Here is a 144,179-nt window from a genome sequence, read left to right as displayed (position 1 = left end):
TAATGAAGCTCATTTATAATAGAGTTGAATCTAGTGTGCATATCATGAATAGATTCTCCCTCTTTCATGTTGAACATTTCATACTCTGTGGTGAGCATGTCTACCTTGGAGTTCTTCACCTGTGTTGTTCCTTCATAGGCAGTTTGAAGGGCTTCCCAGATCTCCTTGGCAGTTTTGCATGATGAGATTCGGTTGTACTCATCTGCTCATATTACACAGACAAGGATCTTCTTTGCTTTAAAGTTCTTCTCAACAGCTATCCTGTCTACCTCAGAGTATTCTTTTCTATTTTTTTGGGTGGTTTTTACACCACCTTCATCTCGATTCATGGGAATATGAGGGCCATAAAAAATGATGTGCCATAACTCTGAGTCTTCAGCCATGATAAAATTGTGCATCCTAGTCTTCCGCCACCCATAGTACTTTCGTAAGCTAGGGACTAACTCGCATAATCTCGCACTTTTATAATAATGCATATGTAATATAGGAACTAACCCCGGTAGTCCTTCCACACTTGCAATACTCTGATTGCATGCACCCCCACTTGACTAACTCTAGCCAAGGAAACTAAGGTTGACTACCTCTAGCCAAACCCAACTAATACACCTAAGCTAACTTTAGCCGAGACTACCACTTAATAGATTGAAAGGTAAACTGCCTAACAACTACTAAGAATTTGAAATACCTATAACAACTTCCTTTTTTAGAAGAGTAGGTTTACATTTTAAAGCACATGAAACAAAGCTTAAAACAAACTAAGAGAATATAGCATCTTCAGTGTTGGAAATAGGCCCTTCAGTTTGGGATTAACTTTGTTGAACACTTGGAGAATCTTGTGACGGCTGCACCTTTTGGGTGATTTTTAGGCTTTTCAAGTGATGCACAATATATTGCAACATGTTTTTTATATGGTGGGAAGTATGTGGGATGGATAGAGACCACACATTCAATATTTGACCTAAAGCATGGGCTAGCTCAAATGCTGTACTTGTGCCGTGAGTAGCTCGACTTTACAATTATCTTTGCTTATCGTGCAAGGTGCACAGAGAGTAGATCACGGGCCAGGTCTCTATTTGGTTCTGAATTGGTTTGACAATCATCAAAACACGATATAATTTTTGAGAAAGTTGGAGTATTTTGAGGAAAGACGCTCCTTAATGATATTGGATCAGTATTTTGATTGCGCAAACAAGTTTGTAGCGTTGTTTTACTCTAGTAACATGTTTGGTTTATGTTCGTGAGGTTCCGAATGAGTTTCGGGTGTTGGATTGGAGGTTTTTGGACTTACAAATTTTCTAGTTCTGGTACTTCGCTCTACGCCAATCTGGCCGCACCTGCGCAAGGTTTGCCGCAGGTGTAAGAAAATCAGAGCGGGATATGTGGGCACACCTGCGGATATTTCACCGGACCTGCGACTTTGCAAATTTGATGGATTGACTGCATCTATGAGGGTGGCTTATTTAATGAGTTTCCTCACCTGCGCTAGTTTTTCTGCGGATGCAGCATCGTACCTGCACAAATCGCTGAGCACAAACCCAATAAATTCTCCAACTTCAATTTTAGACTTCTCTTTCACATATTTCAAGTTCTAAAGGTCGGTTTGGAGAGATTTCAAGGGGGATTCACTTGTTTCAACTTGGAGTAATAATCTAATTCTTGTTTTGTTCATATCTCTTAGATCTTACCCTTAATTAGTAGTTTAAAACATGATTTGAGGTGGGAAAATTAAGGATTTAGCCTTAAGCTGAAATTAGAAATTCTTGAGAAATTGAAGGTCAATCCATGACTAGTTTTGCATGATTTTATGGTTTTAGACTAACTAGGCCATTGGTAAACTAATTCTAAACTGAAATTTCATTTTTGCCCTTGGGGTTCTGGTTTGGCTATTTTGGGTTCATTTTTTGGTTTCGATTAGAAGTATAGCAATATGGGTGTCTATGGACTCGTATGTTAATGTAGAATTCGTATTTGACAGACTTCGATCTTTCGCAAGCACTTCATAAAGGAAAGGCTCTGTCTTGAAGGTTCGTTGCTCTTGCTCAGCTTTCGAGGTAGGTTATAGTTTACTCCTTTAGACAATGATTGGAGCGCGTATTTAGCCTATAAATTTTGAAGGGGTATTGGGCTCGATGGGGGTCCCACCTTAGTGAATACAATGAGCACTTGGATGGGTATCAATGCATAATATTTTGGTTAGTTAGAGGAAAAGAAGTGTATTATGACAGGTGTTGCATATTGAGCATTCGGGAATTGGTTGTCGTGATAAATCCACTTAGGTTGGTATAGTTGTTGATGATGTGGGCTATGATAGCCATGTTTGATTTATACTTGCTTTGATTGATTTACTTTACCTCATCGCTCCTCATCTCGTATGAATTAGGGAAAGAGAATTATTTTGGACATATGACCTAATGCATGATATTTCTTGGTGTTGAATGTCCACTCTTTAAGCTCATAATATTTATGGCATAAATTATTACTCATATTGCACTCATTTTATTGTACTCTTTAAATGATTTATGGAAAACAAATGGAGAATACGAGATGGTATAAAGGACCAGGATAAAGGTAAGGTTATTGTTCTCATACTTCGGCGATAGAGTCAGGCGGTATAGTGAGTTTCTCACAGTTTGGTCGTAAAATCGGGCAGTACAGTGACAGGTATATGGACCTCACGAGTCCCCCATGGGTCATGACTATATGGCATGGCCTATTGCATGTGTGTATCAGATAGTTCTTTGGCCAATGCATTGGATTTTATTCTCATTACTCATCTATTTCATAATTCCTCCTATGTGATACATGCTTAACTGTTTTATCGGATTTTCTTGTTGAATCATATAAGGCATGCTTAAATGGTCAAGGTATTTTAGTTTTGTTGGCCCACTTGGCATTTTAATTCAGTCTTTATATGTTTTATACGTAATTCCATCATTGTCAGCCTATGATATCTATGGAGTGCTAGTGTTTTGTACTCACCTACAATTGCTACACTTTTTTCTATTGCAGACACAAACCCTTATTCCAGTTCGAGACCTCGCGGTTGATTCTAGGGCACAACATTCGAGATATTCAGGGTGAGCTACATGGTTGACTCATGGCCCTTGGATTCCTCTTACTTATTTACTTTCAGTTTGACTTTTCAGATAGTTTATTTCGTCCTACGAGACTTGTAACAGATTTTATAGTGCCCTTGTACAATTTACATCAGGTATTGGGATGTATTAGACTCATTTATTTTCCGCAATTGTTTCTTTATATATGTCAGACTGTGCGATAATGTTCAAATGTATATACTGTTCTTGTTTTTTCTTTCGAATGACTTTGAGTGTTGAGGATGGTTCGCTTACCGGTGGGATAGTGTAGGTGCTATCATAACCCGAGAATTTGGGTCGTGAAAAATTAGTATCAGAGCCTTAGGTTTACTTGTCTAATGAGTATAAGAGCAATGTCTAGTAGAGTCTTGCATATTGGTAAGTAGCCCATCCTCGAGATACTATAGGACATTTAGGGAACTTCCATTCTTTCATTCCTTTCGTGATGACTTGTTCAAACTAATTACTCACTTCATATTCTATTCTCTCACATATGGTGAGAACACACGGATGTGACTAGAAATGAGGCACCGACACCTTCTTCTAAAGTTGTAGCACGTGGAGGGATCGGGGTAGAGGTCGTGGTACGAGTAGACCCTATGAAGAAGCACCAGCCAGAGGTCTGGCACCAGTGGTGGGTCAGACCTATGCTAGACCAATGTCTCCCGAGCTGGAGATTGAGCATAAGGAGGAGCCTACTGAGGAGAAGGAGCTTGGACCAGCCCAGGCACCACTTGAGATCATTGCTACACCAGTGCTACAGTATGCAATGATACTCATTCTCAGTCTCCTTGAGGGACTGCCCAGGCCGGCGCATTTGAGGCTACACCGGATGGGGTCATGTACCAGAGTTGGACGTCAGACTCTTGATAAATCTCGTACTCTGTGGGCACAGCCTACTACTGCTGTGGCTCCCCGCATTGATGAGATTCCGCATTTTTCTCCTCGACTAGTCCTTGGGCCAGTCATGACCCGTGATGAGCAGAAGATGTTTGAGAAGTTCACCAAGTTGTGTCCTCCCTGGTTTTATAGTACTTCCGAGGAGGCTGTGTATGAGTTCATCATCAGTTTTCATGAGAGGCTTTACAAGCTAGGTATAGTGGAGTCCCACGGGGTGGACTATGTTTCTTTTTAGATGATTGGGGACGCCAAGCAGTAGTGGATGTCCTTCATTGATTGTCGACCAGTTGGATCGCCTCCTTTGACATGGACTCAGTTCTATGAGGTATATTTGGAGATGTACATTCCTCATAGTTTGAGAGACAGGATGAGGGATGAGTTCTCCGAATTGGATAACAGAGGGTTATCTGTGGTGGAGTATGAGTCTAGGTTTCGTAATTTGTCATGTTATGCTGTGTTTTTACTCCCCACTAAGACAGAGAGAGAGAGAGAGGCGGTTTATGAAGGGGTTGATCCTTCCACTTCGATTGGCGACCTTGCAGGTAGTTATTTTTGGGGCTTCATTTAAGGCAGTGGAGGATAACGGCAAGAATGTTAATTTAGTGAGGTGGCAGGCTCAGGGTAAGGATGATGACAAGAGGACTCACAGATTTGGTAGTTTCAGTAGTTTTCCAGGAGCGGGGGACACTATGGCAAAGGTCATCATTACCATTCCAGTCGCTCCATTCATTCTGCACTTCAGATTTCAGCAGGTGGTTCTTCTGTGTATAGTGAGTTCAGTTATGGGCAGACATCTCGAGGTTCATATCCACAACACTCAGACCATGGAGGTCATTCAGCTTCTTCTTTATCTATTTAGCACCTTATATCTCGCAGGGCATGTTTCGAGTGTGTTAATCTAGCACATTTCAAAAGGGAGTGCCACAGACTTAGACAGGGTGGGCCCCAACAAGATTCTTGAGTTCAGGCACCTAGACCTCCCTCACTGCCAGCTAGAAGAGGCGAGTACTCTGATAGAGAGGGTTCACAACCTAGCTGAGGTGGTCATCAACCTGGTAAAGGCAGTTCTCAGTCAACTACAAGTGGATTTCAGTCAGGCCGTGGTGGTCGTGGAGGTACATTTTTCGAGGGCGGACGAGGTTATTTCTATGCTTTCCCCGGTAGGCTAGAGGCTGAGACTTCTGATGTGATTATCACATGTACTATTTCAGTCTGTCTTAGTAAGTTGTGACAATATTTGATCCAGGCTCTACCTACTATTATGTGTCTACTTATTTTGCCTCGGGTATGAATATGCTATATGAGTCGCTTGATTTTTCTATTACTGTTTCTACTCCTGTTGGGGACTCCGTAATTGTGGATCGGGTATATTGATCATCTGTTGTAACTTTGATGGGATATGACACTTGGGCTGATTTGAAGATTCTGGACATGGTAGATTTTGACATTATTTCAGGCATGGATTGGTTGTCTTCTTATCACGCTATCTTGGAATCTCATGACAAGACCATTATGTTAGCCATGCTGGGAGTTCCTACGTTGGAGTGGAAGGGTGCTATTAGTCATCTACCGAAGATGGTTATATTTTTCCTTAGAGCCCGACTAGTGGTTGAAAGGGGTGTTTAACTTAGCTTATGTTTGGGACACTGTTCAGACACTCATCCACTTGAGTCAGGGCCAGTGGTGAGGGATTTTCCCGATGTTTCTTCGACAGAGTTATCGGGTGTCCCACCAGATCGTGATATTAATTTTTGCATTGATTTTGAGCCGGTACTAAGCCCATCTCTATTCTGCCTTACTGGATGGAACCGATAGAGATAAAGGAATTGAAAGAGCAATTGCAAGATATGCTGAGTAAGGGATTCATTAGACCTAATATTTCACCTTGGGGGTTCTCCAGTGCTATTTGTGAAGAAGAAGGATGGAACTATGTGTATGTGTATCGAATACCAGCAGTTGAACAAGGTTACAATCAAGAACAAGTATCATATCCCTCGTATTGATGACTTATCTGATCAGCTTCAGGGTACTTTAGTCTTCTCTAGATCGATTTGAGGTCTGATTACTACTAATTGAAGATTAGGACGGAAGATATCCCTAAGACAACTTTCAGCACCCGTTGTGGTCATTATAAGTTTTTGGTTATGTCTTTTGGGCTGACCAATGCTCACTAGTCTTTATAGACTTAATGAACAGTGTTTTTAGATTGTACTTGGAGTCCTTTATGATCATTTTCATTGATGACATTCTTATTTACTCTCGAAGCTTCGAGGAGTACGAGCAATATTGGAGGACTGTACTTGAGATTTTGAAGGAGAAGCAACTCTACACTAAGTTTTCAAAGTGTGAGTTCTGGCTTAGTTCTGTGGCATTTTGGGACACGTAGTGTCCATAGATGTATCATGGTGGTCCCTAAGAAGGTCGAGGCGGTTTGTGATTGGGTTAGAGCTACTTCAGTCACTGAGATTCAGAGTTTCATTGGCCTCGCCAATTATTACCAACGTTTTGTGGAGGGTTTCTCATCTATTGCATCTCCTTTGACCCAATTGACCTAAAAGAATGTAGCTTTCCAATGATCGGATGAGTGTGAGATGAGCTTTCAAAATCCCAACACTTTGTTGACTAGGACGCCAATTTTGTCCTTACCAGTGGAGGGAGAGGGTTTCACCATATATTGTGATGCTTTACAAATTAGACTTAGGTGTGTTTTGATGCAGAATGGGAAGGTCATAGACTATGGTTTAAAGCAGCTGAAGGTGCACGACAAGAATTATCCCACTCATGACTTGGAGTTAGCGGTGGTGGCCTTTGCTTTGAAAATTTAAAGGCATTGCCTCTATGAGGTCATTGTAAGGTGTTTACTAATCATCATAGTCTTCAACACATTTTCAATAAGAAGGATCTCATTTGAGGCAACGGAGATGGTCAAAGTTGCTCAAGGACTATGATATGACTATTCGTTATCATCTGGGCAAGGCTAATGTAGTGATTGATGCCTTGAGCAGGAAGTCAATGAGTATGGGTAACCTAACTTAGTTACAGGTTGAAGATCGTCCTTTGGCTATGGATGTCTAGTGTTTGGCGAATAGCATGGTGAGACTTGATATTTCGGAACCTAACAAGGTTCTAGCTTGTGTGGATCTTCCTTATTGGAGCAGATTCGGGCTCGACAGTTTGATGATGCAAAGTAGCATAAGATTCTATAAAAAAATGTTACAAGGAAAGGTCGAGGAGGAAATTCTAGATGATGAGGGTTTTTATGAGGATCAAGGGTCGCGTATGTGTTCCCCAAGTGGGAGATTTGACTAGATTGATTATGGAAGAGGCTCATAGTTTGAGGTACTCTATTCATCCGGGAGCTACAAAGATGTATCGGGATTTGATACAACATTACTAGGTGGTATAGTAGGAATAAGGATATTGTAGGGTTTGTGTCTCAGTGTTTGGATTGACAACAAGTGAAATACGAGCACCAAAAGCCTGATGGATTACACAGAGGATGCCCATTCCCATGTGGATGTGGGAACAAATTGTTATGGACTTTATGGTTGGATTACCACAGACTCTGGAAAAGTTTGATGCCATTTGGGTCATTGTGGACTGTTTGACTAAGTCTGCTCACTTCATACCGGTTCACACTACTTACAATTCAGAGAAGATGGCTAAAATCTCTATCATGGAGATAGTTCATTTGCATGGTGTACCCATTTTTATCATTTCGGATCGAGGGACACAATGTACATCTCATTTTTAGCGGTCTATGCAAAAGGAATTCGGTACCCAGGTTGAGCTCAGTACAACATTTCACCCTTAGACCGATGATCAGTCTGAGCGGACTATTTAGGTCCTTGAGGATATGTTACGGGCATGTGTGATTGACTTTGGTGGTCATTGAGACCAGTTCGTACAATTGGCAGAGTTTGCTTACAACAATAGTTACCATTCGAGTATTGAGATGGCCCCGTTTGAGGCATTGTATGGTAGGAGGTGTCGTTCGCCAGTTGGTTGGTTTGATGCTTTTGAAGTTAGGCCTTGGGGTACAGAGTTGCTATGAGATTTCTTGGACAAGGTCAAGCTAATTGAGGAGAGGCTTCTCACGGCTCAGTGCAAAAGAGTTATGGGGATCGAAGGGTTAGAGATTTTTTGTGGTTAGCGCGCGGGTTCTATTGAAGGTTTCACCCATGAAGGGGGTGATGACGTTCGAGAAGAAGGGCAAGTTGAGTTCAAGGTACATTGGTCTGTTTAAGATTGTTCCGTGTATTGGTGAGGTAGCCTATGAGTTGGCTTTGCCACCTGGTCTATCATGTGTACATCCCGTATTTCATGTGTTGATGCTTAAAAAGTACTATTCGGATAGTGCTCAAGTGATTCAATGGGATTCTATGTTGCTAGACTGGAATTTGACTTTTGAGGAAGAGCCAATAACTATTCAAGACAAACAACTTCGGAAGTTGAGATCCACAGAGATAGCTTCGATGAAGGTTCAATATAAGCATCGACCAGTTGAGGAGGCTACTTAGGAGACTGAGTCGGACATGCGGAGTAGATATCCCCAGCTTTTTCAATTCAGGTACTTCCTTTCTCTTACGTTCGAGGATGAATGTGTGTTTAAGTGGTAGATGTTGTAACGACCCGTTAGGTCGTATTGATGATTTTACCTATTTTTCCCAAATGAACCTTTCCTAAGCTTTAGTTTGACGTAGTTAACTTACAGGAATGGCTGGCGCAATTATCGAGGCAATCAGATTAGTATCTAAAAGGAAAACCTAAGTATTGAGTTCTCAAGTCTTGGTTTTGGGAAAGTTTAGCCAATAGTTGACTTTTGGGTAAACGGGTCTGGAATTCTGAAAGTTCTGTTAGGTTCGGAACGTGATTTCTGATTTAATTGGGTGGTTGGTACATGTTACGAGGGGTTCGGATGGGCATTTGGTTGCTAAGTTATGATTTTTGAGAAGGTTAGAGTATTTTGTGGAAAACATGCCTTAATGATGTTGGATAAGTGTTTTGAGTGCATGAGCAAGTTTGTAGCGTCGTTTATAATCTAGTATCATATTTGGTTTATGTTCGTAGGGTTCCGAATGAGTTTTGAGTGTTGGGTCGGAGATTTAGGGACCTAAGCACTTACTGGTTCTGGTGCTTCGCACCTGTGCTAATGTGGTCGCAGGTGTGAGAAAACAGAGGTGGGGTAGGTAGGTGCACTTGCATACATTTCATCACACCTGCGACTTCGCAGATGCGATGAATTGACCGACATGCGAGGGTGGCTGGTTTAATGAGTTTTCGCACTTGTGCTAGTTTTTCTGCAGGTGAGACTCCGCACGTAAATCATTGAGCAGAAACCCAATGAATTCCCCAACTTCGATTTTAGACTTCACTCTCACCTATTTCAAGTTCTAAAGCTCGATTTAGGGAGATTTCAAGGGGATTCACTTGTTTCAAGACCCTGCCCTTAATTTGTAGTTTAAATCAGGATTTGAGATGGAAAAATTGGGGGTTTTAGCCCTAGGTTGAAATTGGGATTCTTGAGAAATTGGAGGTTAATCCATGACTAGTTTTGCATGATGTTATGTTTTTAGACTAATTAGGCCACGGGTAAACTATTTCTAAGCTAAAACTCTAGTTTTGTCCTTGGGATTCGGGTTTGGCTATTTTCGGTTCCTATTAAAAGTATAGCAATATGGGTGTCTATGGACTCATTTGTTAATGTAGAATCCGTATTTCACAGACTTCAGTCTTTTGGAAGCACTTCCGGCTTGAGGGTTTGTGGCTCCCGCTCAACGTTTGAGGTAGGTTACGGTCTACTCTTTTAGACTTTGGAGTGCGTATTTTAACCTATAAATTCTGAAGGGGAATCGGGCGTGATGGGGGTTCCACCTTAGTGACTGTGATGAGCACTTGGGTGGGTACCAGTGTATAATGTTTCGGGTAGTTAGAGGATAGCAATTGTATTATGACGGGGATTACATGTTGAGCATTCGGTCATTGGTTGTGGTGATAAATCAACTTAGGTTGGTACGGTTGTTGATTATGTGGGCTATGATAGCCATGTTTGATTTATACTTGCTTTGATTGTTTTATTTTACCTCATTGGTCCTCATCTCGTATGAACTATGGAAAGAGAATTATTTCGGACATATGACTTGATGCATGAAATTGATTGTGTTGAATATCCACTCTTTAACCTCATAATATTGATGGCATAAATTATTACGCATGTTTCACTCATTTTATTCTTATTATGTACTCTTTGAATGATTTATGGAAAACAAAATGGAGAATACGAGATGGTATAAAGGACCAAGATAAACTTAAGGTTATTGTTCTCACAGTTTGGCATTAAAGTCGGGTAGTATAGTGAGTTTCCCACAGTTTGGCGGTAAAGTCGAGCGGTACAGTGAGGGGTCATAGTCTGAAGAAAAATGGCCTTGAGCAGTACAAGACAAGTATATGGACCTCGCTAGTCCCTCATGCGTCATGACTATATGGCATGGCCGATAGCATGTGTGTACCGAGCTAGTTCTTTGGCCAATGCATTGCATTTGATTCTCATTACTCATTTATTTCGTCATTCCCCCTATGTGATACATGCTTTTCTGTTTTATCTGATTTTCTAGTTAAATCATATAGGGCACGCTTAAATGGTCACAATCAAGGTATTTTAGTTTTATTGACCCACTTGGCATTTTAATTTAGTATTTATATGTTTTATTTTTAATTCCATCGTTGTCGGCCTATGATACCTACAGAGTACTAGTGATTTGTACTCACCTACACTTGCTGCACTTTTTACTGGTACAAATATAGAACCCTGTTCCAATTTGAGACTTCATGGCTCCCTGTTCCAGTTCGAGACCTCATGGTTGACTCCAGGGCACAAGATTCGAGATATTCAGGGTGAGCTACATGGTTGACGCGTGGCTTCTGAATTCCTCTTCCTTATTTACTTTCAGTTTGACTCTTCAGATAGTTTATTTTGTCCTACAGGACTTGTATCAAATTTTCTAGTGCTCTTGTACGATTTAGACTAGGTTTTGGGATGTATTCATTTACTTTCCGCACTACTTTCTTTATGTATGTCAGACTGTGTGATGATGTTCAAGTGTATTTACTTTTCTTGGTTTATCTTTCTAATAACTTTGAGTTTTGGGGATGGTTCGCCTACCAGTGGGACAGTGTAGGTGCCATCATGACCCGCAAATTTGAGTCGTGACAGATAAAGAAACATTAGGTGTAATGTGAAGTTGATGACTTGTTTAATAATCAAAAGAAAATGCAAATGAAAGAAGAGGCAAAGGGAGTGAGGAAAATTGTATGTGGAAGATTGCAGTAATAGTACAGGAAGAGCATCAAAAAGGTTCTTAGAGTTTGACTAAATTAAGAAATGTATTTACTCTGTGCGTCTTTTGGTCTTTTTTTTTTATTTCACTCATTTTTTGTGGGCAAAATGGGTTGGATCTTTTTTCCAATTATGCCCTTGGCAGAACAACTAATGTGTGATGTTTTTATGCCAATAGCATCGAAGTAGATTACTTCTGAGATTATTAGAAAATTTTGAATTTCTTTTGTAATTTAATTGTATGTTTGATCTCTTTTGATGATAAACTTTAATTTCAGTTCTCGTAATTTTTTAAAGTTTTTTACATAGGATAGATGTTATATTTAGATTATTTTTATAACTACTTTACCATCAAACACAAAGGAAAACATGCATTTATATTCAAGAATTTTCACACTAAATGACAATCACTAAGAAAAGCAACTATTAAGAATCAACATCATAGTAAAGAAATTCCACCACTATAACAGATTCATGCGTCTTTTGATTTCAATTACCTTCAATGTCGCGATTAAAATTTAAGCATGGAAAGGTAAGCAATTAATATTTTATCATGAATTCTTCGAACAGTGAGCTATTTCCGAACAAAGGTCAACCAATTTTCATCTTAAACCAAATCAAACATGAATATCTCATTCTTTTAAAAAGCGAATTTCCTCAATAGTTGTTGGTTTATGCCAAATTTTAAAACAAAGCAAATAAATTCAATATGTTTATAGAATGAACTATCTTTTGGAAAATAACCAAACAACCGCAGAATATCCACGTTATTCACAATACAGAGCAAGCGAAATGCTACAATGTTTGATAAGAAATCAAATATAATCATCATTCTAAGAATAAAATGCCCACAGTAACAAGCAATCAAACAAAGAATGACATTATATTATAAAAATAGAACTGAGTAATAAAGAATGGACCTTTTGTGCCAAAACTCCTTTATAACTTCGAGCATTAAACAATTTTTTATCCAACGCGTACATAAAATATTATTTTGGAAATCAACGAACCAAGACTGGAGCTTTACAAGCAATCTTGACTGGACATGAATTCGGACCGAAGCTCAGTTGTACACTACTCGACGACAACCTCCAACGACACTTTGATGCTGCTATTTTTTGTTTTTTTATGGTGTCTAGGAACTGGTTTTGGAGTTAGAGTTTAGGGCGGAAAAGAGTGATGTTAATGGAGTTTTGTGGTGTTCGTTTTTTGATCGGAAAAGGGAAAGAGCCGTGCTCATTTTCTCTGTGTGCGCTGGCAGTATTTGTCATGACCCAAATCGCGGATCATGATGGCACCTACTCTATCCCTCCAGGTAGGCGAACCGCTTTCCCAATATGTAGAAACAAGCTCAATAAGTGAAAAATTAAATGCGAATAAGTTATCAAGTCTTAAATACTCATAACTAGAAATATCCCAATAACTCTAAAATCAGGTCAAAGGGTACAAGAGCGCTAAATACAATTTGGAATACAAGTCTGAAAGTGACGTAGATAAAATTCCATATTGGGAAGTTTTACCCTTCTGGGCACTTTTCGGGGCACTTTTATTTACTTCAGGTCAATAAAATTCCAGTTTTGCCCTTGTGGGCACTTTTCGGGGTGCGTTTTTGGCTTTCGATTATAAGCATAGCAATATGGGTGTTCTTAGATTCGTATTCTAATGTAGATCGCATATTTAATACACTTCAATCGTTGAGAGGCTCTACGCAAAGGGAAGACATTGATTTGATCATTCATGGCACCCGCTCGGTATTGAGGTAGGTTATGGCTTACTTTAGTTAGACTCTGATTAGAGAATCATATTTAGTTGTAGAAAGTGACGGGGATAGCATGATAGGCTTTTGGGCATGAAGTGTAGGTGAATTCCAATTAGATTGTTTCTGTCAGCTGTTATATGGGCTTGTCGCTATATGTGTTATTTTATGTGATTATCACCTACTTGTGTCTCTGTCATATACTAGCTCACTCATCACATGAAAGGGAAGTACAATATTGATAATTGAACCATAAACAGTAACATGACTTGTACTTGTTGATTGTAAATTGGTGATATTGTTGAGACTGATATCACGCATGTCATGCTTTACATATTACTCTTATGTTGTCCCGGGGGTGAGATGAGTGACAGAGAGACTCTGAGGTCTTTGCCGGAGATTGAGAGTGATAGAGAGACTCCAAGGTCTTGGTTGGAGATTAAGAGTGACAGAGAGACTCTGAGGTCTTTGTCGGAGATTAAGAGTGATTGATAGTCTCTGAGGTTTCTGCCGGAGAGCATGAGTGGTACATGGACTTCGCGGGTCACCCATGGGTCTTGGCTTTGAGGCACTGCCCTTAGCATGTGTGTACGAGAGTGGAGTGAGAGAAGTGACTATTGCATTGCATTAAATTCATCCACTCATATATTTGACTGATCATTTGGTGAACTATATCTATCTTGGTTGATTTCACGATTCCTTTACACTTTACTTGTATATTGTACGTGACAATACCTATTTGCTCTATTTGTGTCACGACCCAATCGGAGGGTCATGGCCGGTACTCGGAGTTAACCTATCAAGCACCTCAAAACGTACATCTTATAGTTATATCTGAGTGGGCCATAAGACTAACCCATAGATATCATAAGCTGTATGGGACACAAGCCTAAAGATAAGATATATCATCAAGATGAAACCAAGTATACAGGCTGGACTACATCTAACTGTACATACTGTCTACAAGCCTCTACCGGAGTACATGACATAACTTAGCCGGGACAGGGCCCCGCCATACTCATGCAAATGCATATGCAACCATGCTGAATCATAGAGCAACTCCGGAGCAAATGAAGTGCCACGACACTGCTAGCTGAGCTGGTATCCTACTGAGAGATCCGTCAACCTAAATCTCAAGACCTGCGGGCATGAAACGCAACGCCCCCAACAAAGGGACGTCAGTACGGACAATGTACTGGGTATTTAAAGCATGAAAGACAACATAATAGAGACATGAGAGTAACATGAAACATGAGAGAGAAAATTAACCTACACATCTGAGCTGTTTCTACGGACCAATGATATGTATAAATACCGTGCATCTGAACGGCCTCTGAGGCTAATGATATGTGTAAATACCATGCATGCATGCATGAGGTCATATATATATATATATATATATATATATAATGCTTGTCTAGAAACTGTGGGCATCCCATCGTATCGTATCGGCCGGCATCATCATCATCATATGACCAGCTAATCGAGTGGTAGTGCGTATATAACGCTGTCACCTTTCCCATACCCCATATATATATATATATGCGCATATAGCGCCTGAGGGATCTCGGGTCTGTATATGCATATATATATATATATATATATATATATATATATATATATATATATATATGCAATGCATAAACATGATAGGAGTACAAGTGACTGTAGAGACCATACTAGATCTAAAGAGAGACTTTATGAAGATATCATTATGGAACATGAAACAAATGGATCATTCCTAATTCTAAGAGTAGAATCATTATAGATTAACGTTACGTGTACGTTCAGTTCACAAGGATCATGCCAAAAAGAAAGAAAGGAATAACCTTACATACCTCAAGTCATCCAAGCAATCCAATAATCGAGCTAATTACAACTAGCATGTCAATCCTATAACAAGGAATACATATGCAAGCTTAGATGGAGCTAGTATATCACGTATATCAACGATAACTTGATTCTAAAGTAAATCGGGCAACATTTGCCCTTACTCTCCAATCACCCCAACATATACAACAATCCCACAATAACAACAACAAGCATATAGAAGTCCTTAAATACTCCTTTCACTATCCATATAAAGAATATGCACCAAACGACCCAAAGTATATCAATATACAATAACAATATACACTTTCTTTCTTCCCAATCAAGGAGTATAATCTCTTCAACACATCAACAACATTAGATACTACTCATATTCATCAACTTATTTTCGCTTAAAGTCAATTTTTCCCAAAAAGTCACCAAAATCAATCCCGAACACCTCGGGAAGCCTGTCAACAGTCCCCTTGGGTCAAAAGTGAGCTAATCAAGCTCTAACATCACTAAACCGAGTACCCATATTACCTCACCTCTAGTCTTACAAACCTTAATCTCCAGAACCCGATAGCAAGATGTCTCATTGTAATCCTTCATTTCTCGTATTTCATTTCAAATCACTTTTATCATTATCAAGCAACAAACGCTCCAATCCACTCGATCCTCTAAACTAATCATCCATTTGAAGCTCGACAAACCACACAACAAAATCCATACTTCTCCTCAAATCTAAGTGAAACAACTAGTAACTCCTCAAGTCATTAACTCATTCCATTTGCCCATATTGAAGTCATTTCCATCAGTCGATTACTAACTTCTCAGAAGTCTACAACCCACAAACCAGTCAATTTACCGATCAAACGATGTGCCCATAGAATTCACTTAATAACCGAGTAGTATTTTAACATCAACGAGCCCATATCAAGAATAACGTTTTGCACCAGTCGTAACCTTATCCTGATAACCATATCAGATAACAATTTTTTTGCCTTCCCAATCTCTCGAAAAGTACTCATGTCCAAGATATTCTATGAAGTCTCACTTCGTTACGCGCTTTCCACCAATGTCTTCCTTCATGTCCTTATTGTCAACTTCCTTTCTTTATTACACACGATCATAATACGTTGTCCACATTCTATGTCATCACCGAACTTACACTTGTGCTCACATACCAAAGTCTAATACTCTACCGTTGCTGAATCTTCGACCCACTATTGGTTCACCAATGTCACGCACACTATCATAAAGCCCCGACGAAGCTGAAGTCAACCGATCATATCACTGAGCAACCCACTATTGAAACATGGAGATTATGTAACCCTCTGAACTATCTTTCCCATTTCTCACGAATCCCCACAATAAATAAGTCTAATCGCGACTCCACACAATCGAATCCTTAGGCCATAACTAGTGACCGAACTAGATCACGCGTCCGAATTAGGATAACACATCTCGTACCATACCACGACACGTCATAGATCAACCATTCACGTAACAACTTGAGGACGGATTTTCATCTTCCGAAAATGATTAGGATAAGAAGGTCAAATTACCAATTGGAATCGACTAGATACCAATTGGAATAAAGTGGCACGAGAGAATGAAAGAATTGGAAGTTTCCTAAATGTCCTATAGCTTCTCGCATATAAGTACGGAGCTCATCGTACCGATCCACGAGACTCTACTAGACACGCTCTTGTATTATAGACCGGGTAACCTAGGGCTCTCATACTAACTTATCATGACCCAATTCAACTAATTCGAGCGGGCACCTACCCTTCCCACCTCGGTAGGCGAACCCTCAGCCCAACAATATTAAAAACACAAAGAATTACTAAAATAAGCGGAAGAAATAAAATCACGTAAGTCTGACGATAATAATATAGAAAGTATGCGGAAGTAAGGAAAATACACCCCACAGTCTGGTCTAATCCATACAAGAGCATCTAACTAGAATCTACAAGTCTGGAATATCAATAATACATCAAGTCTGAGTATGTCTCGGAATAGAAAATAAGACATAAATAAAGAAGAGTCTTCAAGGCGGCGGACGTCTCGTGGTCACCTTGTGGACTCTAAGCAAATATCGAAGCGACTATCAGCCACGAGAAACAGAAGTAGATCTAACCTGAAATTTTGCATTCATAAAAGAATGCAACAAGTGCAGGTTAGTACAAAACCACAGTACTGGTAGGTATCATAGGCCGACTAAATTTAGCTAACATAATTCAGGAAATAAAGCAGGATAGGCAGATAAATCAACAAGTATAAGTCAAACACAAGTCAGAACCAAGTACACGTCATCACCTACTATGTAGCATCTAAACCCAAGTGTGCCAAGTCTCAATATATCCAATCTGAAACCAAACAACACAAGTAAATCACCAGATCATCACAATATAAGCCCTAATGCAATGCAATGCAATGCTGTGTACACATGTACTTCAGATGGAAGTTCGACGTCTCGGTAGCACAACCAATGGGGGACCCGCGGAGTCCATGCACCGTCACTCCGCACACAGCTCAGAGGACCCAATTTTCCACAAGTATCGCAATATCAGTGTTCCATATCAATCCCGCAGCACACAGCTCAAAGGTGACTTACCATGTTCCATAATCAGTCCTTCCGCACACAGCTCAGAGGACCCAATTTTCCACAAGTATCGCAATATCAGTGTTCCATATCAATCCCGCAGCACACAGCTCAAAGGTGACTTACCATGTTCCATAATCATTCCCTCCGCACACAGCTCAGAGGTGACTTACCATGTTCCATAATTATCAATGTTCCTTCTCGTTTCCATCAATAGTGCCAGTCACACAACATAATAAAATGATATGAAATGAATATAGAGCGATGCAAGTACAAACAATGAATAATAGCAAGTTCAAGTTGTGCCACACATAACGCACCCATATCATCAACAAGTAATCCACACAGTAATCATAATGAATCTCCAATTTTCATAACAATAAGAGCCAACTATCCCAAAATGGCTATACCAATAACGAGGCCTACAGTAAGTACCAATATCAATATCAAGTAATTTCATCCTTCTGATTTACTCCCAATTCACAAACAATCCACCAATTTATACACAACGTACCAAACAGAGTCCTATGGAGTCTACAAGCACTAGCCTGATCAAACAAGTCATAAGCAATATCAAATCCTAAGGCAACATCTAACCCAACTTCATACCCAAAGGTTTACATGCTTTCTCCGACAATATCAACTAAATATATGCTTCGCTAAATGAAGTCTCACCATAATATGAGCCATAACCTACCTGGAAGGCCGAACAGTAATATTATCAACAATCACACCTTAGCTTTTCCTTTCCTTGAGCCTCGAGATTAAGAAAGTCTAATCATATTCGAAATCTAGATTAGAAATTATGAAGATCGATATTCATATTGCTATCATTCAAATTGGGTCAAAAACCAACCCTAGAATTAATGGGGCCCACAAGGGCGAAACGAGAAATTTGGGGGTAAATTATCCAATTAAACACTAGGTGATCAAAACCGATCAACTAATTGCTAAATTAACTCAAGGATTCATACAATTTCGAAATTCAAGAAAAATCCCCAATTTTGGGTATAAACCCTAACTCTTGAATTCAAGAATTCAACACTAATAATGGAAGGTCCATGATTAACAACCTTAGATACATCATAATCTAGCATAAACCCAATCAATTTCATCATTGAAAGCAACTTAGGGAGTCTAATCAATTTTATGAACTTCTCAAGAAAGACCTATTAAACCTTCTTTCATGAAAAACCTCAATTTCCTACTTTAGAAATTATGGTTAAAGCTTAAACCAAGGGAATGAATCAAAGGAAAATACTTAGTTTATGGTTTAGACCTTACCCCATGGAAGAAACTTGAAGAACATCCTTGAATTCTACCAAACCCAAACTTTCAAGATGAGAGAAACTCCAACAACATTAATAGCCAAAAACGCCCAGCTGTGCTGCCCCGTTTTTAGTATCAAACGATCCCAAAACTCGTTTTGAATGCCTCCAATGAATTCCTTGTGAAATTCCAGTCAAGTTAGGTTTTTGAATCACTCCATTTGATCTTATAATGAATGAGATATGTTGGTTTCAATATTTGGAAAAGTGCAGATTTTTAAATACGAATTCAGTGGCAATTGCATAATTAATTTGAAAAATCTGGCAACCCAATTCTTAGTAAAATGAGCATAATTCCCTCATATGATGTCGAAACTTGATGGTTTCAGTTGCTATGGTTCCGAATTTACGATACAAATATAATGGTTTAGTCGAAACACGAATCAAAGGTCGTTTGCTCAATATGGTACTCTTTATGCTCAAACTGACGTCGAATTCGAAAATAATCACCATACAACCCAAACTTATTCAAAACACATCGGAATCTAACCAAACTCTGTGGACATGTCCAAAATCGTCATACAAACTTATTGGAACTTTCAAAACATCGACACGGGTTCATCTTGACCCGATATTGACCGTGGTCAACTCCAATTCTAACTAAACCAGTTTCTCAACTAATGACCCAAATCACACCCGAACCCTTCGGGAACCAAACCAATGACACCACTAAGTCATAAATCAACCTCCAGACCTAATGGTACTGTCGGAATTAGATTACGGGCACGTTTACCCAAAAGTCAACTTTGAGTCAATCGATTTTTGCTTTAAGGCCAAATTTCTAAAAGTCATTCCAAAACCCAAAACGATGCCTAGGGAACTGTGCCACCGATCCCCGCAGGTCAAAATCGTACTAATAAGGCTCGGGGACGAGTCAACACGGTAAAAACGGTAAAAACACAATAACTACCAAACGGGTCGTTACAATTAATAATCAAATTTTAATCTTAGGAAGTGATAATCTATACTCCTAGATGATTAAACAACAATAAAATCAATAAACCATTCATTATTCAAGGGTTTCATAAATTCTAGGGTTCTAACCTTTCAATTCACTATTAAAGAACCTTAGATGATGTAGGGACTTAAGATGATTATGGAATGAATGAAGATAAAGGTTGAGACTTACCTTGATGAAGAGTGGTGCCCTAGCCTTAGAAAAATCGTCTTAATATTTCTTGGGAACTGTTTTTGTTGTTAAGTGGGGAATGGGTTCGAAATATGGAATATAAAATACAGTTTCTGCCTCCCGTCGACCGCTGCAGCGGTCGATGTTCCGCTACAACGGTCTTGCTATATCGAGAATTGACCCGCTAGCGGACCTCATTAAATCTCAAAACCCCACGGCACGATCGGCCAGCCTCGACGGCGGACTCGCTACAGCGGTAATACCACCGATGCAGCGGTCCAAATCAACCAGGGAGCTCTGGTTTTTTCACCAGTTTTTCACCCAAAATCCCAACACCAATCTGAAGCCCTGCAGACGCAAACGAAACATGCACATATGCATAAAAGCACGCTACAGACATGAGTTTCAAACAATGCGCAACAACAACAAATCAAGTTCCAGTTTTTAGACTTCTAACTCTTTAAGTTCACATTAAGCTCATTTCTATTCTCGGGAAGGTACTAGCAAGGGTAAAATGGTCAAAGCCCTCCAAAAAACCTAGCGGGTCCTTACAATTTCTGTGTGTGTCAACTGCTGATTCTTTTGTTTTTTGTGTGTAGAGTTTAGGGGCTCGCCTGCGGTTGATTATTCTTTAGTGTATGTCTTAGGAAATTAGATCTAGTTCCCCTTTTACTGTGTTTCTACTTTTTGTGACCCTTCCCAAGAAGTCCTTGCAAAATTGGATATTCTTATCCCCAAAATGGATATGGATAGGAATGGACTTTTGACATGTGGTGACACTCTATTAGTTGGATTTTTGATTTTTCGTTTTTCATTAAAAAGATAAATCAAAATACCAAGATAATTATACTAATCAACTAATTTTAAACCAAAAATAAGAAAAATTAAATAACTAGACTAATTAAAAATTCAATATTAATTAACTAAAAAGCTAGATTAATATAAACCAACTTTTTTGTGATTACTTCTTTCGTTGAAACATGGAACTTGTACTCTTAAAATAGTGCGTATACTTTTTCCTTTGTGATCTCCATGAATAAAATCATACTAAACATAAAATAAAAGTCTCAAATTTCGAAACTAATTAATCTTCTTTTATATGAGTTACGTTTAAGGTATCTATTTTTTTCTTATTATATCTTCTTTAATTTTATACTCATTTACGTGAAATATGCGTGCAACACACGTGCATTTTTCTCCATGCACATACGTTACACGTGCATAAAAAAATAGCAAATGCCTCAAACACAACATAGCTTTCTTACTACCATAATAGATTGAGAATCATTAATCCTTTGAAATATCATTATAGTGGACGTTTATCAAATTGGCTAATGGAGAATAACACACTTAATGTTACTTCTAAATAATTTAGTAAACTACCCTCCAACTTCTTGGTTTTTTCTGATATTTATGTCAACAATATTTTTTTTTTGCGGATAGAAAGCTTCTCTGAGAACAACCTTAGAATCTTTGTGCTACTATCAACTATATTAATCACGGTAAACTAGTTGACCTAGGCATCAAGGGCAGTAAGTTCACCTAGACAAATAAGAGATGCAAAAACATTGGGTGTAACGTGAAGTTGATGATTTGTTTGACAAAAAGAAGAAAATGCAAAGGAAAGAAGAGGCAAAAGGAGTGAGGAAAGTTGTATATGGAAGATTACAGTAATAGTACAAGAAAAGCATCAAAAAGGTCCTTAGAGTTTGACTTAATTACGGAATGTATTTACTTTGTGTGTCTTTTGGTCTTTTTTTTATTTTGCTCAATTTTGGCGGGCAAATTGGGTTGGATATTTTTTTCAATTATGCCCTTAGCAAAACAATTAATGTTTGAAGTGCTTTTGGCAATGACATCGAAGTAGATTACGTCTGAGATTCTTAGTACATTTTAAATTTCTTTTGTAATTTAATTGTATGTTTGATCTCTTTTGTTGACAAACTTTGATTTTTGTTCTCGTAATTATTTTACAGTGTCACGCCCCAAATCCGGGACCGTGAGGGCACCTAACTTCCCTCTTCGGTAGGCGAACCCACTCATTTGTATAACACCTCAATCAAACAACATTCCATTTAAAGCATTAGATAATTTAGAAGTATAGCGGAATTCCATTTATATATTCAACAAACACAAATGTTTCTAGGTTTACAATAATACCAATTTATAGACTCAATCCAACTTCCCATGACCTGGTCTAGACTAGTACAAGAGCGACTAATGACTCAGATCGCCACTACATTCTAAGACTCAACCTCCGTCCCGGAATGAAGTGGGAGGAGGCCTTCCAGATGGGCACCGCGCGTTCCGCTTCATATCAATTAAATACCTGAAACAATCTACACCCCAAAAAGAGTGTAGCAAGTGTAATATCAGTACAACCACGCGTACTGAGTAAGTATCATAGGCCGACAATGGTTAGTAACACATATCAGTAAAAGAATTCACAGACAAGCATGATAACAACTCAACCAATTCATACGTCTATCTACCACACAATGTAACAGTGTATCCTTTAATCATTAACTTCACTCCAATAATCACCAGTCAGACTCACAATTCGCATGTCCTTTAGTCATTTGTATTAGTCTAGCGGTTAGCTCATCTTAGGTGTTATATCCCGTGTTTTCACACGTTTGGAAAGACTTGTTATATATTGGATTTTTGTGATATAAGGTCAATTTGATATTTTGTTGAACATAGGAGTTATGCATGAAAGAATAGAATCATGAAAGTGTGGGACAAGGTTAAGGGCAATTTTGGAATTTTGGAAATTAGTTTCGGGAATTACAAAATATGATTCACAAGTTTTTGGGCTCAAAAATTGAATTGAAAGTGAGGCCCAAAAAGGGGTGCATGGCCGGCCACTTTAGGCCTTGGTCCAAGCCCATTTTAGTTGGTCATGTGCTTGGTCATGTGACCAAGCACTTCAACTACATATACCATAGAAGACTTAAGAAATTAGAAGATAAGAACAACAAAAAAATAGAAGAAGAGAAAGAAGAGGTTTCGGGTTTGCCTTAGTAATTTGGCTAGCAAAAATATTGCTCCAAAAATTTATTTCTTGTTGATTTCCTACTAAGTTAAGGTTCCTTTGTAACTTGGTAGAGTTGGTTTGGAGAGGGGAGCATTAGAATCACCAAAGTGATTACATCTCCAAGTGAAGAAGACTTGAAGAAAAGGTAAGAATTTCTACCTTTTTATTGTGTTATGATGTTTTGATTGTGTTGTAGTATGTAGAAATGTGTTGATTATATGGAAAAATGGAAGTTTGCAAAGTGGGTTTGGAAATTTGAGGTATGGCCGTGTATATGCATGCATTATATGCTAATGAAGAATTGAAATTATGTTGTATTCTAGTTGTAAGTATGGTGGAATTCATATTGGGATTGAAAGTTGAATGATTTAGTTGAAGTTGCCAAAATAAGCATATGGCCGTATAGTATGTTGGAATTGAGATAAAAATGAATTAAGTTGTTTAGTGTGTTAAAGTGTTATTGTGATGCTTGATATGTAAATAAAGTTAGAATGATATAAGTTTGTATTGAATTGGAATGTAGAAACTTATGTCGTTTTAGTATGATTTTCCGACATTAAGGAAATGAAGTTGTTTGGTTGTTAATTGTGATGATCATTGATGAATTTGGAAGTTGGAAACATGTTATGAAGTTGTATGCCAAAGATTTGGTGTTTTGCATAAGTTATGACTTTGACGGAAAGTTGTATATTATGTATATCGAGTGTATAACTTGAGGAAAACGATATGAAATGTTTCTAGAACTATATGGTGATGATCTTGATTGTTGATGAATGTGAAATTATTGATATTGGTTGAAAGTTGGGTTGAAATGAAGATTATGTCAACTTGTTAGAAAAGATGACTAGTTGAAGGATATTTATGTTTTTAATGATTCATTGTTGATATTGATGTTGTCGTTTGGGTTGTTGTTGATGATTTCTAGCCGAGTTGAATTCTCGGGGTGCCATATGTATAGGGGAAGTGCTGCCGAAATTTCGGTAGCCAAATATGCACTAAGTTGAAACTTTGGTATTCATAGCTTACAATTGGTAAACTTGACCAATTGCAGTTTTTCGACGAAACGGGAAGTGAGTTTGGAAAGGCGTAAGGAGCGTGAAAGGTATGTAAAGCAACCTCAATTCTTCCCTTGGCATGCCCTTAGTGTGTTAGGGTCGGATCCGGGCCTCGAAAGACTTCTTGGCCCTCGGAATCCGCAAGAGAAAATTTCAGTTTTTCCATCAGTAGAATTGAACTACTTTGGTACACTTTTCTTGAAATAATGCAACTTTGCTCCAAATTACTTGGAAAGTCATAGAATGTTTGTAGAACCTTCTTAGGTGATACCATAAGCTTAGAGGGCATAATTTGAGCCCGTCGCCTTATTTGTCCCGAGGCGGGCCCACTATTCCCGGTTTTGCCCTTAATGTATTAAAGCTTTCTTTTTAAGCAATTTTTGAAAGAAATGTTTTGATTACCCTACTAATCGCCTAACGAATATTGTATTAAATATTCTATTAAATCTTATAAATTATTTTGACACTCGAAATGACTTCGGGAAGGTTATATTTCTGTACTTTATTATGATATCCGAAATGCATATATTATGATTCCGTCCGACTTCATTGGATTTGTTTATCTTTGATATGCCTCTTCGAGTCTTTGAAAATGTTTATGATATTTTTAAATTGCATTAGTCTCTCACTACTCCATTCGTGGATGCCCCAATGTTTCCCACACTGAGCCCGGGCCAGGATATGTTATCAAGCGTGATTCTCTGCATTGTTCGCCGCGTCCCGATGTGAGGGGGCAGGTATACGCGTACATGGGTCTGTGGAGTATGATGTGCCATGTCCGCCTATTCTGATCTGATCTGTTATGGCCTTTTTGATATGACATTTTATGATACGGGGTCACGCCCTTTTTTCTGATTCCTCTGTATTGTGGCACCAGCGTCGGGAGGGTGGCCACGTTCTGTCTGCTGAGTCCCGTGGCAGGGACCGGATATGATATGACATATGTTTCTGTACACATTCTGTCTGTTTTGGAAATATGCATTTGACACTCTGGATTTTGTACTCATTTTCTGAAATCATTATGATTTGACTTCTGTGATTCCGCTTTACATATTCAGTACATATTTCGTACTGACCCCCTTTCTTCGGGGGGCTGCGTTTTCATGCCGCGCAGGTACAGACGACAGGTTCGCTGATCCATCTGTTTAGGATCCCACTTCTGCTATTTTGGGGCGCTCTCTTCTTCAGAGCCCACTTTTTGGTACAGTCTGTCACAGCTATCTGGATATGTACTTTGTTCTGGGTATGACGGGGCCCTGTCTCGTCTTATGATTATGTTATGTTCTGTAGAGGTCTGTGGATATATCTGTGTGGGTTCTGTACATATGTTTGGGATACTTTGTTCTATGATGGCCTTATCGGCCTATGTGTGCCAAGTCTGCTTTTTATGCTAAATTCTGTAGCGTCCACTAATATTATTATTATATTATTTTATTAATATGCTAATTTGGGTATCGGGTACGTATAAGTGCCCAGCTAGGGCACTGGTCGCGGCCCACGGGGTTGGGTCGTGACATTAGCACACCCATTATCCTATGGTACATAGATACCGAACATATAACTAATATTCCAGATGATCTATGGTTACTTCAACAAGTTCAGACAACAAATCCAGACCCAAACACCCGTCGTTGCCTAAGTAGAGCATCTAATCCCCAAAGGTGCCAAGTATGCATAAATCACGCCTGAATACAACATCACAAGTACAACACCCAAAACATCTAAACATCAATCCATAATGCAATACAATGCAATAGTATATGAATGTAATGCAATTCCATGCAAATGAGGTGTACACATGTACTCCGGACGGAAGTATCGACATCTCGGTAGCATAACCCAGTGTGACTCACGAAGTCTAAGCGCCACCCGTTCCGAATCTTTGCCCAACAGACAGACGGGACTCCAGATCTTTGCCCACAAGGGGTTCTCACCGGCACAACCCTGGGGGACCTGCGGAGTCCATGCACTAACAACAATTCCGGAAATATCATCGGAATCGGCCATGCAACAACGATGCCGGAATAGATCATCGGACATCGGTCATCTCGCAATCACTCAAGTAAAAGAATTTATCAATATCAATTTCACACAATCAACGATTCCAGAATTGATCTTCAGACATTGTCATTCTCACAATCACTCAATAAAAGAGTTTATCAATATCAATATCACACAATCAATGATTCCGGAATTGATCTTCGAGCATCGGCCTTCTCACAATCACTCAATAAAAGAGTTTATCAAAATATCAGTTTACTCAATCAACGATACCGGATCATTATCGGGTATCAGTCATGCATCATGAATGTGAGAGAATGCGTGCAATGCGTATATCAACCATCAACAATCAAATTCAATATCACAAGTACCAACAATGGGGTACGTCAACAATGTATCATATCACAATGCCAACAATGGTATGCCAACAATATATCAATATCATAAGTACCAACAGTGGCTACGCCAATAACGTATCCAAGTACAAATACCAACAACGGGTATGTCAATTCTATCCCAATCAAGACGATAACACAGATTCCAATATCTATCAACTACTCATGGCATCAAACTAGCACAATGGAACAATTAAAGAATACATAACGAGGTGGCTAGTCCCAACACACAACAAATCAATCAGTTGATATACCTTATTACCACTTCCCTAAATCAGCCTATTAGCTTAGGACAAGAATCTCACCATATACTCGAAGTCATTCGTCACAACTTAATTAGAACTCAATCATAACCATGGGTACATTTTATTCTCCTATTTAGCAGCTAGATTCACCACAAGTAATCACGTATAACAGGAAGTTTTCATCGTTAGACACGAAATAGATCTTGTCCGCTACTCCCAAGTCACATAAATCCACCGATAATCAAGAAAACCTATATCAACACCTAAGGAATCTACAGGCCACAAGCCCAAACAAACAAGTCACACAATAGTACCATCCTAGAATTCCATCCCTAATCTCTGATTGCCTACATATGCATTCTCCATTTCTTTTAACACAACGATATGGGAAACTAACCGGAGTCTACCGAAGGGAAGCCATAACCTACCTCATGGCCGAGCGGGTGCCACGAACATCCGTTAACTCTTCAATTAAACACCACATTGAGATGTGCACGAAAGAGCTTGGAGACAACCGTGAGGCCAAATACCCATTTTAACCTTCATAAGAAACTTTGGATTTACGAAGGAAGGTTTTAGATCTCAACCCACTTCTAGATTCCATCGAAGACAAGGCTAGGTGATTTTCCAATTTCAAGCTTATTTGATAAATACCATTTCCAAATCCATGGAAGAACTTATTTTTAAGGTGAAGGAATGTAGAGATCTAGGTTATTAATTTGTTCTAGATGAAGAACATGGAAGGTTTGTTTAGAGGTTATTCATCTTTCCAACTCTAGATTACTTGAAACACCCACTTGATGCTTCTCTAGGTAACAAGAATTAAATGGTCAGGAGTAATTTTACTAATGGAAGGTGAATTTGAAGGCATTAGAAGGGTCTATCAAGACTAAAAGTTTGGTTTTTTTGGCTTTCTTGCGAGCTGGGCAGCTGGAAATTAGGGTACTGAAATTTGGGGAAATTCTCGAAATGATTTCTTAAATAGGGAATTTTCACTTCGCGCACCGCTTCGGCGGCAGCGCTGCAGCGTTTACAGGGCCGCTGCAGCGGAACAATGCTACCTCGACCTACCGCTTTGGAAGGGCCACTTCCGCTAGAGCGCCATCGCTGAAGCGATCAGGTGGGCACTGGGCCGGTCTAGCTGGGTCCTTGACCCGGATTTGGTTGCTTGATTCTCTTTCTTGCGATGGGTACCACCAGGTTAGATGTCCGTTGTAAATATTTTAGTGGAAGGAAAGACCCAGGATGACAAGTTTACGGATGTTTCGGAATTAACGACGAAACAGGTCATTTACATCAGATACCAATTAAACAACTGTTCGTTCCCGAACGGCAAGGGTGTACACATAGTCCACAGGGGAAACACATGGGTGAGACTCATTCGCGGATGACAATGAGATGAAATGGACGGGTGGAATTTAACCACTGGTGACGCCGAAGCGTCCTGGCTACCTCTGGTGTAGCTGACGGGGAATCAGAAAATAAAACCCTTCCTCTTCCCAACTTTTTCCCATTCCCATAAAATACTCCCCCTTACCCACGACTCCTCTCCCACTCCCAACCAGATACATCCTCTTAACTCTCTCCCAACCCCATAAATTCCTCTCTAATACCTACACATTCACCCTATACTTTAATTCTAACCCTACACTACCACAATTTGCTCTCAAAGAGGAAGGAAGAAAGGCTATCAAGTCCGTCTACCACCACCACCATCCATACCCGAAGCTGCTACTAATCAAGGCAAGAAATCACCCCTCTATACTAAAAATAGAACAATGAAGCACGGTTCTTGGACTTTATCCGCTGAATGGTGGGTTTGCTAACCCCTAAATTGGGATTTTTGGATTTGGTTGGAGGGTTCATGGGGTGTTATTAGACTAACTTCACAACTAGTGTAGCGCTAAGAACATCTAAACACTGGTTGTTGCGTTGAAAATGCACATATTTTAGCCGAAAAACTTATACATAGTAAAGAATTTTTGGTTTGAAATTGGGTGTTAGCTTGCTCAATTTTTATTTTTTTTTTGGGATTTTTGTTGCTAGAATCATGTTGTAAGGGTTGTACATATTTTGCATGCTTGATATCTATCTGATCCACCTATAAAAATGAGTTCTGAGGCCTTGGGGTAGTTGGGAAAATTGGGTGTGTTGCGGAAGACGAGACCACTTTAACGGCCAAGAACTCACTGGAGCGGTCCCGCTTCAGCGCAAAGGGGGGTATGCTGGAGCGGCTAGAGGAAAACGGTAGGGTGCGCAGAAGTGGTGGAAGTACCGCTTCAGCGTCACCGCTGTAGCGGTCTGGTTGACCGCTTCGGCGGTGACTGCACAGAAACTGAGCTAGAATTTCTTCGCTTCACTGAGTTGTCGAGGTTTAAACTTAGAATGCATGCTTAGATTTTCTCACACTGATTCATGAGTACTCATAACATAACTATTACTCGCAGGTACAATGGCTGACAATCCAGAAGCCGAATAATTGGAGCAACAACAGGAGGAGCAAGTGCCCGTATATTCAATCTTTGCCACCCTACAATGTGAACGCCGCTTCTTGGAGCAGAGGCGTATGCCTCTATTACTGGAGAGGGGTTTTTATATAACCCATGTGGAGGCACGGGCTCCCGAGTTCCTGGAGAGGTTGGAAAGGATCAAGTGGATGCGTTTAATCAAGGATCCCGCGAGTTGCAATGAGAACTGGGTCAGGGAGTTTTACGCTAAGTTGCCTACAGTTGATTAGGATTCTCCTAATCCCAGGATTGTGATACGCGCGGTTTCTGTGTGGGGGCCAAGACGATCAACCAGGTGTACACGGTGGACAACCCTTCGAAGGAGTTCTTGGAGGCTAGGAACATTGCGGACAATGGGGAATGGCTGGCATCCAAACTGGTAGCTGAGAAGGATAGAGCTTCTATTACTTAAGGCAGGTCCAGAGTGGGGATATCTAGTGAGAAGTTTACTGCTAAGGCCAAGAGGTGGCTGAATATCATTTCCCGTCAGGTCCGCCCTTCGAGAAATGTCACCTTTGTGACCTATCCTCGGGCTCTTCTGATTGCTTGTATCCTAGATGATGTTCCTGTGAATGTGGGTTCGCAGGTGATTGCACAATGGAAGAAGTTCATGCGGTTTGGGGCGTCTAGCCTGATGCTTCTGTCACTGATCACTTCCCTTTACAAGAGGGCTGGGGTCCATAAGAGGCCTGATGATAACATGGTGGATTCTGAGGCGGATTTCCACCCGTTGCGGGTTTATGGCCAGGGCACTGCTGTTCAGCACAAGAAGAGAAAGACTGCGGAGGGAACAAATGCTAGTGCTAGTACAAGTAGAGGTGAAGCTGAGACTGGGCCTGGGGCTTGCCCTGTCCAGGGCCCTTTTGAGCATATCGATACTCGCTTCGGCGAGATGATAGTGATGTTCCAAGGCATGCCGAGGCGTTCTGTGGCTGCGAGTTCATCATGTGCTGGTGAGGGTTAGTTTACTAGGGAATAGATGAAGGACTACCTTGATAGCCAGAAGACGATGGGTTAGTCGCTTACCACTTTGCAGACTGTCTACACTTCCTTGGCTGCAGATCATGTCCAGCTTCGCACTGATTTTGAGAAGGAGCAGGCCAAGAACAAATATCGCGAGAAGGTCTATTTGAAATCTTAGAGGGGTATCAAAGGCCTATGGAAGAAGATGTACCCCAGTGTGGATATGCATGTGCAGGACGAGGATGACTCTGAGAGATACTCGTTCATAAGTGAGGCCAAAGGAGGTGACAGGAGGACCAAATCAGTGGAGGATGCAGGCAGCTCAGATGGTGCCACGAGTACTCGGAGGGCCTAGAGATCTCTCCCTCCCCTCCCCCCCCCCCCCCTTTTCAGCTAGTGTTTGGGTTGCCTATATCCGGCTTGCATGTTGAGATAATTTCTTCTTTCTCTTGGTTTGTGTTGCTCCCTTTGTTTGGATGTTGTCTTTTGGTTTTTGGTTGGGCTTGTTTGGGCTTAATATTCGGATAATTTGCTTGAAAGTGGGGGACTATATAATTTTCTTGTTTTGGTAATGGTAATGATGTTTGTATGATGGTTTGAGTGATGTTTGCCCTCGTCGGGTTTGTTTTTATATAACTGGTGGTTGTCCAAGCTGTTGTTGCTTCATTTGTTCTGTTAAATGGTGAAAGCAGGGAAACAGATTGAATACAAAAGAGGAATCAGTTCTCTGAATCCAGCAGTACCGCTTCGGCGATAGAAGGGCCACAGTAGTGGTCGAGGAGAAGAAAGAAGGAGCCGCTTCAGCGGTGGCCTACCCGCTGCAGCGGTAACGCTACAGCGGTTGGTTGACCGCTGGGGCGCAATACTTGGCAGCAATATTATACCAACTTGGATCGTTTCGCAACAAAAATCGTAACTCAACAAAAATCTTGCTTTTCGCGCGTAGATATCAATTGGATTCGTCTAGATACCAATTGGGCTCACCGAGATACCAATTTGATTGAAGTAGCACAATTTGAAAGAAAGAACGGAAATTTTCCTAGATGCCTCCCGTGGACGGGTACAGACGTCTACATACCATTCTACGAGACTCTATTAATCATTGCTCTTGTACTTGTGAGACCGATAAACTAGGCACTGATACCAACTTGTCACGCCCTAAATCTGGGACAGTGCGGGCACCTACTATCCCACTTCGGTAGTCGAACCCTCTCATTTGTGTAACAGCTCAATCAAACAATATTCCATTTAAAGCATTAGATAATTTAGAAGTATAGCAGAATTCCATTTATATATTCAACAAACACAAATGTTTATAGGTTTACAACAATACCAATTTACAGACTCGATCCAACTTCCCATGACCTGGTCTAAACTAGTACAAGAGCGAGTAATGACTCAGATCACCACTACATTCTAAGACCCAACCTCCGTCCCGGAATGAAATGGGAGGGGGCCTTCTAGATGGGCACCGCGCATTCCGCTTCATATCAATCAAATACCTGAAACAATCTACACCCCAAAAAGAGTGTAGCAAGTGTAATATCAGTACAACCACGCGTACTGAGTAAGTATCATAGGCCGACAATAGTTAGTAACATATTAGTAAAAGAATTCGCAAACAAGCATGATAACAACTCAACCAATTCATACGTCTATCTACCACACAATGTACAACAGTATATCCTTTAATCATTAACTTCACTCTAATAATCACCAGTCAGAATCACAATTCGCATGTCCTTTAGTCATTCGTATTAGTCTAGCGGTCAGCTCATCTTAGGACACCCATTATCCTATGGCACATAGATACCAAACATATAACTAATATTCCGGATGATCTACGATTACTTCAACAAGTTCAGATAACAAATCTAGACCCAAACACCCGTCATTGCCTAAGTAGAGTATCTAATCCCCAAAGGTGCCAAGTATGCATAAATCACGCCTGAACACAATATCACAAGTACAACACCTAAAACATCTCAACATCAATCCATAATGCAACGCAATGCAATAGTGTATGAATGTAATGCAATGCCATGCAAATGAGGGGTACACATGTACTCCAGACGGAAGTATCGACGTCTCGGTAGCACAACCCAGTATGACTCGCGAAGTCTAAGTGCCACCCCTCCCATATCTTTGCCCAACAAACAGACGGGACCTCGGATCTTTTCCCACCGAGGGTTCTCACCGGCACCACCCTGGGGGACTCGCGGAGTCCATGCACTAACAACGATTCCAGAAATACCATCGGAATCGGCCATGCAATAATGATGCTAGAATAGATCATTGGCCATCTCGCAATCACTCAAGTAAAAGAATTTATCAATATCAGTTTCACACAATCAACGATTCAGGAATTGATCTTCGGACATCGGCCTTCTCACAATCACTCAATAAAAGAGTTTATCAAAATATCAGTTTACTTAATCAACGATACCGGATCATTACCGGGTATCGGCCATGCATCATGAATGTGAGAGAATGCGTGCAATGCGTATATCAATCATCAACAATCAAATTCAATATCACAAGTACCAACAATGGGGTACGTCAACAATGTATCATATCACAATACCAACAATGGTAAGCCAACAATTTATCAATATCACAAGTACCAACAGTGGCTACGCCAACAACATATCCAAGTACAAATACCAATAACGGGTATGTCAATTCTATTCCAATCAAGACGATAACACAGATTCCAATATCTATCAACTCATGGCATCAAACTAGCATAATGGAACAATTAAAGCATACGTAACGGGGTGGCTAGTCCCAACACACAATAGATCAATCAGTTGATATACCTTATTACTACTTCCCTAAATCAGCCTACTAGCTTAGGACAAGAATCTCACCCTACACTCGTAGTCATTCATCACAACTTAATTAGAACTCAATCACAACCATGGGTAAATTTTATTCTCTCATTTAGCAGCTAGATTCACCACAAGTAATCACGTATTACAGAAAGTTTTCATCGCTAGACACGAAATAGATTTTGTCCGCTACTCCCAAGTCGCATAAATCTACCGATAATCAAGAAAAAACACATCAACACCTAAGGAATCTACAGGCCACAAGCCCGAACAAACAAGTCACACAACAGTACCATCCTAGAATTCCATCCCAAATCTCTGATTGCCTACATATGCATTCTCTGTTTCTTCTAACACAACGATATGGGAAACTAACCAGAGTCTACCGAAGGGAAACCATAACCTAACTCATGGCCGAGCGGGTGCCACGAACATCCGTTGACTCTTTAATTAAACACCACATCGAGATCCGCACGAAAGAGCTTGGAGACAACTGTGAGGCCCAAGAATTGAAATACCTATTATAACCTTCATAAGAGACTTTGGATTTACGAAGGAAGGTTTTGGATCTCAACCCACTTCTAGATTCCATCGAAGACAAGGCTAGGTGATTTTCCAATTTCAAGCTTATTTGAGAAAGTGCCATTTCCAAATCCATGGAAGAACTTATTTTTAAGGTATAGGAATGTAGAGATCTAGGTTGTTAATTTGTTCTAGATGAAGAACATGGAAGGTTTGTTTTGAGGGGACTATGTGTAAATGTTGTTAACCTTCATATTTCCAACTCTAGATTACTTGAAACACCCACTTGATGCTTCTTTAGGTAACAAGAATTAAATGGTCAGGAGTAATTTTACTAAATGGAAGGTGAATTTGAAGGCATTAGAAGGGTCTATCAAGATTACAGGTTTGGTTTTTTTGGCTTTCTTGCGAGCTGGGCGGCTGGAAATTAGGGTACTGAAATTTGGGGCAATTCCCGAAATGATTTCTTAAATAGGGAATTTTCACTGCGCGCACCGCTTCAGCAGTTGACCAACCGCTTCGGCGGCAGCGTTGTAGCGGAACAATGCTACCCCGACCTACCACTTTAGTGGGGCCACTGCCGCTGGAGCGCCATCACTATAGCGATCAGGTGGGCGCTGGGGCGGTCTTGCTGGGTCCTTGAACCGGATTTCGATGCTTGATTCTCTTTCCTGCAATGGGTACCACCAGGTTAGATGTTCGTTGTAAATATTTTAGTGGAAGGAAAGACCCAGGATGACACGTTTACAAATGTTTCAGAATTAACGACGAAACGGGTCGTTACATACATAGTAAATATGTTATATTTAGATTATTTTATAACTATGTTACCATTAAATACAAAATAATAATACAAATTTTACATAACACATGAGTAATTAAATGATTTAACAGTTAACAAATTTTTAAATTTCACATGCAAAGATATAAAATGCATATTTCAATAAATTAAAGATTGAATGTGCTTCACAAAATATTACAAAGACCAACATCACAACTTATCGATATTTCAGGGACTAAAATAAAATATATTATGTAAATTTCATGTAAAGGAGTTGAAAACATTATAATTCCTTCTTGAAAAGGTATTTTTCTCTTTTATTACGTTACGGAATATGTTCTTTTTTTATTATTTATATTTTGAGTTTTCGGAATGTAATTCTTACCTTTAAAATTTAAATTATTTTTGAAAAGTCTTAGGTTTATTTATTTCATGTACGGAATGAACCATCGTGGTGAGCTTTCCTCAAATTTCAAAACTAATTAATCTTCTTCTATACGAGTTACTTTTAAGATATAAGTTTTATCATTATTATATATTCTGTAATTTTATACTCATTAACGTGAAATATACGTGCAACACACATTCATTTTTCTTCATGCACATACGTTACACATGAATAAAAAATTTAGCAAATGCCTCAAACATAACATAACTTTCTTACAACCATAATAGATTGAGAATTATTGATCCTTCGAAATATCAGAAGTTTCTCAAATTGGCTATGGGAGAACAACACACTTAATGTTACTTCTAAATATTTTAGAAAACTACCCTCCAACTTCTTGGTTTTTTCTGCTATTTATGCCAGCAATCGTTTTGCGGATAGAAAGCTTCTCTGAGAACAATTTAGAACCTTTTTTTCTACTATCAATGATTCTGCTAACAGTAGTTGGTTAGTTGGGTGGGTTGGGGGGATTTCGATGAGATTCTCAATAATAGTAATAACAATAGAGCCAATTGCTTTTAGGACTGTACTATAAACTAGTTGACCAGGGCTTCAAAGGCAGTAAGTTTACCTGGAAAAATAAGAGATAGGTGTAACGTGAAGTTGATGACTTGTTTGACAAAAAGAATAAAATGCAAATGAAAGAAGGGGCAAAGTGAGTGAAGAATTTGTATATGGAAGATTGCAGTAATGGTACAGGAAGAGCATCAAAAGGGTCCTTAGAGTTGGACTAAACTACGGAATGTATTTGCTCTGCGTGCATCTTTTGGTCTTTTTGTTATTTTGCTCAATTTTTGGGGGCAAAATGGGTTGGGTACTTTTTCCACATTTGACCTTAGTCGAACAATTAATGTGTGAAGTGTTTTTGCCAATGGCACCGAAATAGATTACGAACATTTTGAATTTCTTTTGTAATTTAATTGTATGTTTGATCTCTTTTGCTGATAAATTTCAATTTTACTTCTCATAATTTTTTTAAAGTTTTTTACATAGGAAATATGTTATATTTAGATTATTTTTATAACTACGTTACCATCAAATACAAAATAATAATACAAATGCATGATTTAACAGTTAATAACTTGTTAAATTTTTAAATTTTCTTCATGCAAAAGATATAAAATGCATAATTCAATAAATTAAAGATTAAATGTGCTTCACAAATTATTACAAGGACCAATGTCACACTTATCGATATTTTTCTTTCATTACGTTGGAATTACGGAATAAGTTCTTTTTATTATTTAAATTTGGAGTTTTTATCTTTATAGTTTAATTTATTTTTGAAAAGTATTAGGTTTATTTTATTTCAAGTACGGAATGAACCATCTTTACTTCTTAATTAAAAAAAATTGTGGTGAGCTTTCCTCAAATTTCAAAACTAATTGATCTTCTTTTATAGGCGTTACTTTTAAGATATACGTTTTTTCAATTATTATATCTTCTTTAATTGTATACTCATTAATGTGAAGTATATGTGCAACACACGTGCATTTTTCTTCATGTACATACGTTACACGTGCATAAAAAATTAGCAAATGCCTCAAACACAACATAGCTTTCTTACTATCATAATAGATTGAGAATCACTGATCTTTAGAAATACTATTCTAGTGGAAGTTTCTCAAATTGGCTATTGAAGAAGAACACACTTAATATTACTTCTTGGTTGTTTTTCTACTATTTATGCCAACAATCTTTTTGCGGATAGAAAGCTTCTCTAGGAACAACTTGGAACCTTTGTTGCTACTATCAATGGTTCTGCTAACGGTGGGGGGGGGGGGGGGGGGGGGGCGGTGTTTAAGATTTCAATGATATTCTCAACGCCTCTTACGGAGACATTGGGTGTGACGTGAATGACCTATTTGACAAAGCAATGCAAATGAAAGAAGAGGCAACGTGAGTGAGGAATTTTGTATATGGAAGATTGCAGTAATAGTACAGGAAGAGCATAAAAACGGTCTTTAGAGTTGGACTTAATTACAGAATGTATTTATTTTGTGTGTGTCTTTTGGTCTTTTTGTTATTTTGCTCATTTTGGGGGGGCCAAAATGCGTTGGATATTTATTCCAATTATGCCCGTAGCAGAACAATTAATGTGTGAAGTGTTTTTGCCAATGACATTCAAGTAGATTACGACTTAATGAGTAGGAGGGTTATTGTAGTTTTTGATGATTCTTAGAACATTTTAAATTTCTTTTGTAATTTAATTGTATGTTTGATCCATCTTATTGATGAATGTTAATTTTAATTCTCGTAATTTTTAAAGCTTTTAGATAGAAATTATGCTATATTTAAATTATTTTTATAACTACGCTACTCTCAAATTCAAAATATTAATACAAATTAATAGAACACGTGAGTAATTAAATAATTTAACTGTTAATAACTTGTTACATTTTTGGATATCTAAAATGCATATTTCACTTATTACAAGGACCAATATCACAACTTATCGATATTTCAGGAACTAAAATAAAATATAATATGTAAATTTGATGTAAAGGGTTGAAAATATTTTAATTCCTTATTGAAAAGATATTTTTCTCTTTTATTATGTCAGAATTTCGGAACACGTTCTGGTTTTATTATTTACGTTTGGAGTTTTTGGCATATAGGGAGTCCCTTTTGGCATATAGGGAGTCCCGCTTATCTTTTTATACTAGTAGTCACAGTTTTGATCTATAATTTCTTGTCATTTTATTTCTGCTACTATTTGTTGTTTCTTGTACTTCAATTATCTTATTTATCTATGGTAACTACTGCTCCTTTTTTTTTTCAGACTGTTTTATCATGCCTTTTTTGCTTTCGTTATTTTCTTTTTCATACTGCTTTGAATTGCTTGTCCTTATCTGACCTTTTTTGTCATGCCTTCTCTTGAGCTGATGGTCTTTCGGAAACACCCTCTTTGTCTTCCAAGGTAGGGGTAAGGTCTACGTACACTTTACCCTCCTCAGACCCCACATTGTGGGATTTCACTGGGTATGTTGTCATTGTTGGAGTTTTTGGCATGTAATATTTATCCTTACAATTTAATTTGTTTTCGAAAAGTATTAGGTTTATTTTATTGCATGTATGAAATGAACCTTCTTTACTTCTTAATTTAAATAATTGTGTTCATCTTTCCTTAAATTTAAAAACTAATTAATCTTCTTTTTTTGAATTAATTTTAAGGTATACGTTTTTTTAATTATTATATATTCGCCAATTTTATACTCATTAACGTAAAATGTACGTGCATTTTTTCTCTTCATGCACATACATTATACGTGCATAAAAAATTTAGCAAATGCCTGATACGCCCAAATTACACCTCTAAAATAGGAGTAAGCGATCGTTGTCAAATATAGAACCCAACAAGGTTGGGATCGAATCTCACAGAGAATACAATGAAGAAATAAACTCGTTAAGTGTAACGCTTGACTAATAGTCAATATTTCGAGAGACGGGAATGTACAAAGTATTTGGTTTTAATATTTGTCATGATCATTAGTGAGAGAATGCTTGGTTTTGAATTAACGATTACTAAAGGCACTAAGGTTGTTGCTCCAATGGAAAGTAATGCGCTTGAGTTTCAGTTCAACTCATTTCTATGCATAAATGTAGTAAACCAAGGGTCACTTAACTCTTGCCAAACGTTTTCCAACCAAATTAGCAAAATTCATTCTAAGCTTTTCCAAGCCTTAGAATGTTTTATATGAGAACACTCATTTAGTCTCAACTAGCTTTCCTATTCCTAGCTCAAGCTATTAGATGAGGGTTATGCCTCAAATAATTGCTATTAACTTTTTTCCTAACCTCTACTTTCTTTTCCAAGAAAAGTAATGGTAATAAGGCACAATTAATGTTGTACACTATCATAAGACATTGAAGCATGAAAAGTTAATAGAAAACACAGTTGACATATAGATGAAGTGTGAATATGAAACTCAATCACATAACTAACACATTTGGTTCCACAACCTTAGCTAAATTAGTTAGCTATTCATACCCATTAAATATAAAGTAGTAGCAAAGAGAATATTCATGGAGCTTACAATAATGTTAATGGAGAAGATGACAAAAAGATAGAGAATCTTCTTAAAAGCTTCCACAATAAATGATATTCAAAGCTCCCCTCGATGCTAAAAGACAACTGAAAAGTAAAAAGTGTGGAATATTCAATCATGTGCACAGAGCACTAGGTACAAATATTTATAGAGGGAGGACAAAAGTCAAATTTCGGATAAATGACGCAGTTGCGGTCCAAGTTTGCGTCACAACATGGGTTTGTGACCGCAGAACGCTCAGCAAGTCCTCACAGCTCTTCTGAAGATGCTGCCGCAACTTGAGTTTGCGGTGCCGTAACTGCGTCGCAACTTCAGACATGTACCTTTGCTCACTGGGTGTTTGAGCTTCCAATGTGCGACCGCAACTCCGCGGTGTCGCATCCTCGTCGCAACTGGGTGATATTTTCTCAGCTGACTGCCATTTTTCTGGCAGAATATGCGGCCACAATTCCACTTTGCGGTGCCTCATAATCGCCGCATCTTTATGTTCTTTTGCTCTTTTTTGTTCCATTTTGTCCCTCTTTTGTCCTCGACTCACAAAATCTGAAAACTCATGAAAACACACGAAAATACGAACAAACGCTTGAAAAGACTACTCAAAAAGTATACGTAGTGGATGTAAAAAGCCCTAAAATCCACGACCCATCAATGCCTAAGAACAACACAGCTTTCTTACTACCAAAATAAATCGAAAATTGTTGATCCTTCGAAATATTGTTCTGGTGTAGAATGTAAATATCTATGGGGTTTAAAAATAAAACTATTTGACTTACAGATAACGAAACTAATTGATTATTATTCGAGATTTCTAATTATAGACATGAGAGTTGGTCTAGCTCACCTACACTCAATAAAATGGAAGTGGACACTATAATTATATATCTAGGATTAGAGTCCTTAACTGACCCCACGAAGAGTTTACTATTATTAGTATAAGCGTTGTAGATAAATATTATTTATTATGAATGTCTATCATGTTATAGATAAATATCATTTATTATGGATGTATATCTTTAAGAGAGAAAGTAGGGTTTAGTAACTTTAGAACCAAGTCAATTTTCTATTATAAATAGATGTTCTCTCCATTGTATTTTCATCCCTTCAAGAGAAATAAGAACTCTCATCTCTTTTCTCTTTCTCTATAATATTCTTCTTGTTTGTTTTATTATTTTATAACACGCTCTCAGCACGAGTTGCTCATCTCATCTTCTCTATCAAGATTACGTGGGTAGTTGCTCTTTTAACTTTCATTGCTTCGGCCTCCTACCCTTTTGGCCGCCAAGTAATTTTATTCTAATCTTTCTTGACAGTGGTAAGAGTATACATTTATATTGATGCACCAACATCTAGCTTTATGCTTTTTCACTCCCTATACATTAGATCTCGTATGAAGTTTCTTTCGGTGGAGTTATATTCCTAAATATTACTTAGGATATAATTGTTGGCCTAAATCAAAACAAAAGTGAGAATCTTAAAAGTTGGAAGTTAGTAATTACTACTATACCACTGCTTATTTGGAGTTGTTTTATTTCACATTGATTAATCTCTATTATATGAGATTTACAATTTGTTGGGATCGAAATCATCTGCAGGGCATCATGCAGAAGCTTACAATTGCAAACCTTGAAGGACGATAAATCAAACAACAAGGAAAACTATAAAAAGGATTTTATTACATGATATGAGTTTGGTCAATTGACCTATATATGATAATCCTAATATAAAAAAAATAAAAATAAAAACTATTGAGAGAATAAATCTCTCTTTAAGCAAAACTATCTAAAAGACTACATGATGGATGCTTTTCTGTGTGTTCTATTGTATTAGAAGGATTCTTCAATACATAGAGGTCCAAAGCATTTTCCTCTAAGGAAAGGACTAGCTAAATATGGAAGAGAATTATATTTTCCTTTCAGGAAAAGTAAAGTAATTATGGTTATACTTTGACTTTCTTTAAAGAGTAAAACTCAAATATGGTAAGAAAATTAGGGCAAAACCCTAACAAATCTCCCCTTTTGGCCTGGATTCTCTTGACAAAGGTTGATCCGCTTCTTCATATAATCGTCATCACTGCTGCTTGCTATGGTTAAAAGGAGGCATGGGTTAAAAATTTGAGCCTTGTGCGTTAAAAGTGAGCACAGGTTAAAAGTGGAACCCATGCATTAAAAGTGAACATGGGTTAAAATTGGCCCAAATGTTTAAAGTACGCAAGGTTGAAAATTTGAGCTCATACATTAAAAGTAAGCATGAGTTGAAAATTGGAGCCCATGCGTTAAAGTAAGCATGAGTTAAAAATTGTTTTTGTTTTTAAAAATATGCAGCAGGATTGTTGAAAATATGATTGAAAATTTCTCCACATGTAGTACTCCAAATGTCTTTTTTTTTTGGGACAAAAATCTTCAGTATCGTCAAATTGGCTGCATCTTGACATGAATCTGACTTAAACATGTCTAAAACCTCATTGTACCGTTGACGCTGATACCACTTGTTGGGATTGAAATCATCTGCAAGGCGTTATGCGAAAGCTTACAATTGCAAACCTTGAAGGATGATAAATCAGACGACAAGGAAAACTATAAAAAAGATTTTATTATATGATATGAGTTTGGTCAATTGACCTACACATGATAATCCCAATATAAAAAAATATTCTAAAACTATTGAGAAAATAAATCTCTCTTTAAGAAAAACTATCTAAAGGACTACATGGTGGATGCTTTTCTGTGCGTTCTATTGTATAAGAGGGATTCTTCAATAAATAGAGGTCCAAAACATTTTCCTCCAAGAAAAGGACTAGCTAAATATGGAAGAGAATTATATTTTTCTTTCGGGAAAAGTAAAGCAATTATGGTTATAATTTGACTTTCCTTAAAGAGAAAAGTAAAATTCAAATATGGTAAGAAAATTAGGGCAAAACCCTAACAAATCGCCCCTTTTGGCCTGGATTCTCTTGACAAAAGTTGATCCATCTTCTGCACATAATCTTCATCACTACTGCTTGCTATGGTTAAAAGGAGGCATGGGTTAAAAATTTAAGCCTTGTGCGCTAAAAGTGAGCACAGGTTAAAAGTGAACATGGGTTAAAATTGGCCCACATATTTAAAGTACGCAAGGTTGAAAATTTGAGCTCATACATTAAAAGTAAGCATGAGTTGAAATTGGAGCCCATGCGTTAAAGTAAGCATGAGTTAAAAAAAAAAAAAAAAAAAATATGCAGCAGCAGGATTGTTGAAAATATGATTGAAAATTTCTCCACATGTAGTACTCCAGATGTCTTTTTTTTTTTTTTTTGGACAAAAATCTTCATTATTGTCAAATTGGCTGCATCTTGATATGAATCTGACTTAAACTTGTCTAAAGCCTCATTGTACCGTTGGCACTGATACCAGTTGTTGGGATCAAAATCATTTGCAGGGCATCATGCGAAAGCTTACAATTGCAAACCTTGAAGGACGATAAATCAGACAACAAGGAAAGCTATAAAAAGGATTTTATTATATGATATGAGTTTAGTCAATTGACCTACACATGATAATCCTAATATAAAAAAATATTCTAAAACTATTGAGAAAATAAATCTCTCTTTAAGCAAAACTATCTAAAGGACTACATGGTGGATGCTTTTCTGTGTGTTCTATTGTATAAGAGGGATTCTTCAATATATAGAGGTCCAAAACATTTTCCTCCAAGAAAAAGACTAGCAAAATATGGAAGAAAATTATATTTTCCTTTCAGGAAAAGTAAAGCAATTATGGTTATACTTTGACTTTTCTTAAAGAGAAAAGTAAAACTCAAATATGGTAAGAAAATCAGGGCAAAATCCTAACACAATTTTATGATCCTTTACCAATAAGTATTGTACTAATTTTCAGAGCTTTAAATTTTGATGATATGTGAAAGAAATTAAACCAGGCCACATTGAAGATTCTAATAAATATTTATATTATATGTCTTGTGAAAATTATGGTAAACCCTATATATAAAGCTTTCTTGTAATCACTGATTGATATTAAATAATTATCTGATTTCCTTTCGGTTATATCTATGTTAGCTTGTCTTGACTACATTTTGTCCACACAACTCAATTCATGTATTTATTAGGCTCGTTTGATAATATTCGAAATCTCATTTGGATGATAAAAATGTTGTGGCAGTGAACAATAAGAGCATATAGAAGCATTTGATAAACTATAACATAGCGCACAAAACTTCTTAATTCGTATGGATGATGCTATTTTAATTACTATTACTATTTTTAGAGCGTGAAATCTACCCTGCACCAATGTTAATTTGAAAATCTTAGATCATAAGATATACTCGAGAAACAAAAGTTACAGTAGAGTACTAAAAAAAAGTGATTATATATCTCGAGTCAGGCTATTATAAGTATATTAAATTTGATTATGCTTGTGACCGACCATGAAATGGAGATTCTTATTTTAATAATAAGTACTAATAAATAAAGCATGAATACTTAAGGCATTCTTTTACATAAGGTTCACAATGATTATTATTGAAGATATGTATATGAACAAGCCATTTTATGCCATGTCACCATTTTGTGTTTAATAGGCACACTTTGAATATTGTTAAAGTGTCTAATAGGAACAAGCTTTAATTCAGGTGTCAAAATGGAAAATTGTGACAACTTTAAGGGGCTGCTTATGTATTTGGCCTATTATTTATATCATGTCTCAAAATTTCTCCCTAAGAGCAATATGAAAATTTTCAAGAGGCGTCAAATTTTCTCTTATATAGCATCCCTTTAATTTCAGCAAAGTTCATAACAAACATAAAATCACCATAAGTGATTATATAATTTTTATGGTCTCGTTATCACTACTAAAAAGGCGCATTTTCGACCTAAAAATTTCGACCACACTTTTGGTCGGAAAAATATCGACCGCAGGCGATCGAAATTTGAAGAATTTAATTTTTTATAGAATTTCGACCACGTGTGGTTGAAATTAATTTTTATACAAATAATAAATGGGAAAAAATATATTTTATACATAATTAAATTATATAAATATAAAACAATTAATTAAAAAATAAAATAAAAATCTAATTTCGACTACACGTGGTCGAAAATTTCAAAAGATTTTAGACCCCCATCGAGTCTGTTTTCCTTTTATTTCTCCTTCTCTTTCTCTCTCTTTCCTCTCTCCCTCTCCTCTCTCTACGATTGCCCCACCACCCCACCCCCTTAGACGCTTAACGTCGCAGCCACCGCCTTTTCCGACCAGCAGGCGTCGCCACCGCCGTTTTCGAGCAACTCAAGTTTTTTTTTTCTTTTTCAATCTCATGAATACAAGACCCGAATTGAACTAGTTCTCAAGCATGTATTTCAATACCATGTTATTAGTTGCATTACCTTCTATATTTGGTAGATTTGATAACTTTATTTTGTGTCTAATAGTTGTTTTAGGGTTTGTATCATGTTATTTTTTTTAGGGTTTCGTATTGAAATTGAATGTTGTTGTTGTTGCATTTGTAGCAAAGGTAGGGGTAAATGAAATTGAATGTTGTTGTTTTTTATTTTGGCATAACTTTGTTGCATTCTCCAACGATTTTGTTGTGTCTCATATGTTTGTGTACATAGATTGTAATTTTTTTTGTTCTTCATGGATATTTTGGATTCCATTGTTTCAACACAAATGCCATATGTCACAGTAATTAGTTGTGTGTGTTCGTCTCTTTCAACAGTAATTTGTTAGATTGAAAAACAATAAAAACACACCAGTTGTCCGTTTTGCTAAAAAGATGGAGACTGAAAGGCAAGGGGATTTGGATTTAAGTGGTTCAAAGGGAAATTAGAGTCAATAATAAATCTTTTAAACTAATTCTTGTTGTTTATGAATTGGAATTTAGATAGATAACTTCTCAAGGGAGACCATTTGTTTGTTAGAAGGCTCGAGAAGTTATTCTAACATCTTAAACACACTTAGTAGAATCACTTGTCACTTTTTCTTTCCTAGTCGAGGTTAAATATTTATGCATGCCTTTAGAATGGTGGATGGAACTAAAATTTTCTCAGAGCTAGTTTAGAATTGCAGGTATATTCTAGTTCCTCAAAGCTAGTTAAACAGATTCGCTCATGTGCGGATTGACCATGAATTCAAACATGACTTGCTTGTTGCTGCAACAAGCACCAGAAACTTAAGTTTAAACTTTAAAAGCTAGCAATACTTTGAATTCACTTTCACAAATATGCAAAGTCATCGTTCAAGCACAGGAACGTCTATTATATGGCCCAAGTATCATTGCCAATCAGTTGTGAACATACTTTTTAATTGAGGCTGAAAAAGGCTGCCACAGTTGTCACATCCCCTCGCATAATATATTCCACCAAATGGAAGTCAAAAAGTTTGAAATATGTTTGTTGCATGTACGTATGTATGTATGCGATAAATAATTTAGCTACTAGAAAGACTCTTTCCAGGATCCTCTTTTTTACCCTTTCTTGGTCTTTAGGAATTTTCCACATCTAAATGTTACTCATATGATATCATTGGTGTTTTAATATCCTCGTCTGAAATTTGTCTTGCATATCTCTTCCACCACTTTGCTTAACTTTTTTGGAAAACTTGTTCAGCACTCTCTTTTTCATGGAATTTCTATCTTTATTTCTTGTTTTGAACTATATTTTCTTGGAGGTTGTTTCCTTCATTCTTTGCATGTAGCTGCTTTCGGTGCATAGCTAAGAAAGCAAGTCATGCTTCATGCTATCTCCTTTGCTACTTTTGCTATTTTTACTTTGTTTTCTTAAATGAAATTTGAGCAAATGGCTAGTTGCACAAATCATGGACCTACTATCTTGCATATACCCATTTCTTTATGTTGCTTTACAGCTTTCATGGTTCGAAGAAATACCAAATATTAATTTTGGGATGGAGTCCTTTTCTACCAGAAGCTAAATCCTTAAGCTAACTTGGTTTTGCATTTTCATAAGTTTTCTATTTTTATATCAAAATCATCAAAATTCAGATCTCTATTACATGTGGATACTTTATATGCTAGGTGTTTAGATTTTTGGGACTATTTTGGTTCAGATTTTTGGGACTGTTTTTTTCATTTTTTTGGGACTGTTTTGGTTCAGATTTTTGGAACTGTTTTGGTTCATTTTTTGGGACTGCTTTGGTTCATTTTTTGGACTGTTTTGGTTCAGATTTTTGGCACTGTTTTGGTTCATTTTTTGGACTGTTTTGGTTCAGATTTTGTTTAAGTTTTTTATTCATGTTTTTGCTTAGTTTTGGCAGGGAGACTTCTTAGTTTGAGTAATAGTAAATTCACATTTGATTTTGAGTAAGTTGTTAATACATGGGGGGTTATTATGTAGTTATTACTGCAAGTTAAAAAGATTTAGGTACTTTATCTATCGAGTTTCAAACTGCGCATTACTGGTAGGGAGACTTAGCATTTATACTTGTAAAATAAAATTCTTTTACTAATCATATAAATTAAGTATGGTTTAACAAGCTCAAACTTTGTGCTATTTGTGTAGATGGAATCTCATAGTTGGATGTATGATAGAACTAAGCCTGGTAGATTTGGGTTGAAGAATGAATTTGTAGCCGATGTTTATAATTTTTTTAACTATGCTAAAACACTTGAGGATTTTACAATTCATGGTGTGGTTAGGTGTCCTTGTTCTAAATGTGAATGTATGAAATCCAAGACCCCAGAGATTGTTAGGCGACATCTAATGGAAGAAGGTTTTAAAAGTAACTATACGGTTTGGACTAGTCATGGAGAAACGCGTAACAGTTTAGGTGGATTTCAGAACTTTGTTGTGGGTGAAAGTAGTAGGATGGTAGAACCTAATGTCCAGAATTCTAGAATGCACGACATGGTTCAGGATGCTTATGGCATGCATTCGAGCTTTGAATCAGGTGGTCATGTTGAAGAACCTCCCAATGAAGAGGCCTGCCGTTTTTATAAAAAGTTAAATCAAGCTAGTCGACCCTTACATGAGGGTTCTACCCACTCTCAATTATCTGTCGCTATTAGATTATTGAGTATCAAAGCAGATAACAATATTTCCCAAGGGGCAATGGATTCTGTGATTGACCTCATGCATGAATTGGTTGACACGACTCTAGAGACACCCAATAATTACTATAAGGCAAAGAAATTGGTGTCTAAGTTGGGACTTTCGTTGGTGAGAATTGATTGCTGTGAAAATGGCTGCATGTTATACTATAATGATGACGTCGATCTAGAATCTTGTAAGTTTTGTGGTAGTCAACGGTTTAGGGATACACCTAGCGGGAAGAGAGTGGCTGTTAAGGCGATGCATTATTTACCTCTAATACCAAGGTTAAGAGGTTATATGCATCTAATAGCTCTGCTCCTCATATGAGATGACACAGTGAAAATAGAAGGCCACCGGGTGTTATGTGTCATCCATCGGATGGTGAGGCCTGGAAGCCTTTTGATAGAACCTATCCAGACTTTGCAGCTGAACCACATAACATTAGGTTAGGTTTATGTTCTGACGGATTCACTCCGCATTCTGGCTCTACTGCTCCATATTCTTGTTGGCATGTGTTTATAATCCCATATAATCTCCCCCCAGAGATGTGTATGAATAGTCCATATATATTCCTTAATTGCATTATTCCTGGCCCGCGTAATCCAAAAGTTTTGATTGATGTGTACTTGCAACCTTTGGTTGATAAGCTGAAACAGTTATGGGTTGAAAGGGTTGAGACATATGACATTTTACGTAAGCCGAATTTTAATTTGAGGGCCGCTTTAATGTGAACTATTAATGATTTTCCTGCGTATGGGATGTTGTCTGAGTGGATGACAACCGGAAAGTTAGCAGGAATGTCCTCACTGCATGGAAAATACTAAGTCATTCACTTTAAAAAACGGCAAAAAAAAAATCATGGTTTGATTGTCCCCGTCGGTTCTTGCTGATGGATCATCCCTTTAGGAGAATGAAAAATGCATTCAAGAATAACACAATTGAACAAGATTGTCCACCTCCAATAGTGTCTGGTGAGGATATTTGGGAGAGGGTTCAACACCTTCCAAAGGTTACCAGAGAAGAACCGTACAGATTCGATGGGTATGGGGTTTACCATAACTGGACAAAGCAGAGCATATTTTGGGAGTTTTCATATTGGAAGGATAATCTTTTGCGCCATAATCTTGATGTCATGCACATTGAAAAAAATTACTTTGATAATTTGTTTAACACAGTGATGGATGTGAAGGACAAGACGAAAGATAATGTTAAGGCTAGAATGGACTTGATTGAGTATTGTGGACGAAAGGAGTTATGGTTGCAACCGAATAGAACAGGTTCTTAAAGCCTAAGGCTAGCTATTCTTTCACAATGGAGCAGAAGCGAAAGATTTGTGAGTGGTTCCAGAACTTGAAGATGCCCGATAGTCATGCATCAAATTTTGGATCACGTGTTGATATGGAGCAAGGCAGGATGCATGGGATGAAAAGTCATGAGTGTCACATTTTCATGGAAACTTTACTCCACATTTCATTTAGTGGCTTGCCTGAACAAATCTGGAAACCTATGTCAGAAATTAGTTTGTTCTTTAAAGACTTGTGTTCTAGTACGTTGAGGGAAGACAACCTTTGTTAGATGCATCAGAATATTCCAATTATCACAAACAAGTTGGAGAAGATTCTTCCACCAGGGTTCTTTGATGTGATGGAACATCTTGCAATTCACTTTGCATATGAAGCCCGAGTCGGAGGCCCAGTTCAATATAGGTGGATGTATCCCTTCGAGAGGTAATGAGTCAATTTTCTTTATTTGTTCCTATATAATCTAATTTTAAAACTTTTTTAGGACATATCATGATATAAATGCAGGTCAATTGGTAAGTTAAAAAGGGCTATCAAGCAAAAAATCGAAAGTGGAAGGCTTAATGTGCGAAGTTTATCTTGCCAAGGAAACATCCCATTTCTGTTCTTACTAATTTCGGAACGATGTGTCTTGTTTGAGAAACAGGCCTAATCGACACTCTGATGGAGGTGTGAATAATCTTTGTTGAAGCCGATATCGATCTTCAATCGACCAGGTGATGGGTCAAAAGAACGTGAGAGACCATTGAATCAAATGGAGTATAAATCAGCTTCGATACATATCTTGTTAAATTGCCCAGAAGTTCAACCTTATTATGAGTAAGTTTACCTAAAATTGCAGAAATTAATCATTCAAATTGAGGATAGGGGCTAACCTAAATTCCATTTTGTTGGACAGTCTCTTTGTGGAGATACATGGCATAGAAACAGTGTCCGACCAATTTGCATCTTGGTTTAACAATTACGTAAGTTTTATATATAATTTTCTAACCCAATGCTAGCAACATTACTAAGTTTTAAATTCTAATATTTCTAACTTTATAATTTTTACCTTTTAATAGGTTTACAATAATCCGTATGGTTGTCATGAACAATTTTTGAGGGACTTGTCTTGGGGACCCACTAGTGTCTATTGTATGGACAAATATGTGGTTAATGGTTTCAAATTTAATACCCGAGAATGTGCTAACCATATGAAAACTAATAACGGTGGTGTATGGGTTAAAGGTGCTGATGGTGTTGATTATTTTGGTGTAATCGAAGAGATCTTAGAGTTAGATTATTATGGTTGGCCTCTCAAAAAAATTGTTCTTTTCCTATGCAACTGGTTTTATCCAACCCCAAAAAGAGGTAAGAGGGTACTGAAGGAGTGCAGTATCATTGAAGTAAAGCACAGGCGGAGGTATGCAGGTTATGATCCTTTCGTCATTGCACACAACGTTAAGCAGGTGTACTATGTCCCTTATCCATTGAAACCAGATAAGTCTGATTGATGGGTGGTTATTAAAAGCAAGCCGGTTGGTCGTGTGAAAGTTGAGAATGATCTGTCTACTGCCTTTCAGACTGACAACATATCACATGTTAACCAAGTAGTCGACTCAGAATTAGAAACTGAACTGGAGCATCCAGAACATATATTCGAAGAAGTCGATGTAGCAGAAGTTACTGATGAAATCGAAGAAAATGATGAAATTGAAACAAGCGATGAGGAAGAGTGGTCAGACGAGGAAGAAAATGATGAAAATTAGCCTGTATTTCATTTTAGAACTATTTAATATCTGTAGTTTTACTTAATTGATTGTAAGACTTATAAGTATCTGAATCTTAATTGAATGTAAGACTTATAAGTGTCTCATATTGTTTGGGTTTTTGGTTGGTATTTTATGTTTGTTTCTATCTAGCTATCCCTGTGAGATTTTTTAAGTTGGTAAGTGTTCTTAATAATACACGAGTATATTTTGCAGATTTACTAACTTCAGTAGTTCAATGCTAATCTCTTACAGTTGTTTTGTGATTATCTTCAGTTGAAACTCTTTTGTTTATGTCATATGATATATTCCCTATATTCTTTAGAAAAACCTGGTGTAAACACCCGGTGTGCGTAAGTAATTACCATTAACATTTAATTGCAATACTTATATATATTTATTTTGTAGATGGCGGGTGATAAAATGGGTAAGACAATTGTGAAAGCCTCAAAAAAGTCAAAAAAGAAGGGTCTGTATATACCACTAAAGGGCATAGAGCCAGGTTCCCTTTGGATTGGAGCTAGAGATCCTGCACCTTGCCTTCCACCACTTGGCCCTCCAATGCCACATGTTGCAGATGGGTTGTCATGGAGTCAGCCGACTGGCCATGTCACAGTGCCCCCATTTTTTTGGCCTCAGGGCAAGACAAAGCCACATGCACGACGATCTCAGTCCCCTATCACACCTTTGACGATCCCACATGGCCTCCCTGAGTTTTACCATGTATCACAGCGAGCGACTCGGAGCGGTACTCCAACAGCTACTCCTAGCCTGACTATGTCACAGCCATCGACATCATCTACTCCACATGTTGGGACGTCGGAGCATGACGAAACTAGCTCCGATTCTGACGAAGAAAGTCCCAAGCAAGGAGACCCTCCACAGCTTTTGAATTTTGATATGCATGGTCGTCTCATAATCTAGCCAGTTGGATACACATAAGTTTATTTAATTTGCATAAGTTATTTATTTTATTATAAAACATCTAATTTTATATCATCTAATTATCTTATTGTTTTGATGCAGCTTCTATCCAGGCAGAGCAACTAAAAGGATTTCAAAGACAATCAAAGGACTTTATAGAGGCGCTGTTTCGTCTTGGGGCAAGGTGCCAGTGAAACTGAAGAAGCAGATGTTTCTAGAGTTTAGGGTATTTATTATTTGTAGTAAAATACTATAACTATATGTTGATTGTTTATGGGATATTCCTTTAATATGCATTTAAATCATATTAATTTGCAGAAAAAGTGTTCTTGGAAGCCGGAACATCATGATTTAGTAGCGCAGAATTTTGAGAAAAAAGCGGCGAAAATACTTAAGGAGGCGTTACTTAGAGCCCATAATAATTGCCTGCAGCCTGACTAGATCCAAGATGAATGGTGGAAGGACCTACTACACTATTGGGCGACTGATCCGACATTTTTGAAACGAAGTGAAAATGGGAAGGCCGCCAGAGCTTCAGTGAAGGGTGGATCGCTAGACACTAGTGGGGTCACGAGCCAAGTGGACTTGATGAAGCGGCTGGTATGTCTCCTTCTTTAGCTTTGGCAAATGACATTTCTTATTCTTCTTAGTTCAAATTTTTTTTGGTCTGTTTTGGTTCAGATTTTTGGGACTGTTTTGGTTCATTTTTTGGGACTGTTTTGGTTTATTTTTTGGACTGTTTTGGTTCAGATTTTTAGGACGGTTTTGGTTCAGATTTTTTGGACTATTTTGGTTCTATTTTGGGACTGTTTTGGGACTGTTTTGGTTCTATTTCTTATTCTTCTTAGTTCAAATTTTTTTTGGACTGTTTTGGTTCAGATTTTTGGGACTTTATTGGTTCATTTTTGGGATTGTTTTGGTTCATTTATCGGACTGTTTTGGTTCAGATTTTTGACAGTTTAAGTTTAGGTTTTGTTTAAGTTTTTTAATCAAGCTACGTATCTAACTTTTGCACCTTTTTTTTTTTAATAAGACATCACCTTAGGTTGTGATCTCTTAGGTGTGGAGGGTTAGGCTTGACCCCTACCAGGTCCATTAATGCACAAAAATGTTACACATGTTAGAGGGGACATGGACCAAACCTCTAACCATTGCTAACTGCACAAAAAGTTACATAGGGAGGATTTGGCCTATACAAGTTCCATCCCTACTACTACATTACGAAAATTAACTTACAAAGAAGTTGCTTTTATCATATCTCCTTCTCATTGATGGAAAGTGTCATTTATCCAGTTGAATTAAATCTTTAACTTCTTGTGGCAGTTGATGTCTTGAGGTATAAAAGATTTCATTTCCACTAGCAGCGGCTAACTTTGCAAAATAATCAGCAATCTTATTAGCTTCTCTGAAGCAGTGTTTGAAATCCACCACTTCACTCCTTGCCCAAGTGCTCTGAATAAGATTCTTCAGTTTCATATTAGCAGTAGATTTCTTCTTAAGCATTTCACTGATGATTTTGGAGTCCATCTCGACGATAACTCTGCTGAAACCATTTTCAATACACCACCGAACAGCATAGTTAGCAGTCTTTGCTTCTGAATAGTTATTGCTGCAAAATTCTATAGGCTTGGAAAATTCCATACAAAAGTCTCCATTACTGTCCCTTATAATCCCTCCAATGCCAGATTTGCCAATATTCTCCATGTAACTTCCATCCACGTTGAGTTTAAAAATACCTTGCTCAGGGAATTGCCATGTAATCTGGTGAATGTTGATCACTGGTTGGAGCCTTTCAATATTTTCACAGACTGAAGGCCAGTGTCCTGAAAAATTACACTTAGGGAAGATCATATTTATGGCATTCATAATGTTCCAGATAATCTGGTATTCCATTTTCTTTTTGTTCATCTTCCTTTGGTCTCCATATTTACAAGCAGTCCATTGTTTCCAAATTTCCCAACAGATGAAAATAGGAGCAACTTGATTGAAAATGTCATCTTTATTAAATTTCCTTAATGTTGTGCACGTCTACAATTAGGTAGTACATGTGAGTTAAGATTTCATTGTTTAGCGGGAGGAGTTAAATGAGAATCAAGTTTGCTAGTTGAATAAAATGGTGCATAACAAAACTGAAAAACATTACTTTTTTAATTGTTAATCTTGATTTGTTTGCAGGAGCTACAGAGGGGTCAGGCAGTACCTCAAGATGAGATCTTCAAGATTACTCACACGAGGAAGGAGAAGAACGCCGATAGTACAGACCGACGGGTTGAGCCAAGGGCTGAGCGAACTTGGGTAAGTCATTAGTTAGCAATAATAATCTATTTTTTGTACTAAATTAGACTACTAACATTGTATCCTTCAATTTCAGAATGAATTTCAACAACACTTTGGGGAGTTTCGAGCCACTCAGCCAAATAGCACGCCGATGACTGAAGAGGTAATACAACAACAGTGGATTGAGAAGGTTGCTCCCCCAACAAGGCATGGGACAGTTTATGGGATGCCTAATCGAGCCTTTCGTCGATACCCGTCGGCCGTTGAAGGCATAGGTGATGCTGATGATGGGGTAGTTGATCCTAAGCAGTATGAAGTTATGAAGCATCAAGTTGCTCAGCTAACAAGAACACTTAATTCCTCGGAGGCCAGGATGTTGGGTATGTAATCCCAAATTAATAGCTTACTCAATTCGGGGGCGTTTTCAATTCCCCCGTGTCCTGGGGATGCTCGTAGGTCACAGCCCCTTGCCAACCCCGACCTTCCCATGATAGACGACGTAGGTCACAGGCTAACATAAATCATGCTCTTGTCGATGAGTCTAGTGGGGAGGATACAGATCATGTCTCTAACACCCAACGTTGACCTTTTTTATTAGTGTACTTTTGGATTCTAATTCTTCTATGTTTAAATGGATATGTATATTATGTTTAAGGGTTTGAATATAGTTTTAATTCGAATTAGAAGTACTTTTATGTTTATGATGTTTAAGTGTTTGAATGTAGTTTTAATTTTAAGTACTTTGAGGTTGAATTTGATTGTTCATAAGTGTTTGAATGGACAATGTTTAAGTGTTCAAGTGTTTGAACATTGTTTATGGTTGTTATGTTGCATTGTTGATGAATTGGATGCCTGTTTTGGTTGATGAATTTGGTTGTTTGGAAATTGGCAGGTGGGCTGCCAAAAGCAGGGAAATGCTGAAAAAACTATTCCAAATTTTCGACCACATGTGGTCGAAATTTAGCAATATTATTGCCAGATTTCGACCACATGTACTCGAAATTCTAGGCCCAATTTACAATTTCGACCACATGTGGTCGAAATTGTGAAAATAAATTTCTTTTTATATTTAAATATAAATAATGTTTTCGACCATGTGTAGTCGAAAAAATTAAATATAATTTAATATAAAAATAATATTTTCGACCACATGTGGTCGAAAAAAGTTTCTTTTCTTAATTTTGGTAGAATTTGATTTCGATCACACGTGGTAAAAAAAAAATCGACCTACGTGTGTGGTCGAAAAATTGGTCGAAATAAAGGCTTTTTCGACCTCGTGTGGTCGAAATTTTTGGTCGAAAATCCCTGTTTTTTTTAGTAGTGTATTGTGATTATAAAGGAAGCCATATTAAGAAAAAAAATTCTCTCTCTATATATGCTTTGATTTTGCTCCTGAAGTAGCAATATCTTAAAAGAGGTTCTAAGCGATGATAATTTTATATGATTATGTTCCATTCTTGAAGAATGAAAACTTTTGATAAATGTTACAAATACATATCCATTTCCTGAAGTGAATGTGGTGATATTTAGTAAAGAATATAAATACATACGTGTTTTTTGTTGTGAAAATACCATGTCTCACCTCCAGACGAGGTAGAATAATTGAGAATAAATATTTTAAATACTCTATACATTACTCCCGAAGTAGTCAACACTGAAATTTATGTAGTAAGGCTTTAAATTTCACTCCTCAAGAAGTTTAATTTGAAATTACTCCTGAAGTAGTAAGACATTGAAAAATGTCTAAGAAATATTCTTAAGCAATATTTTCTTGTGCTTGAGAAAAATAATGAGCTATTATTAAGTGCATATAAATGACCAAGTTTGATTCCCCGAAGTGAATGAAAGAAATACCACAATTTACCTCCTGGAAGAGATTGAATAATAAAATATATACATATTACTTTTGTGATACAAATTATTGAAATACGTACCTGTCGTACGTGGAGACCTCTTGATCAATTTTATTCTAAGAAAAAGAAGACAGATCTTGTTAAACGCTTTCTATTGTTTGTTATGGTAAACCAGAAGTTTATTGATACAACAAAAAACAATTCATGTCATAGTAAACCGAAAGTTTACTAAAACAAATAGCACATGACATGGTAAACTTGAAGTTTACTAGTATAAATAATTTTATTAGTCAGCACGAGCTATTTGACCATCCTGATTCAAACATGATGTGCAGATTGAGTATTTGACATATATTGAAGAACTAGAAGATTCTTCAAGGATTTATTTTTGTTGCTTGTTCTCATAATAAGTTGATTATACTGGCTAATGTTGGGATTGAATTCCCTAAATTCTGAAAAAATATAAAAGGTGAATATGGGTCCGTTCACATGTTATGTGATGTCTTAAATAGATGCATCGATAAGACGGTCACATGTGCATTTATTGCCAACTCACAGTTTGGCATATGCAAAGTTACTTGCTCAAAATAATTTAGTTGAGAGCACAATTTTCAGATTATGTAATCAAGATAATTCATCTTGTTAACGTTGATCTATATCCAAGTTGGTTTGGCGTTGAATGTCTCCGATAAATAGCTAAACCAAAGCTTATGAGAACAAAGCTTCATGTGTTGATCTGAAATATGATATATTGTATACAACATCACTTGTATGCTTCAGACCAATAAATTATGATAAATTCTCCCCTCGCAATTGGTTCAAGATTAGGAACGGAATATTTCCATCTAATAATTTTTTATGTGTGGTATATGATTAATTAATCTACCATGATGCACAAAGATGAATTCCCCCAAAGAAGATAAGATATATGTTAGCTTTCTAACATAAGGGGGAGAGAATAAGTAGCTAGGAAATATATTGTGAATTATCATTAGTATGATCTTCATTCAAAAGGTAATTCAAGTTAAATGCTAGAAGTATTTGCTGACCCAAAACTAGCTTCGTATTTCAGCTGCAAGATGCTCCTATTAATATTAATGTCCCTGAAGGACAAAGTATACAACATGCATGAAGCATGATAGATCAATCGGTTCTAAATGAAATAATCCTTGAAAAGAGAGAGGAGCAAATGATCCAAATGGTCATAATAAGGAGGCAATGTGCTCTTGAAGAGCATACGACATGACACTTTATGAACCTCATGAGAGGTTTAGGTACCTAAAATAATGAAAGTGATGAGATCTCAATAAGTTATGTCACATTGCGAACCGATACAAATGATATATCATTGACGATATCTTTGGTATAATATAGCACAATATCATAAAAGATTGTGAGGATCTGAATTCTATGTCTATAACGCATGCTACATGGACATTATTACCAAGTGAAATGACACGTTATGGTAAGCTTCAAACTTATTGGACCTGCAGTCCAGACAACAGAAAATGTCACACATTTAATTATTAATGGATATTGTCACTTGACAAAATTTATATGAAAATCTTTGAAGAATTTTAAATGCCTGAAGCATATACAGGTTCTAAAAATATGTTCATACTTTTATATGGATTAAATCAAGCAAGGTAAATGCAATTTTATCATAATGAGTATCCATTGACTATGGATACATATGACTCTAGTATCCTTATGTCTTTATGAGTGTATTTTGATTACCTGAATATTATTCGAACTCTTGAAGAGTTTCCACAAGCAATAGATTATCTGCTGAAAGAAGTTGAAATGAGAAACTTATAGAATTTTTTGGTCCTGAAGGGCCATATCTTTATGCAATTGATGCATTTATATACTTTTCTATAATTTGAGGGATTACAGTTATACGATGTTGTTCTACATGACAATCAAATCATATAAAGATAACATCTGTTTATAAAGCAAGTCAGGAATACACTTGGAGTGATTTCAACAATATTATATGCCGATGCAACTCTATCCAAAGACTGAAGATGCAACAGCATGCATAGCCCAACAAAGAGAGGACTCATAAAAGGACAAGGCATGTTTCACCAAAGTTGTTCTTCACCACGATCTCCAAAAGAATGGTAATATCAACGTGCAACAGATTGGTTCAAGTGATAATATGGTTGATTTGTTCACCAAGTCTCTACCAACTGTAACTTTCGAGAAGATGGTGCACAAGATTGGAATGCGAAGATTCAAATTTTAGATTGATGTTCTCATCAGGGGGAGTTAATACGCGTTGTATTTTATTTCCCTTAATCAAGGTTTTGTCCCAATTCGATTTTTCTGGTAAGGTTTTTAATGAGCCAGCTAAAATGCGTATTATTAGAAATGTATATTCTTTTTCGTTCACTAGAATATTTTCCACTGGGTATTTTTTAATAAAGTTTTAATGAGGCACATGATATATCAAATAGACATCCAAGGGGGAGTGTTATAGATAAATATTATTTATTATGGATGTCTATCATGTTATAGATAAATATCATTTATTATGGATGTCTATCTTTAAGAGAGAAATTAGGGTTTAGTAACTTTGGGACCAACACAATTTTGTACTATAAATAGAGATATTCGCTTCATTGTATTTTCATCCCTTCAAGAGAAATGAGAACTCTCCTCTCTTCTCTCTTTCTCTGTAATATTCTTCTTGTTTATTTTATTATTTTATAATAATAAAAAAATACTACTCGACGTTGAAAGGCTCGAGCTAGCTTGTTATATAGGATAGAGAGAGAATTTTCTTTTAATCTTTGTCCCTTTGATTTTTCCATCTAGTTGCTTTCGTATGTGATACACATCATCAATTTTAAAAAGTACACATAAACAAAGACAAATTGCATCTTTATATTATCATTTACATATCAGATAAAAAATTGCCTCTCCGTGATGCACACATTATACTATTACCTTTCAAATGTACCAAAGAAACTTAAGCTTTATCGTTAAACTATAGGAGAATACGAGGTAACATAAGGTTGGCTTTTATTTATTTTTCCTCGATTACAACTTATGTTATGATTTTGAAGTTGTTTTGATATTAATATTCGATTTTATTTTATTTTTCATGCATTTATAAACAACATACAAAGTTGGTTCCTTTTTTCATTTGTGTGTTTCTCTAGTATTTCAGAGAAGCAATAAGTGCTTCATTATCGAGAAAAGGTCATAAATAGTCCCTTATATATGGGAGTAGGTCTAAAATGGTCCCTTAACTATACACTTATCGGTTTTAGTCCTTTAACTATCCAAAAACTTATCAAATTTGGTCTCCATCTATTTTTTTATACAAACAACGTACAAACTCATAAACCTTCGTGAGATTAATCGTTAAACCATTCCTCTGACCTATATTTCTCTATCCCTGCTTTTTTTTCCTCAAGTTCATTCTTTAACATCAACTTTTTTCCTCAAGTTCTCTCTCGCGGTTCATAACCGACGGACTGCGTCGGTTAAAACCGACGGAAAACAGACCCAGTCCGTCGGTTTTGTTAAAAAAAAAAAAAAAAAAACCGACGGTCTCATGTCGGTTTTTTTTTTTTTTTAATTAAAGAATGAAATGTAGGAACTTGGAATCGAACCCGGGTATGTTCCTTAGCATTAAAGGGCTTTACCACTAGACAACTGATATTTTTTGTTCATATACTTACACTGATTTAATTTATACTATTTTTTCGCTCTAAAAATGGAGACGGAAAAAAAAACCGACGGACTCCATCGGTTTATTTTAGAAAATAATATAAAAATAATTATATTTTTTCGCAAATTTTTGTGCAAAACATAACCGACACAGTCCGCCGGGTTTCTTAAAAAAAAAGATTTAAAAAAAATTATTGAAAAAACCAACGGAATTCGTCGGTCTTTCCGTCGGTTTTTTTCATCGGGTTTTTTCCGTCGGTTTTTACCAGTTTTTTAGTAGTGTTTGAGAAGAATGGTTACAGAAATTTTGTGCCTGAGATTGTCTTTTCGAATTTTAGAGACTCGAGAGCGATACCAGTGCCAGAATGCTCTTTTTTTTTTTTCCTTAACAAGAGGAACTTGAGGAATAAGAAGCAGGGAGAGAGAAATATAGGTCTGGGGAATGGTTTAACGATTAATCTCATGAAGGTTTATGAGTTTGTACATTGTTTGTATAAAAAAATAGACGGAGACTAAATTTGATAAGTTTTTGGATAGTTAAAGGACTAAAACCGATAAATGTATAATTAAGGGATCATTTTAGACCTACTCCCATAGATAAGGGACTATTTATGGCCTTTTCTCGTTCATTGTCACAGCATTATACGACCAGCTAGGAATAAGATTCCAAAGTTGTACAGACTATTTTTAAATTAATAGTACACATGCAGGAAAGACTACTCTCCAATCATTCTACTAACTGAACTCATGATACTCTAATGTTTAAGTAATTATTTTATTGTCTAGATTGGAAAGAAATGTTCTTTCAATTTCTTTAATAACATATTAATCAATTAACTACCTTATATTAAGAAATATACTTGTTAAACTGAGCCTTAAAATTTAGTTTGTTAAATTAAACTAGGCAATATTAATTCACTTATCATTGTGTCATCTGTAAAACACGTGACAGTATGTCCACCATTCTGTACAGAATGCAAATGTTGCTCCTTTGACCTTATATCATTTTATTTTTTAATTGTTCTAAAATCTGTAACAACCCGTTTCGTCGTTACTGTGACTTTCGGAAAAAATTCGCAACCCTGACCCCCTTAAAACCCTCTCAGCTCGTTGAGCTCTTCAAAGTCGCTAACTTGATCGGACCAGTTGTTTAAATTGTGTGTAAAATATCAGATTGGGCTACCAGGCCCAGTCATACTGCTATAGAGATAGTCCTGCCGCCCCAGCGCTGGCGCCACAGCGGCAGGAAGCTCCGCTAAAGCGGAGGTGCAAAATCATTAAAAGACCGTTCTAGCGGTGGGGCTACCGCTGAAGCGGTGCCGCCACAGCGACCGTTAGACCGCCACAGCGGTTGACGGGCAGTTATTTCCCTATTTAAGCCCATTTATTGACATGACCTAATATTTATTTCCCCAAATCAGCAGCCGCCATTAAGAGAAAATTCCAACCCTAGAAACTTAAATGTTGGGAAGGTAAACCCTTTAAATCCCTCATTTCATCTTCCTTTAATTCGCTCTTTCTTCTTGAACCATTTATGACTATAGTAGAGCATTAAAGGAGAGTTTTTTCTCTATCTTATGAGACCTTTGGGAAAATGTGATAATGATTAATCTAGAGCAATTAGTAACTTCAACATAGCTCTTTTGTTGCAAACCTAGACTAAATAGCAAGTTCTAAGCCTAAATCTTCTATTTCCGAAATGGGTTAATTTGTTAGAGGCTAATAATGTCTTAATAGAATTAGTAAAGTAAGTTTGACCTAGGTAACCTTGTTTCCCATAAAAAAGGTGAAATAGCTATAATCAAGAATCTAGTTTGAGTATTTTAGAAATGACGATTTTACCCCTGTGACCTCGAATTCCACAATCTTTGCTTACTTGAATGTATTCACCGTTCCTAGACCTCTCGGATCTACAAGTTCGCTACGAAGATGGAAGATGGAATCCAAGTGGATGTTCGCACACCTGTTCGGCCTCGAGGTAGGTTACGGCTTCCTTTCATTGGTAGACTCTGGTTAGACTTACATATACATGTATTAGATGAAGCGGAGAATGCATGTTTAGGATTTCGGAGATTGGGATGCAAATCTTAGGTTGGTACTGTTATGTGATTTATGTGTTCGGGCTTATGGCCTGTAAACTCTCTAGGTTCATGTGTTGGTGTTCCTTTACGTAATAATGGATTCTATGTGACTTAGGAGACTAGTTGTATGGGACTTGACTTGTTACATTCTGTCGATGAGAATGGCACGCATGACATGCATAGTTATGTCACATGTATATTAATATTGAATCATAATTTAGTATTGAAGAGGATAAACGCATTAATGGAACATGGAATGATTCTAAACTAGATACTTAGTGGTTGACCTGATGAGTTAAAAAACGTGTTTTATCATATGTTGATGTCGTAAGGAAATAAAGGAATGATATGGTGTTATTGACTCATCTTGATCTATTTATTTGTTGGTTCGTTGAAACGTTGAGACATTGGTAATTGTGGTTAGTGATATATCATGGTTTTGGTATTGCGGTACGTACTCATTCGAAACTGAGATGAGAATGGTGATTCATTGTGGCTTATTGTGTAGCCTTACGGTCGATGTTACTTGTGTGTCATGTGTGGTACTGTTTACGATTATATTGGTTGTTTCATCATATTCATACGCATGTCCATGATACATTGACATATGCATTGTTCTGGTACTGATGATGATATGTGAGAGAGTGTAGCCTCCGAGGTTTCTGTCGGAGAGTGTAAAAGAGAAAGGAGTGTTTGTTTCCCGAGGTTTCTTGTCGGGAACGATAGAGTGTCCGATGCCCGAGGTCTTTGCCGGGATCGTGAGAGCATGCTTGTGATCCGAGGTCATATTCTGGAGCGAGTGGTACATGGACTTTGCGGGTCCCCCATGGGTCATGATCGCCGAGACGTGGAGTCACTCCGTAACATGTTGTACAAAGCTTCATATGCATATGCATTGCATTCATCCTACATATATGATTGCATTGCATTGTATCTTGGTTTCTGTTGATTGTTGTGATACTACTATGATGTACTGATTCGGATTGCTATACTGAGACTTGGCACAGTTGGGTTTAGTTGCTATAACCATGGGCCATGATCTTGAATTACTTATATTTGATGCTAGTTCGCCCTGTTGTATATGTTGGCTTCCTAAATTCAGGCGAATAATGAATATCATAACGACGAAATAGCTTCCTGATACTAAGAGTGAATAATGTAGTGGTAGTTGACTTGAGATACTTGAGCCAAATTGTCTATTGTATGTTGGATGAGTTAGAAGAGTTAGAAGAGAGTATAACGTCAGTTAAGCAAATGAATCCCTGAGGATGAGTTAATGAAAATAAGAATCTTCTAATTGTTGAAGCGAGTGGTAAGTGATGTGTGCTGTTGACTTAGTTTTTGCCTGTTATGCTTATTTGTAGATTCTATTACCGTTATGTTTTTCTAACCATTGTCGGCCTATGATGCTTACCAGTATGAGTGTTGTACTGATACTACTCTTGCTACATCTCTTTTGGGGTGTAGAGTTTTTCAGGATATTGAGTGATTGAAGTTTTCCGGAAGACGCACGGTGCCTATCTTGAAGGCCTCCATCATTCTCATTCCGAGATGGAGGTTGAGTCTTAAATTTATTGTTGTATTCTGTATTTAAATCTTAGTCACTCTTGCACTAGTCTAGACTAGGTCATGGGAAAGGAGTCAGTGTATGTATTAAATTGATGTAAACTCTTCCGCTACTTTAGTGTATATATTGGTTTGACTTCTGCTTTTGATTATAATATATCTTGAAGGATAAAGAATCTAGTTCTTTACTTGTTTATGACTTTGTTTGGGTTTAAGGGTTCGCCTACCAAGGTGGGAATGGTAGGTGCCCGCGCGATCCTAAAGTGGGTCGTGACAAAATCACATACCCATTAAAACATGGCAAATAGGCTTATCCCAGCCCAGAAAAGTGGGACCAGAATTGATTAAAAGACAAACTGGAAGTACAGCATTCTTGCAACTCAAACATTGAACTCAAGTCAAAATTGTCTTGGTATGATACAATAATGTGACAACATTTAATAATAATAATAATAATCAAAAGGAATTCCATGTACAGTGATGAAACACTGCATACATCTCTCATCTCTGTTTAATGAAAGCACAATTGAAGGTACAAAGGAATTTCCTCCCAAAAAGAACAATAGTTGTCAAAGAATCAAGTACTAACATAAGCCAGAAAGATGGTGGATTTTCCTGCCATTGGTACAGCTAATAACTCGTATATCTGATTGCTTTTCTGAACATCCTCAATAAGTTGAAAAGCACGATTTACCTGGAAAGAACTAGTTCTTCCGAAGCAAAAATGATGGGAGAGCGAACACTAACAGCATTGCTATTACACAATCATGTAGGATTTAGAAGGAATAATAATTAGCAGCCGCGGTTGAAAAGTGAAAGGGACCCTCTCAGTATGTAGCCATTATATTCTTGAAAAGTTCCTTGGGAGCTAGAGTTTCAACACAAGAATCACCACACGAAAAGGATAATCAGCGCTAGTTATGCCATGACCACACAATTGAGGAATGAACTTATCTTTAACTTACCTGGCAATCCTGTAAATCTTTCATATTGCTCATATGCCTGCCCGATAAACATTTCAACTCCTGTCACAATTTTAGCTCCACTCTCTTGAGCTTCCCGCAAGAGTCTAGTGATTTTGGGAGTATAAACAGCATCAAAAACAAGTGTATAGTACTTCAAAACCTCCTGCAATTTGAAAGCAGGTCAGAGAAGTTCAATATAGTGAGACATTTAAAACAATGTTTTTCATCACAAATAGCATTTAAGGGAAACTAAGCAGAATATCGACATCAATTTGAAATAGCTGGTATCATGAAATAGTGATATAAATGGACATTAAATCTTCCAGGTCACGGAGACAAGAGAGATCCCAGATGTACAATGAATAGCTCAAAATTTTCATTCACACTGAGAAGGCACATTCTGAAGTTCATTGCTGAAAGGAATTAAGTAAACAGAACAAGCACTGAAGGAAAAAAAAAAAAAACTCAATGGAAGCTAACTGGTATTGAAACATTCAAGAATGCAGACAGAAATGTGCTACACGTCTTTACAACATTCATCCTCCCCATAGCTGTTAGTGATAAGTTCAAGTTACTAGAAAAATATCTTACTCAGGTTTAAGCATATACCAATAATAGTTTCTCATTTGATCCACTTCACTCTTCAAAATCATAAAACTGGGGTTATATCCAACCTAAGCGGCTAGCAGGCAGCTAACTCATGCGCAGAGTTGCTTGCTATCCACAAGTAGAAGATGTAAGGAGTTGGATAGGAGCTTCGCGCAAATAAAGATTGGTTAACAGGTGTGTTTATGTGTGTGTGTATTGGTGAAGATTGGATAACAGATTAACAGTATATACTAGTTTTATGTTATTGGCTGTGACTCCCTAGCACAACATGTAGATTTATATGTATTAGCCACAGATTCTCTGTTCTATTGTATGCTTTATTCATTTCCCTAACTATTTTTCTGAAAATAGTGTATGTAGTTTCCTCAGGACTAAAGTTAGTTCTTTATGACTCACAGAATGTCAAAACTTATTCAGACATTGTCTGCCTTATAGCAAATAAATGCGTGAAACTAATTCCTGTGGCAGCTGTCTAGAAATGCCAAATATCAGCCCAGATCGTATATCAAACTATTCAACCATATCCTATTTTAATAGTGACTCAGTGAGTAAAGCTCAGATCAAAAGCAGCAGCCAATGATCTTGAACTACTCTTGAGCCGAGGGTCTTTCGGAAACAGCCGCCCTACCTTTCAAGGTGGGAGTTAGGTCTGCGTACACTCTACCCTCCCCAGACCCCACATTGTGGGATTCTACTGGGCTTCTTGTTGTTGTTGTTGTTGTTGTTGTAATGATCTTGAACTGGTTTCTTACCAGCAGTTCCATTTCTGCCAGAACTGATCTCACTCATTGCATCTGTTTTACTCTGTTATTCTTGCCAGGGAGCAACAACAACAACGCCTCAATCCCAAACAAGTTGGGGTCGGCTATATGAATCCTCATTTCTTCATTTAAGCTCGTACTATATCATCATCGTTATTCTTGCAAGGGAACAAATCACCAAAATTCTTTTCATAGATCAGAACTTCATTTACACTTTTTAAACCACTCACAGAATTATAAGGATCTGATCCGGAAGAATTCTTGAAAATGAATGAAATTTCATTCCTAGGAGCAGTGAAGAACAGGGGAGGTTGTTTGAGATTGTGGGCCATGACTACAAAGGTATATAATTAGAGACTTCATTTGTTGACTAGGCGGGTTTGCAAGGTTATGAAAGGCCTAAAATCCTATTCTTTAACATAAAGAAGATTGATTTTGATACCTATCTATAAGGATTACACACACATTCGAGGTGTGAGGCTAACAGAGGGGAAAATGTTGTTTTCCAAGCAAAAGAAAAAGAAACAATGAGAAAATAAAAGACTCCCCTACAAAATGAAATTTAAAAACTCCACTCCGTTCAAATTAATAAAGCTCTTCTGTTCAATATTGAACCCTCTTAAAAACAGTGAAACTTAGAGAGGTAATTGCTGAATGCTGGGTATGAACTAGTTAAGGGGGAAAAGTTTTCGCAAGCACAGGAAAAAGAAGAAAAAGAAAATAAAAAGATTCCCCAACAAAATGAAAAAATAAACTCCATTGAATTCTAATTTATATAGCTTGTATGTTCAACATTGAACCCTCTTTGTTTACCCATTTCACATGAATGATATTGACCTTGCAGCTGTTCAAATAATAAAGATACGGATTCAATAACGAGTTCTATTTATCTAAGATGAATAACGAAAAGAGGCAAACCTTAGAGATTGGGGTGTCATCAACCCTTGGTTGCATGCCGATGGAGGTGGTATTTGCTAGAATCATATCATTTTCTGGATGGAAATTGTTAAGCTCGGCAAGAGACAAAGCCTGACCTCCAACTACATCAGCAATTTCTCTCGCTCGTTCTTCAAGATAAAGATAGAAGATCAGTATGAAGTAAACATATTTGACAATCAATACCAGAGTAGGAATACTAGGTGTACACAGAATTTAAAAAATGAAGTGTGGAACTACCATAGGTACGATTAGCAATCACGACCCTAGCCCCCTTTTCTTTTGCGCCATAAGCAAGCGCCTTTCCAGCACCGCCAGCACCAATGACCACAAACAATTTACCAGCCAAGGGTGAGCCAGATATACTAGGATGTGAACCTGCAAAAGGAAATAATGAAAAGCTCAAACGTTAAGCTCTAATTCAGAAAACGATGTTTGCAGCTAGTAAGTGATTCTTTCACCTTGCAACGCTTCTTCAATGGCGGAGATTGCACCCACATAGTCTGTATTGCAACCAAATAATTTCCCACCAGGCTGCCTTACAACACAATTGACAGCCCCTATTGACTGCAGGATAATCAAGAAACCAAGAAATTGCATTTAGAATACGGATCCCTGTAATACAAAACAAACTGAAACAGCTGAAAAGTATTATGAGATCATGATATAAAAAATACCTTAGCTGTAGGATCAACCTCATCACAGCAGTCGAGAACGGCTTCTTTGTGAGGAATTGTACAGCTGGACAACATAAAGTTGCATAATAATTCTAACCATGCATATGCATTATACTTATAAGAAAAACATGAATATGTATTATATTTACTAGGCATGGCTGACACATAACAATTAGGAAAAACACGACCGGGATGATCTCAACCAAGAAAAGAAAAACCCAGTAAATACAACCCCGTGAACATGTGGTATGTAAATGTATAAGTCGATGATACTTTCAAGCTGTGAGAGAGAGGGGGAAGGAGGATGGTAGGCCAGAGAAATTTGGCATGACTATACTACCCTGATTAAACTAAAAGACATCTGATAAAATACCAGTTTCAGTTTTGAGAGCAAACCTGAAGCCAGCAAAATCTAAAGATGCGTACGTCCGGAAAAAATTTGCAACATCATCTACCAGCAAATGTAGATAAACACCATTAAACCCAACAGATCTGAAAGCTTCATTATACAATAAAGGTGATTTGCTATGGCTAACAGGCTTCCCGATAATGCCAAATATTCTGGTATCTGGTCCCAACTGTCTGAAATTGTATAGATTCAAAAGATTTTCAATTGTTGGTTGCCCAGGAGCAGAAACTTTTCCCACTTCAAGAGTACCAAACGTGAGGTATCCACCGAATTTTGGACAAAGTATTCGAGACATCAAACCCTTCTCTCCCATGACCATGGCTATTATTGGTACCTATTTAACAAAATGCAAGAAACTCATTAATTTTTATCATGAGAAGCATCTTAGAGTGCAAGAAACCCATATTCAAGCAGGTAACTCATAAGAAAGAAAAAGAAAGCCAGAAATTCAAGGTAGAGGGAGGACAACTATAAGCATATAATATGCATAACAAACCTAATAACAAGTAACCATGTATCTGCATGTATGCACATGAATAATGTTATAGAGGCGCAGAAAAGAGAACGAACTTCAATCACGGGGGCAACCAGCTTATGATTAGAAAAACTAATGCATGTAGATTTCATTCTTAAATTCCAAAATATGAAAAAACAAAGAAGGACCATCTTGTAGTTTTAGTTGTTGTATTCCATCAATCAACTAGGTTTCAGAGTCTTCAATTTATGATTTCTCCGGGAGTTCAAGAAATAAATTAGATCAAATTGCAGTCAAGTATCTCAAACCTAAGCTTGTCAATCTTGTAAGAGTTTATCTTATTTAGTTCTGAACTAGATCCCACTCTATCTTTTTGAGGTTAAAAGAAGACTTGATTGCCGCCACAATGCTTTTCAAATGAAAACATTGCAAAGTATGATACAGTAGGGTGGGATGACTTTTGGATATTTTGCCATGCTATACAACTTATCGAAGTATAAATTGCTAAACAAAGACTAGAAGCTGGACTGTAATTGCACCCACTAAAATATTAACTGAAAATTTCACGATGAGTTACATATATGGGTGATACTAATAATCATTTTTAACCTAATCTTCATGTGTATATCTTTCTAGATCCAGGCTCAATATCTTGGAACTTCATAAAAGAATCATTTAAGACCTTTTTGGGGCAGTTAGGTTCCTGGAGTGCACATAGGAATCGGACGGGGTACTAGTGGTCCCTGCTTCGTGCAAGTTTGGCTCTCGTTGCTTATCTACAGGATTACTTTTTGTCCTATACAACCCCTTGAATATAGACTCTTGATAAGCTATAACACCTTATTCCCTTTTGCTCTATCACCATTCCAACTGCTCCCCAAGGAGTGGTGGGACTCCTTTGACCCTTTCTCATCCACAACGCAACCACCTACCCCCAAGTGCCCTAGCCAGTGACCCCTTCCTCCATTTGCTTTTATTCCCTTATGCCGAGTTTAACTTACAATATGGACCATCTACCCATAATCAATGATCATCCGCCCTCTTACACATCACTTTCAAGTTTCAACTTCCACAGTCAATAAATATTTATGGAGTATTATGAAAATCAAATATTATTTGTTGGAATTCTTTTTAACTGAAGGGACTACTTTTATATTTAAGAGAACATATAACTGTCTTATGAATTTTAGCTAATCATCATCTTATCACGAGTTGCTAAATCATTTCAGTGAAAATTACTTTTTAGCTAAAAACATAATTGTTGACATATATAAGGTTAGGGGTGTTAGTCTCACAAAAATTAAGTCCCTACAGCGGTCCATCCTATTGGGTCTCACCAAATAAGAATCCAACAGCATATAACACAACCTCATCGCTTGATGTACTAAAAGGTACCTTAATTTACAAGTGATATCAGATGTCATTCACTTGATAAAATGTCTAAGGCATCGATTCTACTATCTTTATTTTTTTGAGCAGGTAAATAATGATTTTATAATAAATAAGCAGCCTAGCACAAAGGTTATGCTAGAAAATACAGAGAAAACAGGTAAGAAATCCCCCAAACACTCCCCTCCCTCCCCCCCCCCCCCCCCCCTTTACAATGGATTCCATCTATGCAAGATCCTATCCCAGTAGGTTGTCAATAAAATCTATCATGCTATTTTCATCTTTGACTTCCTATAGGTTACACCAAAAAGCTGGAAAACTTAAACAACTAAACTTAATCTTCTTTACAATTTCTGTTTTTCCTTCAAAGCATCTACTGTCTACCTTTAACTTTTTCTTGCAATGGGAAAACCATCAGATAAATTAAGACAATTTAACACACCCCCACCACTTTCACCAGGAGAGAGAGAGAGAGAGAGAGAGAGTTAATTTGGAAGTTATTCACAATGTCCTTTTTTTTCCGGAAATAAGAAGTTATTCTCAATGTCTTTGTTCCTATGTTAAAAGAAAAATGTCTTTGTTCCTCTCGTTGCTCTTAATATATATCCAGGTTATTAAAGTATACCCAGTAATAAGTTTATGCTGCTATACCTAACTTAATGGCATGTATGGCTTAACACAAGAAGCAGCGAGCTTCTAGATTCCAGCTAAACAGCTACTATTATCATGCATCAAATCCAGCTCAGGAAAACCCATGATGTATCACCACGCATAATTTGAAAGCAAGTTACGCTCACAGAACTTGGCTATACTACTTACGCCGCTTACTTGAGAATGTACAGTAATTTGGAAAACACGTGCAACATCAGTGATATCCTGTGCAGTTGTTGCAAATTTCACTATGTCAGCTCCAGACGCCTGTATTCTTGCTACTAGATTGCCAAGATCCTCAGCTGATGGTGTGTTATCATAGTTGTGAGAAGAAACAATAAGTTTGCACTTTGTAGACTTATTTCCATGTAGAACACTGTTGAACTCGTCAATAGCCTAAAGAAGGGGGAGAAAAAGAAACAAACAGCATAAGATAAGCATTGATTATTATTTATTGATGAAGCGTCCATCAAAGTAAAAAGGAAAAACAAATGAAGACTCGAAGTATGAGAAACGTTGATGTTAAAGTTAGCTAAGTTTATATATCATATATTCCAAGTTCCAACAGGACGTGATCTTTAGTTTGCAAAATCGTTCTGTGACTGAATGTTCCTTCATGCAAGAAGCATCACAGGCCTAGAGCTCAAAAAAGTCACGCTCTAAGTCTCAACACAAAACTGGCAAGTTAATACACCTATTAAAATGCTTTGGAATTTCTACTACTCAAGTTTCTGGAGATCTGAACGTCACGCAACCAGATTGATTGACCTTGTATTCTCCTTCTTATGCAGTTACCTGAATTCCATTTTGAGGACACTTAGCAGCAGCCAGTCAGGGAAAGCTGTATGATGCTTTTTTTTTTTTTTTGTGGGGGCCATTTTTAGTGTGAAATCAATACCTTTAGCTCAACATCAATGTAATCAGCTCCCAATTCCATTGCTAATCGAAGTGCTTCCAATCGACTCATTTCATCTCCAGCATACTGACCACCTTCCCAATTGGGCCTAGCAAAGTAGGTAATGTCGGAAAATGTTATAATGAATTTTCAATGTCTAGAAGTAGAGCTATATTTAGATATTGTAAAAGAACTACTATTTGTTATTACAAGTTAACAGAAGTGGCAATAAATTCTAAAATAAGGTTGAACTCGGAGATGGTCGGCCCGAGGATGTCTTGCATGAAGACATAGAAGTATCCTTGTTTTATAATTTCGAAAATGTACAATAGACATTACACCAAAATCCAGCACATATTGATCCTGATTGTATTGCTGCAGTATGGTTCACAGAATTTCCATGTGAAAACATGCATCACAAAAATGAATTATGGTCTCCTTATATGGTCTAGAACAACCCTCCCCTCATGAGCTAACTTTGGGTTTGAGTTAGGCTCAAAACCATTACTTATCAAAGTGAATAGCGACCACCCAAGGGAAAGTAATTTCATTCCGTTTCGTACTATCTTTTTTTTTTTTTTTTTTTTTATAAAGAAAAACTTGCTAGTGGAGGCTGGTTCCATGCTCTAACTGTTTCAAGTCAAGTTAGTGACAAGTTTTTTACTGAAACAAAAAGAGTGCATATCAACAAACAGGGATATAAGAGCAACAGATACAGAAAAAACATTTTCATTATGAATTTTGAACCAAAAAAGGCTTCACAGCAAACTGGATGATGGAATGTAGAAAATGGCTACAGGTTGGATTGCAGTCGATTTCTCTTCCCAACCTGTGTTTTACACTTGAAAAGCTTTTTTTCTTTTCAGAATTTCAGCTCTTTATGAAGAAAATTTCCAAGCTATAATGTTTTTCCAGCCCAAATTTGACTACACTCAGAATCCTTGTTTCTCAATACAGTAAACACCCCACTCCCCCGTCCCCAAACCTGTCGATGCAATGGGCCAACAATGGTTTTCCACTATTGTACGCTACATATCTTTCTCCCACACACACTTCTAATTTTCTGTTTCAGCTTGCAGTAGGTCCTTGAATCCTCACAATTAATACTGCTACCAACTCAGGCATATTCTCCTATTCATTGGATTTCCACATGTAATAAATAATAACAACATGCCCAGTGTAATCCCACAAAGTAGGGTCTGGGGAGTGTAGAGTCTATGCAGACCTTACCCCTACCTTGGAGGTAGAAAGGCTGTTTCCGATATACCCTCGGCTCAAGGAAAAATAGTTCAAAGCAGTTCCGGAAAGAAATAACGGAAGTGAAAAAGCCAGAGAAGAAAGCCAACATTTTTAAGTATTATATTTGTAAGCAGCAACACTCGATGCAGTTACAGTACTAAAAACAAAGATTTGTAGTTTTAGTCACCTAGTGTCCTGCTAAAATAGCCAATTAGGCTTTTTCTGCTCCACATCTTAGAATTCTGGTTACAGTAAATAATGTTCAAAATGCTGGCAACTAACAGTTATTCCCTCAATCCAGGAAACTTGATCCATTTGCTATAAAAAAATAAAAAAAGACCAGAAATTTTACATTCACCGTGATTTTCTCAAGTAATGGCTAGATTTGAATCTAGAAATTTCGCTCAAGATCTGATGATTTTTAAAAACTGAAACTCAAAGATTGGTAAATTTTGACACTCGTATCTCCAATCAAGTCTCAAACTTTTGAGAGAAGGGGAGAATTTGTCTTTCATGCCCCACGCATTACTTCAGCTTATTATCTTTTAAGTAGGATAAGACAGTTTAATCCATTTAATATTTTTGTAACTGGGTAAACCAGAAATTTCCCCTAATCATATGCCCTATCCAGTCTCCACTGACATAGCTCAACTCAAGAATCTAGATTTTGATACAGTCTGCGTACTCCATGAAATCTGCTACGACCAGTGTTTTAAAAGGCGCGGGCGTCAGGCGAGGCGTTTTACATATGCCTCGCCCAGGCGTAAGCCCCGAGGCACAGGGCAGCCCCACAGGTATTTAATTTTTAATATTTTCTAAGTTAATAAAATAAAAATATAAGTAAAAAATATATTAAAATTATACAAATCAAAAAGAATTAGTATAAAAATGTATATATTTATTATTAACATGCTAACATATGCATGAACTATTAAAAAAATCTTGAAAAAGTGAATGTAAAGATGCATTACACAATAACACGTCTATGATGAAACATAATTAGAGTTGACAAAACGATACTTTGTCCTAATAATTCAAAGATAAAATTGACAATAATATAAAGTTATTATTTTAAAACCTAAAACTAGATACAAATTAATACTCATTATAATACAAATAGCCAGAGTAGAGTCTTCAAAACATTATCTAAACTAGAGTGATATCAAAAGAAATTCTAAAACTAAAAACTATCTTGAAAAAGATAAATTGAAGAATGCTAAAAAAATCTTGAAGAAAATAAAGCATAAAGAAGGAAAATGCAAACATGGAAGATAGTAAGAATTGGAGGACAAAACACTTTGTTTTGTAGTTTACTTTGCATACAAAGGTGTAAAGTGTATATGTTACTCCGTAAACAACAATGAGAAAAGCTAATGAAATTAGGATAAACGATTAGAAAAAACTTTTGACTTTTTGAGATATTTAGTTTGAGAATTTACTTTGAGTTAATTACTGGATATTTAACTTTTTTTTTTAAAATACTAAGCAATTACTGGCTCAAATTTGTAAAAGTTCCCGGGGCTTACGCCCCAAATGTTGGGGCTCATGCCTAGGCGAACGCCCCGAAGGTTGGGGCTTATGCCCCAAGATACTTATGCCCCGCCTGTACGCCTCGGTGCATTTTTGGTACGCCTCGCCCCAGGGCTCGCCCCAAAAAACGCCTTTTAAAACACTGGCTACGACTTACACATCCCAGTCTCTTTCTACTTTATAGCCCACATTAGTTACTGGCAAGAAATACACTGCACCACTGGCAAGAATTTCTAACTTGGATTATTTTCAATAAGCAGAAATGTGCCAAAATAAACTCCCGTTATTTTTTTACCTTATTCCTATAAAATCCACTGGAATAAGGAAAGGACAATGGCAGGATTTTTAAACCCGTTTGTGACAGGATAAACGGTCACAAGTCTTATTGCATATCTTCCAAAGTTCACTCAATTTCCTGCCTCACCGATCATCCACCTCAAATCTCTCAGTTCAGTGATATCGTCTTAGATAGGTAAATATTTACTCAATAAGATTATGAGCTTAATTTTGACGGACAGATACTTCATGTTATATTTATCCAAGATGCAAGTAACAATGCCAAGACAGTTTTCTGTTGATAATGAAAATTTTGACAACTCCATCATCATCCTCCTTTGTCTTTAAACTAAGTCAAGTTTCAGTCAATTAGAAAAATTTCTCATCTTTTAGGAAATGCGCAGTTATTAAAGAGGCATCTGCACCAGCTGATCGTACTCCAACATATGTCAATCATCCACAAACAAGGCAGCAGGTAGTACAGGATCTTGCTGCCACTCTTTCATTCCAAGAACGAAAACTATAAAACATAGACTAAATGCATACAAGTTCTCTGTGGTTATATACATGGAGACCTTATAAACAACAGGTGATTTCCTAACAAAACTGAAGCATAAACTTACAGCAAAATGCACCTACTGCATAAAGTGCTTTAGTTTTTCACATGTCTGTCAAACAAGGATTGACCCTATGTTGCTCGGACTCGGGTGCCGGTACCCGATACATGAGTGGATCTGGTCATATTCTTCATTAGATAAATTTAAGGATTGGGGTATGGTTTCGAGTGCCGATATGGGTGCTGGGATACAGCTATAAATCTATACTTAGAGATATACAAGTATACAACAACAACATACGCAGTGAAATCCCACGGTGTGGGATCTGGGGAGGGTAAAGTGTACGCAGACCTTACCCCCATCTCAGAAGATAAAGAGGCTATTTCCGAAAGACCCTCAGCTCAAGAGAAAACATGACAAGAAAAGGTTAGATAAGCACAACAGTTCAAAGCAATACGGAGATGAAACTAACAAAAGCGACAAAAGCCATGATAAAGCAGTCTGAGAAAAAGAAGCAGTAGCTACCACAGATAAATACGATAATTGCGGTACAAGAAACAACATATAGTTGCAAGAATCAAAGGACAAGAAAATGAAGATCGAAACTGCGACTACTAGTACGACGGGATACGTGGGACTACCTACTAGCCTTCTACCCTAATCTGAGTCCTCCATAGCCTCTTATCTAAGGTCATGTCCTCGGTAAGCTGGAACTGTGCCATGTCCTGTCTAAGCACCTCTCCCCAATACTTCTTCGGCCTACCTTTACCTCTTCTGAAACCGTCCATAGCCAACCTCTCACACCTCCACACTAAGGCATCTGTGTCTCTCCTCTTCATATGCCTAAACCATCTCAGCCACGCTTCCCGCATCTTGTCCTCCACCGATGCCATTCCCACCTTGTCTCCATCTTCATTCCTAATCCTATCTCGCCTGATGTGCCCACACATCCATCGCAACATTCTCATTTCCGCAACTTTCATCTTTTGGACGTGCGAGTTCTTGACTGCCCAACACTCCACGCTGTACAACAAAGTCGGTCTCACTACCACTTTGTAGAACTTGCCTTCAAGCTTTGGTGGCACCTTCTTATCACAGAACTCCTGAAGCGAGCCTCCATTTCACCCACCCTGCACCAATACGACGTGTGACATCATCGTTAATTACCCCATCTCTTTGTACAATAGATCCAAGATACTTGAAACTTCCATTCTTTTGGATGGCCTGGGTTCCAAGCCTCACTTCCACGCCAGCCTCATGTGTCATGTCACTGAACTTGCACTCCATGTACTCTGTCTTGATCCTACTCAACTTGAATCCTTTAGACTCCAGAGTTTGTCTCCAAACCTCCAGCTTAGCACTCACTCCGGTGCGGGTCTCGTCAATCAGGACTATGTCATCCGCGAATAACATGCACCGTGGCACCTCACCTTGAATTTGCCACGTCAAACCATCCATCACAAGGCAAATAAAAATGGACCAAGAGCTGATCCCTGATGCAACCCCATCTCCATTGGGAAGTGTTCCGAGTCTCCTCCCACTGTCCTTACCCTGGTCTTGTCTCCCTCATACATGTCCTTGATCGCCCTAATGTACGCCACAGGTACACCTCTAACCTCCAAGCATCTCTATATAACCTCTCTTGGCACTTTGTCGTAAGCCTTTTCTAGGTCGATGAAAACCATGTGTAAATCTATCTTCCTCTCCCTATACTGCTCCACCAGTCTCCTCACAAGATGAATGGCTTCTGTAGTCGAGCGCCCCGGCAAAGATATACAAGTATTTACTTCAATTAATTAATGTTCTTGCACCAAAAATATAATGAAATTTAATTCCTTATAAGCACCTAAAATTGTATTCGTAAGATATATGTAAGAGCAAAGCGTCTCATACTTTGTATAACTAATTATATATATAACATAATCAAAATATCAAACCAAATACCCAATCAATCTATACTTCTTGGTCACATATGTAGTTAAAGCACCCTGAGTAAATTGACCACATCCGGTGGGGATCCCACACCCAAATAGTGCTAGATCGACACGGGTGCGACAGGGACTTTGAAGGGTTCGAGCAACATAGGGATAGAGACATGATGAAGGGAGCTTATGTTTAGTAACTCCACAGAACTTCTTTGTTGTTTTTTTTTTTCGATGACATGGGAACCCGCAACCGCTACCCTTCAGGTGCGCACAAGGTAAACCCAGCTCCTGTGCAATAGCTCGCAAATGACACAAGAGAGATAACCCGCACTAGGCAAGCCCGGTGCGACGAGCTCGACCCAGAAGGCAAATTCCCTGCTGGTGTAGGCAGGGGGTTTTGAACCTGAGACCTCCACATTATGAAAGCCCAATGCTCAACCAACTTTGCCACCCTTGCGGGTCAGCACTTCTTTGTTTCTTGCTCACCATTTTCAGTGAAGGCTGAAAATTCCCATCCCCTGTCATTGTGCATCTAAAGGTATTAGTTCGGTTGACATTAGATGATAGTTGGTCCCCATGAAAAGAAGTTCTATACAGTGAATGAGATGGTTTGAGGTAACCTGTCATTGATTGGCCTCTGTCACTTGAGACAGTGATTAAGTGATACTTCAACATGTGAAATGTTATTATGTAAGTACATGAACCTTTTTCAATCACTTCCTTTTCAAGTACATGAGCTTGAAAAGGAAGTAAAAGATCATGATTCTGGTCTTCTACCAACCTGTCCTTTTCTGCAGATCAAATTTCTTTACGAACTATTTGTTATGAGCTACCTCACTTTTTTTTCTTTTTAGCAAAATATGAGCTAACTCAGTAGTTTCAATTAGTCGCCTTCTTTCCCTCCTTTTCGAGGCAAAAAGACTTCTTAATTTGCTTTCTCCTCGATCCAGATCATTCGACAGACTTATTCAAACTCATTAACTTGAAACATACGCTTTACAGTTATATGACCTCTGTGCAAATTCACAAGCCAGCGTGCTACTTGGCTGTCTTATGGATATGTTGAGTTCTTAGCAAGTATCCAAGGTATCTTGGAAGGTCTCGCAAAGCTTACTTCTGTTAGACATGTATATGTCAGATGAAATTGCTCAGAGGACATCACACACAAGGAAAAGCACTAATGGGAAGGAAGACTACACGGAGTAGACTTGACGCACCATTTAGCAGCGTGTCATGGTTTCAGCACCATATGTTAACCAAGAATTATTAATCAGGCTCACTTTACAGTCATCCAACAACTCTTGGTTAGCTGCTCCTAGATACACACGACACTCACATTCATTTATTTATTTTACTATATTTATTCCAAACTCTTTGTTTTAGTAGAAAGTACTTATTAAGAGAACAGGATAGTCGAATAAAATGGATACATTAGCAAAAGAAGTAGACACTCCCATGCATACACAGCGTGCTTTAAGCACAGAACACAAGTAACTTGACATTAAGTATGCATTTATATCCATTTATGAGTTGAGGTGCCCTATATTTTTTAATGTATACACATACATTGAAATATCAAATACACACATAAAATGGTTTCTCAATCAAAACTCAGGACAACAATGTGAAATTTTCCATAACCAATGCGAAAAACTACTTAATTTCCCAATATAAGCAAGTGGATCACTCCCAATTTCTCACTAATCTCATTGTCAATCAAGTAAAAGAATCTTTAAAATGTATATTTCAAAGGATAAATCTTAATCATCATTCTTAATGTTCCAGCTATTACAAAAAACGCAAAAAGAGACAATCTTTAACAACTGAATTCAGAACTTCTGCTATTTATGAAAACAGAATTTCCAAGCTATAATGACTACATTTGGCTAGTCTTATCAAGACTACTTTTTTCCCCGGTAGGAAGGCCTAAATCCTTACAATTAATATTGCTAACAACTCAAGCTTAACAACAACAACATACCCAATGAAATCCCACAATGTGGGGTTTGGGGAGGGTAAAGTGTACCTTACCCCTACCTTGGAAAGTAGGGAGGCTGTTTCCGAAAGACCCTCGGCTCAAGAGAAAGCATGGCAAAAAAGGTCAGATAAGGACAAGCAACTCAAAGCAGTATGAAGATGAAAATAACGAAAGCGAAAAAGCCATGATAAAGCAATCTGGAAAAAAAGGAGCAGTAGCTACCACAGATAAATAAGATATTTGAAGTACTAGAAACAACAGATAGTAGCACAAATCTGAGGACAAGAAACTAAAGAGCAAAACTGCGACTACTAACAACTCAAGCTTATTCTCCTATATTTTTATCTTTTGGATTTCAAATTCAAAACAAGAAAAGAAGGATATATCTTAATCTTCCAGCTATCACAAAAATGTACAAACTTTAACAACTCAATTCAGATATGACAGTAAAGACACAAACTTGGAAGCAGAAAGAAACCTGTAAGTGAAGAGAGTAGGCAAAGGGGACTGTCTGATAATAGTATCAATATCTGGCCTAGGATTAAAGCTTTTCAAGCTATCCAATCGAACTTCAACAAGATCAGCACCACTAGTTTTAGCCTTTTGCATAAGAATCAACATTTGATCCACTGAATCAGCCATAATTGGTGCACATATTAGAGTTGGGTTCCTCCTCATTGTCTCCCCTTCCATCTTCTTCACACCAGAATCCACAACCTAAATAAAAAAAAAACTCAACCCCACAATTCAAGAAAGAATTTAAACATAAAAAGAACTGTTCTTTTTCTCCAATAGTAAATGTAAGAAAAAAAAACTCAACCCCCACAATTCAAGATTCAAGAAAAAGAAAGAATCTAAACATAAAAAAGAACTATTTTTCTTTTCTCCAATAGCAAAGGTAAGAAAAAAAACTCAACCCCCACAATTCAAGAATCTCAAGAAAGAGAAAAAAAAAGAATTTAAACATAAAAAGAACTGTTCTTTTTTTTTTTCCAATAGTAAAGGCAATGTGGGTTGGTAGAAAGACTAACAAAGTTTGGTGAGTTGAGAAAGCCAATCCAATTTCAAATTCTTTATCATTTTCTTTTTCCATTTTTTGTAAAATCAATTTTGAAAGAAATTCAAAATGAGACAAGTTGTTGAATAAAAAAGGATGACTTACCAACTCCATTGGCAACCAACTCTAGAGCAAAAAAATGGGTAAGTAGCAGAAGTTGTAGGCTAAGCAGCCAGCTTGAAAAAGTCAAGTGACAGAGGTAATAGATATATATACTAGTATTATTTATATTTAATTAGAAAAAGAAAGGTGAAGTAGATATGATGTGTGGTTTTTCTTTAGCTTTATATAATACAAAATCAAGAATTCAAAGCGTGTATGTGTAGCCGCGTTGGTGAGATAACTGTCGTGGGTTGGTGAGGGATGAATTTTATTTTATTTTCCATTTTCAACTACTACCATTGTTTTAAAAGGTAGTGTCAGGACGCGCCCCAGGGCTCGTCGCAGAGCAGTGGCAAAACGCCCTGGGGCTAACGTGCGGGGCTTAGTTCCTATGAGGCTTACGCCCTAAGCATCCAACCGTACGCCCTAAACACGCCTAACGCCCAGGATTCGCCTAACAGTTCTTACACAAATTATATTTTAAATTCCTTAATTAAAATCATTCACCCTCATAATTGTTTAACAAAATAATGATACTTAATAGTTTTTCATCTATAGAAATAGAAGATTGGGTGTAACTCATATAACAAGTCGTAGTATTGGATATTTACTATTTGAGAACGTCGTGAGGGTGAATATCACTTAATTTAAAAAAAAAAAAAAAAACATAGCGGAATTGTACATTTTCACTTGTCATTGGTCATAAGTCCTATGTATCAGAATTATCATATAATTTTATTTTTTGTTCATGAAGAAGTTATGTTTTAATTGTAATATTAATAAATTTTATTAATTATTTGCTTATAAGGAGATAAAATGAATAGTATGATAGTAATAGTGTTTTAAGAAACTGTGTTTTTTTCCGTGTTTGAAAGTTAAAATGTTAGAATTGTTTTGCATTTCATAATAGCTTTTATTTCATTCTATTGTTTATACTTGTAAAATTATGTTATATATAATTACAAGTTATAAGCGGTGTATAATGGATTGCTTTGATCATTTTTTTGTGAGGATCAAGCGCGCGCGCGCGCTCACACACACACACATATATATTTCATTTATTTACAGTTTTCTTTTATTTTTTTTATGTAATTTTACCTATTTAAAAATATTTATTGTAATTATATTATTTTAAGAAATACTAAAATTAAATACCCATGGGACTTACGCCCCGTGCCTCGAGGCGTATGTAAAACGCCCCGCCTTTTAAAACACTGACTACTACTATATATATGACCATTAATATTGACCATTCCCTTGATAAATCCTGGACAGAAGGGTACTGGAGGGGATCTCAGGTTGATTTTTAATTCTTATCCTTCAGAATCAATTTATGTCTAGTAGGTATAAATTATTTAAGAACGTGACATATAAATATTATGATGTAAAAAAGGAGCGAAAGTGCAAATGATTTGAAACAAAACACACAACTCTTGGACCATTGCGGAGAATAGAACAAAGTAGCATTCAATTGACCGAAAAAGGCAACTCGAGGGATGAGTTGTTGCCTTGTTGGCAATTCGACCCTTAAATATTGGTCAAGTCACTCCACTCCAGACTCCAAACTAAAATTTCAGCCTAAATTATCCCGTCTTTATCAATTATGACATTTTGGTCCTTTTTCTTTTATTTTTAAATTAATTTTTGGCCCTTATTACTTTTTAAGGTAAATGTATAAACTTGAATGACCATATGAGGAACAAATAAAAGATACATGGTTTTACTAGATAATTTACTTAAATTGAGTGACCATACGAGGAATTGACTCGAAAAAACTTTTGTTTACACAAATATTTTTGATGAAAATTGATTATATTGAACACATTCAAAATCTTTAATGAGATTTGAATCTTGTACGTAAACAATGTAAACAAAAGTACAATGGTTATACCTACTACTAGGGGTGTACATGGACCGGATTGGTTTGGATTTTTCAAATACCAAACCAAACCAATTATGTCGGGTTTTTAACTCGATAAACCAAACCAATAAAAGTCAGATTTTTTGATTTTTTCGGGGTTTTTTTTCTGGAAAATCTTCATCCAAAATATAACTTTTACTTCAAATATTTCTTTAGTCCTACTAAGACACAACTATTCACTTGAGGTTTTTCTTAAGAAAATAACAAAAATGTGAAACAAGTGATGACATTGTAATGAAATATTCAACCAAATAATAATGAATAGCATAAAATAAATATTGCTAATTAATAAGGTATAATAAAAATGATCATCATCTAAAAATACTAAATTGTGCTAAAATTAGTACGGCCAATGAGTATTAATTACATGAAAAATTAAGTTATGTATTTTTATTATCTAAATTAACAATGCAAAACTAAAGACTAGATATTCAATATTATTGTCATTCCTAGTGTTAGGATTGAATTACTTTTGTTATAAGCATTAGTATTGATTTGGTTTTGGTTTGGACTTTATTTGAGTTACTAACATCTGTGGGCTATAAAATTTATTGGAACATTCAAAATTATAAGTCCAAACTTGAAATAATATGTTAAAGACAAAAACTATGAAAAAACTTAAGAAATATTTATAAATTAATGTATAAAATATACTAAATATTTGTATACATGTAATGCTGGGTTGATTTGGTTAGATTTGACTTTTTTTAGTTAAAACCAAATCAAATCAATTTTGATTGGGTTTTTTTTTCAATTCCAAATCAAGTCAAACCAAACCACTAGTCGAACTCAATTTGATTTGGATTATCGGTTGGTGGGATTTGTTTTTTTTTTTTTTGTACACCATTACCACTCTAATGTCGTGTTATATTATCTTGACTTTGTAAGATGTACCGCAAGAAAACGATTTTTTAGCTACTAGCAAATCGGTGCATCTGTTAAATAAGTGAAAAAGGTCCACCAAACAATTTCTTTGTACACCCCTACCTACCACTCTAATTGCAAGTTTTTTTGGACCTAACCTATGATAGTCATGACATTTGACGGAATTTCCTGTGTAATACCTAACGCAAGATTGAACTGAAGATTAAAGTACATTCTAATGATGCTTTTACTTAATTAGGGAACGTCAAACTTAATCAATAACATAGATACCTAATCGTTATAAAACAGTGCTTATACTTTTTGCCATCTTCCTTCTTTTATCTTAAAAGGGAAATATTATGTATAATGTTGTAAGCCGATATTACATCAAAATTTGCTATGAGGCTATGACTATTGCATACACCTAAACTTTTGGATTGTATGTGCTTAGGTATGTATGGATAAAACTTTATTATGTGTCTCATATAGTTGACATTAATTGTGTAAGACTTCTTTTTATCACATAAATAAGTGAATTCAAATCTTATATTTTTTTAGGCACAAAATGTGGATCTAATTTTTTGTGAGACAGAAAAAGACCTTTCAAAATTAATATTAGTTGTATAGTCACAAATAAGGAGCGGAGATGTGGGTCCCATGACCATTAGCAGCCAAACTATGGCCTTAGGGTTTAGGTGGCACCTCTGTTAACCTTTTTCTCCTCATTATTCTCTCTTCTTTCTCGATTAGTTGTGCCTCCTTAGCCTAATGGAAAAATATTTCTTTTGGTTTCTCGTCTGCAGTGAGGCTCGATTAAATATAAAGTTTGCACAGTAAATATCATATTTGGAGTAAAAAGCTCTCTAATAAACACGATTCTATATTCAGAGCTTGAACCCGAGATCTCTAATTAAGAATAAAGTTTTTATCACTTCACCATAACCCTTGTTGGTTATAAAAAAAAAAATTAAAAAAATGCCTATCTAACCTTCACATTATATTATTATCATTAATTGGTAAAATAATTTTAAAATATGTATTAGTTAATCATAATTAAAGTGATAGATAATTAATATGCAAACACGTCATTTATTTATAGATAGGGTGTTAACAGGAGTCTGAGGAATTTTTTCCTAGCCTACCTCCTGTTCAGTTTTGCCTCGAATTCCTAATTTCTATGGTTATCCAGTTGTGATGTTGATGATTATATATTTTTCATGATCTGATGGAAAATTAATTCAAAGTTGGAGTCAGAAATTAAAACTGTTTAGGACTTTATATTTGCTAGTTTAACTAATTTATGTCTAAATAGTATTTATAGTTAAAATTATATAGGAATAGGTTTCAAGTTTCTAGGTGAATTTCAAGGACAATTCTCTAGCTATGCGTATTCTATCCTTCTAGGTTGGTTTTCCGTGTTCTGTTAACTATGTAAAACAGTGTGAGAATAACTTTAAAGAACATAAGTACAACGATCTTCTAGATTTAATTTAGGTGAAACTTTTGCAACCTTACAATATCTAGATAATTGTGAGCCAACTTGGTGGAAGAAACAATATAGCCTCACAAAAATAAAAAATCATTCCAAATGCATGACAGGAGATACTTTGTACTCATGTCTCACATTCGTCGTAGTCACTAAGATACTTGCTGCAAAAGAATAAAGCACTCAAAGATCAGACATACATGTTCAGTCGTTGCATTCCATAATGCTTTTGAAAAAAATAAAAATTCAAAGACAACTCTTTTCTCTTGTAGTAATTTTTATCCTTTCAAAGATCTCTATAATTATATTTTATTACTGGTCCAGACTTCCAGTTACATTAGGTGTATTGGTATACTTATATTCGGCCATGAGATAGTCATGACTCTTTTTTAGTCTGGTTATAGATTTCTATCAGTATGAAGATAAAAGTGAGTTTTAGTATTTGGAAAGGAGAAAGCAAAAGGTTAGCTGTTGAACAGTGAAAAGAACAGCTCCTAGATGTTATATGAAACCTAGCCTAATCCAACCTGCAATAAGAGCACAAAGAGAGTGATATTTCCGGAACTTAAAGACTTAAATTATTAATTTCTCAAAATAAGGATAAAACTTTATGATTAAAGCTTAAACTAGGACAGGAGATGAAAGTAGTTGAAAATTAAAAAGTGCTGCTAAGTATTTAACACACAACATACACTAGGATTAATTCAAGAAAGGGGAGACCGGAAATGTGAGATTTTTATATTGTTATGTGCCCTTCCTGAAATTACTTCCTGCCTCAGAAAAATGAGTCCGGAACTTTTTTAACCCAAAAAATAACTTTTGGAACCAAACTAACCCTTTAAAAAAAAAAAAAGAATCAAAGTCGGCTTCACGCACAGAATCTGTGCGTGAAATCCTCTTTCCCCCGACCCCAGCCTTTGTTCTTGGAAATCAAACTCAAAATTAAGCTTTTTTCCGTACTTTGACCAAAGATTAGTCATGTTTCAAAACACCGGAATATAAATATTTTATATAGAACTTAATATATTTCTTAACGTAAAATAATATCGGCTCATTACATCAAGTAATATACATTTGGATCGTCGTTTTAGGGGTTGTAAAGTGCTCCGAAGTAAGTTTGGAAACTTGTTATATTTAAGTTTAGGGGTTGTAAACTTGTATTTACACCCCATGCTTGATTTGATTACATGTCATGCATGCCAATTTCAGCTTTTTTTATCTCACATAAAGGACCGATTTGACAATACATCATGCATGCCAATTTCAGCTTTTTAATGACACATAAAGGACCGATTTGACAATATATCATGCATGCCAATTTCAGCTTTTTTATGACACATAAAGGACCGATTTGACAATACAATGATGCATTATTTGACCGTTTTATTAGACATTAATTCATATTGCGCAACATTTCAATGCGCAATACAAGTGTATTTATACCCCATGCTTGATTTGACTACACACCATGCATGTCAATTTCAGCTTTTTATCATACATAAAGGACTGATTGACAATACAATGCATGAAATGACGAAAATAGTGACCATTGCGCAACATTTCAATGCGCAATAGGGGTCAAGATGAATCTATTTAAGAAGAATGTTAAACGAGGTAAAAACTCATGCATTTCATAAGTTTAAGTCTGTTAAGTCATTCAAAAAACCCTCTCTTAAGTCATTCAAAAAAAAAAAAATCAAACTTCATACAAAAAATGGCTCAAGATATTCCATCAGTTAGGTTTTCACTATATTGGGATGGTATTATCCTTGATGACAATAGTACAGTTCATTACAATAAAAGACCAAAAGTTCATGTTAAATGTCCACTTGAAATGTCTTATGAATTACTAGTCACTTACATACATGAAAAAATGAACATTAGTCCAGATGAGTATGAAATCTCTATAACAGGCAGATATCCACAATTAGTCTCCCATGGTATAGTGCTTTATGGTATGCATTAAATCAATGATGGTGATTCTTTGAGGGATTATTTGAATGCGCCAGAAGAATATAAACATTTAGTCGCCATTAATGTTCTTGAGATGTATGTTGAAAAGATACCCCGAGAGGTCCCTCAAGAACAGCCCAGTCAAGTTAACACTTATGGGGATATTAGTTCTTACAGGGATATTTTGAGTGGCTAGGTGCCGCTGGAAAATCTAACCCAACAATTAAATCAAACTTGGTAAATATGCATTCTTATATTATTATTTTGTGTAGTAGCACGTGTTTATTGTATGTATTGGTAAATAAGCATTTTAAAATCTTTGTAGGGGTTATAGACCTGATACGAGTAATATTGAGCAATTATCTCAATTTAGTGGAGCAGCTCATTATTATCAAAACTCTCAGTTCAGTGGAGCTGATTATTATAATAATTCTCAGTTCGGTGCAACTGATTATTATCAAAACTCGCTAGTGGTACCAACTGTGGATGTTAGGCAGTCCTCTCCAGTTTGGTGGAGTTGATCATTCTCCACACCATGCTCATTCTCAATATGTGTAGGTTCATCACCTTGATGTTAAATAATTAATATATACACACCATGCTCATTCTCAATATGTGTAGGTTTATCACCTTGATGTTAAATAATTATAAATAATTAATATATATATATATATATGAATTTGGAATTTAACATATGCTTTTTATCGTGTAGGAAAAGGCCTTTCATAGATAGCGCTAATTGTCCAAGTTATGTGGATACATTAAAGAGTGATGGCGATGAACCAGCTAATAATGCAGAGGTAACTGATGATAAAGATAGTGAAGGGGATGAAGAAGATACGCATTTTAGTCCCCCGAACCAACCAGAACCAACTCACCACCACGTACCATTTCCGATGGCAGAAAACCCAATTCCTGACAGCCCACTGCAGTGGCATTCTGACTATATTCCATATCTTGACAGTCTACAAGGTCGTGAGGATGCATTTGTCTTCACAAGAGATAATGATCAAAGTCGCCCAAAAACGTGGATTGAACCAAAAAATCTCATGACTGATGAATGCGTCCTTGCAAAGGGAATGATGTTCACGTCAAAAAAGGTGTTGCAATGGGCTGTCAAAATTTATTGTATAAATAAAGGATATGAGGGAGTTTAAGGTTGATGACTCAAACAAATCGGTATGGAGGCTGGTTTGTAAGCGAAAGACTCAAGGTTGTCAGTGGTTGCTTCGGGGAATTGTTAAGCCTGATGGTCTGTGGAAAATCACAAAATTCCACCCGAAGCACACTTGTGATATGGGACAAAGTTGAGCAGATCATTTTAATTTAGATATAAACCTGATTGCTCATGTGTTACTTAAAGACATTGAGGAAACTCCAAGGTAACTTATCTAACCTAGTACATTATATATCTTATAGCAATTAAAATATTATTGCCAAATGTTGTTTGTTTAAACTTATGCAGGATGCCCATCAAAACTTGTATTAGCATGGTCCACTCCAAATATGGTAAAACCATAAGCAAGAGAAAGGGATTTCTCGGGCGTATACGTGTTTTTGAGATGATCTTTGGAACTTGGGAATCCTCTTTTCGGGCGTTGCCTGGGTATATGGCGGCTCTACAACATGCTAATCCTGGCACTATTGTATAGTGGAGGCTTTTAGAGAGCAGAATTTTTGACTTCGTCTTTTTGGCATTCAAACCAAGTATTGATGATTTTGCTCACTGCCAGAATGTGATATCGATAAATGGGACGCATGTATATGTCCGATATGACATCAAACTTCTAATTGCAGTCGGTATAGATGCCAATACGTCAATATTCCCTCTTGCTTTCGCAATTGCCACCAACGAGAGTAACGAGACATGGGGGATGTTCTTGACTCATCTGAAGACTCATGTTATTAGGGGTCGTCAAGGCATATGTCTTATCGGATCGTCATAAAGGCATATTGCACAATATGTGTACTCTGGAAGGGTGGCAGCCTCCACATGCTTACCATCGATAATGTTTAAGGCACTTAAAGGTTAATTTGCAAACAAAGTTTGGAGGGCACTGTAAACAAATTGATATGGGGGGCTGCAATGCAGCATCAACAAAGAAAATGGGCTGCAAAAATGGAGCTGCTAAGGGAAGTGAGTGAAGGGGCATATGTTTGGTTGATGAAATTAGAAGTTGAAAAATAGACGCTTTATGTTGATGGAGGAAGGAGATGGGGCACGCTCACAACAAACAGCTCGGAGTTTTTCAATGGTCTCCTTAAATCTGCTCAGGGACTACCTTTCACCGCAATGTAAGACTAACTTTCAAGCAGGTCGTGGAGTGGTTTACGGATAGGACAAGGCAGGCCAGAGCCATATTAGCTGAGGACGGAACATGGATGTCAAAGCCCTACAAAAAGATGGAGCACCATAGAAGAAAAGCAGCGGGTCACCGCATAACTGAGTATGACGTCGTTCAACGAATGTATGAAGTTAGAACGGGTTATTACGACAGTAAAGGAGGAAACAAACATATCGTTAATGAGCCTACAAGATCATGCACTTGTGGTAAGTGGAAAACATACCACATGCCATGTTCTCATGCAGTCAAGTGCTTTGAGAGAATGACCAGAAATGTAACTGATTATGTGGCGGTGGAATATAAGGTAGTAAATTACCTTAAAGCGTATTCCGGCCACTTCCATCCCCTTGGTAATCAAGCTTATTGGCCAGCCGCGCCGTTTTCTATGGTTGCGAACAAGGAGCATATCCGTAAATTGGGAAAAAACAAGCTAACCCATTATCCCAATCAAATGGATGTTAGAGAAAAGATTTACAATCAAATGGATGTTAGAGAAAGACTTACTCTCGCAAGTGCTCGACATGTAAGCAATTTGGGCATGATAAGTGTTCATGTGGGCAAAACTCCCTTGGTGGCAGCACATCTGGAAGTAGAAGAGTATCTAGAAATTGAATTTTTTTTTATGTATATTGTAATTTAATGATGTATTTCGTTGCTAATGGAATGAAATATTTTTCAATTATTATGAACCTCTCGAATTGGATGAATTATTTTTAAATATTATATTTATTTTTGCACATTCAAAAGGTGCGGATTACACAATACAATAACAAAATAAAAAAAGACAAAAGAAAAAACAACGTAATACAAAGCAGAGTAATTTTTTCTTTTCTATCTTTCTTGAACCAGAAAAGTACTTTTATAGCTTTGGGAGTAAAACAAAAGAGATTAATCAAAATCCTATAAAATATGACACTTAAACCTAAATATAAAAAGTTTTCAAACTTATTTCGGAGCACTTTACAACCCCTAAAACGACGATCCAAATGTATATGTGTACTTGATGTAATGAGCCGATATTATTGTACGCTAAAATGTTAAGTTCTATATAAAATATTTATATTCCGGTATTTTGAAATGTGACTAATCTTTGGTCAAAGTACGAAAAAAAGCTTAATTTTGAGTTTGATTTTCAAATAACAAAGGCTGGGGTCGGGGGAAAGAAGATTTCACACACAGATTTTGTGCGTGAAGCCTACTTTGGTTCTTTTTTTTTTTAAGAGGGTTAGTTTGGTTACAAAAGTTATTTTTTGGGGTTAGCAAAGTTCCGGACTCCAGAAAAATAGAAGAAATCTCAAGTCTCCTACTTTACTTCCATGCCATACATAATGTTGTTCTTATATCCAAGGGGTTGTAGTTCAGTTCGATTTAGATTTATACATGCGGGATAAGTGCTCCCATTACCATTTATTGTTGGAGTTAATGGTCTGAATGGTCATTCAACTCATGGTAATTGGCCATCAAAATTATTTATCTTTCAAAAGTCATTTAACTTTGCCTAGTTAGCCAGCTTCATGATCATTTTTGTTGAAAATACAATTTCTGGTACCATTTCGATGAAACAACAACTTGGAGACGAGATAGACTTCTTTCTTTGAGATTCATTGACTTTTCTGCTTGATGCATCTTCAGATACCATCTTAAAAAGAGGGATTTGGACAATGGGAAGAATCATAACTCACTTATCTATACTATATTAAAAGCAGGAAGGCCCTAAACTTTTTACCCTTCGTATAATAAATTATTTATTTAGAAATAGACATTTAATTAGTTCCTAACATTTAGGACTTGAAAACCAATTAAATTAGGAACTATTTTTTTTTTTTTGGTGCCCTTTTTTAAAAAACTTTCCATGCAAAATACATTTCAATGCAAAATATTGTGGGAGTCTTTGTTCTACCAAAATAATCGATCAATTTTAAATTCCTTTCTTGGTGTACAACATCCATTTTTTTCTCTTTGCAAGTTACAATTCCTCTTTACTTTATGAATCATTTTTTGACGTGTATTTGAATTTAAATTATAATTTTTAATTGGGATCAATTTTAATATAATTTTTAATTGGGATCAATTTTAATTAGTCTTTAGACCACCTATTTTATAATTTTTGTGTGTGTGTATTCCTCTTTAGTTTATAATATTTCGCCTGTTTTATTTTTGAAAAAGTAAAAAATTCTAATGTTATTTTTGAAGTCCTTTTTGACTTTGGCAAATACTTTTAGAACAGTAAAAAAAACAATTTGTTATTTTTGGCGAAACAAAAACTGCCATAATAATGTATTTTCTGAAAAAATAAAGAATTGTGTTATTTTTGGCAAAGTAAAACTGCCATAGGATTCGTAAAATTGCCATAAGATTCGTCCAAAATATTATCATAAGAGTCCTTTTTGGCTTTGGCAGAATAAATTGCCACATAAAACTGTCATAAGAGAGCACAATTCATTTACTATTTTTCTCATTAAATATATTTGGAATTATACATAAACACTAATAATATATATTTTTTGAAAAGGTAAAAACCCACCATTGTTTTTTGAGTTCTTTTTGGTTTTGGCAATGGTTATTAATTTTTTATTTGAACTATGTAAAAACTCCTAATATTAGAGAATTTAAAGTTAGTAAGATTATAAAACTTTGCCGAATTAATTGAGTATTGATTTGCATGGGATTCTAATCCCAATCACATAGCATAAACAGAGTCGTTGTTGTTGTAGTCTGTCCAGAAAATTGTTTAATTGTTTTCCGTATGTTTGTTGCAGCTATTTATCTTCTACTTTCAGATTGGATTTAACCAAAGTGGTGGTGGCTTCGGTTTTTATTCTTCTATTTTCTTTACTGCATTTTTTAATTCTCTTTATTTTTAATTTCAAGCAGAGGAAAATTAAGGATGAACATAGTTCCCGTGTCAGGAGGTCTAAGTAGAAGATATCAATATAACATTCAAAGAAATATAACCAAGGTACAATCTTTTATTCTGATCATGTAAGAGGTGCAAATTTTCTTTCTTCTTTCTGACTATTTACATGAACCAAGATAATGATAATGCCTTTAATGATTTCTTATCCCAAAAATCTAATCTTTGTTGTCATGTTTCTACAAAATTCAATCTTGATTCCACTGCCATATAGTATTTACCTTCTGTTGCGCTTGATAATTTTAGCACTATATGTTTCTTTTGACTTGATTAATTTATATGGGATTTCGGCTTTTTCTTCTCCGAAGGTTGATTGATTTAGATAGTAGTTCTCTTAACTGTGTTTAATAATTTGTTGACATTTTTTTCTTCTCTTATGTTGGTGTTATTAATCCATATCTTAATAAATTTTTATGGTTTTGGAAAATTTTGTTGCGATGGAGGGAGCTAGAAGTGTATCGTCGATACCTTAAGATACATGTTGTAAAGCAAAATTCAGAAGCTAGCGAACAGTTGATATTGTCCGTACAAAAAGCAACTTAAAGATTTCAAGATTTTGGTGAGATCGTGAACTTGACAAGAAAACAAAAAAACTTTGATAAGAGACTAGAGATGAGAAGAAACTTGATGATCTTGAAACTGGAGGTATAACTATCGATCATAATTTTTGTAAGTATGTCACAAATTTTTATTTTTCTTCTGTGAATTTTTCAAACAGTAGTTGTGGTAAAGTTCAAATGATGAAAATTTAGGTCTTTGACCATATTATTGCAAGTTAATAGAAAATTATTGTAGATACATCTTTTGAGTCAAAAGTGTTAATTTGATGCTACTCAGTACCCTAGCACCGTAACTGTGAGTTTCACATATTTTTTTTTTTTTATAACTTGAGATGTTTTACAGGCATAATAATAGTATTAATTAACGTGCTCTTTTTTTTTGTGTTTCTGTTGTTTTTGTCCCTCAAATATTCGCTTTGTTATGTATAATTGATTCTTTTATTTTAATGTCTGTTAACTGAATTATCAATCAATAATTACATGATAATTTTCATAGTTAGAAGTTAAAGTTTTCAAATTGATTGCAAAGTTTCTAAGTATCTAAATATTGGTGTCCTTAAGTTATTCTTTGGCTAATTAAGTTGCACCGTGAAAAAGGAAATAAATATTGCAAACTTTATATAATATGTTCTTTATGTATACAATTTTTTAGTGATTTACGCGATAGACACGTGCAACGCACGTACGTTAAAACTAGTTATATTAGAAAACTGAAGAAGTGAATGTAATTTTTTTTAATCAAATAATTATTAAGGGCATCTCTATATAGTCAATCCATTAAAGCAGGTCAGGTCAAGGATTAGCTGGGTTTTAGGATGGATTGAGTCCTAAATAAATCCAAATACTAATTTAATTTTTTACTATCTTTTTCTAACAAAGAAATTTATTAGACGTAAGACTTTCTCGTGAAAGGGAAAGAAAATTGAGAGACGAAGTTGGGGATGTTTGTTGCGCTAGAAAAATCTGAGAGGTCTTCAAATTTTCTAATTTTGGGTCCGAGGTTGCATATATTATGTGAATGTTTTGTTGCTTTGTTCTGAAAATGGCACAGTATTGTAGTTTATTTTATTTTTGCAATTAGGGGTCCAATTAAGTATATGATTGTAAATCTCCCTTTGCTTAATACGGGATGATGGCAATCTATTTTCAAAATAAAATACAAATAAGTCACCTCATGATGTTTAAACATATAATACTTTGATTCGTTATTTGAGTTAGTCTCAATCTTTATATTTCTATAGATGAGTAGAGCTCTTATCATCGATTCATTAAAGAATTTTGAGCGTCAATTGTCCTAATTATGGAACTTGACACATTATTTCCATGGAAACGGTTGAGCAAACCTTTGAACATGGAGTGTTAGACATGTTTAGGACGTATCTGCGCTTGGGACGTAAACCTCACGAAACAAAGTCCTACATATGAGCCTTAGAGCATTTTGTAGGTTCCCCCAGGTGCGAGCCCAGAAAAGCCTATTAGAACAATGGGTTTGCAGTTCAAGCAAGGAAAGACCTAAAGGATAGAAGAGACCTTTTTGACACATGGAAACTGGAATAGGTCAACCACGCAGGAAGTTACAGCAGTAAGTGGAAGCATGCGATCAAAACAACTACATTCTTCTCACGCATTTTAGTGAAATTCTAGCATGAAATGACAACGATTTTTGTTGTGGTTTTAACCAGCTGAGTTATCATTAAATGGTGGAAACCGGCTGAGAAGCCAGTTACAGTACAAATTCTCAAATGCTTGAAATGTACGTGTATATTTCCATTTGCCATCTTAAACACATTTCACGCCAACCGGCAGAGTTTGAGACCATTTAAAAGTCGAACAATATGAACAAAAGTTGCAGGCTGTCCAGTCCGTATGAATCTTGTCTAGTTTTGAAACCATCCAATTGAAATGACAACACTCAGATTTAAGAAACCAGCAATACTAACGGACTACGTTTTATTACGGTTAATGATTGTCGGCAAAAACTAGTACAACACACTAAAAAGCAGCGCCATTATCATGTATGGTTGGTTCAACCCCAAAATACAAAAGGCATCACATGATAAAACATAGAAAACAAAGCTTATTCCAATACACCCTCCGTTAGTTGCTAAATCTTCACAGCCCACCCTGGAGGCCGATAATACCTGACAAGAGTGACAATACCACATGTTACTAGAAACATAATTAAGGACGACAAAACCATGCTTGCCTATTTGATTCTCAATTATCTTTCTCAAAAAGCAGATAATTCAAAGTTGTCATTTGAAAGCACGTGGGCGAATGGCAAACTTAGATTTGAATGCAAAAGAATCTTGCATGTTTCTACTTTACTTGAAACAACTAGCCGAGAATAATCATTTGAATGAGAAAACCACAGAGATTGAACTAATGACTGTAAGCTATTGATAAATGTAACTATGACGGCCTAGTTAAAATGATTAAAAGCAGATGAGCCACATAAACGACTTATCTAGTCTCAGAATGTAAACAACGCAAGACAATTAGTACTTACCACAAGCAACCCTTCCGCCAGCATTTCCAGTGGTTTTACTGAGCTCATGTCCTCCTAAAACAGCAGGAAAACAAATTTTATGTCAGATTAAGTAAAAGTGGGTTACAAGTATGTTAAATTAAAAAAAAAAAAAACATATTTCAACCATCATTTTTTTACTCTGTGATGGATTTCCCATGCTTATACACCAGACACCAGGTTTTTTTACATGCAAATACTAAACCTCGTATCTGAATATATCACAACTCTTTGATCCATAATCCTAATCTCATAATATCATTGTACGCCCACTATATTTGCTTGCAACTATAGTCTGCTTCCCTACCTTCTATTTTCTGAAACAAGTTGATAGTTAGTAATCCTGATCATCAGCTTTGAATATTTGCATTTGCGGCCTCACGATCTGCAAAGTAAGGAACATACTTCATGCAGTCCAACCACTCCGAGCAGACGCATTAAAAGGATAACCTATGGGTCTTAATCCAGCCTCAATCCCAAAGGTTCTTATTAGTTCTCTCAGTCCACCTTTCTTTCAATCAGTCAAAAGTCCTAGTTTGGGGCTAAATGAATTTACATCCAACATAGGCAATGTAAATACATCTCTCACATCAAAAAGAGAATTTGTTCTGTTGACTGCATTTAAGTGACTAGGCTTTTGACCAATACACACACACACACAGAGAGGCGTAATTAAATGGTACCAAAGCAAGCATCATGGAACGAAGGAATTTTTAGAACATTTTGTCAAAAAAAAACTTAAAGAACTGTGTTTGGCAGCTAGTACTTTAGCAAACTAACCCACGTTAGCTCCAACCACCCACATCTTACAGACAGTCCATACATTGTCCTATTTCTAGATTTAAATTCAAAATTGGAACCTGTATAACAGCAATCCATTCCTGCCTCCTGGGCTTTGGTTTAGTAGTAAGAGCGCAACACGTGATGTATAGGGGTTAGGTGCATGTCATGGTTCGAACTAAGCACAGACAAAAGCCTAGTATTTAAGTGGAGAAGGGTAGGGACGGGCCATTATCCACCAATTGCGCCACTGGCCAGCGGGAATTACATGGTCATCAGAAAAATAAAATAACACCTATTCATTCCTAGAGGGCTTATATGGAGATCACATCCTAATTCTTCAAGGAGATTTAACATAACACAGGAATGCACACCTCCCTCCTCACTTGATTTTAGAGACAGCAACTACCTGGCATTATCAATATGCAGAGAATGGCAAGTCTATTGAAGGAAGAAAAGATGAGATCTTATGGATGCTAGGTAGATGTGGAGAAAATAAAAGTGGATCCTTGCTAGTATAGTCATGGCTAGATTAGAAGCCCCTTCCTCTTTCACTTTGCCAGTCTTATTTAAATGAAAGTTCATCATTTTATTCAAAATTAACCTACAACATATGACACGAACAATCACATCTGGACTTCTTCCTTCTCAGATCCGTAATATAATCAATTACTATACTGAAACTTCCAAATTGACTCCTTAAAGAAAACACATGTAATGGAAAGAGGATTTCTCGTTTCTGTACTGTTTTGATCAGCGGTGAAGTAAAAGCTTAGTTAATAAAATTATATGACTAGCACTATGGACAAAATGGAGCATTGATGGCCGCAAACTAAAACAGAAAGTTGAGTGTCAAGGTTATATGCATTTTCTCTCTTCTTATCCTCTTTCGTCTTTCACATTTTGTGGTTTTAAATAAAAGCACGCTGTACTCGGCTCATTATAAGTTTAGTAGCTAGAGTACGAGAACCAACCCTTTCCAAGATCATCAGGATCAGCATGAACAACTACAGCTCTTCCAATGATGGATTGTGGACCAGTGAGAGGAATCTGCAAAATTTCAGGTTGTAAATTAGTTCAGGAACAAGTACAGAACAAGATTAAAGCTTACAGTTCAACAAAGAATTTACCTGCTTGTCAGTAATAGTAAAAGAAGCAGTACCTGAAATTTTTTGCAATGATTACACCATTAGTGATGCTAACTAATTTGGAATTAGTGAGGAGGAGAGAGAGAGAGAGAGAGCAAGCAATGGCCTCTTTGATTCAATTTTGGCTTCATTATGCAAAATAATTGTGTTTCAAGACAATATAGTAATGGATAAACCTTTACTGCACCAGAATGATTTTCCTAAGGCAGTGGTTACCACTATACGCCATGTTAAACCAAGCTAATCTAGGCTATAAAAGATAATGGAACTCTTAAAACTGCAGACATTTGATTTGAAATAAAATAAGGATAACTACAAGCAGCTTAAGTTCAATTAATAAACAAGGAAAGCTTACCATCTTCTCCAACTGTGATGTTACCAAGATCACCTGCATGACGCATCTCATCTTCAGGAGCACCATGCTCCTTACCAGCAGGATTGAAATGTGGTCCTGCAAGTTTAGAAAGAAGAAATTCAAAATAAGAAACGCCTAAAAGTCATTTCTATATCTCCGTCTTAAGTAGATAAAAAAAAAAAATGACGAAGAAAAGGAAGGAAATTCTTAAGTAGATAAAACTACCTGTTGACATGCAGCCATTTGTGGTATCACCAAGGGCATGGACATGGAAGCCATGCTGTCCAGGTTTTAGGCCAGAGACATCTCCAGTAACTGTGGTTGGGGCTGTATACATACAACAATTAGAGATCACCCGTGATAGATGCATGAATAAAAACCATTTTACCATCAATAAAGTTAAAATTACCATCTCCATCTTGATTGAAGAAGATGGTGCCTTTAACACCTTCACTGCTGCTAAGGACGGCAACGGCCTTCACCATTTTTGTATGTGATCTAGAAAAGTATGATAGAAGAGTCTGTTATCAAGATAACACGTATAAGAACCAATACAAAGCACATTAGTAGTTTAATATGCAGCTTATCTCATATGATGATGGACAACATTTCCATAAAAAAGTCAATTACCTTTCTCTCTCTCAAAAAAAAAAAAAGCATTTCCGTATACAAGTTTGAATTTATAAATAGAAAATTGCATTTGGACAATAAGTTAGAAACATAAAGCCAAACATTCAGTGACAAGCCAGGTAATATACAGTTCATCTCGAAAACAAGCTATCATATTCACATAAAGTAACATCCAAAATGTTAGGTACTCCATTTCTTCATCTCAACCATATAACTATATAAGCTTGGATATTTAAACGAGGGAGTCAATAGCACTTGGGCATGTTTGTTTTGAAAGAACAAAAAGAACTAATTATTTAATTTTCCAAATAAACCCGAATTGTGTTATTTCTTTCGGGGAAATAAAACCAAATAACAAAAACACAAAATCCTCCTGTTCGTTCTCCCCAAAACATCCACACACAAAAAACAATTCTCCCAGAACCAAATCCAATAGTCACAAAAAACAGAACGAGAACTGTTCTATAATCCAATCCAAACACCAGTCAAAGAAAGACAGTAAACATCTACTTGCAGCAGGACTTGATCACACGCAATTAGCAGGTGTACGTTTTACAATCTTTTATTTTTATTTTTGACAACCATGGTGTCCGGCTCAGCTTGTGTTCACCTCGACTAATTCCACGTAATACTTGCCACCTCCTACCAGGAACAGGTAGCAGGTAACTTTGTCCACTAAGGCTACAACAGATGGGAAGAAATCACCTAGTGTATTGTCTCTGCTACGTTTTACAGTCTTTATAACAAGAAATATCTATGCATCAGACCTAATCAAAAAGGCAATTACTCCTCTAAACTCAGACTAAGCAAACTATAATTAGATCGAACCACGCATCCAAAGACATAATATTAGCAAGGTGAAATTGATGTCATAAACTTGTCTATGTTTAGCTTCCTAATTACACTCAATGTTTAATCAACAATCATTATCCACAGAATCAGCAGAAAAAATAAGGCAGAAACGAGAGATTGAAAAGAGAAAGTTGAAGACAAGTATAGATCTGCTAAATCAGGTGTTGAATCCATGTGTTAACCATTTCTAAATGATATCGATCAGCGTGAAAATGCATAAATCGGAAAACAGAAATTTTGAAGAAGAAAAGAAAAAAATGAATTACCTCAGGGCACCCCTTGAATGGATAGAGAGAGAGAGAGAGAGAGTGAACTGTGATAATAATAATAATGGGAATAGCAAATTTAAGAGTGAAGTCGTAGTTTTTATTGGAGAAATGGGACTGACTCTGACCTGTTAGGAGGTAGGTGGCATGCCAGTGTGTGATAAGCATCGTATTCCTTTTGCCAACTACCTTCACGCGCTTCAATTCACGCCTTAAGAGTTATCTAGAACTTCACCTCGTCAAATAAGACAGCAATCTAATTTTCGTTTTGGGAAAAGGTGCAGATATCCCTTATTTAATGTAGCACTTGTATATCTTGTCGTTAGGGTTGTTCACGATTTTGATTAAAATTAAAATTAAATTAAAAATTTAATCAAATTGAATAAAAAAATTGATATTTGATTTGGTTTGATTTAATTTTAAATTTTAAAAATCGATAATATTTGATTTGGTTATGATTTTATTAATAAATAACCGAACCAAACCGATAAATTATATATATAAATTTTACAATTATTTATACGTATAATATTAGTTTTTCATAAATAATTATAAATATTTTATACTTTTTAATCATTAATTTGATTTTTTGTCTACTTATTTTACATGATTGCTTAAGGTTCATGTTTTTAAGAATATGCTCAAGCACATGTTGTTAAGTCTTTTAACTCTTTAATTAAGAGTTAAGTGTAAACCTACTAATAGAAGCTCACGTTCGAATCTAATGTCTTTAACTTAAATTTTTAGCCTTTCTTTGTCAATCATTTGATTTTAGGTTGTTTCTTTTTTTTTTCCGAATTTATACCTTTCTTTTTTCTTGTCTATATGGGTCCTAAACTTCTAATACTTTTCATATGAAAAGGACAGAAGTTGTAGATTTGGAGGTTCCTATGAAAGATACTTCAGTAACATCAACATTTGCTGCAACTCAAGCACATGGTAATGCCCTAATACTTCTTCCGTGGGTAATCGTCCTAAGAAGCAGAAAGTAACAACTCCTTGTAGTTAGTCGAGACCCTAGCCTTGGGGATAATGATAGAAAAACATATAAAGTTTGGGATCATTACACAAAGTTTTTTTAATAAAATGGGAGAATTGAGGGAAAAATGCAAGTATTGCCCCAAAGTTTGGGATCATTACATAAAGTTTTTTTTATTTCATATATTTCTATTTTAATTTTAGGTAGTCTTTATGTTTAATTAATATGTATGTTTGTAACAACAACTAAAAGCTCCTATGCTCTACTTTATTTCCAGGTATGTGTATTAAGATGACAAAAATGGTGCAGCCACTACTAAGTTAGTTTTTAGCTCTATATGTAATAGTTTAACAACTTTTGGTAACTTGAGTACTACACTGTCACTATTAGTGAAAATATTTCTATGATGTATATTCCACCTTAAACTATAAATAAAAGTTATCGTTTGAACAAAAAAAAAAGACATGTCTTTTTCAACTTTTTAATGTTTTACTGATAAGTCTCGTGGCTGCTAGTCATAAACTGAAAAATCGAACCAAACCGAACCAAACTGACAATAACCAAACCGGTGGTTATTATTTTATTTGGTTTGGTTATGGTTTTAGACATTTAAAAACCGACTAAATTGGTTTGGTTATAGTTTTAACCAATAACCGACCCAAACCGAACCATGAACACCCCTACCTGTCGTTGTTCAAATTGTGCAAATATATATTTTCGCTGATATAATTTTTAAAAAAAGTTATTTAGCTTATTTTTTATTTAAAAATTATGTCACATAACTTTAAAAAAATAAGTCTACTTAAATCCATGTGGTAATTTTCTGTATTGGTAGACTTACTTTTTTTAAAGTCAAGGAGATACTTTTTTTAAAACAAACCAGACAATTCAATAGAAAAAATTACTTCGTGGCTTTGAAAAAAATAAGTCTACTAAAAAAATTGATAGGCATACTTTTTTAAAGCTACATGACATTTTCTTACTTAAAAAATAAGTTTAATGATTTTTTAGAAAAAATATGCTAGCTAAAAGGGTATATTGCACCATTTGTGTAACGGTAGGGTATATATGCACTATTTTTTTAACAAGGGATATATCTGCTCTAAATCGTAAAGTTAAAAGTATATTTGCACTTCTGCCTTTTTGTTTTTGTTACAAGGGTCAAATTTACGTATTAAGCTAGTCCGTTAAATCTTTATGTCTAGCCTTAATTTCTTTCTGTGGCTTTTTTCTCAATTAAATTTATTCGCCCATTAAACTCTTTTAATCAACCCGTTCGACCCGACCCATCGACCCACTAAAAAAATTAAAATCCAATCATTTTCTTTTCTTTCTATCTTCTTTTCTCTTTTCAATATCCACCCAAAACTTTAAAACTTGTCTCTCACACAAACAAATACTGAAATTGTTAAATTTCACCCAATACTTAATTATGGACATTAAGTACTGTTCTGTCCTAATTCAAACTGGTTGAATTCAATTAGGAGTACATATTCAATGTTTATTACATTCCCAATTTTCCATCATCTCAACAAAGAAAACAACGTCCAAATTTGATACTATGATGTCTACTCAATCTGTGTGCGCGTGGGTCAAGAGAAAGAACGAGAAGGTGCCGTGGCCAACTTTCATTGCTGGACGGCTCGAGTGGTATTCTTCGTAGTTGTTTGTTAAATAATAGTAACACTTAGGTTCAATTGTTTAATTGGGCCTTAGTTTATAATTAAACAAGTAAATGGAAGTTCCCCGTTTGGCCTCGGGAGGTACAACAAATAGCCGTTTCTAGGACCGTTAGTTATTTTAAAAAATAATTAAATTTATAAAATAATTAAAATTTAACCATTTTAAAATTAAAATTCAGATCTCGTGTCTGAAGTTTAAGAAAGACTAGAGGTTGTGAAAAACCGATTTAACCGATAAATCAAACAAAAAAAAGTTGTTGATTTAGCTATATCGAGTTATTAGATTAACGGTTTTGTAAAATTACTTATTGGGTTGTCAGTTCGATTTTCGATTTTAAGTATTTAGTTAATGGTTAAACCGACGACCCAATAAGCTTATATTAAAATTATATTTTTATCCCTAGTTATATGATAGTAGCTCTAAATTTTAATTTTTTAATAAAAACCCCATTCCTAAACTCTTACCGTAAGCACGCTTATTCTCTCAATTCTCTTATCATTTCTACTTTCACAGTTAAGAATGCAATAAACAATTTGAAAGTTCATTATCATTTGATGATTTGTTGCTTGATTGCTACCTGTGCATTTTATAGTTTTTGTCTTGTAATTTGTGTAGACTTTTATATACGAAGGCAGAGTATATATGAACAAATGAAAAATGAGGGAAAGAATGGTTAAATCGAAAATCAAACCGTTAAGGACCAAAAATCGATAAATCGAAAACCAGTAACGAATATCTCATCGGTTTGATTATTTATCGCATATTTACAAATCGAAAACCGATAAATCAAATCGGTAATACATACAACCAAACCGAACCAACCGATAAACACCCCTACTGACAATCGGCTAGCTAACTTCCGACCCCAAGATCTGAAATTAGATTTTGTCAGTTCAATATTTCAGACCCGTGATTTGAGGTTAGAAGAAAAAATTCATCGTTTATTCAAATTTTTAGATTGGCTCTTTATTTATGATTCTTTTAATATTCCTTCAATTTTTATGATATACAATTTTCTTTAATAGTTAATCCAAAAAATGAATTAGGATTAGTAGAGCTTTTCAAGTTCTCACATATGAATCACACACCACTATTCTTAGTGGTCCAAAAATAGAAATCGTTCTAATATTCTAAGCAATTCATGAATATTTACGACAAAAATGATTAAGCACATCAAAATGCCGCTTGATGAATTTGAAGGAGGAGTAGGAGCAACTTAGTGGGGGCATATTAACATTCAAAAACATCCAGAGACTATAAACATAACGACAAATTGGCATTAAAATATTATAAAATGTCTGTAGACATCAAATTTTTAGTTGAATTAATCCATATAAAATTTGAATTAAGTTCTAAGTTCATGTTGACCAAGTCAAATTTTGGTTAGTAAAGTCGAATTAATTATTTAAGTTAAAATTAGATGATTTGAATGAAATTCAAATTACATCTGGGTTTATCCATTAAATTGGGCCTCTACAAGACGAGCTCAACCCATGTCATTTTAGCTCAAGGTCCGTTAGACTTAAAAATCAAAATACCCTCAACCTCTAGCTCACACCTATATAAAGGACTGAGTCACATCCCCTTTTAAAAACATGTTGAAAGTTGCATATCATCTTGACTAGAGGCAAAGGAGGCAACGACATCCACATAAGTCTTCTGCAAAGGTCTTCAACAAGAAGGAGAGTTCGAGAGACGTCTTCTCTCAAGAACAATCCAAAGTGCTGCTCAAAGTTCTTCCAAGATTCAACACATCAACAAAAGTCCATCCTTCATTCGAGAAAGACGCTACATTGGCCTTCTATTCAAGGCGACCAACACGGAGATTAGAATTAAGGGATACATTCAGAATTGTACTCACAAAATAATTAATAAAATGATTTTCTCTCACATTCATTTTATGATTGCAGTTATTTATTTTCTGCTAGCAAAATTTATCGTGAACAATGTCCAACATCATTATAACTTCAAAATACTATTTTGGAGCTTCACTTGTAGAAGTTAAAATTTCATGACAGTGTGTCTGAGTTCCGTGATAGTGTTCCTGAACTGTTATAATTTTATTAATTCTAATATGTGGCCCAATTAATGTAAAGCCCATAACTAATATTTAATGAAGAATAAATCTCGTCCGTTAGATCGGTTACTTGATGAACGTACCGAATTAAGTCTCAACTCTTATAAATTGGTTCTCCCTCCACCCATTAGGTTACCACTTATTCTATATACTTTTTCCATCACTGACGGTTGTGTTAACGTAAGGCTAGGGCAAGGAGGTAGAAACCAGTTTATACAAGTAATGCTTCCGCTTTCGTGCTAATGTCTTCCACATCAGGTATGTTTTCAGTATGTTCTCTTCTTATAAGATTATTGTATTCAAGATCCTGATATTCATTAAGTTAATCTTTCATGTGGCATCAGAGCCTGAATATTTGAACCGATAATCTTCGCAGAAGAAAGACTATATTATGCTGAATGTATAATAATGCTAATGGTATTGCCGCTTTCAAAATCACGTTACCATGCCGGCAATGATTCACTGTTTATAAAAAGGGATTAGACGTTTTTGCTGTCTCTATTGATTTGCCCTATGATAATGTCTACTTCAGTTTTCTTTTATGTAGCATCTAAAGTTTAGAGGCCATCCATAAAGCATTAATTCCGGCTAATGGTGGCTGATAAAGAAAGAATGCTACCGAAGTGTTTATACTGGGAATTAAAACCTGTGGTACTATATTATTAATAATCTCACGACTGAAGTACTACCTTTTTTAATGTTTGGTCTCTCGATTAATTTTTTCTTTTTGGTATCCATTTAAAGTTCAACACGTATGTTTAGTTTTATTTTTTATTTGGATGCCATAAAAGGGGTGTTCTATTCCAACCTTTTAAACCCATAATGAAAAAAGTTTTAGTTGCTTAATTGAGTTAGAGTTGGACTCTTAACTGTTTACTTTAGGCCATAAAGTGATTTTGTTCTGAGCTATTTAAAGAATTTGGGTCATTAAGTTATTGATAAAGCTATTATTGTTGATTTTATATATGTGTTTAAAGCTATATAGTTTGTTAGCCCCCAAAGTGGCAAACTAGAATGTTTAATGTCGACCCATACATTATCTCCATGTTAATTTTATGCACGTATTATGTTTATATAGCTTGTTAGTCACCAAAATGGCCGAACTAGATTGTTTATGAATTTTACATGCATAAAGTTATTAATTGTTTATATTATGTACGTGATTATGGTTTTATATTTTGTTAGTCACCAAAGTGGTCAAACTAGAATGTTTAAAATGTACGTACATAAGTTGTGTATTTATTTTATGCATGTATTAATGTCTATATAGTTTGTTGGTCATCAAAGTGGTCAAACTAGTATGTTTGTGAAAGACGTGCATATATAAATATTGTCGTTTGTCCATTAAAGTAATGAAATGTCTTTTATTGAAAATAAATAGATAAATTGACTTTCACTATTGCTAGAACTTATGGATTTACCCAAAGGTGAATCAATTATTCTATGAGTAGTGAACATAATGAGGTAAATTAATACTCTTTAATCAAATATGTATTGTATATCAAAAGATGTCTTATATGTTTGATTGAAGTGTCGTAGTATCACCCAAAGGAGAATTACGATATACTTTTATTGTTTGCTGAATCCATATTATTGTATCTCTATTTTGCATCTATTCCTCTTCAACCGCTTACTTCATCTGTTACTGCGTTCAACGGATTGAACTTCTCTGAGTGGCATGAACAAGTCCAGTTCCACTTAGGTGTGATGAATCTTGACTTGGCTCTACTTAAAAAGAAAAAGAAAACCTATTGTTATTACTGATACAAGCAGTGAGGATGAGAAGCCCTTCCATAAAGCATGGGAACACTCTAACAGATTGAGCCTTATGTTTATGCGAATGACTATTGCCAACAAAAGAGTACTATTCCACAGACAGAAAGTGCCAGGGAATACCTGGAGTTTGTGGAAGAATGTTTTCACTCTGCTGACAAATCTCTCGCCGGTACACTAATGGTTGAACTCAAGACCATGAAGTTTGATAGGTCGCGTAGTATGTAAAATCATATCATCTAGATGACTGATATTGCAGCAAGACATCAAACCTTGGGGATGAAGGCAAATGACACCTTCTTGATTCAGTTTATTCTGAACTCACTGCCTCTTGAGTATGGACAATTCGAAATTAACTACTCTTAAGATTAAGTAGAATTTTAGTGAATTGTCTAGTATATTTATTCAGGAGGTACCAAGACTTAAGAAACAAGGAAGTCATTCTATTAACCTCATGGGTCAAGAAGCTGGTAAAGGACTTAAAGTGAAGGCCAACAAGTTAAAGAAGAAGAAAGCAACCTGCTAAAGTTCAACAGGATGCTCATAAGGAACTCAAGGCAGATGTGTGTTGTTTCTGTAGAAAGGAAGGGCACTATCAGAAAGATTGCCTGAAACGTAAAATTTGATTCAAAAAGAAAGGGATTCATTATGATCCAAACCCAAATCCAAATAAGAATTTCTTATTCATCAAGAATCGTATAAAGATTCCAATTGACGGCATAAGGACTTAATGTTTGATCTTGGAGACTGGGCATCACCTTTATCTATTACAAACTCCTTATATTCCTTCAATTTTAGAAATTTGATTTCTCTTTCAAGACTTGATGTTTTGGATTTGACTTTTAGGTTGGATATGGATGTTTCAATTTATATAAGAATACCATTCTTTATGATTTTGGTGTTCTTATTGACGGTTTATATAAATTGAAACTCGATAATGTTTTTCTGAATTCTTTCTTGCTCTTCATCAAAATGTTGGAATTAAACGTAGTTCACTAGATGAAAGTTCTGCTTCCTTGTGGCACAGATTTTGGATCATATATCCAAAGAAAGGTTAGAAAGATTAGTAAAGAATGAGATTCTCTCAAATCTAGATTTTACCGATCTTGATATATGTTTGGATTGCATTAAGGGAAAGCAAACCAAGCACACTAAGAAAGGCGCCACAAGAAGCACCCAGCTTCTTGAAATTATACATACCAATATTTGCGGACCCTTTAATGTTCCATCTTTTGATGGAGAAAAAATATTTTATCACTTTTATCGATGATTTTTCACGTTATGGATATGTCCATTTGCTGAAAGAAAAATCTTAAGCAACGGATGCCCTCAAAGTATACATCGATGAGGTTGAAAGGCAATTGGATAGAAAGGTAAAAATCATTAGGTCAGATAGATAGAGATGGTGAATATTATGAAAAATATAACGAATGTCCATGTCCATTTATAAAGTTCCCCGAGGAACATGGCATATGTGCACAATATACCATGCCAGTAACACCTTAACAAAATGAGGTTGTAGAAAGGCGTAATCGAACACTTATGAATATGGTTAGGAGTATGATAAGTAATTCCTCATTACCCAAATATTTGTGGATTTATGCTCTTAGTACCGTTGTGTATTTATTAAATAGGATTCCTAGTAAGGCAGTTCAAAAGACTCCTTTTGAATTGTGGAATGGAAGGAAATCCAGTTTAAGGCACATGCATGTTCTGGGATGCCCAGCGGAGGCTAGAATTTATAATCCACATGAAAAGAAATTGGATTCTCGAACAGTAAGTGGTTACTTTATTGTTTATCCAGAGAAATATAAAGGGTATGGGTTTTACTGTCCAAACTATAGCTCAAGAATTGTTGAAATCGGTAATGCAAGATTCATTGAAAATGGTGAAGTTAGAGGGAGTGTTGAATGGTGAATGTTCCATTGCGCATGAATGTGCTTACTTCCACACCAATAACAAATATTGTTCATGTTGTCGAAGAATATTTTGAAAATACAGAACAACATTTGAATGAAACACTCTAGAAAGGAACTAACTCACGAATATCTGACACAAATGAGCCACAAAGAATGCCATTAAAAAGATCGGCTATTCAAGATGATTACATGGTTTGCAAGAGTCAGATTTTAACATTAGACTTATAAAGATCCGATTTATTTTTCATAAGCCATAGAAAGTACTGAGTCTTATAAATGAATTGATGCCACGAAAGGAGAGTTACAATCCATGGATACGACAAAGTCTGAGATCTTGTTAAATTGCCAGAAAGTTATAAAAGAATCGATTGTAAATGGGTCTTTAAGACCAAACGTGATTCAAATGGAAATATCGAATGATATAAAGTCAGACTTGTTCCCAAGGGTTATACTCAGAAAGGAGACCTTGATTATAAAGAGACCTTTTCACCGGTCTCAAAGAAAGACTCGTTAAGAATTATTATGGCTTTGGTGTTATTATGGCTTTAGTGGCTCATTATGATTTACAGTTACACCAAATGAATGTGAAAACTGTCTTTCTTAATGGAGACCTCAAGGAGGAAGTTTATATGGACCAACCAGAGGGTTTCAAAATTAAAGGAAAAGGTCAGATGGTGTGTTTATGAAATGAGTCAATGTACGGGCTTAAATATATCTCATGACTATGGTATATTAAGTTTAATAATACTGTAGTATCTTTTGGATTTAATAAAAGTATCGATAATCGGTGAATATACCAGAAGATCAGTGGGAGTATGTTTATATTTTAACCCATATGTTGATAATATATAATTTGTTGCTAATGATTTGGTGATTTTGCATGAAAGTTCTCTCAAAGAATTTTTGAAAGAAAGATACAAGTGAGACATCCTTTTAACACGAATGAAACATTTCTTGATAAGTCATATTCCTTGATGGGTTGTCTCAGAAATTGTCTCTCTTAAACCTCTAGAGAGATTGCATAAGTATTCACCTATAATTTATCACTTAAAAGATGCATAAAGTGTTGTGGTACCCGAAATTAACAAATGATACATGTTTATGTATATGAGATCCAATATAATGACAGTTGATTGGATACTCGGATTCAGTTTTATCAATATTTTGACAGTTAAAAATAACAAATAAAATCACACTTAAATATTTGTTCCTATATGTGAAGGAACAATGGTGTGAAATAATGTTAAGCAAATTGTCATTGTATTACCATTCATGGAAGTGAAATTTGTGACATTATGTTTGAAGTCACTATTCATGTTTATGTTTGTAGAATTTTATTTCAGGACTTGGAGTTGTCGACGCCATTACCAAGCCGCTGAAACTTATGATGATTAGTCTGCAGTAGTTTTCTTCTAAGAATGACAAGTACTCTAGAGGTACCAAACTTATGAATTAAAAGTACTTTGTCAATAAAGAGAAGATTCAGAAACAAAGAGTGTCTATTAAAATGATCTCATGATTGTAGATCTATTAATGAAGGTTTACAACCAAAAACATTTAGAGAATATGTACATATAATGAGTCTTGGTTGTACTTATGACTGATGTACTTATGATATTTGACACTCTGAGCTCAATTATATGTTTCTGATATACATTAATGAATTTCCTGTTTCTCCTGATGGTGTACACATTATTGTTTTGAGATATTACATGATGAGTCTTCGTGAGACATTATTGTGGACCATAATGTTAAATGTTTTATAGCTTATGAACCTAGTGTGATAAGTTGCTAATGTTGTAGTATATGGAAGGGAGTATGTAGCACAAAATTATGTATAACCGCCATAACTCGCATTAGTGGTTTGTCATATTATGGTATGTATGATGGACATTGTAGAAGAGATTTATTTTATGCGCTACTAATGTTTTATGTCATTTGATTAGTATTATGTGATCATTGGGCCAAGTGGGAGAATGTTAGAATTTTATTAATTCTAATATGTGGCCTAATTAATGTAAAGCCCATGACTAATATTTAATGAAAAATAAATCTTGTCTGTTAGATCGGTTACTTGAAGGACGTAACAGATTAAGTCTCAACTCCTATAAATTAGTCCTGCCTCCACCCATTAGAGTTACCACTTATTCTAGATACTTTTTCCATCACTGACGGCTGTGGTAACGTAAGGCTAGGGCAAGGAGGTAGAAACCAGTTTATACAAGTAATGCTTCCGTTTTCGTGCTAATGTCTTCCACATCAGGTATGTTTTCGGTATGTTCTCTTCTTGTAAGATTATTGTGTTCAAGATCCTGATATTCATTAAAGTTCTGCTTTCATGAACATCTACAAGTGGAATCTCATAACAATATCTTGGAGAGGCGGAAGGAGAATAAGAAGCGATTATATTTTGATTATATGCAGAGAGTTATTATCTCCTAAATATTACTTACTTAGAGTGCCTTAATTTCAAATAGTGTTGAAACAGTTGCTGGTTTTTGTGAGCCCCAGTAAATGTTGCAATTTGTCAAAATCGTCTAAAAATTTAAAAATTACAGAACTAAACCAAAATATAAGCATGCAGAGTGCAGACACCTCTAAACTTGCAATGTCTCAACGAAAGTATTCAGAATTTTAACTTGATTAATTCAACCAATAAAGTAGAGGTGTACATGGATCGGATTGGTTCAGGTTTTTCAAATATCAAATTAAACTAATTGTATCGGAGTTTTAAATCTATAAACCAAACTGAATCAACAAAAGTCGGATTTTCTCGGGTTTCTTGATTTTCTTGGGTTTTTTCGGAGAGCTCTTAATACATAATATATATTTTTTACTTCAAATGTTTTTTTAGTCCTAGTAAGATACAACTATATAATTAGGGTGTTTCTTAAGAAAATAACACAAAATGTAATATGAATGATGACATCGGAATGAAATATTCAACAACAAAAATAATGAAATCGCATAAAATAAATATTGCTAATTAATAAGTCATAATAAAAAATGATCATAATCTAAAAATATAAAGTCATGCTAAAATAAGTACAGCTAATAAGTATTAATTAAATGACAAAGAAAAAATAAAATTAAGTTATATATTTTCACTGTCTAAACCAATGCAAAACTAAAGAATAAATGTCATACATTATTGTCATTCCTAGTGTTTGAATTGAATTTCTTTTGTTAGCATTAGTTGTAACATCCCGTAAATCCGAATTAGGTATAAATGTATGAATCTAGTATAAAGGTGATATTTTAGCTATACGAATCTATTTGGGATGAACTCGGGTGATAAACAGTCGTTTTGAAGTCAAACCAAAAAGTGAAGTTCTTAAGGTCTTCTAAATTCGTCTAAGTCTAGGACAGTCTATACTTATGGCCTGTTCTCGGGCACTTACGTTTGGAATTTGTGAAAACTTCCTTCTTAAAAGTTATAGCCCTTTGAAATACCTTTCCAACGGTATGTTATGGGGGTCAAGGGGACATCTGTACAAAAAGTTATGGTTATTTTACTGAAGGATTACAGAGCAGTCCGTTCACTGATCATGTTATACGAACTTGTTATACGGCCCATATAATTTTATACGGACCGTATAACTTGTCCGTGCTTCATGACGCTTCAAATCCACGTTCTGTTCAGCCATGATAAAATATGGTCATATTATACGGACCGTATAATATGTTCATATAACTTCCGCCTCACTTTTGTATAAATTCAAGACTTGAGTTCTTTTATTCATTATTCACAATTACAAGCCCTAGCAACAATCCAAAACATCTAGGTAAGTCAATCCAAACCCTTTCAACTCAATTCTAACATATACTTTAATAATCCAAGCAAGAAATCATTGTTCATAAACTAGGGTTTTCAAGAAAATCCATCTCAAGGTTCAAGAATTCAAGATTTTGGAAATCTTCTTCAAAATTAAAATCTTTAATTCAAGTTTGGAGCATTACCCGGTATATAGAGTTACTATCTACGTGTGGGAACATCATTGTTCTTCCCCACACCTCATAAATTATGATTCTCTACGAAAACTAGGATTTTCTATACCATGCTCATGACAACCCTAGGTCCATGTCCATGATTATATTATGTATGAATTGCTATTATTCTATCGTTGTGTTCTTAATAACTCCATATGATTATTGAGAATCAGTCCATAATCCATGAAAACCCATATCTTGTATTCCATGGGTTCATGCATGCATGTTTTTAACTAAGAATGATTATTTTATGAATATCCTACATGTCTACAAGTTTTCATGCAACTATATTATATAATTATTTTCATGCTATGATACAAGATACATACATGCTAAATACAAGTTATTTCATGAAACCATGTTTACAAGTTATTTCATGAAACCATATTTACAAGTTATTTCGTGAAATCATGATTACAAGTTATTTCGTGAAACCATGTTTACAAGTTATTTCATGAAACCATGTTTATAAGCTATTTCATGAAACCATGTTTACAAGTTAATTCACGAAAATCATGGGCTTCTTAGCCAATTATATCATGTTCATGTTTTTGGATATATATATATATATATATATATATATATATGAGTTGCACGAATTACCGAGAAGGCTCAGATAGCCTGAAACTACATAGCCATCGTAGGACAAGGATCGCTCCGCCCAGTTAGGACGGTATCTTAATTTTACACTGAATGGATCCATCAGGTACGTTACCACCTTATACCCTGGCAAGGTATGGGGGCTCTGCTGGTCCGGCGAGGTACCAGACTCCACGTATCCACGTGGTGATATCACGTGTCGGTTTATGAAATGCTCTCCCTACTTACCATGTTTTACTCATATTATATATATATATATATACCCATGCTCATGCTCATGTTCATGTCCAGGTTTTCAGTTTCAGTTCTTATCATGTTATTCCATGATAACATGTTATTTCTTTGAGTTGCTTTACATACCAGTACATTCAATGTGTTGACGTCCCCTTTTATTGCCCGGGGGCCTGCATTTCACGATGCAGGTACGTATTTACAGGACGCCGCATCTGCTCAGTAGGATTTTCTCGTATCAGCTCATTGGTGAGCCCCATCTCATTCGGGGTTTAGTCAGTTATCTTTATTTTACTAGTCATGCAGTTTTAGGTATGCTGGGGGGCCTTGTCCCGGCAAGTACGTTTTCCAGTCAAGATTCACGATTAGAGGTTTCATAGACTAGTCAGTATAGTTATGTTAGACATGCAAGGTGTTTAGCCATCTTTGGCTCAACTCATGTTATTTCCGCATTTATGATTCAAACAAGTATTTCATTAAATTATTATGACATCACATGTTTTATAAAAGCTCATCACGTTCATGCTATATTTCCGCTCATGTATGCCTCATGATGATTCAGCAAGCCATGTGGTTCGCTCGGTCACATGCAGTATGGCACCGAGTGTCGTGTTTCGCCCAGGTCATGGTTCGGGGCGTGACATTAGTATTGATTTGATTTTGGTTTGGGCTTTATTTGAGTTACACATCTGTGGGCTATAAAACACATAGTCAAGCTTAAAATAATATATTAAAAGACAAAACCTATGAAAAAAAATAATACAAATAAATATTTTTATGTATAGAATATTTTTAAAAATTGTATATATGTAATGTCGGATTGGTTTGGTTCGGTTTGACCTTTTTTAATTAAAATCAGACCAAACCAAACCAATTATGATCGGTTTTTTTTCCAATACCAAACTAAGTCAAACCAAACCACTAGTCAAGTTTCTTTCTCGGTTTGATTCGGATTATCAATTGGTGCGGTTTGTCGGTTTTCTTTGTACACCCTTACAGGCATAAAGTTCTTAGATTCATTATATTTTAAAATTATGAATTCAAATTTAATATTTATTAAAAAAATCATATATATAATTCTTCATATCGAAAACACTCGACTCAAATGACCTTCCCTTGTACGAGTCATGTCTAGTTACACTACATAGACTACATTTTTTGGGAATAAATCTTATGACAAGGAAATAGAGAGATTGATGGTGATATCACACATCCTATTAGTGCAGGATGGATGAAATGTAAGCTCGCTTTCTGAGTCTTGTGTCATAAGAAGGTGCCACCAAAACTCAAAGACAAGTTTTACAGGGTGGTGGTTAGGCCAACTATGTTAGGTGGGGCGGAGTGTTGGTTAGTCAAGAACTCTCACGTTCAGAAGATGAAAGTTGCGGAAATGAGGATGTTGCGATGGATGTGTGGCATACTAGCATGGAGAGGATTAGGAATGAAGTTATTAGGGACAAGGTGGGAGTGGCCTCGGTGGAGAACAAGATACGGGAAGTGAGGTTGAGATGGTTTGGACATGTGAAAAGGAGAGGCACGGATGCTCTAGTGCGAAGGTGTGAGAGGTTGGCATGTACGGCTTCAGGAGAGGTAGAGATAGGCCGAAGAAGTATTGGGGAGAAGTGATTAGAAAGGACATGACGTAGTTCCAGCATACCGAGGACATGACCTTAAATAAGAGGTTATGGAGGACACAGATGAGAATAGAAGGTTAATAGGTCGTTGAGCGCTGTCCAGCTTAGCCTTTTCATACTAGGAGTCGCCTTACTCTTATAGTTCTTGTCGTTGGATTTTTGCTACCTTACTCCTGTAGTTTCTTGTCCTTCGATTTTTGCTACTATCTATTGTTGCTTGTACTTCGCTTATCGTTTAACTTGGTAGTTACCGCGCTTTTTTCCAGACAGCTTTATTCATGCTTGTATAGTATTCTGTCATAGTATTTTTTTTTTCCATACTGACCCCACTTTGTAAGATTGACATATAGCTACTCCCAGAGTGGCGAATGTTAACTGCAAATCCCTAATAGCATTTCCAAAGTACGAGTAAAAAGATTGGACGATATTAGAGGATCTCTGATATCGTCTATCTCCAATCTCAAAGTAACGCCTTGTAAGGGTTGTTTTAACTGCACGACTGCATAAGACAAAAAGATTTGCCTCATCACCTCATACTTCACCAACTTTACAACCAAACAAGTCCCCACTCCTGCACCTACATAACATTCCAATCGCCATTTTTGTACAGCCCTTTCTTTTCTGTTTCTTCGTTAATAAAAAACAACTAGGCATCAACATATCATATAATCATTTTCTCACCGAAAAAACCCTCAGTTTTGTTTTCCCTTTCCTTTTAACCCGAGGATTTTGCGGTTGGCAAAAAGGTCTGCAGAATGCAGTAGACAAACATAAATACTACAAGGATGCCGTTGAAATATGACCAGTCTTACAGAAAATGAAACAAACAAGCCATGAATGAGAGTTCCTCTCAGATGAAAGAAATCATATTATCTAAGACAAAGCTCACTGGAACACAAGACTGCAATAGAGGCTCTCCCCATAAAGAGATAACCCATTTAAAATGACTAAAATAGATACAAAAACTTTCAACCAAAATGAGATCCCTCCGACTAGACCTAACTTGCTGGGGGTAAGCTTCTACATCTCAACTTTCTCTCATCATTTCTTGGCTACGAGTTCCTCAATCAAGTCAGCAGCATCTTGAACTGTTGCAATAGTTTGTGCATTCTCTTCTTCCACAGTGATTCCAAACGCCTCCTCAAGTCCCATGACAATCTCAACCTGGACATGAACGACAATATCAATAACAAAGTCCATTAGAGCAGAATTTACACAATTCAGAAATGACAAATCAGCTGCATTCCAAAATATGAATAAACTATTGGAGGTTCAAATACTAGATGAGAAAAGAAAACAAGCAGCTAAAGCTACCTTATTATATAGCTTAGGATGTCTTAGTAGCAGAAAATAAGAAAAAAACTTGGCATCTCTCGTATACTAAGGTTATACCAGCATTTTATCTATATTTTAAGATGTTCAGGTTGATCATTTCTAAAAATTCTGGTAACAATTTACATACAGGAGTAGGTAGTCCCACTTTCTAAAGGAAAGCACCATTCTACCTTTACATTCCTTCAATACCACATAATCATTAGGGTTCTAAATATGTTAGATGAATCCCATATCGGGACACTTGTAATGGTTTCAAGGGCCATTTTGATCAACAAAACGTTGCAGGACTTGGCACTGCAAAATTTTGTTCTAAACTCAACTTACCGTGTCAAGAGAATCAGCACCAAGTGCTGTAAATTTTGACTCTCCGTTGACTACTTTATCACCGGGAAGAGCCAGTTGTTTCTTCACAATTTCACACACTTTGTCAACTGTCTCTGGTTTAGCCTGCACATGTACAATTCTTAATTGTTAATTAGTAGCATGGGACTGCTGAATCATTGATCTCTTAAAACAATTAAACAAAAAAATATAGCACCAAGCCAACCAATTTAAACATGCATCACTTGTGATATAACGAGAAATGCTAATCTCCCCTCACAAGAAAAAACAATATTTGAACAGCCTGGATTAGAACTCTGATAAAAGAAAGCAGAAACATACTGCACAGTTAATGCTGAAGCGGCGAGAAGCTGGCTTCAATCTGAGGGAAGGGAAGCTTATTCCCTTGATAGAAAGGGAGGAGGTCTTCAAATATGCCTGAGCGATTCAACAGAAGAAGCTCAGTTAGAGACACAACACATCAAATACAGAGGAAAAGTAAAACACAGATAGAAGATTGTATAAAGCTTAATGATTTTTTATTTTGTAGAAAAGGTTGAAAATTATGAAAAACCCCACACTTTCTAAATGAGACAACGGACTTCCGTTTCCAGTAGCGTTTCATTCATATCTTTGCTTAAGCGATTTCATGAAAGCTTTGGTTTTTAATAACTTGATCAACCATAGTTGAAAAAGAAAGTTTCAAACTCACAAAAGGAGATAAAAAGAACATGCACTGTATTCTAATTCTCTTAAGATTTAGAGTACAAACTCAAATGGTGAAGCAGCAAATGAAAATCTTTCACAACTATCATAAACAGATCTAATAGAAAGATTTGAAAAAAGATATAAGCAAAACAACAAGGACCAGATTTGAAAAAACCATCTGCAAGGACAACGAAGACATTTACTATAAAAAAAAATTGTGCAAAATCAGATCTTTTTATCACCAAAAGAATCTTTCAAACAAATTCACATCAAGGGACAGTCTATTCCCAAATAAATCATAAAAAAGACACAAAAAAAATGACTAATAGAAGTGCAAAATCAAGACATTTCATCACCAAAATGAATTCCGAAAACAAATCGTTAGGACACATAATAACAAGATCCAAAACATTTTAAAACACATCATCACGAAACTAGGAAAAAAATGAAGTTTTTTCACACATAAGCATTAACACACCAGCACCTCAAATTTACACAACTTATTAACACAAATACAACATCAAAAATAAATCAAGAAAATCACAAAGATGAAAAACCAAAATAAGATTTCAAACACAACAAAAGGGACTAATTCTAAACAGAAAAAAAAGAGAGTAGATTTAAGAGTGAAAATATACCTGGTTGGGCTTGAAAGAGGAGCATGAAAGGGAAGAGATGGCAAAGGAAGAAGCAGCCATTGATGATGATGAGATCTAAAAGAGAAAGAAAGAATGGATCTGAGAGGAAAGTGGCGGAGAACACAAAGATGGACAGCTAAAAATGATACTAGTAGTAAAAAGGGTATGGACGAGTGGTTTGGTTTTATAGACCCTTTTTTGTTGTTGGGTTTTCAGATCATAGTTCCTCCGCTGCTTTGGTACTATCGACATTTTGGACCATTTGGTTTAACTTCTCTAAAATACCAATTCTCTGAAAAAATAATATTAAAACTTCTTATTTCACTCACACAATTTTGGAAAATTACAGGGGTTTGGTTTAAAAAAAACAATAGGAAAAGATCTTTTGCAGAAAAAGACAGTTTGGATGAAAAATTTCTCTCTTTTTTCTTTTGCAAAAAGAAAACGGGATATTTCCAAAACATTTACGTCACTAGCCCAATATACAATATTATATTTGACAGATAATTACTATACATATTGTATCAACTTTGTATAAAGTATATAAAAGGTGTTTATACATAAATATAAGTTAAACCGTGCATTTATACACAAAGTATGGTTTACGTGGCGTAAATATTTTGAGTCCAGAACCAAAATGACTCAATAAAAAACCAAGTGAATCAAAATACCCCAATAAAAAAAAAACAGTTACAAAACTATCTCTAGCGCAGTAAAATACTGCGCTAAAGTTTTTTTTTTTTGTATAGCGCATTAAAATACTGCGCTATAGCGAGCACTAAAAAAAAATTGGTAAACTTTTTTTTTTTTGCAACACTTAGTGTGTTTTTTCATAATTTGACCAACGATTAGTCGTGTGTCAAGACTCCGAAACGTCAATATTTTATATGGAACCTGATATTTTTTTCTGCGTACAATAATGTAGGCTCAATACATCAAGGATACGTAGACGTTCGGATCGTCATTTTAGGGGTTGAAAAGGTGCCCGAAGTAAGTTTTGTTTGAAAAAAAACTTAATGTTTGACTGTAAGGTTATTTTAGTCAACTTTATATGTCGAGAAAATTAGTCAGCTTTATTTTCAAAAATTGAAACTACAGAAGTGAAATTGACATTCACAGCTACATTACCCTGAGATTTTTACGTTGAAATCTATTGCGTATCATCATATTATAAGTAAATAAAACTGAAAATTCCACACCAATTTGAGGGAAAATTGAAATTGAATGGGATAAAAGGCGTTTTTTTAAAAATCGGCTCGGTCAAACCGCCTTACGGCCGTTTGTCCGCATAGATCTCGGAAAAATACCCAAAATCAAAAAAAAAAAAAATCGCGTAAATTAGACGTCCGAGTGCAAAGTTATGACTATCTAAAGTTTAACCACTTTACAACTAGTTTTTCTCCATATATTTTTAAATACTTTTTTATCAAATTGAATTAGCTTTATATTCAAAATAAAGTTATGTCTTGATTAAAAAATAACACGCTTAAATTAAAATCTTAAAAAATAAAACACTTAAACCTAAAATTTTCAAACAAAACTTACTTCGGGTACCTTTTCAACTCCTAAAACGACGATCCGAACGCTTATGTATCCTTGATGTATTGAGCCTACATTATAGTACGCAGAAAAAAAGTCAGGTTCTAAGTCTTGATACACGATTAATCGTTGGTCAAAGTATGGAAAAGAGAACTCTAATTGTTGCAAAAAAAAGATTTATTAAAATAAGATGTTGCGATCTTTTTATGAAAAAAAAATAATAAGTGTTTCTTAAGTGTGTTATTTTTTAATGCGTAACTTTATTTCGAATATGTTGCAAAAAGAAATCGCGTAAATCGGATGTCGAGCGCAAAAAATTGTGTATATTCGAAATAAAATTACGCATTAAAAATATCACACTTAAATCTAAAACCTTAAAATAAAAATCTTTAAGCTAATGACAATAAGTCTTCAAATAAAAATGGACGTCTATGTATATAGAACACTTAAACCTAAAGTTTTCAAACAAAACTTACTTCGGGCACCTTTTCAACCCCTAAAATGACGATCCGAATGTTTATGTATCCTTGATGTATTGAGCCTATATTATTGTACGCAGAAAAAAATATCAGGTTCTATATAAAATATTGATGTTTCGGAGTCTTGACACACGACTAATCATTGGTCAATGTATGGAAAAAACACTAAGTGTTACAAAAAAAAAAAGTTGGCCAAAAGTTTTTTCAAACAAAACTTACTTCGGGCATCTTTTCAACCCCTAAAATGACTATCCGAACGTCTACGTATCCTTGATGTATTGGGACACAGAAAAAAATATCAGGTTCTATAAAATATTGACGTTTAGGAGTCTTGACACACGACTAATCGTTGGTCAAATTATGAAAAAAACACTAAGTGTTACAAACAAAAAAAAAATTGGCCAAAAGTTTTTTCAAACAAAACTTACTTCGGACACCTTTTCAACCCCTAAAATGACGATCCGAACGTCTACGTATCCTTGATGTATTGAGCCTACATTATTGTACGCAAAAAAAAAATATCAGGTTCTATATAAAATATTGACGTTTCGGAGTCTTGACACACGACTAATCGTTGGTCAAAGTATGAAAAAACACACTAAGTGTTGCAAAAAAAAAAGTTTACCAAATTTTTTTTTTAGTGCTCGCTATAGCGCAGTATTTTATTGCGCTATACAAAAAAAAAAACTTTAGCGTAGTAAATACTCGCTAAAGCAGTTAACGGCTCCGTCTCCATGAACTGCTTTAGCGCAGTATTTTACTGCGGTAAAGGTAGTTTTGTAACTTTTTTTTTTGTTGGGATATTTTGGTTCACTTGGATTTTTATTGAGTCATTTTGATTCCGGCCTCAAATATTTTCAACAAAAGACATGGAGCGTAATATTCCCAAAATCTCTCCCTCAAAATTGGTCAAGTGCACAAATAGCAGTATTTAGAACCGTTATTTAAAGAATAACCGAAATTTATAAAATTCATAAAATTTAAACAATTCAGAAGTAATTTCAGACATGTGAAATCGCAGTTGAAAAATCACTTATTTGAAACTTCAGATATATAGGTCTAAAGTTGGGGACCGTCAACATTTGCACATGGCATATGCAGTTCTAACCAAAAGGTCTGAAGTTGAGCACTGTAAAACCAAATTTCATACCTCAAATATCATTGGAGCAACATGTCGAACACGTTATAAGCAGAATCCAATCCACCTTGTTTGGATAGATGGGTTCATATGACCTCCTCCAACTTCTGAAATTATATAGCTGCATTCTCTAAAATTTGCTTCAATCCCTTACCATGATTATGACATAAAAAATTTCACAAAACTTTTATCAACACTATCGCTCAGAATTTGAAAAAATGTCAAATATCCTATAATATAGACTCAAGTATTAACGTTAGCATTATCCGAAATAGGTTTTGATAAATGAGCACTGATTAAATGGAAGAGAGTTAGAAATTCATACTTGGAATTTTTAGGTTGCGGATTAAAAATGGGGAGAATGGAAAGTAAGGAGGAAAAGGCAGCAGCAACAAAAACAATGCTTTTGTTTAAAGTTTCCCTCCGCAGGCTAAAGTTTAAATACTCTAAAAAGTAGTTAGGCTTAAATATGGGAGCTCAAATTGGTATCTGGTGCAATTCTGCTTTAACTTTTAACCAAATACACCAAAAATAACGGAAAAACTTTTTAATGCAAAGAAAATGGCCGAAGTGCACACATAGGAAATTTGAGGACCCACTATTAATACAGAGACAAAATTCATACCATTTTGTAAGTTTGGCCGCTATAAAAAATCTTTTTTTTTTTGCGCGGATTGCCCTTCATTTGGGGTGATATTTAATTTTTGTCCTTCAAATTTGCGATCTTTAAATTTTGTCCCTCAAATTGGCGGTCTTTAACTTTTGCCCTCTGCCTTTGCAAAGGCAGAGGACAAAAATTAAAGACCGCCAATTTGAGGGATAAAAATGAAAGACCACCCCAGCGAAGGACAATACTGCAAATTGCCCCTGTAACATCAACTCCGGACTCAGGGTCTTAACCTGGGCTCAAATTGGCGGTCTTTAACTTTTGCCCTCTGCCTTTGCAAAGGCAGAGGACAAAAATTAAAGACTGCCAATTTGAGGGATAAAAATGAAAGACCACCCCCAGCGAAGGACAATACTGCAAATTGCCCCTATAACATCAACTCCGGACTCAGGGTCTTAACCTGGGCTTGCCAAAGCCTATTTCAAGACTCATATATTTGAAGTTTGCACTGCCAAAACTAATTACAAACCGAAATGTCTGAAGTTGGCATAGCCCCAATATGAAGTTGATTATTTAATTATGGATGATTAATTTCTGAATATCATATTCTAGAGCCCCTTTGTCATATTTTTTATTTAAAAGCTCGTCGGTCATATGGCTCATGAAAGAGATCATTGGGTGACAATGTCCTAAAGCTAAAAGTCCTGCTGCATTGTCTTGAGTAAAATGTTGAGTAGGATATGCCTATGCCGTCTTCTCTTTTCTGCATTTTTCTTGTTTCTTCTAAACATTAACACTGATTTGTATATTGTTGGGATATATCTATTGATTATGTATTTGGATATAATATTTATTAGAGAATAATTATTTATTTAATTTTTAATAAAGATTTAAATAGATCATGTATTCGTCGGTGTGTCAGTTTACTTATATAGTAGATTTAGTGTATAGAGTTTTAGCTTATATACGCAAGATTAAATTGTCTATTCTTATAAGTATAAAGTTTATGTTCACAATCTAAGATGAAAATTGGACAAGCTATCGGTATGATTGTAGCACAAGATTAACTATAATTTATCTTAATTATGAGTACGATATAGTTCTGACTTCTTGTGTTAGTACATTTTGTATCTATTAAACAGTCACAAGTAGAGATGAGTATTTTATACTGACTTAATAAACTAATTCTCTAGTCCATAAATGTATTTATACTCTTAATCTTGATATGGTTATTATTAGTTGTGTATATCGTTTATTGTTTTGATTTATTAAAAATCGAGATTCTTTTATGGGTCAATATGCCTGATAAATTAGATGATAACAATATACATTGGTGGAGTAATAGCTAGTTGATGGAATCCACGTCTCGGTCTAGAGATTGATGATACACCTTAATGAAAGCTTATAAATTTTCATGCGCAAACCCTGCAGATGAATTTTATATCCGGCATATGAAATAAGTTAAGCGAAAGTCTAAAGGAAATAATAAATAAATTAACAGTAATTTACTTTAATAGATTAGTATCTAAATCTTAACATGGGAGTTACATAAGATTTAATGCAAGAATTTTGAAATGAATTGAGGAGTGAAATTACGAATTTTTAGTGGAATAATTCATAATTTATTATGATCGAATTAATTCAAATAGTTTGAATTAATTTCATAATAGGAAGCCTCGTTAATTAAATTATGTGGTTCCTGATGTGCTCGAATAATTACGAATTAAATGAAATATGATTCTCGGTGGAAAAGGAAGACCTGGCAGGTTTGAGAATTGTGGCTACATAAATGGTCTTATTCCATCAAGGAGGCTGAGCTTGTTTCATAGAAATTTGCTTGTAGGTTTGGATATACAGTCTGCACCAATTGTCATACAATCATAGTGATAGTATGTACTAGACTGTTAAATCTCATTTTTCTCATGCTTGATTGTGTTCTTTTTTAATGATAGTTGGAACTGCATGTATCATAAACTTCAACATTGGCCTATAATCAGCCTTGCACCAATTGCTTATCATGTATGGTAAACATCGTCCCACCAGTTGTATACCTGCAAAATTAGCAAACATTCTCCATAGTTTTAAGGTTGTAGGAGGTTAGAAAAATGTGGGATAATGTCTCCTGCTTAGGAGCTATGCAATATCAACATTTGGATGGTAAACATACTCCTCTCCTACACAGTATCTCATCCACAAGTATCATAAACTTACATGCTCTCCATAATAGGAAAGAGAACTTGAATGGTAAATATTTTCTCCAACTTCTCCTCCTTGTATCGCACATAGTCCACAACACTTTTGACAAAAAAAATCCCATTCTTTTCAAGTAACCACCATCTTCTATCTACATTTGCATACGATCAGGAGGTGGAATGTTATGCACAACATGCTGCACATAGTCTTCAGGTCAAAGCCTGAGAATCTCATCCTTTTGTATTAGCAAACTGATTAACTTCTATTTCCTCTACAGTCCTCAGGCAAAACATGATATAAAGTTCCTTGGTTGGTCCCGTTATCAAACCAAAAGCTAGAGTCACCTCTCTTGATTTGCCACCAGATCTGATGTTCAACCAGTTCTCTCACTGCAACCAGTGTCTTCCATATAGGTGATGCCCCTTTGGCTTGTGCTATAACTAGATGCATCTTTTCGTAGTATTTGTTGATCATAAAGGAACTCCAAAAGGAAGGTTTAATTCTCACATTCCACCACAATTTACAAAAGAGTGCACTTGATACTTCAAAGAGTGATCTAAAACTCAGTTCCCCTTCCTCCTTTGGCAAAGTTAAGCTATACCATTTTAGCCAGTGTACACCTTTGTTGTCCATTAAACTACACCAAAAAAACTTAGTGAATATGTTATACATGTCTTATGAAACATTTAGGGCGATTGATTCCAGATAAAAAGTATACTGGTACACTTTGGAGTACATGAGTGATTAGAGTTGTTCTCCAAGCATATGATAATAACTTTCCCTGCCATGCTTAAACTCTTTTGGCTCTCTTTTTGACCACTGCATCATAATGTGAGATCTTGTAAACACCGGGAAGCCAAGATATGTGAAAGGAAAGTACCTTTTTTATTTTAGTAATCTGTTTCAACCTTGAAACTAGACTTCTATGAACTTTCTCATGCATAAAGAAGACACTTTTGTTTAGATTCACCAACTGACCTGATGCTTTCTCATATCTAGCAATTACCTGCATAATCAACTTCAATAATTTCTTATTAGCAGATACAAAATGTATTGTATCATCAGCATATGAGAGATGGTTTATCTTTGGACACCGCTGTAGCATATCAAATCCACAAAATTAGAATTTTCATATACTGCATTTAACTCCGTAGATAGTGCCTCTGCTGCTAGAATAAATAAAGTAGGTGACAAAGGATCACCTTGCTTCACTTCCCTTGAGGACTTGAAAAATCTATATGTCCATTCAGTAACACAGAATACCAGTTGTTAGATAATAGCCTATATACCATGTCAATAAGCACCTCACTGAATCCAAATTTTCTGAGAATTTTGGCGAGGAACAACTAAAAAACTGTCATATGCTTTTGTCATATCTAGTTTAACTACCACTTTAGCAGATTTAGTTCTTATTATAGTATCTCTAATAATTTCATGAGCAAGCAACACATTTTCCATTATACTTCTACCTTTCATAAAGACTGACTGATCTATGAAAATCAGATGTGGAAGCAATTCACCAATCTGTCATATATGAAGCATTCTAGACAAGATCTTATTAATAAAATTACTTAAATTGATTAGCCTCATATCAATGAAAGTTCGTACCTGTTCGTTCTTTAGAATAAGAACCAAGTTTGTCTGTGTAATGAACCATGGTAATTCTTGCCCCAAAAAAAAGCCTTAATCATGTCAACAATGTCCACCTTGATTATCTCCCGGTATGTTTGAAAGAACAAGCATGTAAAAGCATCCGGTCCATAAACACTTTCACCATTTAATGTAAAAACAACCTCCGTGCAGATTGAAGAGACACAATACACTTCTTTTTCTCCTTCAATAATTTTTGTTAATTATATATTGAGTTTAGCAAGTTCTTCAATTTGAATTGGTATTGTGTAAATGAGCTTCTCAGAAGTTCTGTTGGATCAAAAACATATTTTAAAGGTCAGTGTGCCCAATTGGTGGAGAAGTTTAAAAGTCTACTCTTTTACTAGATAACTAAGGTAAATTAGTCTAAGGAATCAAATGGTAAAGCTAGTGCTTTTTTTTTTTTTTAAACCATTAGGTGTTTAGTATTTATGGCGTGGCTTGAGTAATTTAAATTTGTACTATGTAGAGCCTATTAAAGAGAAAAATGTTTTCTAGTGGAAATTTCTCCATCTTGAGTCTCAAATGTTACACCACTGGTTAAGGGCGAATTCCTATACATCCTATAACATTCCTCGATGACATAAAACTACTCACAATAAGAAAGGTCTTAGAATATTTGAAAAAAAAAAAAATACTACCTCTGGTCCACTTGTCACATTTTTGGTTTACACGTCCCTTAAGAAACTATGTGTTTTGACTATCATACCCTTATTTATTATTTTTAATCATTTAGAATGTTAATCTCTCTTCAATAAATATTCTCTCTTAATCTCTCTTTACTTATGTTTCCTATGCTAATTAGTCAATGTTTATTACTTCTACGAATAATTATTACTAGCTTAAAATGGGAAGAATGTACTCAATTATATCTTAATTTTCTAATATGGCAATTATTTTGAACCATCTATTTGAGGACAAGTGAAATGGACTAGATGGAGTACTTCCAGGTTCTAGGTACTTGTAGGAATGAAAAACAGGTTGTGCCAAGATTAGTAGGTAGTGGTAAGGCATGGTAGGAGAACTAATTAATGTTAATTGTGCACGTTTTTAATTTTCAACAACCAGAATTTTCTTGTGCACATTTCCCTTTGTTAAAGTTGGATGGCCTAACGCCCATTCATGCACATCACTTTCCGATAGATACTTTTGAGAACATGGAAAATCATATGTTTTCTATCTAGCCTCTTGTAAAACAGGAAAAGAAGAATTGAAGAAAGTGACACAACCACTATCCAACAACCAGAACTTGAATCTTTAAAGCTAGCTTTTGAGATTATATTTATATTTATTTTCAGATTCCGCGTTTGTATACACGCATCAAAATTTACACACATATTATATAAGATTTCAATGAAAGTTTTATACGATCTCCTAACATGTGGCTACTTGGTCGGCATTATTAGAGTTTCTTGCATATCTAATTCCATACACAGATCTTTAAAAGAATAAAATAAAATATGTTGAATTATTGATAGCATAAAATCGTATTTCTAAATTCCTTCGAAGAATGGTAGTCTTCGAAGTCCCAGGTTAATTCATCTATTTAATTGGTTGTGTGAATTTTGACATCAAATTCTTTGTAATTTTTAGATAAAAATTATATATTTTAAATTTTCATATATGTATCACAGGTCACCTAGGTAAATAATACATTTCCTAATTTGTTTGTAGATTTGTAATAAGAAAAGATTTGCGATTTACCAAAAACCAAAAATACAAATTTCCCAAATAATAATAGTGTCATATAAATGAGTTTATACTAAATCATTGAGCTTATAGCTAAATTATAATTATTTAATATTCATTTTATTATAGTCATAGTTAATCAATACATATTCTCACCTTAATTTATGATTTACCAATAGTAAATTAATATACCTTATATAAAAACTGAGTGCGAGTAAATTTTTTCCATGTACAAAATTTTAAGGGAAAATAACCCTCTATGACTATTTAGAAAAAATAATTATCCGAAATAGCCCATGTTTGTAATATTATCCGAAATGGCCCAATTTGTACCCTCACTTTAAAAGCCTATAAATGTGATTCTATCAGGCAGGGGGTGCCTTGGATATAACATAAGTGATAATACAATTGAAAAAATTGTATATTGTTGTATATAATTGAATTTTTTTGATATAAACACTTCTTATACATTATTATACACTTTTTTATACGGTTGATAAATTGTCTACTCCTGATTTATAAAGTTGTATATTGTTGTATAATGTTGTATATTGTGAAAAAGTGGCTATGCGGGGTGTAATTTAAAAATATGACTACATAAATATAATTTTATATGCTAGATTGTAGATTATTAAAATTTTGCCAAATTTTAAATGAGTATACAAGGTTTCCGTAGTCACAATATGGAAAAGCGGCTTGGTCGGACTAATTAATGAACTATCCAAGTAAAAGAAAGATATTACCCCCTCCATTTCATATTACTTGGTTTATGTTAACTTGACACACCCATTAAGAACGTTTTTATGAGGGTTGTATTTTACTAAATTAATCTTATTAATGATGCTATGGAACTCTAAATTTTGACTAATAGTATTTTATGTAGTTATCTAATATTAAAAGTAGTATGAGAAAAAAATAATAGAACTCTTTTGACATGGTAAACTGGACAAGTAAAATGAAAAATCTTAATTTAATCTAGAGGCCAAGTAAAATAAAAAGGAGGGTGTATAGACAACTCTCTTTTTTTCTTTTTCTTTTCAAAAGGGGTAAAATCGTAGATCCCGATTATGCTGTAGGAGCCACTTAACTGGGGATTATCCAATTAGGTGTTATTTTCCTTTATTCAAAAGCTTCACCTTTTCGAAAAAGAAGGGGGGAAAACATTTGAGAAAAAAAAAAAAAAACACGTAAAACTACAACAAAAGTACTTTAAGTAGATTTTTTTTTCTCAAAAAAGAAATTAAAGTCACTAAGTATTCTTCTTCAAATTGATTGGAGGAAATAAAGTTATGAGCGAAGATCCCAAGCTGCTTAGTTTAAAGCACCCGATTACTTTAGATAGTCAAACGCAAAGCTGATTTAAAAACACCAACTCAACTTTTTGCCTTTACACGAAGTTATGAACACCATCTTTTTGCTACTCATCAGTTATTACTATATGTAATAAGTGGCCATGAAAAGATTGTGTCGTCCTTGGTTCCATTTAAATTATTTGGTTGTGAAGTTTGTTAACCCAAAAGAATTTGCTTTTATAAAACTATCTGTTATGAAATTATGAATGTCCATTTCTCAAATATAATGCTCCTTCCACCATGTTAATGGTTCTTCCTTTTTCTTCCATCATGTTAATGGCTTTTCCATTTTCTTCCACCATTTCATATATTAAATACATATGTATCACTATAAATAGAGACATAAATTTTCATATGAGATACACTTGTAAAAACATTTTGGAAGAATAGTAAAAATCTCTCCTCTTTTGTCATTCTATTTCTAGGGTTTTCATCCATTAATATTGTGACTCTTTTAGCTTCATTTTATAACACGTTATCAGCACGAGACTCTGTCGTTCCGAGAAAATACTTTAAAGCCTCGAAGGTATTGATTTTCTATTTTTCTTTACTAATGACAAATCTTACCAAACGTGAATTTGTAGCTTTAGATATATCTGGCAATACCTATATGTCTTGGATTCTTGACGCCGAAATTCACCTTAATGCGATGGGTCTGGCAGACACCATCAAAGATAAAAATGAGGCATCAAACCAAGACCGTGTCAAGGCAATGATATTCCTTCGCCATCACCTTGATGAGGACTTGAAAATGGAATATCTCACTGTTAAAGATCTTCTTACTCTGTGGAATAATTTAAAAGATAGATATGACCACCTGAAGATGGTCATACTTCCACAAGCACGTTTTGATTGGCTCCATTTAAGGCTACAAGATTTTAAATCTATTAAAGCATATAATTCTGCCATGTTTAAAATTATTTCTCAGTTGAAATTATGTGGTGAAAATATCACTGATCATGATATGTTGGAGAAAACATTCTCCACTTTTCCTGCCTCGAGTATGCTCCTGCAGCAGCAATACCGAGAAATGAAGTTCAAGAAATATTCTGATCTAATCGCACATCTTCTAGTGGCTGAACAACATAATGAATTATTAATGAAAAATCATGAAAGCCGACCCATTGGTACTGCCCCATTCCCTGAAGTGAATGAGGCAAATTTTCGTCATTCTAGGCGTGGAAGAGATTGTGGCCCCAGTCGTGGTCGAGGAAGAAATTTTAATCATGATTCTCGTTTTGCACCAAATAATATCTTTCACCACCAGCAGTGTAAAAAGAAAGATGAAAAGCATAAAGTTGTGCAAAAGAAAAACTCAGAAAATAAATGCTACCGATGTGGAGGAAAGGGGCACTGGTCACGTACCTGTCGTACGCCAAAGCACCTAGTTGATCTGTATCAAGCCTCTCTCAAAAAGGCAGAAAAAGATGCTGAAGCAAATTTTATTTCTGAAGATAATATTGAGCCCATGCATCTAGATGTGGCAGATTTCTTTGAACTCCCTGAAGGGAAAATAGATCATTTGATCGGTGATGGATCTGTGAAAACTTAGATATTTTATAAGTGTCATTTGTATGTGGTTATGTTTTCATATTTATATAATAAAATGTGTGTAATACTTTGTCTAATCATAATATCTACTTCGATGTTCACTTTATTTATTATTTCATTTTTGAAGAATCTATGAAAATTCCTCAAATTTTATTTGGATCAATGACCAATCATGAAGATATTTGTGTGATTGATAGTGGAACAACGCATGCCATATTCAAAATTGAGAAATACTTTTCTAACTTGCGTAGAAAAAGGGGAAATATTAATACAATTTCTGGCAATTCGAAATTGATTGAAGGCTCCGGAAGAGCTACTATATTTCTGCCTAAGGGGACGAAACTTGTTATAGAAGATGCATTATTCTCTTCTAAATCCCCAAGAAACTTGTTAAGTTTCATAGATATCCGCCGTAATGGGTATCACGCTGAGACATTAAACGAAATAAATGATGAATATATTGCTATTACAAAGAATGTCTCCGGCCAGAAATATGTTTTGGAGAAATTGCCAACTTTATCTTCTGGACTGTATTATGCAAAAATTAATACAATTGAAGCACACTCGATCGTAAACTAGAAGTTTAATGATTCAAGTATTTTTTTGCTTTGGCATGACCGAATAGGTCACCCTGGATCAATAATGATGAGACGAATTATTGAAAATTCAAATGGGCATCCACTTAAGAACCTGAAGATTCTTGAAAGTGGTGAATTTTCATGTGCTGCTTGTTATCAGGGTAAATTGATAGCTAAGCCATCACAAATGAAAGTTGACATTGAATCTCTTGCTTTTCTAGAACGTATACATGGGGATATATGTGGACCTATTCATCCACCTTGTGGGTCATTTAGATATTTTATGGTCCTAATAGACGCATCTTCAAGATGGTCTCATGTGTGCCTCCTATCTTCTCGCAACCTGGCGTTTGCGAAATTATTAGCACATATAATACGCTTAAGGGCACAGTGTCCAGACCATCCCATTAAGTCTATACGCCTCGATAATGCCGGAGAATTTACGTCCCAATCTTTTGATGATTATTGTTTATCAGTTGGGATAAAAGTTGAACATCCTGTAGCACATGTTCATACCCAAAATGGCCTTGCTGAGTCATTTATTAAAAGACTACAATTGATAGCAAGACCACTGCTTATGAAAACACGGTTGCCCACTACCGTCTGGGGACATGCTATCTTACATGCAGCATCTCTTATTCGTCTCAGACTGACTCATTATAATAAATACTCCCCATCACAATTAGTATTTGGTCATGAACCAAATATTGCTCATCTCCGAATCTTTGGTTGTGTTGTATATGTGCCTGTAGCACCACCACATCGTACTAAGATGGGCCCCCAAAGAAGGTTAGGTATATATGTTGGGTTTGAATCACCCTCTATTATTCGCTATCTTGAGCCATTGACGGGAGATTTATTTACTGCTCGATTTGCAGATTGTCGATTTGATGAAACAAATTTCCCACAATTAGGGGGAGAGAAAAAATAAATTAAAAGAGAAATTGCGTGGAAAGTTCCATCACTATCTCATTTTGATCCACGTGCCCCCATATGTGAACAGGAGATCCAGAAGATCATTCACTTGCAAAAAATAGCAAATCAAATGCCAGACGCATTTACTGATTTGAAAAGGATAACTAAGTCACATATCCCTGCAGAGAATGTGCCTATCCGAATTGATGTCCCAAAGGGACAATCTACTAGTGTCATAGCCTCTGAATCTCATACGCGCCTGAAGCGTGGTAGGCCATTGGGCTCTAAGGATAAAAATCCTAGAAAAAAAACACGAAAAATGATCAAAATGACACTACGAAAGAATATCATGAAGATATTCAAGATCTGACTAATCCCGATACTCCTGAAGATATTAGGGAACCCGAGACTCAAGTAAATAAAGAACTATCATTGAGTTCTTCTAGTGATGGGATAAATTTGAATCGATCGAAGATTATGGTGGATAATGTTTTTGCATATAATGTTGCACTAAATATTATAAAAGACATTGATGATCAGGAACCCCGATCTGTCGAAGAATGTCGACGAAGATATGATTGACCAAAATGGCAAGAGGCAGTTCAATCAGAATTGAATTCACTTGCCAAACGTGAGGTTTTTGGACCTGTAGTCCAAACACCTAATGGTGTAAAACCAATTGGCCATAAATGGGTTTTTGTGCGAAAAAGGAATGAGAGAAATGAAATTGTGAGATACAAGGCACGCCTTGTTGCACAAGGATTCTCTCAACGACCCGGTATCGACTATGAAGAAACATATTCACCCGTTATGGATGGCATAACATTTCGATATCTCATCAGTTTAGCTGTACATGAAAACCTTGAAATACATCTGATGGATGTGGTTATAGCTTACCTTTATGGATCACTTGATAATGAAGTCTATATGAAAATTCCTGAAGGATTTAAAATGCCTGAAGCAATTAACTCAAAGTCTCGGGAGATGTATTCAATCAGATTACAAATATCATTGTATGGTCTAAAACAATCAGGGCGCATGTGGTACAATCGCCTCAGTGAGTACTTGGTAAAAGAAGGTTATATAAATGATGTCATTTGTCCATGTGTTTTTATTAAGAAAGCAAAATCAGAGTTCGTTATAATCGCTGTTTATGTTGATGACATAAACCTAATTGGAACTCCAGAAGAGCTCCAAAAGGCGATTGAATATTTAAAGAAAGAATTTGAGATGAAAGATCTGGGAAAAACAAAACTTTGTCTTGGTTTGCAGATTGAACATTTGACAGATGGGATCCTTATCCATCAATCTGCTTATACCGAAAAGGTTTTAAAACGATTTTACATGGACAATGCGCATCCTTTAAGTACTCCAATGGTTGTTCGATCACTTGAAGTGAGCAAAGATCCGTTCCGACCTCAAGAAGAAAATGAAGAGCTTCTTGGTCCTGAAGTACCATATCTTAGTGCAATTGGTGCACTTATGTATCTTGCTAACGCTACAAGACCTGACATAGCGTTCTCTGTTAATTTGCTAGCAAGATATAGCTCTTCTCCTACACGAAGACATTGGAACGGAGTTAATCATATATTGCGATATCTGAAGGGAACTAGCGATATGGGTCTGTTTTATACTAACAAAGGTAGTACAGATCTTGTTGGTTATGCAGATGCAGGTTATTTATCTGATCCACATAAAGCTCGATCTCAAACAGGCTATTTGTTTACATGCGGGGGTACTGCTATATCATGGCGATCCACAAAGCAGTCCATTGTTGCTACTTCTTCGAATCATGCTGAGATAATAGCTATTCATAAAGCAAGTAGAGAATGTGTGTGGTTGAGATCAGTGATACATTTCATCAGAGAAAGATGTGGCTTGAAGTATGATACAAAAATACCCACAGTATTATATGAAGATAATGCTGCATGCATAGCTCAATTAAAGGGAGGATTTATAAAAGGAGATAGAACGAAGCACATTTCACCAAAGTTATTTTTCACACATGATCTCCAGAAGAATGGTGATATTGATGTACAACAGATTCGTTCAAGTGACAATCCCGCAGATTTGTTCACCAAATCTTTGCCAACTTCAACTCTTGAGAAGATGATATTTAAGATTGGAATGCGAAGACTCCGACATCTGAATCTTGGTCTTCGTCAGGGGGAGTGAAAATATGCGTTGTACTCTTTTTCCCTTAATCAAGTTTTGTCCCATTGGGTTTTCTTGGTAAGGTTTTTAATGAGGCAACTCTCAAAGCGTATTACTAGATATGTGTACTCTATTTCCTTCATTGAGGCTTTTTCCCACAGGGTTTTTCCCAATAAGGTTTTTAACGATGCACATCATCTATGGACATCCAAGGGGGAGTGTTATGAAATTATGAATGTCCATTTCTCAAATATAATGCTACTTCCACCATGTTAATGGTTCTTCCTTTTTCTTCCACCATGTTAATGGCTCTCCCATTTTCTTCCACCATTTCATATATTAAATACATATGTATCACTATAAATAGAGGCATAAATTTTCATATGAGATACACTTGTAAAAACATTTTGGAAGAATAGTAAAAATCTCTCCTCTTTTGTCATTCTATTTCTAGGGTTTTCATCCATTAATATTGTGACTCTTTTAGCTTCATTTTATAACACTATCCTTATATTTGATATTTATTGCAACATGTATCAAGTATGTTTCCAATGAATCAAAAAAATTCTTTTTAGTAATACATGGGCCCTTAGTTCAACTTTTTGAATGTACCATAACTTTTTTTTATGTCATATATTTAGCCCTACTTTATTCCTTTATTACTTAGTTTGCCACATTCAATTTGGTAAATCTAGCAAAGTTTGAGACCCTTTAAAATGCTTAAAAAGTGGTGAATGGTGATGATGTCATCTAATAAAAATAACTATGCACAAAGGTAAGAAAATAATAACTTTGAAGAACTCATTTAATATTAGAAAGTACTTTGTCAATGATATTTTCATTTTGTACATTCTAAGATTATAGTTAAAATTCTCCTGATCTTATATCTTAATAATCATTTTATTTTAAAAATATAAATTTAAATAAAATATTTTAACACAATTTTGTGTAAGAGAAAACAAATTTCAAAATCGATCCTTAAAAAAAAAACGGGAAGGAACAAAATTATTAGGTACGTCGTTGCATTGAGACATGATTTAATTTTGTAATTTAGTAGACTCTAACTACTTGGGACTTATAGCATAATTATAATATTATTATGATGTAAATTTTACAAAATAATATTCCACTTAGACTAAACAAAAGGAAGAAATATCTTACATGCTTTTTTTGAAAGGAACAAGAATGTCAAAAATAAGAAAAGTAGTTATTTTTTATATTTTGTATGATTTGACTAGAATTAGCATATATTAATATTAGTTTAAAGTGTAAATTTTTTTATTTTTAATTTAATTTAATTTATAAATAAAAAGACTAATTTCTAAACAAGAATAAATGTAAAATGTAGTTTGATGTTATTTTACTTGAACCAAATTATATAATTATTTTGAAAACAGTAATTTATAATTCATAAAACATGATTGTTATTAATCGAGCATATGAAACCACAAGTCCTTCTAACAACTTTTCTTTCTTAGATTTTACGTTAAATCTTAGGTTTTTTGGGTGCACTAGCTTTTAGTACATTATGGTATTAGCACTTTTTAAGAATTAATATATTAAGATCTTTGGAAATAAAAGAAAAAGAACTTTTAAATTTTATTCAATCTGTTTAATTAAGTGCGTGTGTGTGTTTGGGGGGGGGGGGGGGGGGGTCAGCAAAAGAGAAACAGATATAACTGTGCTTACTAAGTAATCATCTTCTCAATCTCACCTTTACATTTGTTTCTAATAGCATTTAACTTTTTAAATTTTTTGTAACTTTTAAAGTTAATTTTGTTATTTATCTTTTCTACTCTTGAACATTTTTTAGTTTAACTAAACATAGGCTTTTACGGTGATATGGTATATTTTCAGACAACGATGCAACAATTCGTGGTGAAGAAATAAAGAAATTCTTTTATATCGAAATCTTAGTTAAAAATTAATAGAAAAATTCGTGAATCACCACAGAGGAGAAGCAAAATAGAAGTCGACTATTGTTATAGTTGGTTTGAAATTATTTAAATACGTTCACCACAGAGAAGAAGCAAAATAGAAGTCGACTACTGTTATAGTTAGTTTGAAGTTATTTAAATACTTCAAGCTATGTTGGTTTACAAAATATCAAATTATTTATTTTTTAATTTAAACTATTATGGAGTTTTCTACCTTGATCTTGGGCCTGGGCTCAGCACGGGATTCCGTAGACTAGTTACAATAATAAAAGAAGAGATATAAACTAATATTAACTTACCCACAAGGGTGACCGAGTTGGTTGAACAGGTGACCTAAATGGGGGCTCCAAGTTCGAAACCCATGTGTACTTACTCGGTTGAGCTGGTTGTACAGGGCTTGCTTGGTGCAATTTTTCTCTCCTGTGTGTTTTGTGGGCTGTTAAACTGCAGCGACGTTTACCTTGTGCACACCTGAAGGATAGCGACTGCAGGCTGCAGGTTCCCTTGTAAGGAAAAAAAAAAGAAGCTAATATTAAGTAACAATTTCCAACTATTGGTTCAAAATTTATTAGTATGTGTATCTCTTTCACAGAATGTATAGAAGTTACCTATATTACGTTTCAAGACTTTGCATGTAAGTGGCAATGTACTCGTCTAAATGTGTTAATTTTGTTTGACGGGGCTAAAGAGTGAGCAAGTTTGATATGAATCAACGTTAAGGGCAAGAAGTCTAATCCCAATATAAGCTTTAATGTTTTGATATGGCCTTATTGATTATTAATTAGGTGTACGCAGATATATATATTTTTTATTGGTGTAACTAAATGATATTATAAGGTTTTTTTTTTTTTCAATTTAAATCATCATCCCTCCCTTCAAAGAGAAGGCATCCTGAATTTGTACATTTATTTCACACACATCTTTAACTGCCTTATCTCTCACACCACAACCAGCTCAATCCCTTATGGGTCGTTTGTTTCAGTTTTTTTTTTTTTTTTGGGGGATTTTATTTGCTTGAGAGTTAAGTTGGGCACAGATGATTAGTATAGATAGGCGGCAATTAGTAATACGAAAATTATGATGTGTGCGTTAATAATAAATAAATTAGTAACGCATGGATTATTTTTGGTTGAATGATGATTGATATGTTACAACTTTGTGTCAAATATATAACTTAATTTTTAAAAAATAAATATTTTAACCACTATGAGGGTTAATTTATCATTTTAAAAATTTATCCACATATTATTAATAATCACATTCGTATTTGACATTCTACCTCACATAAATAATACATAGAATTTTACATAATTTATGCAAATGTTTTTTATGAGAAAAGAATCCAATCAAATATGATACTATCTCCGGTTTAAAATAAGTTTTGACTTAATTTTTTTATTTTGGTTCCAAATAAGTGTTCACTCACATAATCAAGAAGGAATTGATTTTTACTTTTTCAGATTTGCCCCTATTTACTCAAGACAATAAATTGACAAGAGTCTTATATTAATTAAGAGTAGTTTTGTCAAAATACCTATTTTTTTTTAGGAGTTAATGTTTTTTGTTAGTGTTTTCTTGAGGGGCGTAAAAAAGGTTAAGTGACACTTATTATGAACCGAAAGGATTAGAAAAGAATAGTAAATTTTAGATATAATGATAAAAAAAACACCTTAAGTATCACTTTTTGGTGAGTTTCCTACCTGAGCTATTAGGTGTTTGTGTTTCCTACCTGAACTATCACTAATTATTTATTAAAGCACACGCCAACTAGTATCTTCAGATGTGTTTTGACCATTCTCTCTCTCTCCCTCTTTTTTTTTAAATTTTTAATTACTTCCTTTAATTATCAACGTGGAGTGCCACTTGGCACCATTTTTAAACAAATAAAAAAATGTACACCGCGCACTATTAGATATTAGTCGATGTGCCTTTTAATAAATTAGTGATAGTTTAGTTAGAAAAAACTCACTAAAAATAACACTTGAGATGTGACTTTTGACCATTATGTCTAAATTTTATGTAGAGATTAATTCTCCTCTAACCTAAACCAAAAGGCATCTAACAAATTAGTGTGGAGCTGGAGCTCCGTTAATGGGAAGGAACTTAAATGCTCCACTTGACTAACGTCGAGGACCATTTTGGTCCAAACAAACAAACGTTTGCTATTTATAGTAACTTTTAGAGGGAATTTGACACTATGGAGTGAATACTAGATCGAAATTATAATTTTTGATGAAATGTAGTTGTAAAAAAGTAAAAAAAAATGATTTTTTTTTTTAAAAACAAGTTTTTTGAGTTTTGGGTATTCCAGAATACAACTTCAAGTTGTATTCGAAATTTTCATGGCCAAACGTTGATTCCCAAAAAAAGTGAATAATTTCGGAATAAAATGAATAATTCTTATGGCCAAACGGGAGCTTAATTTATGAAGCATTCAACCTTTGATTTGATTAATATTTGATCAGAATGTTTTTTCAAAAAAAAAAAAAAAAAACTGACGACGCGTAAAATTGGAAAAAAGAAAAAAGAAAAAAAAAAAAGACGCATTAATAAATTGAAAGGAGGAGTATGGAGCGCTGCAGGTAATTTAATCATAACTCCGTTAAGAGAGAGAGAGAGCGCAACCGTTTCCACATCCTTTGGCTTCAAGTCTTCTTCACACCATTTTTGCAACTACTTTCTTCTGAGTGTTTCACATCACCTTCTCAATTCCGTCACAATTGGCTTTCATCTGAACCGGAGAATTCTGTCTTCTGAATTTGAATATCTTGTAAGCAATCTGAGTTTGCTTTATTACTCTTTTTTTTTTTTTTTTTTAAGTTGTTGATTTGTCGTATGATTACTTGATCACTTTGTTTAAAGTTAGTTTTTGCATTTCAAATTGGACTTTTACTTGATTTCTCTGATTCAACTTTATAACTACTACCACAATTTGAAATCAGTCGATACAAAATTATATGCGTGTGTGAGTGAGAGAAAGAGAGAGAGAGATCTGATCTGCCTCAGTTTACTACTTAGTAACATTCTCACAAGTGCTTAACATCACTTACTATCCATTCAACCACTTACTTTTAACTAAATCGAAGCAAATTCTAAGTGGTTTTCCCGAGTTTGAGTATTTACTTCAACTACATGCTTCGATTTGATGTTGCTTTGCTGTTACTGATACTGAACTTATATTGCACTAACTCCGATTCATTCAATTCAACATTTGCCTGCTGTTTTCTGGCTTCAAGCCTTAGAATACAAATGTTAGTGTTATATTATGTATGAGCCTGTTTGGATTTTAGGCCAAAATAACTTTAAGCACTTTTGTAGTGTTTGGGTAAGATAAAAAAAGTGCTTTTAAGCACTTATTTTTTAAGCCAAAATAACAAAGATAAGCCAAAAGCCCATCCAAACGGGCTCTATATTGATGTTGTTAAGTAAAGCAATGTTTTGATGTACAAATTTCTTTTGCAGTCAGATAAGCCGGCAGTGCGGTTAATTGATTCTGATTTGGACCTGTTAAGTTGAAAGTATGTTAAGTACTATAGAAGCACCTGATTATGTTTTCCCAGGCCATCCCTTGTCCTTTTTTTGCTCATTTTTATTTTGTGGTGTTTCTGTTTTGCTTTGTTGAGTAACTTATTACTATGATTGCAGGTCAAGAATAATGACAAACACACCACTAGTGGAGATTCAACCTCGTGAACTCAGGTTCGCATGTAAGTACTTGAAACTTTGCAGTGACTTCCTTACAAATTTAATAAAGAGTGAAATTACAAAGAAATATGGGGTGCGCTTGGCATTTTCTGGCCTTCAATTGCATTCAGCACCAACCATATCGAACTAAACATATGAAAGCATCACCATCAGCTAAACCAAGAATACATGCTATTTGATCGAATCAATGTACAGAGTTGCCTTTGTTATGGACTACTATTTTGAGTGGTAATGAGTTGTTTTTGACTACACTAAGCTGAGGAAGCCTGTTGTGGTTGCATATCTTCTAGCATTACTAGATGTGTGTTTCTCACATTGCTTGTAATGGTATCCAGAGGTACTGAAAAGGCAATTAATTAAGATGTTATTTAATCTCTTATGCTCTACTTGGGTTGATAGATGAAAAAGGTAATTACTGGATTTAACTACCTTAGCTATCGTTTATCACTATTTGACATTTAGCCAGATAAGAAATGTTTCTTATAACACCTTCGCGGTTCAGGAGGAAGACAGTTTAATAAAGAGTTAAACATTTGAGACTAGCAGATTAGGATACATCAAAGATGTCTGCTTATTTTTGAGTTGCGCTTCATAAGCACCTATTATCTCGTTTTGTACTTGTGTTGGATTGAAGGATGTGCTTCTAACTCTTATCTTTGGTTTTAGTTGAGGTGAAGAAACAAAGTTCATGTGCAGTTCACATAGCTAATATCACAGACCAATATGTAGCTTTCAAGGTATGATAATTTTGTTGACAATATGAATAACAAGCCATTCACATAAACTTTTTAGGGATGAGATACATGCACAGCTTCCTCTTGTTGAGATTTAGAGAAAGGCCATCCAACTCTGTTTCTTTTTTCTTTTTCAGGTGAAGACCACATCACCTAAGAAATACTGTGTCCGGCCTAATATAGGTGTTATCAAACCAAAGTCAACATATGACTTCACAGGTATATATAATTTCCCTTACTTGATCACATTCATTGACACCGATGAAGTCAGTTATCCTTGCATTGCTAAGCATGCTTCTTCAAGTGAGTAGTCATCTATGAGTTTGGCGGCGAAGACATTGCAGTAAAATATATGTTGCTTCTGTTACTGCACCTGTTTACTGAATCTTTTTAGTGATGTAAACGTCAATGTGGAGATAATCAACATGTGAGAGGAAGTTTCATTCAACTAAGTATTCTCCTTTCTATGCTCATGCTTGATGGTAGTTTGAGGTGCTGGTGATTTGACCCATCAAGATGAGTTCACAAGATATGTCATGTCAGATTTGACCCTGAAAATAGTATTTGTCTCATATTTGACTGTGAATTCAAATAGTATATAGTACAACTAGTCCAACCAAGCAAAAATGTGTTGAACTTTGGCTCTGTGCTGGTTAATTGGGACCCTGGTCACAACAGCATTTTTCAGTTTCTGATACTGATCTTATCTTGGGATGCAGTTACAATGCAAGCTCAGAGGACCGCTCCATCCGATATGCAATGCAAGGATAAATTCTTGATTCAGTGCACAGTTGTCCCTTTTGGAACTAGTGAAGAGGAAATTCCATCCAGCATGGTAAAAATTTGCAGTGCATCATCTGAATCTACTACTCTCTCCGGAACTAAAAGAGTGTCCACTTTGCACACCCCTTAAGAAAATAGTAACTCCTAGAAAAAAATAGGTAATTTGAATAAATTGCCACTAATTAAATAGGTTTTGGGATTTGATCACGTAGCACTTAATAGGGGAAAATTTGGAAAGCTAAGGTTAATTCTTTCTTGATTTGATAAGTGGACACTCTTTTTGACCCAAGAAACAAAGGCTAAGTGGACACTCTTTTTGATCCGGAGGGAGTATTTTATAGTTTCTCATTTTCATTTTGGTTTTTCTCCAGTTCAACAAAGATAATGGAAATTATATGGAAGAGTGCAAATTAAAGGTAGTTCTGGTTAGCCCAACCCAGTCTCCAGTTCTGCAGGCAGCTAATGGAAATTCCAAGCAAGGTGCATCTATTGAGACTTCAATGCAACAGGAAAAATTTCCAAATGGAGTTGAAAATCTTCCTCCAGCTCAAACTGTATGTTGCGTTATCGTCACTTTTTACTAACCTGTATGGAAGTGCCTTCCAGGATTTGGGTATTTAGTTATCTGATAAAAACCATAGAGAATGTCAAGTAGTGAATTACTGGTTGGTCACGATTTTACCTTGCATATTTCCATACCTTTTGGGTCAGCTAATAAAATTTGATGACATTAAATTTTGGTGCGGCTGGTGTTGGTCATTGTCAGCAAGAGAAAAACATATTATCTTAACACATTTCCTTTTCTGAAACTGTGATAATCCAGTTGGAAAAGTTTTCTTCATAAATACAGGTGGTTAAGAACAACAAGGATATTAAATTTGACGAAGAAACAGAGGAGCCAAGATTGGGTAAAATTGTGGACGTCACAGATTTGAACTTTGCAAAAAATATAGAGCCCAATATTGATGAGGTTGACGGAAAAATGTGTCAGGTATTTGTAAAAGACGTTTATATAGTGACAAGTGACAACATTTTGGGCTGTGACGATTTATTTGACAATTGCTTCTCAATGCAGGTGGTTGAGAACAACAAGGCTGCAGTTTTTGATGCAGAAGAAGAGGAGCCAAGATTGGCAAAGACTGTGGAAGACGTCAAGTTGAATTCTCCTAAGATCAAGGAGTCTAGTACCAATGAGGTTGTCAAACCAAGACATCTAAACATGGAGACAAAATTGTCACTATCGAAAGATGTTGAGGAGCTAAAGTCTAAGATAAATTCACTGGATTCTCAGCTAATTGAGGTTAGTCTTCTTGTACTAGATTCTTGGTACTCTACAATTTTGAGTATATTTGGTTATGCACCATCACTGCATCCCTCTATGTCCTGCAAACCAGGATAGTGAACTCGTACTGGTTTTAGTCGGTAAGCAACTGTTAAAAGCCTGCAGCATTTTGTTCCCCACCCCAACACACACACTCTCTCACCCCTTGGCGCAGATTAATCAAGGATCCTTTAGCAATCTTGTGGCCTAGCATTTCTATATGAAACAAAGAGTTCGGAACTTGATGAAAATTTACTTACAGGCTGAACGCGTAATTGCAAAGTTTAAAGAAGAGGAGCGAAGTACCATCAAAGACATGGAAACTTTGAAGCAAGAATTGGTTAGTGACCTGTCTCTCTTCTTTGTACTCTTTGTGTATATATCTTGTGCTTTTCTGTAACAAATTGTGCTGCTATTATCCTAATATCTCCTAAGAGAAAGCCAAGATAATGAACCATCCAGGTTGAACGAGTGTTACCAGGTTAATGAGGAGTTTATTGTTGATTTCCCTACTGCTAACTGACAATAATTGGGAATTGCAGAACCTTTTCACCTCCTAAAACTCAATTGTTAAATAATCCAGAATTTGTAGAGTGATAAGATTAATCAGGGCCATTTATGTGGAAGAAGTTTGATGAAGCAGTTAGGATGCTGATCCTATGTACATAAAAACAAAGAAATGAATGACCCTGCCAGAGTTGCTTTAGAATCTGAAGCAATTTTGCTCTTGCGCTTCAGGCAGAAGCGCAACTTCTCTTAAAGTGTTCTATCTCCATTTTATGCTGATTAAGGCTATGCTGATTTTGTTCTTTAGAGAATACAATGTATGCTCCTCTCTATTACAATGGAGTATAGAGTCCTGCTAGATATTGTTGTCTTTCGAATCTCAAAGAAACTCAGCTCTTATCCATTGCCCTAAGTTCTACATTTATGCTTTGCTTTCTGAGTTGAGGTGTAATAAATGTCCTCAGTAAGAACAACATTTTCCAATCTTTCGCAATGAAGAACTTCCTAAAGAATTGATTAATTGATCATAAATTAGCTTCCTCCTAATGACACGATAAAGCTCGCTAGTTCTTCCAGCATGCAACTCGATGCTGCATATGTATAGGAAAATCACTTGCTCAGTTAATTACAATGATGATTGATTCAAGACTCGTTATATTGAGTTAAATTGACTTCACAGTAAATGGAAGTCATATTTACCTCAAGGCTGTCTCTTAACTTTAAAATTTGAATCTGTCATTTTTTACAGGCATTACTAAGGACAAAGGGTGTTGGAAGGAGAGCTCAAGTTGGTTTTCCCCCGTTATTCCTTTGCATGGTTGCATTGATTTGTCTCACCATTGGATATCTTGTACGTGCTTAACAAGGATTTTGTTTGGCTTTGGTATATTGTAATTGCTTAGGAGCTTACAATTTCTTCAGCATATTGACATTGCATCTTTTTTAGCTGTCAACCTAACGAGTTTTTTTTTTTTTAAATGAGTAGTATGTAAAAGTGTTCATAAGGAAAAAGAAAGTTTCAGTGAAGGATGGAGTAATAGTTATGTATTCTGGAAGCACTTTGCTAGAGCAGAGCAAATGACAATTGGGTTGGTCTATTTTTTCCTGCTCATTTCTTAATTGTCGTGTAATATCATCCCATTAATAACTAGAAGTACCTTGCCATGTCCAAAAATGAATCTCTTTCACTTTTTCTTTTTCACATAGTTAATAGGGAGTAGGAAAAGTTAAAACTGGCAACCATACAATTATGGAACTGTTGGAACATGAACTACTACAGTGTGATTCAAATTGTGGTCTTTAGTCATCTGGATTCTCTTTGAAGACTTCCCTTTTTATACATTGAAGTGGTAAAAAAGCTGTCGGTTATGAGAAAGAAACAACAACATACCCTGTGAAATCCCACAAAGTGGGATCTGGGGAGGTTAGAGTGTACGCATATCTTGGGAGGTAGAGAGGTTGTCTCCGGCAGGGCTCAAGGACAAGCAATACAAAAAAGAAATAACGGAAGAGAATAAGTCACAGCAAAAGATCCTAAGATAGTAGCCTTATCGATATACTATTTGCTCATTGTATTCCTGGAAAGTGGGTGACGGAGATAATAGAAATGTTCACTAGTTTCTGAAAGTCATTATTATGGAGCATTAAGTAACCGCAACTGCGCAAGCAGGGGCGAATTTTTGTATAGGATCACTCAATTAAACTCGGTATATTATGTATATAATCCTGAAAATAGTATCTAATATTAGCTGAAGGAACGCATAGTCAAACAAGATTGAGTGTAACACTGGTTAAGTGCTGGGTTAAATCCGTGAATCTATCCTCTTGAACCCTGGATTCCCCCTCTGTCCGCAAGCCCACCAAATTTATCATGAGCTAATTCATAACATTTTTTACTTGTTCATCTTCTTCCATTCCATAAAATGAGAAGAAAGATATGCTTGACCTATCATAAAAACATGAACTAATACATCACGTTTTTAACTTGTTCGTCTTCTTCCATTCCGATGTCTTTTCTTTTCATTTTAGCCCCATTCCCTCCTTCTCACTTGATTGAACCCTATTTCCTTTTCTTTCCGATACTGTGTAGCGATACTAGCTCTCTCTCTCTCTCTCTCTGTTTTTTTTTTTTTTTTTTTTGTAACGACTTTAAATAATAGAACAAGAAAAACCTATTTCCTTTTATAGTGGTGGTGCTCACTGGTGATTTCTGTGTACGTCGATGGTTCAATGATGAGGTAATGGAGATGTGCTTTTCCTTCTCTTCGGCGACCTTCTATGTTGTTTCCTCTCCTCTCTTGTACCATCTATTTCTGTGTCTATCCCTCTCAAGTCTCAACCTCGCAAGTCTTCCAGAACGATGTTCCCAAAGCTTCAAGTCTTCGCCGACCAAGAAATCTTGCATCTTAGCTAATTTTTACATGCACTTCAATAAAAAAATGTTTGACGTTACCCTGCCAAGTCAGGTAAATTTAGCCTGTCAAGTCCATAACTGCGGTAAAAAATGTCCGAAGTTAGATCTTGGCAAATCATTTCAAAAAATGTCTATGTTTGACCTTAGCGCGTTAAATGGCATCCCCCAAAGCGCGTATTTGTGCACTTAACCCGTATTTCTTCTGAATATGGTTGCAAACTCTAGTGCTAAGTGGTATGAGGAAGGGATATAAAAAAATTCATCCACGACGTCAAGGACTTATCTATTAGCCTAGGAATTTCCAAAAATGTGCACTGAACGGCCAAGAGTTCACCAGAAATTTTGTATCAAAGTAACTTTCCTGAGCAATGAGAATGTTACAACCATATGAAATCTACATATCAAGAACCAATCTCTAACCTGTAGAAATTTTTACAAGATAATTAAGGTCGCTACGCCACATGCATTACAGAATATACACCTATTTGGTGTTCCGATATATTACTCAAAAAAAAAATATGTCAGGGAGAAAACCTAGGAATTCCCGCAGAAATTGTCAGCAATCACCAAAAGGAAGAACTGAGCTGAAAACATGATCACTCAAATAAATAAACTTATCTGCAACCTATAAACTAGACAACCCCTTTTTAGCCCACATGGAAACACTCAATAGCTATTAACAGAAAACAAAACCTCAAACCAAAAAACTGCCACCTTCCTTCTGCAAGGCCGAAACGATTTTCTGATCTCCATCAGTTCAATTAAGACTACTTGGTTCAGTCGGTGATCCTGGAACGAAAGGTACAAAACCTCGTCCACCGAAAACGGGACGCATGAATGCATTGTCAAATCTTCTCCAGTAACGATGTACAGTGTGAGATGGGACTGTTAGGAGCATCCGCAAACTGTGGGGACGGGGTACATTTTGGCCCAGATCAGCATCCGAGTCTTGTGTATTACTGTCAAGTAGTGGCACAATGAAGGATTTTGGGGTCGTCGGTTCAGAAGAGATCATTCTGGTCAAGTTTTTTGGTGAGGGTAGCAATAATCTAATTATAGGTTTTGTCATCAACCCAAACACCTGTAAAAGCCAAAACAAGAACATTAAAAACCCGTTCAAAATGTTCCAATTTTCCTCAAGTCTTTCTTTTATTTGGATTGTTTCTTGTTGAAAGAATAGGTCTCACAGAAGTCCTTACTTTATCATTTGAATCAGGGGAAGTAGTTATTTTGAATAAAATGACACGTCCGATGTTAACATAAACAATCTCCTATATATTTCACTCCTATGCTGCCGAACCACGGAGAGCCAGCATGATAACTAGCAACATTGTTAGAGCTCAACTTAGGGATTTGCAATTTATATTCGGAGCCACACAGACTCTGGTACCAAGTATTTTTGCTAGATGCATAACCAGTCAAACCCATGAATTTTAGCTGGAAACTTGTTTCTAAATCTTTCATGAGCTAGGAAGTATTACACAAGTACTAGAGGAATGTTGCCAGTCTGGCTGGTTCAAAGTTTTATTTGAAAGCATGTAGTTGAAGTTCTCAAAACAAGAAAAGAACACTCGAGATGCTCAATTTCTTGACCATGAAGGCGCACGCTTTTTGTGTATGTTTCTCTACTTCATGTATGTATGTCAAATTGTATACAGATAGTTTAGATATCTTACCATTGTGCTGAAAAGGACAACTGTTATAGTACTTGTGATCATTATTGCATTGCCACGTAACTGAGTATGACCTCCCC

The 144,179-nt window shown here is 35.7% G+C and overlaps 5 protein-coding genes and 3 long non-coding RNA genes across 13 annotated transcripts in view; 2 read left to right on the top strand and 6 right to left on the bottom strand.

Moving 5' to 3' along the window:
- Positions 1–59,690: 59,690 nt before the first annotated feature.
- Positions 59,691–62,395, top strand: LOC132621570 (uncharacterized). The gene is made up of 3 exons (XR_009575569.1): positions 59,691–60,086; positions 60,514–60,592; positions 62,163–62,395. It is a non-coding gene; the product is annotated as an uncharacterized LOC132621570 (long non-coding RNA).
- A 236-nt stretch (positions 62,396–62,631) lies between these two features.
- LOC132626864 (bifunctional 3-dehydroquinate dehydratase/shikimate dehydrogenase, chloroplastic) lies at positions 62,632–78,853 on the bottom strand. Of its 2 annotated transcripts, none has more exons than XM_060341880.1 (11): positions 78,696–78,853; positions 78,012–78,250; positions 70,032–70,137; positions 69,302–69,529; positions 66,606–66,952; positions 66,210–66,273; positions 65,994–66,099; positions 65,773–65,910; positions 65,515–65,663; positions 63,227–63,389; positions 62,632–63,129 (listed from the first exon to the last, which is right to left on the bottom strand). In XM_060341880.1, the coding sequence occupies exons 1-11, from the start codon at positions 78,702–78,704 to the stop codon at positions 63,089–63,091; spliced, it is 1,590 nt and encodes a 529-aa protein (XP_060197863.1). In that variant the 5' UTR covers positions 78,705–78,853; the 3' UTR covers positions 62,632–63,088. The 2 variants fall into 2 exon arrangements, with proteins under 2 accessions (XP_060197863.1, XP_060197864.1); XM_060341881.1 differs by having other exon boundaries at positions 69,311–69,529.
- A 13,799-nt stretch (positions 78,854–92,652) lies between these two features.
- On the bottom strand, positions 92,653–97,437 carry LOC132626863 (superoxide dismutase [Cu-Zn]). Of its 2 annotated transcripts, none has more exons than XM_060341878.1 (8): positions 97,294–97,437; positions 95,955–96,066; positions 95,771–95,872; positions 95,546–95,641; positions 95,173–95,204; positions 95,017–95,092; positions 93,245–93,298; positions 92,653–92,876 (listed from the first exon to the last, which is right to left on the bottom strand). In XM_060341878.1, the coding sequence occupies exons 2-8, from the start codon at positions 96,028–96,030 to the stop codon at positions 92,848–92,850; spliced, it is 465 nt and encodes a 154-aa protein (XP_060197861.1). In that variant the 5' UTR covers positions 96,031–96,066; positions 97,294–97,437; the 3' UTR covers positions 92,653–92,847. The 2 variants fall into 2 exon arrangements, with proteins under 2 accessions (XP_060197861.1, XP_060197862.1); XM_060341879.1 differs by having other exon boundaries at positions 95,955–96,043; positions 97,294–97,436.
- Positions 97,438–112,954: 15,517 nt separating this feature from the next.
- LOC132626862 (acyl carrier protein 1, chloroplastic-like) lies at positions 112,955–115,407 on the bottom strand. Its single transcript, XM_060341877.1, has 4 exons — positions 115,182–115,407; positions 114,178–114,273; positions 113,839–113,961; positions 112,955–113,343 (listed from the first exon to the last, which is right to left on the bottom strand). Exons 1-4 carry the CDS (start codon positions 115,239–115,241, stop codon positions 113,221–113,223), a joined length of 402 nt encoding a protein of 133 aa, XP_060197860.1. The 5' UTR covers positions 115,242–115,407; the 3' UTR covers positions 112,955–113,220.
- Positions 115,408–116,318: 911 nt separating this feature from the next.
- Positions 116,319–118,818, bottom strand: LOC132621562 (uncharacterized). Of its 2 annotated transcripts, none has more exons than XR_009575556.1 (3): positions 118,663–118,818; positions 118,350–118,458; positions 116,319–116,791 (listed from the first exon to the last, which is right to left on the bottom strand). It is a non-coding gene; the product is annotated as an uncharacterized LOC132621562 (long non-coding RNA). The 2 variants fall into 2 exon arrangements; XR_009575555.1 differs by lacking the exon at positions 116,319–116,791 and adding an exon at positions 117,600–117,692.
- Positions 118,819–121,052: 2,234 nt separating this feature from the next.
- On the bottom strand, positions 121,053–123,414 carry LOC132626861 (uncharacterized). Of its 2 annotated transcripts, none has more exons than XR_009577688.1 (2): positions 122,746–123,414; positions 121,053–122,155 (listed from the first exon to the last, which is right to left on the bottom strand). It is a non-coding gene; the product is annotated as an uncharacterized LOC132626861 (long non-coding RNA). The 2 variants fall into 2 exon arrangements; XR_009577689.1 differs by having other exon boundaries at positions 121,053–122,143.
- Positions 123,415–135,538: 12,124 nt separating this feature from the next.
- LOC132626859 (vesicle-associated protein 2-2) lies at positions 135,539–141,187 on the top strand. Of its 2 annotated transcripts, XM_060341874.1 has the most exons (11): positions 135,539–135,733; positions 136,426–136,481; positions 136,609–136,670; positions 137,335–137,405; positions 137,540–137,621; positions 138,122–138,237; positions 138,557–138,739; positions 139,036–139,176; positions 139,261–139,485; positions 139,769–139,846; positions 140,762–141,187. In XM_060341874.1, the coding sequence occupies exons 3-11, from the start codon at positions 136,619–136,621 to the stop codon at positions 140,873–140,875; spliced, it is 1,062 nt and encodes a 353-aa protein (XP_060197857.1). In that variant the 5' UTR covers positions 135,539–135,733; positions 136,426–136,481; positions 136,609–136,618; the 3' UTR covers positions 140,876–141,187. The 2 variants fall into 2 exon arrangements, with proteins under 2 accessions (XP_060197857.1, XP_060197858.1); XM_060341875.1 differs by lacking the exon at positions 136,426–136,481.
- Positions 141,188–142,801: 1,614 nt separating this feature from the next.
- Positions 142,802–144,179, bottom strand: part of LOC132626858 (sodium/hydrogen exchanger 2-like) — a 5,958-nt gene continuing 4,580 nt past the window's right edge. The window contains exons 14-15 of the mRNA XM_060341873.1: positions 144,103–144,179; positions 142,802–143,507 (exon numbers count right to left, since the gene is read on the bottom strand). The exon at positions 144,103–144,179 is cut by the window's right edge and continues 7 nt beyond it. Of these exons, the coding sequence (XP_060197856.1) occupies positions 143,184–143,507; positions 144,103–144,179 (401 nt within the window). The 3' untranslated portion in view covers positions 142,802–143,183. The remainder of the gene's footprint in view (positions 143,508–144,102) is intronic.

This window comes from Lycium barbarum, chromosome 2 (assembly GCF_019175385.1).
Source record: "Lycium barbarum isolate Lr01 chromosome 2, ASM1917538v2, whole genome shotgun sequence".
NCBI lineage: Eukaryota > Viridiplantae > Streptophyta > Magnoliopsida > Solanales > Solanaceae > Lycium > Lycium barbarum.
Note: the sequence above shows the minus strand (reverse complement) of the source record. Positions and strands in the feature narration are given on the sequence as shown.

What these genes read in the sequence shown, in the direction of transcription:
- LOC132626864 (XM_060341880.1), bottom strand. An exon ending in CCTACTCTCTTCACTTACAG is followed by an intron (nt 70,138 to 78,011) that starts GTTTCTTTCTGC and finishes CTACTTTGCTAG; the next exon opens with GCCCAATTGGGAAGGTGGTC. An exon ending in GATTGCTAATCGTACCTATG is followed by an intron (nt 65,664 to 65,772) that starts GTAGTTCCACAC and finishes TTTATCTTGAAG; the next exon opens with AACGAGCGAGAGAAATTGCT.
- LOC132626863 (XM_060341878.1), bottom strand. Translation starts at nt 96,030, where the DNA reads ATGGTGAAGGCCGTTGCCGTCCTTAGCAGCAGTGAAGGTGTTAAAGGC. An exon ending in CATCACAGTTGGAGAAGATG is followed by an intron (nt 95,205 to 95,545) that starts GTAAGCTTTCCT and finishes AAAAAATTTCAG; the next exon opens with GTACTGCTTCTTTTACTATT. An exon ending in TCCTGATGATCTTGGAAAGG is followed by an intron (nt 93,299 to 95,016) that starts GTTGGTTCTCGT and finishes CTGCTGTTTTAG; the next exon opens with GAGGACATGAGCTCAGTAAA.
- LOC132626862 (XM_060341877.1), bottom strand. Translation starts at nt 115,241, where the DNA reads ATGGCTGCTTCTTCCTTTGCCATCTCTTCCCTTTCATGCTCCTCTTTC. An exon ending in GCTTCAGCATTAACTGTGCA is followed by an intron (nt 113,962 to 114,177) that starts GTATGTTTCTGC and finishes GTACATGTGCAG; the next exon opens with GCTAAACCAGAGACAGTTGA. An exon ending in GTGCTGATTCTCTTGACACG is followed by an intron (nt 113,344 to 113,838) that starts GTAAGTTGAGTT and finishes GTTCATGTCCAG; the next exon opens with GTTGAGATTGTCATGGGACT.
- LOC132626859 (XM_060341875.1), top strand. Translation starts at nt 136,619, where the DNA reads ATGACAAACACACCACTAGTGGAGATTCAACCTCGTGAACTCAGGTTC. An exon ending in ACCAATATGTAGCTTTCAAG is followed by an intron (nt 137,406 to 137,539) that starts GTATGATAATTT and finishes TTTCTTTTTCAG; the next exon opens with GTGAAGACCACATCACCTAA. An exon ending in TGGATTCTCAGCTAATTGAG is followed by an intron (nt 139,486 to 139,768) that starts GTTAGTCTTCTT and finishes ATTTACTTACAG; the next exon opens with GCTGAACGCGTAATTGCAAA.